General features: G+C 40.5%; 3 protein-coding genes and 1 pseudogene across 6 annotated transcripts in view; 3 read left to right on the top strand and 1 right to left on the bottom strand.

Annotated features, from left to right (window-relative positions):
• The first annotated feature begins 12201 nt into the window (after positions 1-12201).
• LOC121319508 (apoptosis facilitator Bcl-2-like protein 14) lies at positions 12202-21770 on the top strand. 2 transcript variants are annotated; one of them, XM_041257000.1, is made up of 6 exons: positions 12202-12600; positions 14859-15168; positions 16095-16214; positions 16632-16702; positions 18556-18810; positions 20931-21770. In XM_041257000.1, the coding sequence occupies exons 2-6, from the start codon at positions 14859-14861 to the stop codon at positions 20970-20972; spliced, it is 798 nt and encodes a 265-aa protein (XP_041112934.1). In that variant the 5' UTR covers positions 12202-12600; the 3' UTR covers positions 20973-21770. The 2 variants fall into 2 exon arrangements, with proteins under 2 accessions (XP_041112934.1, XP_041112935.1); XM_041257001.1 differs by lacking the exon at positions 12202-12600 and adding an exon at positions 14375-14524.
• A 2401-nt stretch (positions 21771-24171) lies between these two features.
• LOC121319507 (ras association domain-containing protein 3-like) lies at positions 24172-106834 on the top strand. 2 transcript variants are annotated; one of them, XM_041256998.1, is made up of 6 exons: positions 24172-25216; positions 50878-51017; positions 93582-93689; positions 94844-95099; positions 98857-98972; positions 103582-106834. In XM_041256998.1, exons 1-6 carry the CDS (start codon positions 24757-24759, stop codon positions 103729-103731), a joined length of 1230 nt encoding a protein of 409 aa, XP_041112932.1. In that variant the 5' UTR covers positions 24172-24756; the 3' UTR covers positions 103732-106834. The 2 variants fall into 2 exon arrangements, with proteins under 2 accessions (XP_041112932.1, XP_041112933.1); XM_041256999.1 differs by lacking the exons at positions 24172-25216; positions 50878-51017 and adding an exon at positions 76062-76540.
• Positions 106835-114628: 7794 nt separating this feature from the next.
• LOC121319506 lies at positions 114629-137022 on the bottom strand (annotated as a pseudogene).
• A 4336-nt stretch (positions 137023-141358) lies between these two features.
• LOC121319505 (TBC1 domain family member 30-like) overlaps positions 141359-144179 on the top strand; it is a 40736-nt gene continuing 37915 nt past the window's right edge. The window contains exon 1 of one of the 2 annotated variants that reach the window (XM_041256993.1): positions 141359-142052. In XM_041256993.1, the coding sequence (XP_041112927.1) occupies positions 141515-142052 (538 nt within the window). In that variant the 5' untranslated portion in view covers positions 141359-141514. The remainder of the gene's footprint in view (positions 142053-144179) is intronic. The other variant, XM_041256994.1, reaches the window with a different exon arrangement.

Genomic DNA, 144179 nt, shown 5'->3' with positions numbered 1-144179 from the left:
AAAGACTGGGATCATTCACAAAAATAGTTACACCACGGCCATGGGCTAGCAGTTCATTAGCCAGGGACAAAGACACCACACCAAGTTGAATGACAACAAGTTCTTGCCTATACAATATCTACAAGGCAGACGTTACTACCAGTAGGATTTGTACTGGCACTAAGGCTGCTGATTCTGCTGCTGTCAGTAGCTCCACAAAACAAATTCTTATTTCGTAAAATATTTATCTTTCTGTGGCCCTAATGTTTGCACTGGTAATAGAAGCCCCCAGACAGGCAGCTGTCCGTTGATTTCGCACCAGCTCCAGTCCTTCTAATGGTTTGTACAGCGCCCTGAGCCACTTAAGATACACAAGGAACTGAGCGCTTGTTCAAGTGGATACTTCTTAAAATACATTTGAGAGTGACTCAATCACCAGGAGGAAACTGGATCCAACCTGTCACTAAATTGTAAACTCTGTTGCGTGCACCTTACTGCAAAAAGTTAAGAAACAAACTATGTCTGTAAATGACTGAGACACTCGGCCAGAGGATTGGTATATGGGTTTAGAGGTTTGTTCTTGACAGAATTGGCTGATAGGAGTTAGGTCTGTCTTGCTTTGTTTTCTTTTTTTTTTTTCCATTTCCTGCTGAACCTATCATGACTAATTGCAGGCATCCAGACTTTAAAAGGAAAAGTAAGTGTAAAGAGAAATTTATAACATTTGTTAACACTCCATTTAAAAAAAATAAAAATAACTGCACAGTGAGTACAACAATGCATCACTATTGTAATTAGTGTTATACCTAATTGATACCTAATTAGTGTTATACCTAATTGATCGATTTCTATAAATGCCTTTAGAAAAGTTTTCCATAGCAAAAGCATAGAAATGTGTAAAAAACCAAGTGAAAGCATGGTAAAGCATAGGTAAGCATTGTAAGCACAGCAAGGTATGCTAATGCATATTAATAACCATGGCAAATAGTTAAAACTAGGGTAAATGCATAGTATGATAATGTGAAAAGCCTGGGAAGTGCGAAAATACAGTGGTAAACTTTTACAAGGTATTCTTTCAATAAAATGCATGTATTGTATAACAGTAAAACCAAGTTGTGTTACCTAAATATCAACTGAGACTTTCAGGTGTCAAATTTCAAATGCATTTATTTAACCAGGATAGTGCCCTTGAGATGTACATCTCATTTACAAGGGGGTCCTGGTTGGAGAAGGCAGCAAGAAATAACCACATTATAAAAGCAATGACAAATCATTCAGATACAAAAAAAAAAAAAAAAAAAAAAAAACCTAAAACAATCCTAAAAACATGATGCAGCTTTTCTAAAACTGAAATATCTGTAAGTTGTAGAGATTTTCCATGTGTTTGTTTGTGTTTTCTGTAAATTCGTTTGACTTTTTCTATTAACCAAAATAAGAGAAATCTGAAATTGTGGGCTATCGGGTATTTCAAGGACACCTCAGTTAATGGAAGTCTGTCCTAATTATGAACGCTGAGTCACATGGCTACAGCATTGGTTCTGCAAGCAAGCACAAGCAAGCAAGCAAGCATGCATCCTGACCTCAACACCCCCTGCCTGCCATTCCATCCTGGGTCTCTGTCAAGCAGTGACTGACAGTTGTGCCAAACTGTGGGGGGGAGGCAAGGGCAAGCTTGATCTTAGTATTTTTTGTATCTGTCATAATGCTTGGGGATGAGCATTGCTCACTGGGTGCAGCACTTTAAATAGAAAAGCACAGGGCACATGTTAATGGGGCAGTTTTCTGTTGAATTAACCATATAGTTTAATTAATGCTTACAAATGTTAAATACAGTAAATCTTTTTTTTTTTAATATATATTATTGTGGAAATGTTCAAATATTAAACTAATTGTTATGTTTTAAGGTGAAAAACATGTGTGCCAAAACATGTGTTTCTCTTGAGTTCATCATTTGCAAACTGTAAAATTCTCATCAATGTACCAGCACACATGAAACCCTGTGTAAAGATTTACTAGTTAACAATGCACCCTTGAATCTTACTGCCACAAAGACAGAGCATTCTCTGAATTGTCCTAACCAAGGTTCTGGATAACTGAAGACAATACATGCCAAAAGGAAAAGTTGAACTGCAAGGGAAACCATGAAAGTCATTTGGAGAAAAAAGATATTTTAAAACCTCAAGGACTAGCCATGTACCGTTTATGATTTGAAATACTTCAATCAAGTCCCCTCTTCCATTTCTTTATTCCAGGCTGAAGAGGTTTCATTATTTCAACCTGTCCTCATAGTTCTTTTAAACACACCCACCTTGTGTAATAATCTTGATCAAACTCATTCTATTTTTATCATCAAATAATGTTTAGTGCAGAAGTTGCTAATTAATTGCAGTTCCCAAGCTGTTTTCACTGGGTGGAAATGCCTGTACAAAGTCACATTGCTCAATTAATAAATTGCTTTTTTGACGCTTAGCCAATAAAACATCATGACGGACGGATGTGGCTTTGTGTCTTTTAAAGAAAATTAACGTCACTAACTAACATTACAGGCAACATGAGACACCCGCCATAACAATGTCAATAATATGCTGTACCACTAAAATATGGCCATGATTTGCCATTATTAGCCTGCAAGGCATTTACGTTATTGAAGCAAACAATACAATTCCATACATTATACCTGCTGCTATAAGGTATTGAGTGTGCAGTTTTGAAAGAACCACATGTTATAGTAAACGTATTACTATTTTAAAACCTAATATCTGGCACTGGATGAAAAATAAAAAGCTCTCAGATAGTGTTGTACTTCCTAGGTCATTTCACCTGAAGGGTAAAATTGTCCCCACTCTTCTCAACAATTTCTGTCCTGTCATTCGCCAATCAGGTGCCTCCCCTGTCAGCTGACTCGCTTTCAGCCAGTAACACGATGTCCTGAGATTAAGATGGAAACGGAGAACTTAAAAATGAAAAAACATGGTTGCTATAAAGCATGTGTCTTTCAAAACTGTCCATTGCTTTATACTGGGGAAAATGGCATCTTCATATGAGGTTATCATGGATTTGTCTTCCAAATAAGAACATAAGAAAGTTTACAAACAAGAGGAGGCCATTCAGCCTATCTTGCACGTTTGGTTGATAGTAGCTGATTGATCCCAGAATCTCATCAATCAGCTTCTTGAAGGATTACAGGGTGTCAGCTTCAACAACATTACTGGGGAGTTGGTTCCAGACCTTCACAATTCTCTGTGTAAAAAAGTGTTTCCTACTTTCTGTTCTGAATACCCCTTTGTCTCTCCATTTGTGACCCCTGGTCCTTGTTTCTTTTTTCAGGTCAAAAAAGTCCCCTGGGTTGACATTGTCAATACCTTTTAGAATTTTGAATACTTGAATCAGATCGCTGCGTAGTCTTTGTTCAAGACTGAATAGATTCAATTATTTTAGCCTGTCTGCACATGACAGTGAGGTCTTACTAATGCTTTCCCACGTGATACTTATGATGCACATTTATTACCTGTGTGCAGTACCTTACACTTTTCTCTATTAAATGTCATTTGCCATGTGTCTGCCCAGTTCTGAATCTTGTGTAGATCATTTTGAATGACCTCTGCTGCTGCAACAGTGTTTGCCACTCCTCCTGTTTTTGGGTCATCTGCAAATTTAACAAGTTTGCTTACTATACCAGAATCTAAGTCATTAATATAGATTAGAAATAGCAGAGGACCTAATACTGATTCCTGTGATACACCACTGGTTACCATTTTGAGGTTTCTCCGCTAATCAGTAATTTCTGTTTTCTACATGTTAACCACTCCCTAATCCATGTTCATGCATTTCCTTGAATCCCTACTGCGTTCAGTTTGAGAATTAATCTTTTGTGCGGGACTTTGTCAAAAGGTTTCTGGAAAGCTATGTGTCCCCATTTACAGGCTAGAAGAGAGTTTTTTTTTTTATCTGTCCCCATATGAGCTCTTCTTCTTCACTACTTTTTGGGCATAATTATGATACAGTATTTATTTATATATTTTTAAATAAAATTATTTTCCGTTGAATTGAATTTTGCTGTTGACTTTCTTGTTTCCCTACAGACAATAGCATGAAGTGCAGATATGCCTCTGATGCCATCTGCTGGCAAACACAGGTAGTGGTTTGAAGCGCACATCCCGGGAATATTCTGAAAGGGTAGGTGTGATTGTGATTTGCAAGACCAGGCAGTGCTCTGAAATTATGATACAAGTACAGTCTTCTATGTCGGAAGATATTTAATAATAAATGCATTCAGACTTCATCAAGATATCTCCCCCTCCCCTGATAAAAAAAAAGATCTTAATTATATTAGAATGATGATGATGATGATGATGATGATGATGATGATGATAAAACAAACAATCTACACTCACCTGTGCATAATAAAGCTATAATTCTATTGAGGGGTTCTGGTGAAATAAACCACGAGAGCGGCAGTCTTCTGTGAATAAAACTTTCAATCTGCAGGCCATTGTTGCTGTTTGTGTTGACAGTGTTTTGTTGTGTTTGTGTACTGATGATAAACTTTGTTTTTAAAAATGCAGGTTATCTGTTTTGTCATCAATCTTATTGTGCACAAACAATCTTATTAAACATGGGTCTCGCGCCACCACTGTGTATAATAAGTCAGTAAAACGTCTTTGTTTATAGGAAAATTATCATTCACCTTGTATTATAATAATAATGTTTTCAGTAACACACATTTTCTGTAACATATTAAAGAAAAGAAGGGTGGACAGACAGTCATGCCCAGAATCTGACACTCCATAACTTAATGTAAATACTGTTTCATGACAATTAGATAAGCGACTCTCCAGTTATATGCAAATAAGTGACGTGGATGGACAAGCAGACTGACTTCCCCTATATCTCAGGAATGTGTAAAAATGGGAAGTGTCAGATACATGCTTTACTCATCCACAGTGAGGGGCATAATATGGCTATAAATAAGTCAACAGTAATCCTATTTATAGAAGAAGGAACCCTAATGTGACAAAGATCCCACTTGGCCCTTGATTACTGAATATCTTTAATGAGAAATGTGTCCCAAAACCTGTAGCAAACCCTGATATATACTGCTGTGGCCCCTTTAAAAGTTACTTAACTGTATGTCTATTGTGTATTGCTGTGGTAATCCCCCATGCTTTCCACACTTAGTATTTGCTACAGTTTACCCTGGCTTGCCATGCTTTTAAATTTGCTTTACCATACCCCTCTGTGCTTTACAGTACTCCCCTCTGCGTTACCATGCTTTCACTGTGCTTTATTCCACTTTGCTGTGCTTTTACTATGGGAAACATTCACAAGGGACTTGCAAGTTCCAGCATGGCACACCTGTGGTTGGAAGAGAAATGTTGTTTCATTACATTGTTGCAGGCTGTGCAGACCAGCCTTGCTTGCATGTAACCTAATACACTTCCTTGATCTATTGCTGACTTTCCAGGAAAAGAAAACTACATAGGTTTATTGTCAACTTTAGTGGTGGTGGCAATGAATCAACAATCACGTGAGAGCGGACTAGATACAGAAGGGGGATTTTATGCACAAAATGAAATAGCACGTAACTGCGTGTGCAGCTATTGAGTGTTACAATAAACTTCCCCTGCAGTGTTCCCGGGGGTCTCCAGAGACCTGATCATCTCATGCAGGATTTAGCAGTGACATGCATTTATCAATCAGGATAGAACCCTGGAGATGCACATCTCACTTTTCAAAGGGATTCTGGCAGCTGCTATCTCTACATCTTGGTCAATTTGTGACAGAGGTTTAGATAAGCCTAGGCGTGTTTTTAGAAGACTAAAAGCCATCTAGCAATCAGCTTTATGGCATCAAGTTTACAATTACATGAACCAATGCTGTTGTTTCCTTTTTTTTTGTTAATTTCAAAACTCCTTTGGATTAACCCAGGAAAACATCTAAAAATGATGCAGATAACTTAGGTTCCTTTTCTTTTCGGTTTTGAGTTGGGTATTCTGTAGGTCCTGAGAGTGATATGTATTTTCTTCAGTTTTCCTTTTGTGGTTTCTAGAGTTTTCTAACTGATTCAAAATCAGTGCTCTACTCACTCTGGCAGGAGTCAGCCCACCATGAGCGCACTCTGTGTTCCTTTTATAAAGGCCTGTTACACTTCCCTTCCCCTATGAAGACACTTCATAGGGGTTATTAAATATTTTCTCTGCATATCTACCTGTTTGTGGGCTTGTCTGGACTTGCGCCTAGACTGAGCAGACTTAATTCTATTCACATCATGTGACCAAGTGGCTTTTGTACTCTGCCTCTCCTGGCGGGACCTCAAGGTATGTGCGCGTCAATTTGGCACAACTGTTTGACACATTAAAGAAAACAGGGAATTAATGGTTTAAATTGCTATGGAATAGTAATCAACAATGGGGCGTTATAGTGGACTAAGTAAGTTAATACGAGAAACTGATAAATAAATATTGAAGTGTGTCTTATTAGGACAAAGTAATTCCACCAAGTGCAATACTAAAACTCTTCCTTAAAAAAAAAACATCTTTGTAGCCGCTTTGGATGGCAAGGGGATCTCAGCAGATCGTAACAGACTGTCAGTCTAACTCTGTTTAAAGAACCAGCGATGTTTTATTTGTAGTTTTGTAAATAAATAAGTTAAGGTTAAGAGGAAATTGACGCTCCTCTCGGTATGCGATTATTTTGCTTGCCTTCGTAGAGCGCTTCTCACTCAATGCAATACTTGACATGTCTGATTCAACGTACTGTAGTATTAAACTGTAGAAAGTAACACTGAATTATTAGTTAATGTTTACTCTTGTTTATTTGCACGACACGGCTATTTACATGTATACAATTATATATATATATATATATATATATATATATAATATATATATATATATATATATATATATATATATATATATATATATATATATATATATATATTATATATATATATATATATATATATTATATATCTATATATATATCTATATATATATATATATATATATATATATATATATATATATATATATATACTATATATAATCTACTGAAGCTAGAGAACATTTATTTAGTTTGCATTCAAAAGACAAGACCACTACATGCAACAAAACAATCTCAATGTGGTAGTCTGCTTATCTCCTGAAAGAGAAGATGACTACCAATGATACTTTTAGGATATGCCTGCTTGTCAGGTATTCGCTGAGCATTTTATATCAAAGTTGCTGATAGGCCCCTCTACAGAGTTACGTCCTCGGTCCTGCCTCACAGAGGTAATAAATATTCACTGCGCGGAGACGCAGTCTCTTGCATTGAACCCACAAATGTGAGTGATGCGACCTCACAAGGTTGTCTGGTCATATTCTCTTTCAGGGAACTGGGGTTACATCCGTGACCGCCAATGATACTTTTGGGAAAGTATACCAAAGCCTTCGTGAGGGAGAATGAGCGGACAGCACATGAAGGGCATCTTTCTACCGCCATCTAGTGTTAGCGGTGTGAGGGTGCAACCTCAAGGACCATACTGCCTATTAAAAGCATAGAGGGATCTATGACATTAAGTTGGTAGAACCTGGTAAATGTGTGCAGAATAGCCCAGCTAGCTGCAGTACATGTATCAGTCAACGCGGCACCTCTGAATAGGGTCCATGACGTAGCCACACCTCTGGTTGAGTGCATGGCCACCCTCCCAGGTGGGGGTAGGCCAGCATTAGTATACACTGTCAAAACCATGTCCACAATCCAATGGGACAGTTGCTGCTTAGAGAGGACTTGACCTTGAGTCTGTTCGCCATGACAAACGAAGAGCTGGTCAGTCTGATGCAGCGCTCTCGTTCTATCCACTTAGCATCTCAATGCCATATCCGACTCCTCCATGAAGGGAGGGGGATGGAAAGCCTTTAGTTCCACTGACTGATTCAAGTGAAATGCTGTAATCACCTTAGGGAGGAAAGCAGGGTTCGTGCGCAACGATACCCTGTTTCCATTGTCCCAAACAGGCATACAGGAACTGTGCACGGACAGTGCCTGTAGCTCACTGACCCGCTTAGCGGAGGTGATAGCTAATAGAAAGGCTGTCTTCACTGAGAGATATTTTAGCTCTACGGTATCTATGTGCTCAAAAAGTGCCTTTGTGAGAGCCTCCAGTACCATGTCTAGACTCCATTCAGGGAGGACAGCCTTTATAGGAGGTCATAACCGCCAAGCACCCTTTAGAAAACGGGTTGCCAGTATATGAGTGTCCGGGGAGTCAATGGGAACGTGGCAAGCACAGATGGCTGCTAGGTACACTTTCAATGTAGAGGGGAATTTACCCACCTCTAGTAGATCCTGCAGAAACCGTAAAATAACTGCTATAGGGCAATACATGGTATCATGGTTCTGGCCATGCACCAGTTTTGAAAATACTTCCACTTATAGGCGTACAACGCTCTTGCGGAAGAAGCCCTCTTCTGCAGTGTACTCACTACTGCGTCTGAGAGCCCTACGGCGACAGATGGTCCTGTTCAGCACCTGTCCAGTTCTGGGTGCTAGAGGGTGCCTTTTGTTTGACTGAGGAGACCCATGCGCAGCGTGATCTCCCAGGGCTGGCCTCGTAGCAGCTGGCAGAGGTGAAAACCAGATTCTCCTAGGCCATCTGGGGGCCACCAGGAGAACTGTCGCCTCCTCTCTCCTGACCTTCTTGAGGAAGGCAGGGAGCAGTGGTATAGGTGGGAAAGCGTACAAAAGCGCTTTAAGCAATTCATGCGCTAGGGTGTCTACGCCTAGTGGACCTCTGTAGCTGTGGAGGGAGAACCACAGGGGGAAATGGGTTGTCTCTGCCATGGCAAAGAGATCAACCTGGGCTTCCCCAAGGTGTTCGCAAATGTACTGCACTATCTGAGGGTGTAGTCACTATTTTGGCAGGTGAGGACCCTCCCTCGAAAGGAGGTCCGCCGCACAATTCACCACTCCCGGGAGATGTACAGCCCTGAGGGAAAGGAGGTGCCTCTGTGCCCAGATCAGCAGCCGAAAGGCTATGCTGTGTAACCCCAGGGACCGAAGCCCTCCCTGGTGGTTTACCTCCGCAACCATTGACATGTCAGTGCGGACAAGGACATATTTGTTGAAGAGCAAAGTCAGATGTGACTGTGATCCCTCGAAAGTGGAACTGCAGTGCGTAGCCGGTGTGTATGGAGGTGAGCACCCAGAAGTCTGAGGTGCAACAGCGCCTATAGTGCAGAAGGTGTGTGAACGGCCGCAAGCCTTCAGAGCCCCTGCTGAGACTGGGGCGGAGACTGAATTGGAGGCTGCCTGGGGCAGTTCCGCTGGAACTGTCTCCCTGGGAGCTGGTGCATTGGGGCCCCACGTCTGGCATTCCCCTGTCCTTGTTGCTGGCTCCTTGCCCCAGAGGTCTGGAGACGGTGCCTCAGGTCGCCCCGTGGTGCTGTAGGGACTAGGATAGAGTTAATGTGGTAACTGGACACCGGACACCATCGTTTAAATCAAAGGAAGTAATGTTAAAACTGTACAATGCACTAGTAAGACCTCATCTTGAATATTGTGTTCAGTTCTGGTCACCTCGTTATAAAAAAAATATTGCTGCTCTAGAAAGAGTGCAAAGAAGAGCGACCAGAATTATTCCGGGCTTAAAAGGCATGTCATATGCAGACAGGCTAAAAGAATTGAATCTGTTCAGTCTTGAACAAAGAAGACTACGTGGCGACCTAATTCAAGCATTCAAAATTCTAAAAGGTATTGACAGTGTCGACCCAAGGGACTTTTTCAGCCTGAAAAAAGAAACAAGGACCAGGGGTCACAAATGGAGTTTAGAAAAAGGGGCATTCAGAACAGAAAATAGGAGACACTTTTTTACACAGAGAATTGTGAGGGTCTGGAATCAACTCCCCAGTAATGTTGTTGAAGCTGACACCCTGGGATCCTTCAAGAAGCTGCTTGATGAGATTTTGGGATCAATAAGCTACTAACAACCAAACGAGCAAGATGGGCCGAATGGCCTCCTCTCGTTTGTAAACTTTCTTATGTTCTTATGTTCTTATGTTCTTATGTTCTCCCCCTTCCCCATGCTGAGGCATGGGAGGGGAGCATTGCAGGCCACCTGCTGGGACGCCTCTCGCTTTCTCTGAGAGCGTTGCAAGATCTCCTCTACCACTGGTCCAAAGGTATGGCCATGGGAGATAGGCACATCTAGTAATGCAGACCTGTCTGCATCCGTGACCCTTGCTTGAGACAGCCAGAGTTGTCTGCGTGTAACAGAGTGCCAGAGACCGCGTGTAGCTCTGAAACTAGCAGCTCGGGGAGGGTTACAAAGTACAGCATTCCATCAAGATAGGCCGTTAAGAGGCCTACTGTGTTCGCCAGATGCATTACCTGCACTTCAGCCGTTAGGAGTTACAGGATCCTTGGACAGGCCTCCCACTGGGGGAGCTCAGAGGAGTCCACCTTTAGGAACTACCGCCTCTGCTCCCTCCATGGAAGTAAGTGCGGCTGTGCTCTTGGACACACTGGGCGCTGAGGCCGGGTGTTGCCAAGAGGATTTCACCTCTTCCAGGAAGTCCGGGAATGCTGGAACATGCTGGGGGATCAAAGCCTGTGCTGGTCTGAAAACAGACCTGCACTGCTCAGAACTTGCCTGCCAGGGTACCTGGAGGAAGTTGGCGCCCCTTTCTATCATGCCCAAACCGAGCTCAAGGGCACTAAAATCTCAGACTCCAAGGCGAGCTCGAAGCTGGGGACTGTTATTTCAGTAAGGTCTGGGTCCTGAGACTCCTCATCCCAGGAAGCTGCTAGGGAGAGTGCATCTTGTTCCTCCTCGCTTAGCACCACATCCTGCTGATGAACCTCTGTAACCACCGGCAAAGATGGGGTATAATCCGGGGTAGGCGCTGGTAGAGCTGGGGCCGGTATGGGGATGATCTGCTGCCTGCTTAAGTGCTCAAGGATCTGGGCCATTTGGCCCTTTAATGGCAATATCCCTCGCCTGGTCCGCGTTTCTCGCTTTCTTTCTGCCCCTTGAAGGAGGTCTAGCTGTGGAGCCTGCGCACAAGAAATACTTTGTGTAGGGCTCGGAGGGTGGGGAGGGGAGGCCTGGGATCCCGAAACTGCTGATGGCTCTCCTAGGCTGGCTGTAAGGGTCTCATCTGAGAAATGAGCCATTCGGCTTTGCAGGGTCTCCTCTTTGGAACCGGCGCAAATAGGGCGGGATGAACTGTCTGCCAAGGCAGCAGAGGAGTGCTCAATGCCCAGGCACCTCACATACAAGGTGTGTTTTTCCTGTGGAGACAATTTCCACCTGCAGGATGTGCACTGGTGGAAATTCGACATTTTCAGTTGAGGTGTTTAGCTCTGGAGAGTCGAACTGAAGCACCAAGGCATCAAAGTTGTATATCACCGAGGCACCGAAAAACCCTGAGGGGATCAAGTGTGCTGGATGAAGCACCGCAGACATCGAAGCGCAGAGGTGGCATGTTCTTGAGACACCAAGGTTGATGAAGCACTGAGGAACCGAGGCTATGGAGCACCAGGGGCCCGAGAGTCTCGAGGGTATAGTGGCGTAAGGCTTAAAAACCTTGAAGCGTCGAAGCGCTGAGGCGGCGAGTTCTCGAGGCACTGAGTGTGTCAAGGACGCCAAAGCGTAGAGCTCACCAGCCTCAAAGGCATCGAAGCGTAGAGGCGTTAAGGTTTCAATGTACCGAGGGTCTCGAGGTACCGAGGCTATGGAATGCAGGGGCACTGGGGCCACCGAGGGCACAATGCACAGAGTTCAAAGCCTTGACGGCATTTAAGTGCAGAGGTGTGGAGCCCTCGAGGCACCGAGGGCGTCGAAGTGCCAGGGTACTGAGGCTCTGGGGCAGCGTGGCATTGAAGGTGCTGCTGCACAGGCTCAAAAAGCCTTGGGGAGGAACCGTTTGGTTGTCGTATTTATTTTATTTTTATTTTTTAACTGCAAGGCAGTAGTAAAGAGTCGACAGCGGATCACAGTACAGCTGTGCCTCGCAGGAATCACGATCTCCCTTCTAACACAGCTGCAAAGCAGAGGAAACAGAAAAAAAAAAAAAAAACACATGGAGCAAGCTAGTGTTAGCTCAGCCTTCAGTTGCCGAGTTTCCAATTCTGGGAAAGTGGCGAGCCAACTTCCAGCAATTAATTGCAAGGGAACTCCAGGAGGAGGAGCTCTGAAAGAGTCAATCACAACTGGAAAAGGTTAGAGTTATACTCACCTTACCTACCTGTATGTGAAAGGCAAGAGACTGACGTCTCCGCGCAGTGACAATTTATTACCTCGGTGAGGCGGGACAGAGGAAGTCAGTCCAAGAGGGGCTTATCGGCATCTTTGATATAAAATGCTCAGCAAATACCTGACAAGCAGGAATATCACAAAAGTATCGTTGGCGGTCATCTTCGAATCGAAGGGAACCCACGTGTGAGGAAATTCTTCTTGAGTTCTGAAAAAAAAAAAAAAACGGAATCAGAAAGTGAAACTGTACTTTAAAAGTTTACGTTAGCCCCGAAGTTTTTGACTCGCTCCAAAAGTTTGTTATTTTTCACTTCCAGAAAAAAAGAAACGCGAGACACGCAGGAGCTTCAGTACATAATTGCTGCTTGTAATTTAAGAAAAAGGTATGTGGAGTTTTTATGTTTGTTACAGTTGGGTTAGGAATGAAGTAATTTGGCAAACTGTTATCGTGACAAAAACAAATACTGTCGAGTATTAGTAATCTGTTTGTATTTAATCTGTCTGCTAAATAATAATAATAATAATAATAATAATAATAATGACACGCTTTACTGAAATGTTTCCATGATTTTTTTAAAATATATTTTTTCAAAATTCTTTCAATGTAATTAACACTCTATTAACAGAACTACGAAAGCATTTCAAACTTGTTCCTCCTGTATAATACATGTTTGACTGCCTTCAATGTTTTTTTTTATTTGAAGTATACTGACCAAATAGTTTTCCTTGTATAATGCTTTGCTGTTAATATGGACGCAGCGTTTTGATAAAATTTGTTGTATTTAATAAGGTTGTCATATATATATATATTATATATATATATATATATATATATATATATATTATATATATACTAGCAGTCTCTTCGCTGGAATGACTAACTGTTAATTAAACTTAACGGTATTCGTGCCATTTAAATAAACTGTCGTGTAATTTGAAGTTAATTCACCCATAAAATAATAATTTTCAGACCCGTGCTGTGATAAGGTTTATCTCAAGGAAGAAAACAAACTATTCTGTGCTTTCAGTGGTAAAAATGTGCATGTTCATACCGTATTTGGTCATTAATCAGAATCTACAGTATAAATGACTGCATCAAAAAGATATCTAAGGAAACCAGTGCTTCAATTACACCTGAAATAAACAGGCACTATGATGACCGCTGCTGTGAAATGAAGCGGCATCTATAGATTAACAAATGGCAATGAAGTATGAGGTAAAGATGAACTAATGTACAGACAGGCACATCCCTCCAGAATAGTTCATGTTAATCAAGTTACAGATCCACACGACCGCCACCACAACACACCCCTTGCTATAGATTGTTTTTTTTTTTTTTTTTTTTTTTTTTTTTTAATTTGCTAGGAATTAAACATTTGTTTTCAATTCCAACATGAAATAATCGGAGCAATTACAACCAGTAGAAAATCTGGCGTCATGTGCTGTAGTTTGTTAATGAAATATTGGTGTACAGGAATTGACATATTTCCGGTAAGCAAGTTGTCTGGGTAGCTGAATCTAACAAAACTGAAACCTCATACAGAGTTTCTATTGGTACAAACTGCATAGCAACAGTGGCAGGCTGTAAGTGGGCCTGAGTCATAACTGCAGTACAGCTGTTGCCTTCCTGGTTTCAACAGAATATGTTCCCTCTCATGTTTTGAAAGCCGTGTATACAAAAGAAAGAACTAATAGCTATCGCCTTTTGTTATCTACACAACAGAGTTTATTATGTAATATTCTGTCGACAACTATGGATATAAAAACTGCATATTTTCTGTTCACTGTTAGAAATAGTTAAAGTACATTTATTTGGAAGTCGCACAATATTATGCATGGGATCCAAATGCAGTAATACTTTTTGTTATATAATACTTTTTTTTTTACCTAAAACACCAACCCTGCAATGAGTCAAAGATCATATGGAAACTCCCTGCTGCGCAAGAGTTATTTTTTGTTGTGGTACGGTAGTTGCACAATGTTCTCTGTGTTTTCCGTGTTCACATAACCTTCAACATAGAAAACAAACACATACAAAAAACATCCCAGCTGCATAGAACGCCTCCTGAGCTGAGTCAGAGTGTGCATGCTGGTGACTAAGGAGGTTTATTGCAGTAAAAACCTGGCGAAAGAGTATTTATAGGCAGGCCATTAGCAGCAAAGTCATGTATCCTGTTGCTGAAGATTTTGTTTAGACATGTTGTTTTGCTTTGTCTTTCAAGCCAGAGATGTTAAAAGTGTGGAGTTTAAACTGCTGCTCAGCATCAGAGGCGCTTGAGATGAACTTGTTTTAGTTGAAATGAATCAGTAACAATTTATTTATTTATTTTTTAACATGTTTTTATGTGTATGTATATGTACTGTGTGCTTCATTTATGTGTGTGTGTGTGTGTGTATTTCTGGATGTGTAATAATTGTTTGGAGTTATTTTATTGAGTATGGTCTACTTAGGTCTTGTTTTAGTGCTGCACTAATTAGATGTACCTGTGCTGGCCCTGCCTGTGGCACAAAACCAATAAGCTAACAAAGACATGCATGTCTAATGCAGAGGTTAGCTGTGGTGTTTATTCAGAAGGTATGTGCAGTGTCTGGCTTGCTTGTATTGATGCATAATATTATTTAAAATTATTTTTCTTTTAAGATGTGTCCTACCAGTGACTCGGAGATGAACGGCACACAGATGGGAGACACTGAGGCGAGCGGCATGGAGTTCCAGATTTTGATGGCCTATGCACAGCGCAGGAAGCCTGAGCTCAAAGCACAGCGGAGCCCCTCGGAGGAGAGACCCAGCCCTCCAGCTCCGGAACGCAAGAAGAGATGGCCCAGGTGGAAGAAGCTGGTTCCCAAGTGCGTGCGCCCACAGGAGGAAAAGCCCTTGGAGCAACTAGCACCTGCAAGGGCCCAAAGTAACAAACCCAACGTGGGCTTTGGAAACTCCCATTGTGATCCCGGTACAGTCCCTGAAGAACCCTAGCAGAACCATCAATGGCAACAGAATGCATTCAGAGCAAATGTTGGGGCAAATACTGTAGTGACCCTGATAAGAAAGCAATAACACAGCCCAGGGTGTTTAAATGTAGTCCATGTAGTGATATTGTTCAGCAAAGTAAAGTCTATTTGACCTTTGAGCTGAAGTGTGTTATTGTGCGGATAGCAAACTGTTAATGTTGTAAAACTGGAATGAAAGGCTTGCTCACGGGGTTCTATTGCCTTGCCTCTTATTTGCACTAGCAGTATTATCACTGGTCCCGCCTTTCTTCTGTTCAAGATTTTTTGGCTCCTCGCTTGTATTTTCCACTTCAGTCTTATACAGAGATTGCAAATGCAAAACTACAGATTAAACCCTGCAGCTGCTTCCTGGTACCGGGTCACCTGTGCTGTTCAGACTCACTGCAATGACACCATGTGGCCTGCAGTTTATCTGTAGTACTTTTTATTTTGCTCTGCTGAAATGTGTTCAGGGCTTTGAGAGGACCTGGTCTTGAAAGGTGCTAATAAGTGCGCTGTTGTGTGTTTTGAATAATTGCATATCCTTAATTAACGTAATAAACAAAACACAAAGAAACCAGTGAATAACCAAAATATTCTCTGCAGAATATAAATAGGGGGCCAATAATAATGTTAATAAAGGTGATGTAATAAACATAATTTAGCACTCCTTTAAGCGAAGACATACATTCTGGAAAGTGGTGGGATAAACTTTTCACTGGAGCAGAAGTTTGTATATCTGTCCCACTGTCTTGAAAACGGCTGCCAAAATACTAATGTTCTTATATTTAAAGCTCTTTAAATACACTGATAATACACTGGTGTACCAGAACTGCTTTTTCATATTCAATGTATAGTCTAATAACACTTGGATTTGTGTTGTTTTTAGCTGAAGAAAAGGATGCCCCTGATAAAATAGCAGATAAACTCCACAAGATCGTGGATTCAAGGCAGACCCTGCAAAAGGTGTTACTACTGTCAGACAGCATTGAATCTGACGGCATTGAAGGTAATCTTCAATCCTAATTCAGCAAGTTAAATGAAACTCTATTCACACTGCCTGTATACTGTGAGACCAGCGAGAGAGTGCACCGTGATCGTGAATGAATGAAGGGGATAGCATTCGCATGGTGTCAATGGGTGTTGATCGCACAATATTTAGGTAGTGTGGAAAGGGTATAACGGGGATGGTAATAAGACTCCTGCTCATAGCAGTTTGATCCACTCCTGGTTTTACAATGCTTAATAAGACACGCCTGAGCTTGTTACCTAATCGAGCTTGTATTAAAACCTGGACTAGCTGAAGGTGCTATGCAATAGGAGTCTTTATTTACAGCCCTGTTACCTTGGCACATTAGTAGTAAATTGGCACTGAAAAAGTCAAAGTGAAATGAGAAAATGACCTTGTGTTTCCTTTGTGTGGCAGATGAAGAGCAGTATGTTATTCAGAGGCTGGTGGAGCTGTTAAAAGAATCTGGAGACAAGTTGAACCAGGAGGTAAGAGAAGGAACACTTGCAGCTGAATTCAAACAGTGTGGACTGCGTCACTAAACTGAACTCGGTTGTTTAGAGATTGGGTGAGATGGGGTCCCCGAGGTAATGGCATGTCCGCGTGGCATGCAGAGTATCATACAGTCAGGGGAGCGCAGGTTTGCATTAATCATCAGCGGACCCTATTGACCAGGCGCACGGTAAGCTCAAACTGTGTCCTCTAGGGGGCAGTAGTTCTACTAAACTGCTGAGGAACATAATTGGACATTGTAAATTGTGGAGAATTGTTTTTCATTTATTTTATTTACATTCATTCATGAAAAGTCAATCATACATTTAAAAAGCACTTGTGGATGATCCATTAAATTATTTTTGCATGTATTTGAAGAGGGGGAGGGGGGATTATATATTTGAGGATACTGTCAGATTCCACTTCTTTTATTGTCTGAGCACACTTAGTCAGGGGAGACGCTTAAGGAGGACACAGATGTTTTGGACTCCTATAAGAGGATTGTTTGTGCACTGACTTACAGATTTTAGTATATCCAGACAACTTTTAAGTAATCAAGAAAAATCACACAGACCTATTCAAATTTGAAGTTTTAACGAATCAGAGCAGTATTAGTACTCCTTTGGTATATTAAATGCTTAAAAATGGATCGAACGGTTAGAGATGACATTGGATCGTAGCTAATAGGCGATCCAGAGCCTTTACAGATTTAATAGCGTTAACACTTCAATGCAATTATGGTTATCACATGTTTTGCCCTTAAGCCACACATGCAAAATGCTAAAACGCCCACCGCTAAATACTAAAACATCCAATGCAAGACTATCTAAAGTTAAAATATCATTCATCAATGCTTCAAGATAAGTCAGATATAAATTCAGGATTATGCTTACCTCCCAGTATATGGCAGTGTTTTTGCAGAATATAAGTACAGGCAAGAGCTGTCTTCGAAGGCAGAGGCTTCTGAATACGGTCAAACAGCAACAAGCTTTTCAGAGATCTTCAGAGAATGGACCAAACAGCTTGTGTTACCAAGTTGAATGATACTTGACTGGAGTCTTGCCTCGAATTTTATAGAACTTTTCCTCTGCTTTGTGCGTCAGAAGACTTAATTAAATCTAAACAGACCAGAGGCTCTGTTTTAGCTTGAAGTCTGCTTTCAAATGAAGGTTACTTCTTTTCTGATAATAAATTTCACTGTTAAACACATTTTCAAGTTAATTAAATGAGATGCTAGTGTTGCCAAGGTTACCAAAGGCTTCTGCATGGAAGCTTGCAGATAAGGGAGGCCCACGTCTTCAATCTGGCCAGTTTCCAAATACTAAAATACACTCCTATAACAAAGGCACACAGATGAGCGTTCCTCTAACATGAGACCATTGCTCGCTCTTCCTTTGCTGTAATCATTTTTCTGCTGGCTTTATAGCTTTTATAACACAGTACAGAATTATTACAGTATTTTAACATTATTGCAGTTTCACAGATGTTCAGTTTGTATCCCAAAGATCAGCCTGCTTTCAGCAGGAGTGACAGTCTTGGGACAGGCTGTGCTCTCAGTGAGTCTCAAAGTTTCTACAGGATCCTTTTATCCATTTCTGCACATCATATAACTGCACATCATGTAACCTTGTTAGTTGGGCTCCCATCTTTATATTCTCATCTCCAGCTTCAGTGGGGAAAACCTCACAAAAACTAAGCTGCTTCTATCGAAGAGCCATACTCAAGGGAGGAAGGGTTTTAGGGTCACTAGTGCAGCACTTGCATTCTTTAGATCAGTAGGGCATCAGAGTCCATATTGAAGCTCCTGGTTGCACGTAAGCTTTACATTTTAAATATTTTTTTCTTTCAGATTAAGACAGACCAGCACCTTTCCAAATGCTTCAAAGAGGCGTTCAGTTACTCACTCTTTAAGAAGGTGACGGACATGTTCCTGGAGAGAGTCTGCTCCTCTGCAGCGCAGGAACCGTCCAGGATCGCTTTCACTGCCGACATCACCGCCAAGCTCACCTCCGTCGACAACCACCCCATGAACCAGAGCATGGGCTTCGGAGCCAAGTACCTGAGAGAGCACTTCAGCACCTGGGCTCAGAGTCATGGGGGCTGGGTAAGCACCTAGACCAGGAATCGATCAATCTGCTATGCAGTGGGAGTCTTATTTCCATCCCTATTATAAGAACCACTACTGACTTTAATCCCCATCCAGGCTGTAAATACAATATTAGAGCTATCAGTAATATGCAAGACTAGATCACTGTGACCTGTATCCACTGTATAAGTAAGTTTAACATAGAGGTACAGTAGATGAAAAGGTTCTTTCATATACCCCCACATTCTGCTCTATAGCTATCTATCACCCCTTTCACACTTACTGAGTCAGCCTTGGGCCGCCTCTGAGCCACCTCAAAATTTCCCTTCACAGTTGAGGTTTTAGGCAGTCTAAGTGCGTTCACATGTGGCTGAAAAGGAAGCCTAAATTGTGGCAAAGTGCTTGTCGGGAATGTAAACAGTGACGTAAACACTGCATTCCCGGAAGTCAACGTAAGAGATTGAGCTGGGAAATTTACAGACGTAAATATGGCAATCTTATTTTTTGCAACACTGTTGGCACTGTACTTATTGAACAGGGTATGATAAAGGCGTGTGTTGACAGTGCAGTCGGCTACTATGGAAAGAAACAATCGTGTTGGATCATGCGTAAATGCAGCAAACAAGGACGTGTACATTACATTAGTCACAATACAGATTATTATATTAATGGGGACTGAATATGCAACGTCATATGCATTATTTATCAATATTGAGATTTACAATCTTAGCTACAATCTGAAATGTGTGTGTGTATATATATATATATATATACAAACACACACACACACACACACACACACACACACACACACAGAGCACGAGAGAGCGCAAGTTTTATCATTTGAATGAAAGCTATACGATGAAGACACACTTACCATTCATGACTGACCGGTCATCATCATCGTCAAAGGTGTCGGTGTATTCAGTGCATTCCCCATTGCCATTTAACGGACTGGAGATCTCGTAGGTCCCATAAAATCCAAGATCTGTGGTGAGTTTATTTCTGGCCTGCTGCTCAGTATTTTCGAGAGTTGTCTGACATACTTGCAGGTTTTCACCAGAGATAACACGGACATAAAGGAGATAGCTGCTTCTGCATCCAGCGCTCAAAGAATATCACGGACATGTTATAGTAATAAAATAATGACTTGGATTGCATTATTGAGGAGTTTGGTGATAAAACGAGTGATCAGGAGAGTATCTATGTCTATAAAGAGGTATGTGAAAAATACAGCGAACAAAGGGTGGAGCTTGGCTGGAGATTCTGGACTGTCCCTTTGCGATTTAATACATTTTAAACCTGTTTACTCTGGAAAAAAACAGCGCGTGTGAAAATAAATTGGACCTGACAAGCGCTGAATAAATGGGCCGCTAAGGGTTAATTTCTTCATCGTCCCAGGTGCTACCCTTTAAAACAGACATTGTTTTGATCTACTACGCTCTACCTAGTAGGGCAGTGGTTTGAGCTATGTCACTGCACTGACGCGTTAAGGCCGGCCCAGGGCCTGCGTTGGGTTCACACATACAGACAGGCCGGCCCTGAGGCAGCATTGGTATTTTAGGCCGCATCAAAAAGCTGGTCTAAATTTCACGCGGCCCTGGGCCGGCCTAAACCGCAAGTGTGAACGGGGTGTATGAAACTGAGGGAACACAAAGCTGCTTTTCCAGGAACAGTGGCTTGAATCCTGGTTCCAGGAGACTAGGAGATCTAGTTTGAGGTAACTTTGCTGTATGAAACCGCAGGTCTCCCCAGCCGTGCCATGCAGTGGCTTAAACATTTTTGCACGTTGTTGTTATTATTATTATTATTGTTATTATTTAGTTCTTAGCAGACACCCTTGTCCAGAGCGATTTACAGTTGTTACACAGTATCACATTACAAAATGTCACTTTACAGATAAGAGCAGTTGTAAAATACAATACAATCAGTAAATTATGTTTGAGAGTGATTATGACTAAGTGCAGTTAAATTAAAAAATATTTGGTTATAAGAGTAAATTCCATTAAGAGCAAGTACGAAGTACAATAAATGGATAAGAACAATTTCAAATAAGAGCGATTACAACAAAATGTGAGTACTAATGTAATGTTGATTTAGCTTATTTTATACCAATTATATTTTTATTTTGTTTCCAGGAAAAGGCACTGAACAGCGCTGAGGAGGAGGAAGTAGACTAGTGTCCAGTTCTTCAGAGGCAATTCTTTAGAAGAGAGAGACACGTTTTAAAATGCAAAAAATGAGCCACAGTAAACATTTGAAATTTCAGCTTGCATCGCTGTCTCTAACTGGAGGGCCAATGTATAACATGTAATTGCGACACGGGAGGGACAGCTAGTATTAGTACCTGCCAGCTGTAGCACACACTTTGGTGTTAAGGGTCTCTCTCTCGCAGCCTCATTCTTTTGTGACGGAAGAGACACACCCCTGTTGCAAGCCTGTTTATGTTCCGGTGGATAAGAGAGCCAATGGAACAGATTTTGATGAAGGGTTTATGTCCGGTGCTCTGTTGGCAGGTGCTTTTTTGTCCCAGATGAACAGTCTCAACCAGCCACTCTGAAGGACAGATTGCCCCAAGCGCAGCTTCCCAGAAGGAATTCAAGGGTGTTAACAATTAATGATCTTGCACCTTTCCAGAACAATTTAAACACCGTGTAGACACCCAGTGCACCTCTTCTGATACTGCTATTGTCGCTGTAGCTTCCCAGGTATTGCATTTGAATCAGTTGCCTACAAAGTGTCAATCAATCACAGTTACAGATTGCAGCAGTGCCCACAACACAATAGCACAAATACATTTGTTTAATAGTAAGTCCTTTTTTTGTGATTCTATAATAAGTTCATATGTTTTGTGTCAGGGTGTTTTCTTGCTCAAACTGCACTCTTGGGGGAATGTAGACCCTAATATTGATGTTTGTATTGGATGGAAATGGTATCATGGGTCAAATGCAACAAATTAAAAGGAGCGCACTAACTGAGCATGATGCTGTGGTTAGCTTTATTCAAGCTTTACTTTACTGGAGCTATACCGTAAGCGCACAGCCCTTTACAGCGTTGCCTCTCCCTGCCCACCTCACACTGCAAGCAGTTTGAGTGATGAGTTTCGAAACGAATGTGTTTGGTGGGAAAGTGAGTGGGAGTGAACTGGCTGTGTAAAAATCATATTTGTTATACAAGTAATTTGTTTACTACAAACCCTGTCAGGAACTTAATATGTTTCTTTAAATCACAGATACCTTATTGTATTTACGCAAAAAAAGCTTTAAAAATAAATAGTGATAAATAGAAAACGTATCACGGTCTGTAGGTTTTTTGTGCAAGTTTCCTTACTAGCCGTGTGCACTGTTAAGCAGACTATATACAGATCGGTGCAGAACAAGTTTGGCAGTAGCAGTCTGCTTGTTTTTGCCTCAGTGGATTAAATGCAATCATTTCTTTACTCGGTTTATCCAAACTAACTCAAACTCCAAAACACCGTCTTCTGAAATTAATGTTCATAAGGGACTGGGAGTCTAGAGTTATCAGGTTTGTGGAACCAGGAGATTTTTCAAGTCAACATTAAACTAGTGGTAATAGTGGTGGAACAGTTTAACTAACAAACCTTGTCTGATATCCCTCAGGAAAAATGCAACAAAAAAATTGATTTATTTTTTCTAGCTAGATTACTCTGTTTGCATGCCTTTTTCAACTTGTCTGTCACTATCTTATTTTCTTTTGGAATTGGAATACTGTTTGAATGTACCTGGAGTTTATAGATAAGCTTCAAGTTTGTGGATGTTGTTTTTCACTTTGATAGAAGCCGTGATCTGGACTATAGAGCCGGTGTAGTGTTAGAAAGTGGTACATCGTCAGAATGTGATACACATACCAAAACTTGACCTGTGTAATGATGTTAGAAATTTTTATACTGTCAGATTTTGGTAAATGAGCAATCAATTGCGATCTGATGGGTGTTTTCCTATTGTCAAAGAGGTACATTTAACACTAATTTTTTTGGCAAACTTAATCTGGAAACAGAAATTAATCTAAAAAATAAAAAATAAAAATAAAAAATCCACGAGAAGTCCACTGCAAAGTTGCACAACTAACAAAAATGTACAAGACCCAATGTATTGCATATGATAAATATTCACATACTATTTTCATAATAGTGGAAAAATATGATAAATTACATTAAAAACGACGTAAAAGACTAAAAATATGATAAATTAAATTTAAAAAGATGTAAAAGACCGAAAACATGGCAGAAGTCAGGGTACGCTGGGTACTACTTTTTAACGTGTACCTGAAAATAACACTACACCGGTAAGAAATTAAAGTTACTTTCCCCTCTGACTATAGCATCTACTGTGACTTCAATTCGGGTAAAATCTGTCAACCTGATTTACACATTGCCGGTACTGTATATATACTGTTTTCTTAAATACTTTAGTACATTTAGTATTATTTATTTTCTGTTTTGCAAAACAGAAACGTTATGTTTCACTTTCATTCCATTTGCACTTTTAAGCCTGCAGTACAATTACGCATTTACGAGATTGTGCTTCAGTTCATTTGATTTCAGATAATGTATTTTTTATATTTTCTCTTTTACACAAAAGCATGTTGTATGTGTGTTTGTCCCCTTTGTGTAGGTTCATAATGGGATTAAAACATGAAGTTCAGACAGACAGGTTTCTAGCTTGACTCCACACAGCGTACTGTTAATGTGTTTTTTCCGCATCCATAATAAATTAGTTTCATTTTGGTAAATTAAGTGGCATTGAGTTATGTCATTTTGTTGTTGCTATCAATCAATCCTGTCATATCAGTCTGACTTATTTGCCTGTTTGACGGTAGGCAATTTTCGATTTGAGACTTTAGCCTAGCTTTACACTGAATTTACCAGGTGAATTAATTGACGATGCTTGCAAACAGTGACGCCCTGTGCTCGTAACGAGTGAAGATTAGAAGCAAAGCACAGAATATGTTATCACACAGCGACTTTCTATATATAATGGTTAATTTGAACAAGAAGTGCTTTGGCGCCCTCTAGTGAACCGTGGTAATATTACACGCTTCAGTTCCTACAATAATGTTTACATTTTTCAATAACATGATTCATTACGACATGCTTCCATAGTCTTACGTTAAAAGGGACTTTTAGAGACAGGGACGCGGTGAAGCGACCACCCCCTTCACACAGTGCAGTACGATACTTCGAATCACACATCCTATTAAAGAAGGTACAGTCGCGCCGGTTTATGGGGGCGGCTCGGGAGAAGTACAAATGTCATGAATAAGCGGCTGTCCCAATTAAACGAGAGGTATTTCAACGAAATTAGTCACACTTTTTAGTTTTAAAATGAAAAATCACACTGTGATTAAATGTTAAATACATAATTTAAAATACGAGTCATTTTTATGTATTTATTCCTAAAAAAAACGATACTTCATTTTAACACATAAACAACGGGAACTTGTTTTCAAAGTGGTTGATCGCTAGATGGCGCTTTTATAACGACCTTGGGACTGCGCTCCATAGATTTGAAACAGGCTAGTATCTTCCTAATGAAGCAAAACGGAAAAAAAGGTGTTTTCCTAAATAGGGTTTCTGTTATACTGGTAACATTTGACATCATCCTAGATCACTACTCGTATCCTTCAATTATCCTGAGTTTCTTGTTTTTTTTTTTACTTGATTATTATAACCTATTAAAAACACTGCGAATGCAATTAATATAAAATCAATCAACCGGTTTCCCCTTCCCGAACACGGCATATCCAAAGAGAAATACATGCAGGCAGTGTAGAGGTTTCGGGGGAAATTAGCAAAGCAAGGTGCACGAAGAGGGAGGGGGTACCTAACTGTAGCTCTTGATACTGAAGTGTTGCTGTTGCACCCGGGACCCGGGCTGGACAAACCAGCTGTACCTGTTGAATGAATTCGATACATACGTGACTCGAAAGCAGTGATATGAATCAATGCAGGAAGCACTGCGCGGCATTCCAATTGATGGTGTTAATCCAGCCATGGCGTCGACTACGACTGCTGTTAAACAAATGCCACCACAACCCACTTCGCTCATAGCAGCGTGGAAGGGCAACGTCAGCGAGGTATCTCCTCCTCAAGCGAAGATGCGACTCCAAAAGAACCTGGCTAAGGTGCTCAAGAGCCCAGTCCTCCCGGCTCAAGATGTCAGCTACTGGGAAGCGCCGGCGAACTCAGGGGAACGGAATCCCGTGGGGGTGGGCGCTGGAGCCCCCCGGTGCAGGAAAAGAGGATATCGACCTCCCCATGTGAGAACCATCTTTGAGCCGCCCGGGAAAGACCCCCGAGAGAGAGAAGAGCGAGGAGAGGGGCACAGCTTCTGTGGTGGCATCACCGGGGCTTGGTGTGACTGCTGCTGCCGCTACATCCTGCAAAGCGGCCTCGTATGTTCAGGTATGTGAAAACGGGTCTGTTTACGAATAGTACGGTTTACCACGGTATTTGTGCAGTTTTACCATGTTTTTACTCAAGGTTTTGCAATGTATCTACTATAGATTACCTGGTTTGTCATGTTTGTTATAAATCGCAATTATTTCTGCTTGCTCCACGCTTTCGCTGTGCTTTATTACACTTTGCTATGCGGTACTATACTTTACTGTAGGAAACGTCTCTAAAGGAAATACATTATGATGTTTGTAATGTTAATGAAAGAACCATTGCTTGAGACAGAAATGGTGTCAGTATTAGTTATACCATTTATTTTTTTTGTTACATTTTTCAGTTAAACTACAGACATTAACTACAAAAACCACCCACAACAAAAACGCGTTAACTACATCCATTACAGTATAACAACATTGAACACGGTTATAGAGCAGCTTTGCATCTTTAAAACGCTGCGTCTTACACTGATCTTTTTCTTCTGTCAAACTTGATATTTTGTAAGCAGACGTTGCCAGCATTTTCAACAGTTATATAAGGTCCCATTTGTTCTCATTAAGCCGCGAGCGTGACTGTAGGGGGCAGTACATTATTTACCAGCAATTTGTTCATTATTTATCCAATCGGTAATTGCGAGTCTCGTTAGATCAGACACGCGGGGCAAAGCCGCAATGAATTTGGCGTCCACAAAATCCACCAGAAAGCGAATTGCCACTCAGAAGCTTGACTGCGGGTGTCAGCGTGCTACCGGCTCCTGGAGGACGAAGACCAGAGTTCACCGGGCTCCTGGCTTGTTGAGGGGAAGTGAGCAAACGGAGAACTTTAATTAAGCCACTGCACAACAAGACAACCTGGTTTAAAATGAAAATACATGTTCGCTATAGCATGTGTTTCTTTCAAAACTGCACATTTGAGACGTGTGTAGCTAAGAGGCACGACATTAATGTTTTTTTTTTAAATCATGCTGTAGCTTGCTGTAGAGTCACTGGTCAATCCCATGCAATCACAGAGTCATAGCTAACATTCTAGCCATGTGGTTATTTGTATATATAAAGATTGAGACATTGCTGGTAAGCTTGTAGGGCGAGGCTGTATAGCCTGAAACTGAAACATACCTGCAATGATTAATGCTCCGATTGCTTTTAATGATACACATCTGCAAAAAAGGTGCACATTTAAATTCTTGTATAAGCCATAGAAAATACGGACTATTTATAGCCTTGGTGTTTTATGATATTCTCAAGACGTATACCATCTGTAATAAACTGGAAGTGACTTTCAAGCTGGCAGAAAATTAAAAAAAAGTTCTGGGAATCAAAAATGAAAGTAAAGCATAAAGCCTTGACCAAAAATTTAAGCATGGTAAAACATGGTAAAACATGGTAAAATTTGTTTTAAGTATTTTCATGGCAATGGGATTCTTCACTGTTGTGGTTCCTGTATTTTGAATATGACCAATATAGCTTTGATGTCAGCTCTAGGGTACATTTACAATCTTTGTGTTTCCAAGTGCCCTGGCTAACAGCACTGTGCTCCCCCATTGTAATGCTATAGCCGGAAGTCATAGTTATTAGACTCTATGTGCCATTTTACAAGAAAACAGGGAGGACAAGTCTTCCCTCCGCTAGGGTGTCTAACACCAAGATTTGGGGACCCCTGTCTAGCACAGCTATGGCCACAAGTTTTGCACCAACTGGAATTTTAGGATTGAGAAATAATATTAATAATAATAATAATAATAATAATAATAATAATAATAATAATAATAATAATAATAATAAAAAAAACTATATGAATATAATTTAGATCTTTTATTTAATCAATCAATCAATCAATCTTTATTTTATATAGCTCCTTTCATAGTGGACCACCATCACAAAGCGCTTTATAAGCTGCAGTAACAAGAAAATCCATAATACTTTAAATACAGAGAAATGCATAATATATGCTACAGTAAAAACAATGCGTAATACATTAAATACATTGGAAAGTGCATAATACATGATAGTAGCATAATACATGAAATAGTAACAGCAACACATCAGCTAATAGCAGATATCAGGCTTAAAGTGCTGATTTAAAGCAAGCGACGGAGGGAGCATAACGCACCAAAGCTGGGAGAGCGTTCCAAAGAGTCAGAGCCATGGAGCTAAACGAGCGTTCTCCAAGTGTGGTGCACTTTTGCTTGGGGATAACAAGCAGGCCAGAGTAAGAGGACCTCAGCAAGCGGGCAGGTACATAGCAGGTCAGCAGGTTGAGGAGGTACTCGTGAACTGTGTGATAAAGGGCATTGTAAGTGAGCAGGAGAGTTTTGAAAATAATCCTGAACTTTACAGGTAGCCAGTGCAGCTGGGCAAGACGGGGTGATGTGATCACATTTTTTACATCTGGTAAGGATCCTGGCAGCGGCATTCTGAAGTAGCTGCAGTCGGTTTATGGTGTGTGCCGGGAGACCACCATATAGAGAGTTGCAGTAGTCGAGTCGAGAGGAGACGAACGCATGACAAAGTATGTCTGCACCGGGAGGGAAAGACGGACTTTGGAGATGTTTCTAAGATGGTAGAAGGAAGATTTGTCAATGGAGGAGATGTGGGCATCAAAGGAGAGGTTGCTGTCAAGAAGTAAATTAAGGCGTCATAAACTGGGGGAGTGCAGCAGTAGACAGTTTCCGAAGTTCAGGGCAGCTATATTGAGATTCTTAAGTTGAGTTTTAGATCCTACTAGAAGAAGTTCAGATTTGCTAATGTTCAGCTGGAGAAAATTGGCAGACATCCAGGGCTTGATGTTTTGAATGCAAGCTGAGAGCAGGACCATGACATAGGGGCTACCAGGGTCGAGTTTTAGGTAAAGCTGGGTGTCGTCAGCATAGGAATGAAACATGAGGCTGTGTTGGCAGATGAGGTGACCCGAGGGAAGCATGTAGATGTTGAAGAGAAGGGGCCCAAGAACAGATCCTTCGGGGACACCACAAGTGACTGGGTTTGCAACACCACTGCATCCAGCATAGAAAACAGACTGCATGCGTCTGGATAGGTAAGAGGACATCCAGGAGAGACGGGTTCCAGAGATTCCAGCATACTTCTGAAGGTGGTCAAGAAGAATGCCATGATCTATGGTGTCAAAAGCTGCTGTTAGGTTAAGGAGGACAAGCAAAGAGGGAGCACCAGCACCAGCATTGAGCAGGAGATCATTCACAATCATTAACATTAATTTACATCATGTAGTCACAAAACTACAAAATTACATCACAAAAGTCTTCCAGAAGCCATCATTGTAGTCCAGTATTTCATGTTAGATTTCAATTTGTCAGCTTTTTGTTAAGTATGTGGAAAACTGCAAAGCGGTATGTAATTCAGTATGTGAACGTAACATTATTCAGCAGGTTTCATTCAACTTTATGAAGCAAAATTAATTAATTCTATAGGGTGATGCAAAACGTTTGGCCCTAGCTGCAGTTTCCTGTTTTCTCTCTGGGTTTACAAACAAACGCCAAGTGGAATGTGAAAAATGTAACGTAAGCGTGAGAGCGGAGACCAATCCTGTTTGAATGTCAAGGAAAGGAATACTAGTGCAACCCTAGTGCTAGTGCTAGTGCAGTTAGGGAGAAGGCTCCTAAAATAAAAAGAAAAACAACCTGCGGAGTCACTTTTCAAATATTTTTTAATTGGAATTACAGTGGTGGTTTGAGGAAGAATGGTGGTTTGATCCCTGGTAAAAACCGGAGCACGGACATCAGGACATTTACATATATGATGCGTGTTGTCGGACAGATAAGGTGTAATGCAGATCACACTCAGTAGTCTTTGTGCAGCGTGCACAGGGGACTGAAATGGTTCAGGCAGGGAACTCACTTTCACTTTAGATCAAATCACGTAAACATCAAGGATTTTTTAAGTGGTTCCAATACCAGATTAAATTGTCAGCCAAATAGCTATTATCTCATTCGTCCTTCAATAAGCAACATGATCAGCAAGGAAAGGATTGCTATCTTGCCTCACTCCATTACGTTCCCGCTTGCGCCAGAGTTCACCTCCCCAGCCTCCACCTGCTTCTTGTCTTTGTCTAACGGGCAGGGCAGCTATCCTGCCCCCCTGCCCATGGCTTCCCTATGGTCAGCCTCTCCACTGATCTGCGAGCTAATTTATGGGTAGGGGTACCCCGAAAGGCGAGGCCAAAGAATATTGTGAAAAAATGTATAATGTAGTCGTATTGTCTGGTTTGTTTTAATAAATAATCTATCACATGAGTTTCCTGACTCAATCACAGCAGTCCATTGAAGAACCACATAGGTTAACAGCGGCAGATACCAACATTAACCATACATCTGCCACAGCTAAGGTTTCCTCAGGGTACCAAAGAATTAAAATGCTTCTTTTTTACAGCAAAACCTTTATCCTGGTCTTTTCCATACACACTATTTCCAAACAAACACATATAATATAGCTGTGCTTCCCCTGCTATGTGTGTGTTAGAACGGTCTGCCATGAACCCCATTCTCCATGAAGACTGTGCTGTTCCACTGATTGCCCTCCCCTCCCTCTGCAAGTAGGTTCATTCAGGTCTCAGTGTGGAGAATGGGCAGTAAAGCACTGTGCTGTTCCAGTGACTGCCCTCCCCTCCCTCTGCAAGCAGGTTCATTCAGGTCTCAGTGTGGAGAATGGGTAGTAATGCACTGTACTGTTCCAGTGATTTTGTATTGATAATATAAGAATGATTTATTTTTTATGCATGTTATGTTACTTTTTTATATATATTTAGTAAACAGAAAAACATTTTGTAATTGTTTGACCCCTCAGTTTCACATGCAACTTCCAATTCTAAACACATGTTTCTAAAGGGATATGCATATCAAAAAGGTGGCAAAATATTTTGGAATGTACTTTCCTGGTTTCACTCTGGGTCATAATGATTGGCGAGCTGCATCAGGTACAGTAGGACTACAATGTGTTTTATAAACAAACGGCAAGTGGAATGTGAAGAATGTAACGTAAGTGTGAGAGCGGTGACCAATCCTGTTTGAATGTCAAGGAAAGGAAAGCTATTGCACCTGGTTTCTCATCCATTGAGACCTGCTCCACTGGTTCAGCTGAAACTATATCTCCCCTTTAGAAAAACCAATTCTTTTTTTTTTATTTTAACCCGGCTCACCGCTGCCACCCCCGTGCTGACTCGGGAGAGACTAAAACAGACACACGCATCCTCCGAAATGTGTGCCATCAGCAGTCCGCTTCTTTTCACTCTGCAGGCCCGCCGTGCAGCTACCTTTCAGAGCTACAGTGTCGGAGGACCACGCAGCTCTGGGCAGTATACAGGTAGGCCCGCAGGCGCCCAGGATGTGAAGCTTGATCAAAATAATTCTATCAGTTCAGCTGCTTATGTTACGGTTTTAACATATTTATTTTCCATACATTGTAATATAAACAGAATACTCTTTGAACATTCAGTGAGTGCTGTGGATATTTCACGTGGTCTTAGCAACCGGTAACTGATATTGTCAATGTCAGTGGTATGGCTGTAACAATGCCAGCGCCCCGGATGAGAGGAAAATTTGCTTTCAATCGGCTTTTTAAAAATGTTAGTTGGCATTAATCGCTTTTCAGTACATGAGTAAACATGACTTTTAAAACTTGATTAACACTTCTATTGAACATGTAGACCAGGGGTGTACAATTTTTGAAAAAAACTTGTTGTCCAAGGGACAAAATGCTAGCACAATCTACTTGTCCTTCGCACAAAATACACACAAAAAAGTAGACTATAACTTTGGTTTTATTTAACAGTGAACACAATCAATCAGTTAGTGATTAACAGAGCCAGATCTAGCCTTGTAGCTTGACTGGTTCACTAAGTTATTCATTATACACAAAAGGCCGTGACCCCACCTCAGCTCAACACATTTCTAACAGGAAATGTTTCTTTCAGTGCAGTTTGGAACAAATTTGCTATTATATTTAAGTAATATTTAAGTAACATAGTTAGAGTACGACTGTAATAAGCAATACTTGGACTTATTCAAATATAAAAATAGCTTCTGCCTGTTTTTTTCCCCACTTTCTCTAATGTACATGTGTTTTTAGTTTGTTGCATCACAGATTCAAAATCATTGCCAATTATTACTGCTGCTTTGTGTAATTCTGATTTTTCTTGACGTTCTTTCAGTTTTGTAACTGCTGAACCCCAGATATGTGTAGAACCTGTCAAGTTACTCTGCATTTTTTTACAGTTTTTCTACCAACATGCATGCAATATTTACAATAGGCTCCATCAAATTCTGCAAAGACAAAAAAAGTCAATAAAAAGTCAATCTTCATGTTTTCGTAGTTTCATCATGTTTTCATAGTTTCATCATGTTTTCATAGTCTTTTTTTGTTCCTAGCTCGAGTTACAGGCACTTGAACACACCTACTGATTTGCTGCTCATCACAGCATTGGAGCAGTGAATGAGGGGATTGTAGAAAGTACGCACATGGGCATGCCTGTCATCAATGGAAAGCACAAAGCCTGCACTTTTAAATGACGTTGAAACCGAAACGCTATCTGTTGACGCGACCTAATAATAGGCAACAAACAAAACTTAGGAGTCAACTCATGGCACTTGACTCAAGCCTTAGTTTCAGTTTGCTGTAGTTTTGCTTAGGAATGTCTGTACGATACATCATTGGAAAGTTCTAATTCTGTGCTTTCAAACAAATTTTGAACTAGGAAGCTATTACAGTGCCTGAGATATTCACACGAGAAGGCTGGGCCCACCGATACACTACACCTGGGGTCCATACGGACACCAAGCCTAAAACAATTTGGGAAATTCAACCAGGCTACCTGGACTAGAATTATCCTTTGCATAGTGTAAGGGGTTGGGTGCCTGACAACTACCTAAAAGAAAATAAAAATCAAGTCACTAGATCCGCATAATAACTGATAGTAAAGCACTGTGGTGTCCGAATAGACCCCAGCTTACCTTATGAGGGTTAAATTTAAAAGATTAGTCTGTGCGTTGCCAGAGGCTCTCATGCAGCCATTTCTGGGTTTATTTGTAACCAACAGAAGATCAGTTTCTTCCACAACTAGCCAATCAGAAGTGATAGGGGTGGGATGTAAACACTTTTTAAAATATTTTTGCTTAGGTGCTAGATTTCCACAATTCAGTTTTTTCTAGCAACAGAATGAACATAGGAAAATAAAATTAAAAAATTGCTTGTCTGATGGGCAAAGTATAACGGCACAATTTGTTGAACCTCACACAAATCTTGTTGTCCTGGGTGATACGAATTGCACAGACGGTGTCTTTACATGAGTGCTCATATAACAGGGAGGAGGCTGGATGTGAACCAGCAACCCAGCACATTGCGGGGGAGTGTCTAAACCACTTTGCAAACTATGAGTCGGGTTCGTCTCCATTTATGGTGTTAGAGCTTTTAATCTCATCTCACCAGCACGGGACAGAATCCGTAGCAGCAGACTCTAACAGCAGCCCGCAAGGCTGACCTTAGTCCATCTGAAACAACAGACAGCGCTCCAGGTGCAAATTTGTCAGACTGCCTTTTTCAAACATTGAAATAGAGCAGGGCTGTCTGGAGCCATACATGGCTTGTTAGGACTTCTGTTTACCGCTCTTTTGATGGTTATAATGGGTTTGTAAAGGCTGCAAGGACACAGTCCTAGGTTGAATTCAGTGCAGTGAAAATGCTGCAGGTTGATTGCTGTGTTTTAATGAGCAGAAAACTACTGAAGCGTTTACTTGGCCTAGCTGCTTCTATAGAGTTAGCTGAACTCTTTCTTTTCTACGACTGGAAGTACTCCCTGATAATGGGTTTGATTATTTTGCTAAACAGTTGGCTCTGAGTGCTAAAGTTTCCTGAGCAGGCATTTACAGGAAATACATGAGATTCTTTTTGATGCAGTATGGTAAAGAAAAGAGCTACATTTAGATTCCTGTGCACGCCCTTGGATAAATTCCACCTGAAATTGCATGTAATTTATGCAACATACTGAGTACTCGACCAACTGCGTTAACTGAGTAAAGATGAACCATTTAGCTGCTCTGCGCACAGTTCACCATTATAGCAGTTTCCCCATAATAAAAGCACAGCAAAGTGTAATAAAGCACAGTGAAAGCATGGTAAAGCGTGGAGAGGTGTGGTAAAGCATGTGGAAGCATTGTAAAGCACAGAGAGGTCTGGTAAAGCATAGGCAAGCATTGCAAAGCACAGAGAGGTACGGTAAAGCATAGGGAAGCATTGTAAAGCATAGAGAAGTATGGTAAAGCGTAGGGCAGCATTGTAAAGCATAGAGAGGTATGGTAAAGCACATTCAAAATAAACCATGGTAAACTAACCCTTATAAAAGTTTCCCATAGTAAAACCACGGAAAGGTGTAATAAAGCAGAGTGAAAGCATGGAGGAGCATAGGGAAGCATTGTAAAGAATAGCAAGGTATGGTAAAGCATATTAATAAATCAATCCCCAAATTTATATATATTCCTCCAGTTTCACCTGATGAAAACAAAGTGAATGAGACAAGCTAGGGTAATATAAAACAGTTAATCATTAAACAGTTTTAGATACTGTGATGTCTTTTTTTTAAATGCTTTGTTCTAAAGACAAAATACTAGATATACTAGATGTTTTTCCAATTATTCTGATTAAGGAGCTCTGTGTCTAAGAGCTACTGCTGAAGGCTAGACAGCCGTGAGGACCCTGTGCATTGACCCTGTGAATCTAATGAATCCTGGCTTGCACAGTGACCTGACCGCACAACTGGAGAGCAGTCAGGGGTAGTGAGATGGAAGGCTTTTAAATTAGATTGGATGAAAGACTGAGAACCTAGCGAGGTCATAATTTCAGTACAAACTTTGTTATCGAAAGTAACACAAACAGCCCTCTGGTAACTCTTCCTGTTGTGTGCATAGAAAATGCGATGGCCTCAATCTCCTGTATTTAAAGTGTGATATATTATATAGCACTGCACTGTACTATTATTATGAATGAGTACTTTAGCAGACGCTTTTATCAAAAGCGACTTACAAAGACTAGGGAGTGAACTATGCATCACAACTGCTGCTGCAGAGTCACTTTCAATAGGACCTCGGTTTTACATCTCATCCGAAGGACAAACCACAAGAGGTTAAGTGACTTGCTCAGGGTCACACACAGTAAGTCAGTGGTTTAGCTTGAATTGAACCAGGAACCTCCTGGTAACAAGCCCCTTTCTCTAACCACTGGATCACCAAGCCTCCATTATTTACCATGTATAAGGTAAATATGTTGCATTGTAATTAGTGTGTGTCTTCCTATTGAACTTCATAATGAGTGTTGTTCTGCCTCCCAAGCTACTTCCATATTTTGATATTTTGAGATGACATTGATAAGTCCCAGCTGTGGCTGTAGGTTGTCTTAAGAACATCGCTGGTTAGTTCATAGTAAATGATCCTGGGATCACTGCAGTTTTTGTTATTTGGTAGATTTGTAGAGCTGTTACAAGGGCAGCAGAAACATAATTCAATGAATAGATCCTAGAAGATTTCAAGCAGGTTTTGAGTTTTTTTTTTTTTCTGTAGCTCAAACCACCTAACTAGAGAGCCAATAAGGTTTGGAGCGCTCAGAATGGGTAAACTATGGAAGAATGGTCCCGTATTGAAATAAACATACCTAAAGAATCCTCTTTTTAGATTCAAGCTGACTGCGACTTAATGGCAATCATGGTCTGAGAGCGACTTGCTGTGTCGATGTCTATGGCTATTGTCAAATAAACGAAACTCACAGACACACATTGGAAAACACAGCACCCTGTGACAACCCTAAACTCATCATTCACAGCACAGCTCCTCAGACGACACGGTCAGGTCAAGAATCTGTCACATCTCCTGGAGGGTATTAATACTGTCTGGGGAAAACAGGAGGGGTTGAAGGAAGGGGGAGGGGCTGTCTGCAAGGAAAGGGTGAGGGGTAAAAGCAGGTGGTCCTGAGACCAAGCAAGCCAAAGATCAGTTCACTTCAAACATGCCACACATCCGTGTCACTGGAACCAGCCCCCTGTTCAAGCAGCATTCCCTAATGTGCTTTAAGCTGGCCTCCTAGTGCAGTACCTGCTATTTCAGCTGTAGCCATGGGCCTGGCGGAGGATTTCAGCAGGACCTTCAGAAGGGTGGCCCACTTCTTCTACCGCTTCCCCAAAATGGTGAGCAGCTCCCGGCGTCTGAAGCCCCAGCTCCTGTGGAAATCTGCCGGTAGGTTCCTCCCAGAAGCACAGCTTGTTTTTTTGGTTTGTTATTTATTTTTGTTTTGCTTCCTGAAAGCTGATCCTGATCTCTTAAGGTCTGAGGAGACCGCAACACTCTTCCATTTATTTGCATAGAGACTGAGGCCACCCAGGCACAAGCTGGGTTAATCCAGAGCAGACAGGGTATACAGTACAGTACAATACTGTGTGCTTTTATATAGCAGTCTTCATGCGGTGCCTCCCAGGGCGCTTTGCAATAAAAACAGCATAAAGCCATTGGACAATTAATGCAGATCAAGAATAACAAGCTAACAAACAAATCTGTTTTATAATTAAGATTTAAAAGACTTGACTGTGTCGGGATGGAGTTCCAAAGGCAGAGCGCAGAGCAACTCCTGATTTTAGATGACTTTTAGGAACTAAAAGTTCAGATTTCGCTGATCTCACAGTGCGACGAGGAACATATGGGACCAACATATCCTGTAAATATAAAGTCCTAAAACAAACCAGTACTTCACAGACCCTGACAACACTTGGGCCTGCTGTTGTAATGGAAGAATCTCAAAGACTTTTTGCCACAGATACTGGGACAACAGTGTGTTTAGGTGTACAAGCTTAAAGAAACTGCTCTAAAGCTGAGGGAACACAAAGCCACTTTGCGGCTTGGAGCTTGGTTTCAGGAGTCTAGGTTTCAGGCCACTGCACGGCACACCAAGGAGTCTTGGAGTTTGATACATTTCCGGGAACCAGGTTTCAAGCCACTGTTTCTGAAAAAGTGGCTTTGCATTCCCTCGGCTTAAGTCAGCGTTTTGGTCTTCGGTAACAAAACAAAAAACAGCTGTTATAACACAGTTTGGGGGATAAATGACCAGGCTGAGGTTAACACCTGTTTTTCAATTCCAATTCCAACTCCATTTTTTAAAATAAATTCCCAATTCCAATTTTAATTACTTTGAAGGAGTTGGAATTGGAAAGGTGTAACCTCACAGACTCTTAATTTGCGGAGCTCATGAGCATTCAGCGCATCAGCAAGTTAAATGGATTTAATCAATCTATATTGTAATTGTGTAACTGAAGGTGTTGTACAGCCAGTTGTATAGAAGTTTTGTTAATATAGCCCATGTCGTAAAATGAACTAGAATTGATTAAAAAGGAAAAGGAATTGGAAATGAAAACCAGGAATTGACCCATAGAAGAAATCAGGCACACAGCAGCCTGATTGATCACAGCTCCTTGTTGTATGTCTCGGTTGTCTGTTTTGGTTGAATGTTCACGGTACCCATTGTTCACAGAATTGTCTTCCTGCTGTCGCTTTTAACACACTCAAATAGAAACGGTCCCGACTTTACAGTCCGTGCGTCGCTCTTGTACCACGCATCTTTGATTACATCCCCTTTTGAAAGTTTAGACATTACTGAGCTGGTGTTAAAGGCTGCAGTGTGCTCCATTCTCAAAGCTCTTTCAGAAAGGCAAAGTACAGCCGTGAGGGTCAGGCGTAAGCAATTGGGCAAAAAAGCTGGAGATCAGCGGTGCTATTGAGGACTTACTTAATAAACATAAAGGAAAACAAAAGGTTTTTCAAGACACAATAACAATATATGGTCACACACGTTTTTTTTTTTTTTCCCCAACCCTGAGTCTGTACAGGACTGAACACACAGGCTAGTTGCAGCCTTTTATACACACCTGTATTAGTTAAGCTACATTGAGTTATGAATTAACTGGATCACAATTGTCTCCACATTCTGACATGGAAATTATTTTAAAGCAGGCATAGATGTAACCCTTTCCTGGGATTAAAACCCACATTCAACCCAAATTATTGAACATCACACCAGAAATGAAGTAACAAAAATACACTGTTTATAATGGAGGGGTTTTCAACGAACCAACAAAAAACTATACAGAGCATCGAAAGAAGCTTATCACTATTATAACACATTTATTTTCGAGATAAGGTCTATAAATGATGGACACTGACAAAATGTTTTTGGTTTCTTTTTTAATCACTCGATCATTCAGCCTTGACCATGACAAGCTTGAGTGACTATGACTGAAGCATATGCACTTAATCACCTAATTAGTGAGACAGTTGATTGGACACTGGATATGAAGTGATTTCAGCTGTTGAATTGCAAGCTTGAATAAAAGCAATAAAGAAAATCACAGAAAAAAAAAAGCCACATCTGTCAAGAGAGCAGCGCCTCCATCTGCATGTTGGAGGCTGGACTAGGGCACCGTACTGTAGCTCGTCGTCTTGGGTGCTCACAGCCAGCAATTTCAAACCTAGCAAGATGGTATAACCAGACACACTGTCAATGACGAACTGGGAGACCAGGAGTCACAACCCCTGCCCAAGATCAACAGATCATTTTGCAGCATCTTCGTGATGTCAGTTGTTAATCACCACAATAAAAAGTCACTGCACCTGCTGTAAAACAGAGTTTGTCATTTTTCGATCACATCTAGTGAATTTTATCCAAATATAAGTGATAAGTTTCTTTTGATGCTCAGATATAAGTGATACGTTTCTTTTGATGCTCAGTATATTTACTGGCTTGTAAACTCATTAGTGTCAATTGAATAATCTGTACAGCTCTGTGGAAGTTTCAGAAATGCATTGGTGATAGACAATAGAAATACTGTTTACTACAGCAAAGGTACAAGAGGAGTTAACACTTCTCAATGCAGAAGGAAGGAAGGCGTCAGTTTAAGATAATGATAGAAATAATATTGTTGAACTGGGCTGACCAGCAGATGGTGCTTGAGCTCCCCAATATGGCTCTTGATTGAAGTGTGGAGGGTCTCATTCAATGCTTAACCGTGTTCTCAGATAAACACAATGTCAGCACAGCCCTCGCTGGGCTGCTGTGCTCACACCCAGTACTGTGGGGCTGTGTGGGGTGGGGGGTGGGTAGGAACAGGCCTTGGGGGAATAATTCAAGATTCTTGAGAAGATATACTGTATAAGATTGGGAGTAAAACTTTAAAGTAATGTCTGAAAATTCATAATGGATTCCTGTGTTAAATGACCTCTCACTCTCTTCATGACTGAAGACTTGCATACAACATGATGTCACTCAGTTGCACAATTGATTTAGAATAAATAATGTGCTATACATTAGAACAGTCAATTAGCACAGCTTGCATAAAAGAAAAATCTAGATTTACAATTTTTTATTTTTTTTTTAATAAGCATAACCTACCATGTTAATTTATCACCAGGAATTCGTTGTACCTTCAGTAATAAGGATCCTTTGTTACATGTACCATGCTCTTGTGTACTTTAGCATGCTTGCCCATGCTTTCACTATGTGCTGTACAGCACTTTTCTCCCCTTTGTCCCCATTGAGGCCTATTGGCAGCAACTCCACTTAGAATAATGTAGATCCAACACTCAGAATGTCAACAACAAAGCATTGAAATCATTTCAGCCACAGGTTCTATACAAACAGCTTTTATACACTTTTTATTTAGGTTGAATGACGCATGTTTCTAAGAGTTTTGCTGGCTCCCTATAATCAAGTTGAGAGTGTACTTTCTCTTGGATTCTTTGTTTGCCTGCCAGAGCAAAGCAATATAGACTCAATTTGATTTAGAGATACTCACTGAACACTTCTAGAACATACAGTGGAATTGGACATGAATGTAGCATCACTGTAGATTTACATTATTTTATTCAAACAAAATATGTCAAGGAATCTGTGGTTACAGACATGCTTTGGGTTAAAGCAGGGAATCTGATTATAGACATGCGTTGGGATGTAAGGGAATATTTCTTTAGGGTGTTTTGGCCGAGGGTTGATCTTTTTCTTCCCGTCTTTCCTGAAGGGGCTGCTTTGAGCATTTACAACCACAAGATGGCGCCAGAGTACAGCTTTCAGGTGCTTGTTTTTTGGTTCAGTCCGTGGTTTAAATTTCCACTAGGGGTGTCCAAAGCTGGGCTGTCCACTCCTGGTCTTTGTTCCAACCCTGTTCTAAATCGTAAAAAAAAAATTGAACCAATTGAACCTGCATCCAGACCCTGAAGTAGTTCATTATTTATTTTTAACTGTTAAACCTGGAGTGGAATGGAGCTCCAGGACTGTGATTGGACACCCCACTTTACACCCGCTCCTGAGTATAGATGTTTGAGCTGACTACTGAAATTACAGGCATTCAAAACAGTGAATCTATTTATTTTATCTTTGCATGCGTTATGTAAAGTTTGACTGCATGTTGTTTCTTTAACTCATTTTGAAAGAATGTTAAACCTGCTCATTTTTGCTCCATTGGTATCTAAAGACAGCTGAATTAATCACCATTTTCTTGTTTTTTTTACTGTAATTCAGGATGTGCAGGTATTTCATGCACGATCCTTCAGAAATACAAGTACTGCTTTGCACTGGTACGCAATCTCTCAGAATCTGAGCATGGTCTATGTTGATGCTCAGTGGCAGAGCGCCCCTTGTGGTAGATAGTGGGCAGAGCTCTATTTGGACCGTTTCGTGTTTTTTATAGGCATTGGTAAGAGGGAAGGTGGAGACCATGTTGGTGATGACGTCCTGTGTGGTGTACATTTGTTATATTAGGGCTGTGGCCCTTTAAGGCACAAGCAAAACAGAAGACTCAAACTGGGATTTGTTGAAACCCTTTCAAATCTATCAAACGGGGGATCTAACCTCCTTTCCACAAGACAAAATACAAAACACAATTCCAGGGTAATTTCACCTGAGCTTTCATAATAATAATAATAATAATAATAATAATAATATAATAAATAATAATAGTAATAATAGCTTCCTGTGTCCTCTGTTCACTGGAGGAATTACAGAGTCCTTCATTGTATGTCCAGGCTGGGCAGTTTCGGACTCTATCTTCAAGGTTGCCTTGTGCCTCCTTCAGTGTACTCATTTGAAATAGTTGTGGTCAGCAAAGAGTTCCTTATGCAGTGGATACATTAGTATTTTCTAGCGTACAGTGTCCAATAAAGTAATAGACTAATGAATCCTCTTCAAATGCATTTGCTTTCATGATGAAATTATTTGCAATCCAGATATATCAGCAGGTAAGCAAAGAGGAGTAGAGGAACTTTCAAATCAAGCTGTATGTTTTCTGTATTTGATGACTTCTGTACAAAGGATAAGATATGCTGGGAGTTTGACAAATCTTTACGGTTGATTGGTTGATTTCTATGTGATTTAAAATGTATAGTAAGTAAGCAGTTAGGCTGAGTTTCTTTTATTGTCTGTTATCTGATTTAAAGGTAAATTCCAAACTGTCTTTCTTGTTTAGATGTTTCATTCCTTATCTCTGGGAGTTCAGGAAGCCAGTGAGTGATGATATCTTCTGCTTATGTATTCGGTGGTTCTCCAGGGGCCCAAGCTGACAAAAGGCAAAGAATGAAATAAATGGCCTGGTTTTGCAGTTTGCATGTGGCCTTCTGACTCTGGGCTTCTTTTTCTCCCAAATTTAGGACGTCCAATTATCTCCCAACATTCCAGCAATTGCCCCACAGCTCAGGAGAACTGAAGGTTCAGTGGACGTTCTCTGATCCCACAACCGAGACAGCTTCCTCTTCTAGACCCAGGAACTGGAGAGCAGATGTATAATGTTCTCAGTTTTGCCAATTTAAAAAGCAGGCACGTTATTGCAAGGCTATAGCCTTTTATTAGGATTTTTTATGAAACATTTTCTGTCTCCTAGAAATGTTGGGGGAACGACTGCACTTGTGAGATGGTCTCAGTAAAATATTCTGTTTATATTAATTTAAAGAGGAGGATTATTTATTCAGCGATATCAAGATATTTAGAAGTAAGGGGTGGGGTACAAAGAATGATAAAAATCCCACTCCTCTGTTTTAAGACTGGTGTCATGTAGGTTTTGGTGTGGGGTTGTGGGGTGTGGAAGGGTGGGAAATTCACTGACACCAGAGACAGAAAGTTATAGTTCTTAAACACCGTTTGGGTGGCCGATTTATTCTTACCAGAATGTGGCACTGTTGTACTGTTTCTACCAACGATGGTATAAGCTGGTTCCCAGGTCACCTTTGGTGCACATGCAGGTGCCAGAAATAATAAACCAAAACAGAGGGTACAAAGGAAAAACAGAAAATAAAACACTTTCAATAAACTACAAAATAAAGGTTAACCTAACCGTCGCTAACTGCACAGCCCGGGTCTCTGTTCTACGCTCACCCGTTCCCTCAAGCTGTCTATATAGATGTGTTTTCAGGGGTCTTCCCAAGTTTTTCCCCGCTACTAAAAAGGTCACTTTTTCTTTTCCTTTTTAATTTGTTTGTTTGGCGTTCTTCTCCAGCTTCCGCTGGCTCGTTTTCGTCCTATAAGGGCAGACAAAGAGCATTATTTTTATAGGCCGAGTAACCCTCCGAGGCCCGCCTCCCAACCACTCAGAAAGAGGGAGAGACCTCATTGCCATGATTAACAGACAGATCTTACGGGCTGCTGCCTTCTTCCTACAGAACTATGCATGCGCCAGACAGTCAGCTCAGACCTCTCCCTGTTACACAGATCCCTTGTAACAAAAAAACACCATTTTATTTAAGATTACATTTTTGTATTAACAATTTCTAAATATTATACTACATAGTGTTACCCAACCTCGGTATAAAAAGTATTTAACAATCATGGCCGCGTTTTCCCAGTCTGGATTTGCTCCTATTGAAGGCAATGTAAAGACAATATTAAGGCCACCATTTGTAGCGTATTAAAGCTGTTAAATTATCTCCCTAATGAGAAACTCTGACCCTCTTAATTAGAATGGTTTGCATAAAAGGAAACTAAAATAAATAGCATATGCTCAATAAGTTGTAAACCGGTTAAATATGAATTAAATGAATTTTATTATGAATTAAATTGATTCAATTAAGAACTTTTTAAATAATCCAAATAAATCTTATGCACTCGGTACATAGGTCTCATGTTTGCAGTTTTGTAAGAAACACATGCATATATATATATATATATATATTTTTTTTTTTTTTTTCAAAAACAGAATATCTGGTATTAAATTAGGTTAGATACATTTCTGTTTGTAAGCCATGCTTTCAGATAGTCTTGCTCTTCCTTCTTTCCTCCCACCCCTACAACAGCTTCTTTCCTGTCATTAACCAATCAGCTGCTTCTTCTATTGACTGACATGCTTTAGTGTAACCTAATGTTCTTAAAATGGAAGCACATGCCTTCTATTACTTGTGTTTCTTTCAAAACTGCACAATTGAGACCTGTGCAATGGGGGTGCAAAACAGGCAAGATATATGGCAATATTTTGTTAATCAATTATTTAACAAGAGTTAAGTGTAATATGTTATACACACACAATGAAGTAACAATAAAGCGTTTCATTCAATATTTACCAATCGCACATTGTGAGGAAGCTCAGCATGTGTAATATATGTACATAAAAAAGAAAACCAACATCAACAGTTCCTGTACTTTGCTCCAGTCCCGAGCGCTGCAGAGAAAGCAATTCAATTTGACAGGCAAATCTCCCTGCTCAGCACAGACGCATGCAAGTCGCCAGCATCCAGGCAAATGAGCTGGGCAGAGAGGGATGGAGTCTCTTTCTGTTCAAACAGTAATCTGTCTGCAAGCATCCTAGTCATTGTGTACGTGTGTGAGTGAGGGAGTGAGTGATTGCATGTGTGTCTGCTAGTTAACAACTTCAGCCTGTTGCAGCACCAGCCAAAGCCAGCTTTGAGTTCCTGGCTTTCCTATAACTGAGCCTCCTTGGTTTTCTGGAATGGGAATGGCTATTTACAAACTATCGGGAAAAATCACATTTCAGGTGAAGAGACGAGCCAAAGCAGGTAAGAAAGGAAGGGGAGGGGTGTTTCCTAGCAACATGGATTTCATCATCATCATCATCATCATCATCATATTAATAGTAATACTATAGTTTAACAAAGTCATACTGTATAGGCATGAGATAATGTTTGAACTTAAGATCATATAGAATGTGATCTAGAGCTAGTGCTCTTTCTTATTTCACCAGAATTAAAGGATGTAACATGACAGATTCTGTTCAATATTAATGTGATGTTATATTGTGCTGGCAGGTAGAAAGATAGATAGGTGGATGGATGGATGGTATTTAGTGTGTTATAACTGGAAACATGATACCATGGTCTTGTACGATTTATGACTTCAGCCAGTGCATGGAAAACAAATTATCAAAATCAAATTTGGTCCTGACCGTCAGCTGGGAAGCAAAATATAGCAGCAACAGTTTGAGCAAAAAAAAGAGAAAGAGGTTTTGTAACTGGAAAGTTTTCGCAGTGTCAGTTTTTGCTCAGGACCATGATATTACAAAGCTGACACATGCACAGGTATTACATTGCTCTGTCCCACGCATCAGTTTTCCACTGAAAAATAATTCCTTTGCTTTTTCTACTTCCTTTAAATATTTATCCTGCTGTGCACTTTTATCAGAAAGCAGACCTTGTTGTCAGCTGAGTTTGTGTATTTTATTCAAATGTAGTTTCAGCAGCTGTGTCGGGTCAGTTTCAGCTGTATGTGATTCCTCTCCCTGTGTATACTGAAACCTGCTCCTTACTGCAGCAGTGTTTGTGTCTAATAGGAATTCATTACCCTACCAGTGCTTGTAGAGGTGATAAATATCATATTGGAATAGATCTGTTATAGAAAACAGGAATAAAAAAAGAGGATTGAACACTGCACTTTTAAATTGCCCTTATGGTGTAAAAAAAGCATGCTTCTGTTTTACTGATAAGAATTTACAGGGAATGATATTTGACCTAGTATTTTCAGCATGGGCCTGTACTCTAAGTACCACCTTAAAAGTATAGAAAAACTAACCATAAACAGACACAAGATGCAAGTGTACAGTAAAACATGACCAGACCTTTGAACTAACTCCTGTTCCTAGCCCAGATTTTCTTTTTTTCATTTATAACAGATCTTATTGGCTGTAAGAGCCATACCGATGATCAGAGAGACCAGACTAAACCCTGTGTCAGTCTTTTTGTGTTCAGTAATCATGTATCATGCATTCATGGTCCATGGCTGATTATAATCCTGTTGAGAGTGGCTTCTGGCACACTCTTGTTGCGGCAACAAGCACAAGAGACACTACTGTCGACGTGATTGAGAACATGATGTTGTAAAATCCAAAAAACAGACTGAAAACTGTTGGTTCAGTTGGGTTAAAGTGGTGCAGTTCCATCAGAAGGTAATTAATTAATTCAAACTGACCAGACAGAGGATGGAACTATGCACACAGTCCAGTTTTGATAATTACCAGTGGTCTTGTTAAAGGATAGTCCCCTTATCTCAGAGATTATTTGATATACAGATTTCATATTTACAGTAATCTGACATATATTGCAATCATGTGGCATTTTGGTTTCTGATCAACAGACTTTAAGCAGCTTGTAGGAAACAGTCTTCAGATAGCCCTCACATTTAGTTCCCAGCAGTATTCTATGACTCTCTTGGGCAGTAACATGTTGAAATAAAAAATGAACCATTTCTGTGGTCACATTTGTTTTAACCTCCAGCCATAGTTCGAATACCATTTCAGAAATGGACTGCATATTTGCTGGGTTGCATTTAACCCCCGCTTGGATGAAATGTGCCATTACTTCTTTTTAACTTCTAGCTGATTTGAGTTGACACTGTTTATTCTATCAAATGTTCAGTTTTAACATTTTAGTAGGTTCAGGGGCTCCCGAGTGGCGCATCCTGTAAAGGCACTCCGCGTGGAGTGCAGGATGCACCCTATAGCCTGGAGATTGCCAGTTTGAATCCAGGCTATTCCACTGTCGACTGTGGACTGGAGTTCCTAGGGGGCTGCACACAATTGACTGAGCACCGCCCGGGTAGGGAGGGCTTAGGTCAGCCAGGGTGTCCTCGGCTCACTGCGCACCAGCGACCCCTATAGCTGATGGCACATGTTTCGGACGACGCATGTGTCCGTCTTTGTATCTCCTGAGTCAGCATGGGGAGGCAGCGTTGAGCCGGGCTGAAATAAAAAATGATTGGGCTTTCCAAATTGGGGAGAAAATGAGAAAAAATAATTGGTGATTCTAAATTACATAGTAGCTTCTCTTTAAATTGCCCGGGCTGAAATTAAGTTAAAATCTGCTTGAAGGACACATCGATCAATCAAACTTGTTACTTCTGTCCTCAGAGCTGGAATAGGCAGCACTTCTTGTCTTGTTAGCTGAATGGTGTGCATTGCAAGTAATGGGTTTGAACTGAAGCCCATCTTCACATCTACTTTTATGCTGCTGTGGGTGAAAACGAAACAGCAATTATTTTAGTACTGGCTCTATTAATACAATTACTTAATAGTGCAGGCTGATTTAAAAACTGCAAGACAGTACTGAAGACACACTTCAAATGCCTTCCTTCTTTAGGGAGGGGATAGTGTTATTGATATGTATTTTAAAGTGTTGTGTTAGGCATGCAGGCAATATCCTTAACAACATTGCTTTCGGTGATGCAAACTCTTGGTATAGGAGAACAACAATGTCCAGCTGTGCAAAAGAATGTCCTGTTAAGTTTTATCTCAAGTTATTGAAGGGATATGTGGCACTTTTCTATCTGTGTACATTCCACGTGCCTTGTTGCATGCACATACTGTGGATAAAGGTCATGATGCTCACTAATTCGTGAAACTGGTAGCTGTTATTTGCTTGTTATTAGTATTTTTTTTAAAGCAGTATTTTGTTTGGGGTATCAGGCTATTGCATCATAAGTTTGCAGACCTACAGTTACATTTCAGCAATGTTGACAAACTGGACCACTAACAGGGTCCGCTTTCTTTGAAATTACACAGAAGAGTATGGAAAATTATTACAAATGAGTTTTCTCATAACCCTGCACATGATTGTGAGACTCTGTGGCTCAGAAAAGGATTGCCAGGGTACATGTGCATGAATTATAAATAAGAGAACCAGTCTGATGCAATACTAGTGTGGTTGGCTGTGACACATGTACACTACTGGTCAGAAGTTTTAGAACACCCCCATTTTTCCAGTTTTTATTGAAATTTAAGCAGTTCAAGTTCAGTAAATAACCTGAAATGGTACAAAGGTAAGTGGTAAACTGCCAGAGGTTAAAAAAAAAAGTTTAGGTTACCAAAAACAGATTAAAATAATGTACATTTCAGAGTTATACAGAAAGACCTTTTTCAGGGAACAAGTAATGGGTTAACAACTTACAGCTGTTCTGCAGCAATGGAAGTAAATTAAGCCTTGAAAGTTGATGCTAACAATTCCTATAGGTGTCCCAACTTTTGTTGATTACTTACAAACCCTCTGTCTGTATAAAAGCAGTGTTGGAACTGTGTTACTACACCCTCTTAAGCATTATTTGGACAGTATTGTACTGCAGGAAGTAGTATATTGCTATCATAATGGCGAGAAAAAGACAATTAAAAAGGAAAGACAGACAGACCATTATAACCCTTAAAAGTGTAGGTCTTTCCTTTAGAGAAATTGCAAAGAAAGCAAAGGTGTCAGTGAGTACAGTTTCCTACACCATCAAAAGGCACTTGGAAACTGGAGGAAACTCTGACAGGAAGAGGTCTGGCAGACCCAAATCCACAACAGAATCAGAAGACAAGTTTCTGAGAGTCAACAGCTTGAGTGACAGGTGGCTCACAGGACAACAGCTTCAAGCACAGCTTAACATTGGTCTAAGTAAGCAAGTCTCAGTTTCAACTGTGAAGAGAAGACTTCGAGCTGCAGGTTTGACAGGTCGAGTGGCGGTAAGAAAGCCATTGCTAAGATGGCAAAATAAGAAAAAGAGGCTTGCCTGGGCCATGAAGCACCTCCAGTGGACTACTGAAGGCAGGAAGAAAGTCTTATGGACCCATGAATCAAAATTTGAAATCTTCGGTTCATCATGCAGGGTTTTTGTACACCGTCGAGTAGGTGAAAGGATGGTTCCTTGGTGTGTGACACCAACTGTCAAACATGGAGGAGGAAGCGTGATGGTCTGGGGCTATTTTGCTGGATCCAGAGTTGGTGACTTGCACAGAGTGAGTGGCACCCTGAACCAAAACGGCTACCACAGCATTTTGCAGCACCATGCAATACCTTCTGGTATACGCCTAGTTGTTTAGGGGTTCATCCTACAGCAAGATAATGAACCAAAACATACCTCCAGGCTATATCAGAACTACCTTAGAAGAAAAGAACAAGACGGCAGGCTTCAAATCATGGAATGGCCAGCACAGTCTCCAGACTTAAACCCCATCGAGCTGGTTTGGGATGAACTGGACAGAAAGGTAAAAGCAAAGCAACCTACAAGTGCAACACATTTGTGGGAACTTCTGCAACAGGGAACTTGATTTCCATTGTAGAAAGAATGCCACGAGTGTATTCGGCTGTTTTATCTGCAAAAGGTGGCTACTTTTTTATCTCCAATTGTTCACTTGTTCTGTGCTTTAGTACACTAAGACATTAAACTGCATAAATTTCAATAAAAACTGGAAAAATTGAAGTGTTCTTTGACCGGTAGTGTATTTCCACTGCAAGGTCAGTTAGTTCCCTAGTAAGTGGCCAGTAATGCCTGTCCTCATTAAAGGCTTTCTAGCTAATGAAGTAATGCTGTCCATCCTTTCTGCTGTGCCCTTTCACGCACTAGTGCAATAGGTCTCACATGTGCATTCGTTAAACCAAAACACATGTGTTCATTAAAAAAGAAAACATTCCATGTTGGTAACAGACCAGATGAAAGAAAGTTTTTTTTGTTTGCAAGCTTTAATCTCAGGTAGACAAGGTCTCACTTCCTAGGTCATTTAACCTCAGCAGGGACTGTGGGGTCAAAGCATGTCAGTCCTTAGGGGAGGCAGTAGGTGGTTAATGATGGGAACAGATCTCATAATCTTATAACCACTGTCTCTGCAAAAGCATTTTATTTATCTAAATACTAAAAAAGGCCACTCATGAATGCAGCTCAGTAATCAATAACAATTAGTTTACCTGAAAGGAAAGTTTGTTGCATTTTAAAGATGAATGACTGGTTTCATAGACCCTGATTAGCACTAGTCTTGGACAATCTAATGTTCCCTTAGCTATGGTGGTCTGTGAAAATGAATGTATATATTTTGTATCTAAAATACCTGCACTTGTGTAGTTTGTATAGCCCAAGGATGCAATTCCAAACACCAAGGCAATTCTTACTTTGGCAAGCAGGGCTAGGAGTGCCATTGATTGTTATTGGTCAGAATGGTGGTACCATGCTGCCCATTAAGAGGGTGTCTGCAAATTGCAGGCACGACTAGCAGCAGGAGTAAGGGATTATCTATACAGATATTGTATAAAATTACTTTTTATATATTTCATGTTAAGTGCAAATAAACCAAACACGTATGTCCCTTCAAATGGATATGATTGTTTCATTGGATTATAATGTGTTCAGATGATACTGATTCCCATTCCTGATATGGAGTAGAGGTTAGTAAACTCAGTAACGCTTTACATTGTGTCTCTGATTACTGTGTATTTACATAGTAGTTACTTAGTACAAACTAATTACAATGTTATTATTTAGTTACAATGTGCTTAATGCGTACATTTGTTTGCATGATATAACCCTAATCTTTATCCCTAATCCATGTCCCTATCCCTAACCCTAACTCTAAACCTAAACCTAAACCTAACTCTAACCCTAACCCTAAGTCTAAACCTAACCTTTGTCTGATACAATTGTGTTCGCACCTACAGTACCAGTCAAAAGTATGAGTACACCTGCTTGAAACCAGGTTTTTCATGATTATCTATGCTTTTAACTGTATAAATTTGTCTATAAACACTTAATATTTAATTATATGATATGTGTACTTATATAAGCTGATAATCATAAGTCAATTGCATTCAAAAATTAATTTTTTTAATGGAAATGTAAATCTTTTTAATGAAATGGTCATCCAAAGCAAGGGGATTTCAGTCTGAAGCCCAAGTCAGTTAAAAGTCTGAAATGTGTATAACACGGTGATAGAACACTGGCCTAAGTATAAAAGTGTCTTTGTTAGATGTTCTCTGAGTTAACTACCATGTTACCTAATTAACCTTTTGTCACCAATTATTGTTAACAGTTGAAGGTCCATGATTACTATAAATATAGGTAGCATAGGCACAAGTTTGTCGTTCCGGAATGTATGGGAGCAGAAAATGGGAAAATACACTCAGTTAAGCAAAGAAAAAAGACTGTAATACTTTAAGAAATGAAGGTCAATCTTTAAGACAAATCGCAAGAACTTTGCAAGTGTCTGTAACTGCTGTGGCCAAGACCATCAAATGATTTGAAGAAACTGGCACTCATGAGGACCGAAGAAGGTCAGGCAGGCCAAGGGTGACCTCAGAGAACAAGTTCATTCGAGTCACAAGTCTGCAAAACCAGAGATTACCTGCCCCTGAACTACAAGCTCAGCTAAAGCTGGCCTAACTAGAAGAATTGCTGCAAAGAAGCCATTGTTAAGAGTGCAGAATAAGAGGAAGAGACTTGCCTGGGCCAAAAAACACAGAAACTGGACGTTTGAGGAGTGAAAGTCGGTCTTATGGACTGATGAGTCAAAATTTGAAATATTTGGGTCCAACCGTCGAGTATTTGTAAGACGCAGAGAGGGTGAGTGCATGAGTTCTGCATGTGTGGTTCCCACTGTCAAGCATGGAGGAGGCAGTGTCATGGTCTGGGGTTACTTTGCTGGTGACAGAGTTGGTGATCTTTACCAAGTCCATGGCAAGCTCAAGTAGCATGGCTATCATAGCGTACTTCATAGGCATGCCATCCCATCAGGATTACGGCTAGTTGGGTAGTCCTTCATTCTTCAGCAAGATAATGACCCGAAACACACCTCAAAGTTGTGCAAGAACTATCTGGCGATGAAGGAAATTGAAGGACAACTCAATCTAATGACCTGGCCTTCCCAGTCTCCAGACCTCAATCCCATAGAACTTGTATGGGACGAACTGGACAGAAGAGTCAAAGCAAAGCTACCCACAAGTGCCTTACATATCTGGGTATTGCTGCAGAAGAGCTGGGAAGACATGTCGGGTGATTTCCTGCTGAAACTTGCTAACCGAATGCCTCATGTTTGTGAGGCTGTTATTAAGGCAAAGGGTGGTTATTCTGAGGAGTCCAAGATTTAGAGACAATTTTAAATTTTCTTGAACATTGCTTTGATGCTCCTTATGTTTTGTTTTGTATATTGTAACATGTGTTTTCATTTTCAAGTATTTACAGAAACATATATGATGTAAAACATTGTCAATTATGAAAAAAACCTAGTTTCCAGCAAGTGTACTCAAACTTTTGACTGGTACTGTATATCGTACAAAAAGGACATTGTAACTGCATAATAATGTTGTAATTATACATGTAACTGCATGTATTTACTATGTAACTGCTATGTAAATACACAGCAATTAGAGAGACTTAATGGAAAGTGTTTCCCTAAACCCTCTCTCTCTGTCTCTCTCTCAGATTGCAAGTACACCTGCCATCCCTATTGCAGAGACCTGGTGACGTTGGACTGTCACCAGAATGGCAAATCAGTGGAGCCCCCCTTGCTCGATGTGGGAGATCACAGCAACAACAGTTCCACCAGTTCCACCCACCCGCCGGTAGGACCTTGGTATTTTCAACCTCTTGCCAAGTCTCCCATGGCCACACAGCAGTGGCATGATGCTATTCTACGCATGGCCAATGACAGCACAAGGGCAGCTGCAATGGGATGTGGTTGTCATTGGTAATAATGGTGATAGTGGATCTGTCCCTGCAATGCTGATTCATTGCAAAGCCTTTGTGTTGCCATTATTGGGCTGGTAATGGTTCTGCTAGCTAGGGGCTCTTCAGGGAGGTACAGCGCTTTTGGATTACAGTGGAATCCAAGGTATTTTCCTTTAAGGTTTCAGTAGATGTGTGTCATATGTTTTACAGCAGTTTAAGGTTTGCACAGTCAGGTTGTGTTTCAGAATTGGTAAGTGATAAATACCGTCAGGTGTATGTTTGCTTTCTTTAGTGTTCCAGAAACCCTGCAGAGGTTATAGGAAACCCATACGTTACCTTTTCGCTCTAACACAGGAAGTGAACCTGTAGCATGATAAAGTAAGGATTTTTTTTTGACACACTGCTTAACACACCATGATACATGTTTTAGGTTTTAAAGCGTTAACATTTCCTTGAGTACCGATAATGAAGAAAAAAGATTTCCTTTCAAGCCCTTCTTGAACCTGGTCCTCACTATATCTAGAATCCAGATCAAAAAGCTGAGGTTGTTTCTAATGGCCTGCTCATAATGCTCTGGATATTGTCTCTTATCTCTTGTTTCCTATCAGAGACTTTCTAATCTGGTGGGTTGATATGCTCCTGAGCGCACATGTATTACTGATTATAGAACCAGCCTTTCTCTGGGGGCCTGAAGTTCACTGGGGTTGGAAATGTGGCCTATCAGTTAAGGCTTTGTACTAGGAGCCAGGGGGACCTGGGTTTGGATTAAAGTCTGTTGTTTGTTTGCACACGGTGGTGGTATCAGCTAGTTGATTAGAAACTTTATTTTTTCTACAGGGGTGCAGCTTTGTACATCACCAAACAAGGCTCTCAGGCAGATCAGTGTGGGATAAAATTGGAACTATATTCACAGCATTTATGCTGTGAGTTATAAGATATAAAAGGAGAAAAAAAAAAAACAGTGGAAGACTAACCCTTATAAAAGTTTACCACTGTATTTTTGCATGGCATTTTTGCACTTTAGCCAGGCATTTCCCATGGTTATATTAACCATAGTTTACCCTGGTTTGCCATGCTTTTTTAAAAAAAAAAAAAAAAAAGTGCTTTACCATGCCTCTTTACCATGGCTTGTTTTTTTTTTTTAATATGCTTCACTATACCTCTCTGTGCTTTACAATGCTTACCTGTGTTTTACTATGTTTTCACTGTGCTTTATTACACTTTGCTGTTCTTGAACTAAGGGAAGCTTTTGTAAGGGATAGCTTAGGTTGTGAGGACAGTGGTTTACAAGGGTAAGGGTGTGTGTGTGTGTGTGTGTGTGTGTGTGTGTGTGTGTGTGTGTGTGTGTGTGTGTGTGACACTGCAGGCAGGATCTGGAAGAAGCCTGCTTAGTGTTTGTATAGCAAACCAGCATGACATCTGTGGGGTGATTTTATAGATTGCTGAAATGCACTATTATAAAGAAAAAGACTGAGTAGGGAAGGACAATAGGGGTGTGTGTGTGTGTAATATCAGGTTTATAAGTGCATTAATATCAGATTTTTGTCAGTTTTTTATTTAGATTTAATGACTTCTAATATGTTTCTGAGTATTTGGTGGCTGCTTCTCATCAAGTTGAGGGTATCCTTTCTCTTGCACTCTTTGTATGACACACCCTGAAAAAGCAAAGAATGTGTGACAAATACACTCATCTTGATTCAGGTTTGATCTTGTTTACAATTTTAGAAAAGCAAACTATGAAGGTATGAAACAGAGACTAACAGAAGTAGACTGGAGTAAAATAGAGAAAACACCCACAGAAGAAGGATGGTTGTTCTTCAAAAATGTAGTACTAGAGGCGCAAAACAATTACATCCCTAAAGTAGGCAAATCTAAATGTAAAACTAAATTGCCAAAATGGTTTAATAGATCAATTAAAAAAAATATTCAGCGAAAAAAGGCACTTTATAGAGCATTAAAAAAGGACCAAAAAGAAAGTACGCAGAAAGAGTACACGGAACTGCAAACGCAAGTCAAAGAGGAAGTTAGAAAGGTTAAGAGAGAAATAGAAATGAATATTGCTAAGGGAGCTAAAACCAATTCCAAAATGTTTTTCCAATATTACAACAGCAAGAGAACATTCAAAGAGGAGATTAAATGTTTAAGAGATACAAATGGCAAAATCGTAGAGGAAGAAAAAAAAAAATCAAATATATTAAATGATTACTTTTCACAAGTTTTTACAAAGGAAGATACTGACAACATGCCCCACATGTCATCCAGTTCCTATCCAGTTTTAAATAACTTTAGCATAACTGAGGCAGAAGTGTTAAAGGGACTAGGAGCGCTTAAAATAAACAAATCCCCTGGGCCGGATGAGATCCTCCCAGTAGTACTCAAAGAAATGAAAGAAGTAATTTACAAACCGCTAACCAAGATCATGCAGCAGTCTCTTGACACAGGGGTGGTACTGACAGACTGGAAAATTGCAAACGTAATACCGATCCACAAAAAGGGAAACAAACCTGAACCAGGTAACTACAGACCAGTAAGCCTGACTTCTATTATATGCAAACTTATGGAAACTATAATAAGATCCAAAATGGAAAATTACCTATATGGTAACATGGTCCTGGGAGACAGTCAACATGGTTTTAGGAAAGGGAGATCGTGTCTAACTAACTTGCTTGATTTTTTTGAGGATGCAACATCGATAATGGATAATTGCAAAGCATATGACATGGTTTATTTGGATTTCCAGAAAGCTTTTGACAAAGTCCCGCACAAAAGATTAATTCTCAAACTGAACGCAGTTGGAATTCAAGGAAACACGTGTACATGGATTAGGGAGTGGTTAACATGTAGAAAACAGAAAGTACTGATTAGAGGAAAAACCTCAGAATGGAGTGTGGTAACCAATGGAGTACAACAGGGATCAGTATTAGGTCCTCTGCTATTCCTAATCTACATTAATGATTTAGATTCTGGTATAGTAAGCAAACTTGTTAAATTTGCAGACGACACAAAAGTAGGAGGAGTGGCAAACACTGTTGCATCAGCAAAGGTCATTCAAAATGATCTAGACAAGATTCAGAACTGGGCAGACACATGGCAAATTGCATTTAATAGAGAAAAGTGTAAGGTGCTGCATGCAGGCAATAAAAATGTACATTATAAATATCATATGGGAGATACTGAAATTGGAGAAGGAATCTATGAAAAAGACCTAGGAGTTTTTGTTCAGTCTTGAACAAAGAAGACTACGTGGCGACCTAATTCAAGCATTCAAAATTCTAAAAGGTATTGACAGTGTCGACCCAAGGGACTTTTTCAGCCTGAAAAAAGAAACAAGGACCAGGGGTCACAAATGGAGATTAGACAAAGGGGCATTCGGAACAGAAAATAGGAGGCACTTTTTTACACAGAGAATTGTGAGGGTCTGGAATCAACTCCCCAGTAATGTTGTTGAAGCTGACACCCTGGGATCCTTCAAGAAGTTTCTTGATGAGATTCTGGGATCAATAAGCTACTAACAACCAAACGAGCAAGATGGGCTGAATGGCCTCCTCTCGTTTGTAAACTTTCTTATGTTCTTGTCTGATTTAAATCAAGTCAGTTTAAATCCATGATTTAAATCACTTGATTTAAGAAAAAAACATTTATTTTAAGATTTAAATCACTTGATTTAAAAAAAAAAAAAAATTGATTTTAAATCATTTTTTCCATTTTCTACCTATTTTATATATTGCACTGAAATTATATTCTGAAGACATGTCTTGCTCCATCATTAACATATTTGCTGAAGCAATTCTGGTGACAATGCAATGGGGTCTCAAATAGGTTTATTTAGTGGTGCAATCAGGAACTTTAACAACTGAACACACTATAAAAAAAGTAGTCCTAAATAACAACTGCGTGTGTTTGGACTGACACAGAAAGAGGAGATCAAAGAAAGAAAAGTAAAGGAAAAAAATGACTGGGGTGAGTGAGGGGGACTGTTCTCTAAATTCTTGTAGTTCACATTTTAAGGATGCCACAGTGATAAATAATTTGCTTTATTTATGTATTAATTTAAGATTGAGTAATTTAGTTTGGAATGTAACTATTCACAAACCACCATTTGCAGCATCCTCACATTTACAGTTTAGAGGTACTGTAGAACTACAATTACGGTACTACAAAAAAATTCCATAATTAAAAAATAAATAAATAAATAAATAAAATAAATATATATATATATATATATATATATATATATATATATATATATATATATATATATATATATATATATATTAAACTAATTTTAGTTTATTTAGACTAATTTTTTTCTTATAAAAAAAATATATCCACCAACCAGGTGGCTAGTGAGGAAGTCACCGATCACTTAACCAGGAAAATACAAATTCAGGGGCATCAACCAGCATGAGGAGGACTGCAGTGGATTCAGTTAAATCTCATTTTCGTCTTAGTTTGTATGATGTTGCAATTCATTCTCAGCTTTGTGTTAAGTAAATTTTGCTTCAATTCTAGGTTGTCTTCCATAGACTCTGGCTAGATCAGAACCAGTGTCTTTATAGAAGTGAGAGCCAGCGCCATCTAGTGACCTGCAGCTATTTTGGATCAAGTTTTGGATCAAGTTTCCTTTTGGATCAAGTTGCTGACACTAGATGGTGCTGGTGCTTACAGGTACTTTGGGTGATCTAGCCTACATTACTTACGTCTATGGCAGGCAAGTGGAATTGAAGAGCAGCTCCTGAACCAAAATACAACTGAGCCACTGCAATGAAAACCATAGAATACATACAAACACCATAAAAAGGTAAAGGGGCAAAGAAAATGTGGTGCTACTAACTCTTAAACACATCATTAACAATGCATACAAGTAACTATTATTATTATTATTATTATTATTATTATTATTATTTATTATTATTATTATTATTATTATTATTATCTGGAGAATGGCTTCACTTGTTATGACTCTAGGTCATTATTTATATATTCTGTACCAGATTAATGTAAATACCTCTGATTACAGTTTGTAATTTTTAACAAAAGATCATAGGATGTCGCCTGGCCTCGGATCCTGCTGTGGCAGACTGAGATACAGTGGCAAATTGGTCTCTTCAAAGCACAGCTCAAAGCTCTTCAGAGGTAATCGAGGTTCTTTGACTGATCTGCTGGTTTACTGATTACTGTGTCTCTGGCACTCATTATACACAGAGTATACCTTCCGGAAAATACCCTGGGGCAGCTGGCCTTCACAGGACAATGTAATTACTGTGGCTAGCGAGAGATTACTGCCTGCAATCAGCTTGGTGTAAAGTTCAGCTTTAATACTTTTATTAACTGTGCATCTGCCTGGATTTCCACTGATGTTTTTGTTGGCGGTATTAACCCTTTGAGTGCCTTTCACAAGGTCTTGTTGTTTTAAATGAAGTCTATAAGAAATTAAGTCAAGTGGACAAACCACTTATTTTCTTACAGTTTTCTCTTTGACTCCTGATTGAGGGTTTTAAAGTTCTGGATAATTTTACTGTCTCTTCTAGCAAGGGCTCATCTGATCTGATCAGCTGATCCAAGGTTTTTTTTTTTAACTACTAAAGAGAAGACAGTAACTATCTATCTAAAACAGTAACTGGAATAAATATAGAATATATAAGACAGGTTATAACTCCTTGATCTTGCAGTTTGTTATGTACAAGTGTGTAAGCAATTGGGATTTAACAACTGACACAGTCATAAAGACCCCAGTAGCTACAGAATGCTGATTCATACAGTCAGAAAAGAGGAGATTACTGTCCTGTGCGAAGTCATTGACTTGCTTTGTGGATTCCACAGGGAGCGTCGCATTGGCTCTGGCGTTCCCGCATATTAGGGAGGCAAGATCGGCTGAGACTGAGTCATCTCAGTGAGTAGCTGTAGCCTGCAGATGTCTACTACAGAGCTCCTGGGTGTAAAGAGGCCATTGACTTGACCAGAGCAAGCCTACTGACCTTCAGTTCCTCTTAAGATGTTGTGGGGAGTTGGTGCAGTGAGGGAGGATGTTGGATATCCTGAATTAGAGAGGAAGAAAGAAAGAAAGAAAGAAAGAAAGAAAGAAAGAAAGAAAGAAAGAAAGAAAGAAAGACACAAAGAAAGAGCTTAGGTAACAAAACAAAGTGAAAGAAAGGTGAATCTAAAAAAGTGGGAGCAAAAATGTGCAGTGATAAATAGTCCCATACAGTGCAATTAGACCATTATTTTGGAGAAGCCAGTTCTCTATTTTGGGTGTGGCTTGTGGCCTTGAACTGTGCTGACAGATTGCTCTTGTCTTTGTGATTTTGCAGCCATCTGCTCGCTGCTGCAGTGTGAAACACTTCCCAGGCACACTTCCCTTTCTCATTCTTCTTGTAGGAAGTGAAGATAACAAGCCGGGCTGCTCCCACAATGGGTTATAAAGACTGCGGTCCTGTTTACTGGCTCTCCCCAGGACTTCCAGTCAGAATGCTGGGAGTGTATTGAAGGGAAGTTCAATGGTCAGGTCCCTATCTGTGGGGTCTGAGGAGGGGTGAAATCTAAGCTGGGCCGTGTGAGGCTTTTTAAAGGTCTCTTGAACAGCACAGTTTTACAAATATTCATTTTATTCCCCTTAGAAGATGAAAACATCAACAAGCCATGCAGGGATTTCTTGTGACAGTATTGGGCTTCACTACAGAACCACAGGCGGCCACAGGGGTTGCTGTGTGGATTCCCCTGCTGACCTAAGCCCTCCCTACCCGGACAGTGCTCGGCCAATTGTGCTCTGCCCCCTAGGAACTCCTGTTCATGGTCGGCTGTGACATAGCCTGGACTTGAACCTGCGATCCCCAGGCTATAGGACACCTCCATGTGGACTGCCTTTGCTGGATGTGCCACTCGGGAGCCCCCCGTCCTTCACCCTTTTAATATCTTCAGCTGCTCCCCTGATCATTGTGCAGTTGAACTTCGCATTTCAAATAATAATAAAAACCAAATTATCTGCTGGTACGTTTATAAAGAGCAGCCCTCTCCCATGTTGGTCCACACCTATAAGTCTTCCCCCATGCTTTCCTTCTGTGTTGGTCCACACAGAACACGCCACCCTGATTTAAAGGAACTGTCGGACATCTAGGTAAATACATATATATGCGGACCAACATGGACTACAGTGCTGTACTTACAAAGATGTATCAAAGGCATCCGGACGACACAAAGGTTAAAGGCTGCCTTAAGGGATAATGGCACTGCGGTGTTGTGTTACGAGGTGATAGTGGAACTGGGAGGTCAATTATTGGATCATGGGAGTTTTTACAGAGGAACACGCCACTGCAATGCCTTTGTCACTATACTTTTTAAAAAGTTTTTTATATATAAATGATTCGTTAGTGGCAACAGATGCCATTAATGAGCGTCATCTTCTCAGCTGTTCTTTATTTGCCGTTCCATTATTAAGTAATAACAGAACTGCTGACCTCCATAGAAATCAATGGGAGAGCAGTATAATTTGTATAATTCCTTCACCTTCAATATTTCGCTGATGGTAAAGTTAATCGTCTCAATGGGAGAAGGACACCTTGAAACAAAGAAATTAATTTCACCAGATTTGAACCCTAGCCTCCACAGGTGTGATCTAGTCCACTGTGCCACCAAGCCACCACACAATTCCGTTTTAATGTCAGAATGTTGAAATGCTGTTGAAATGCTGCTGAAGATGCGATTCTGCATCTTAAAAGAGAGGACATTTAGTCTTTAATTTTATTTTTCAATACTTATTTTGTTTTTAGTTATTATACAAGTTAAACAGATTTTTTAAAAAATTGAAGAGAAAACAATGTTAATTTGACACTCTGGCACTCTGTGAAATCAGGAGTTTGACTAGGGGGCTTACTGACTGGCACAATGAAGCCCTTTATCATAGGCTGGGATTGGAGTGACCTTGTGAAATGTTGAAGGGAAAATAACGTTTGCATTTTCTTAAAGATGCAAGAGTCAAAGTAACCCCTAACGCTTAGAAACTATGGAAGAGACCTAAATAAATGCACAGCTTCTTAACAAAAACATTTGTTTTCAGGAAAGAGTGTCAAAAAAGTCAGAAAACCATAAGATTTACAAATCAGTTTATATAGAGTGGATAAAAGTGTATGAACTGATGGTAATCTGGAGTTAGATTTCTAGACAAAACACCATTTCAATATTTTGTGTGTCTTTTGTGTTCTGCTTTGGGCAGACTAATGGTGAGTAAGGTACAAAGCTGTTTCATCCAGGTGTTTTGTTTGGATTCCAAAGTCTCTTTAAAGATGCTCCCAAGTAAAACAACACAAAACAAAAAAAAATAATAATGTGAGACCCATTCTTGTAAAACCTGTGTCATGTCATGATGCGGGCACAAGCCAAAACATTAGTCTTTTTGACTTCTTTTTACCAGTCTTTGAAGATATGCATGAATAATTCCAAATGCAGGTTAAAAAGGTACAAGGGACATATGGGTCCCACAAATACAAATTATATAAACTTCTTATTCTTGCATTCAGTGCACAGAACAGGGATTACTGACAGGTTGGATCTGGTCATCCAAATTATTGTTTCCTCCTCGTGATACTTAACTCACTCTCAATTCCTTGTGTACCTTAAAGGGTTAAAATAATGCTTTTGACATTTAAAATGTATTCCAGCAAAGCACACATATGCAAGTAAGCTTGAATACATCTTATATTTGGAAAGAAATTTATTGCCTGATAAGCTTGCAATAAAAATATCAACTGTCAACTGTCCTCAAAAATGTTACCATACAAACCCTTTTTTTTTCACTCCAAATGGTAAATGACCTATTTCAAAAGGAGAAAAACATCTGTAAGAACCAGAAATAAACACGGAAAGTATCACAGTTAACCCCTTAAGGTACAAAGAAGTGAAGGTTGTTCAATTGTGAGAGTGACTCAAGTATCACAAGGAGGAAACTGACAATTTGGATGACCAGATCCAAGCTGTCAGTACATTTTAAACCCTGTTTCGAGCACCTTGTTGAAAAAATATCATTTTTTTTTTCTGTGGGACGCCTATGTCCCTGGTACCTTAAAGGGTTAAAGCAGTTTAAGCAACTTTGTTTCGTTCTTTTTGTTGTAACTTGGAAGCTTGATATTTTCACCTTTATAAATATTTAATACTCTGGAGTAAACAGCTTTGAAAATCAGCTCCCCTTTATTTGTCTTTGTTTTACTTTTTTTTGCTGCCTGCGCTATAACAGAATGTGTGTATACTGCCGCATAAGGTATAGCATGCCTGTCTGACTTTCAGAGTGACGTACAGTCAAGCTGGTTAAAAGGGGTTGCTGTTTAGGTGTGCTTGTGTCTTTAAAGCTAAAATGCACAATACAGAGGACTGTAAACAAAGTGGTGTATCAACAAAGCTTGTTTCCCCTCACGTAGAGTGCGCAGCTATTGAAGAATTTAGTGAACGGGCTGTAATTTAATCTCTTCTGGCTGCAGGGAGCAGGAGAGGGTTCAGAGAGGTCGGCCAGTGGATGAATGCAATTAACCAGAGTCAGAAGTTCTCGTACTCTTATTTGAGTGTACAGGGTAAAGCAGGTTCCAGTTAGAATAATACTTTATATTGTATCAGCACTTCATTCCTTCACACATCGGAGAAGGTTCCCTCTAACTTTACACCCCTAAGGGCTGAAGTCTCTCTCTCTATATACCTATAGATCTGTTTACTATGCTTGTACCACACTATACCGCAAGAGCTTTCCTACAGCTGCATGATAAATATGACTTTCCACCCACTCTGATCTGGAGTGTACTTGAAACACTGGGCCCTATTACACTGTTTCTATGGATACAATGTGATATCTGGAAAACTGTTCTAAACTGCTACATATGTTGGCTTCTTCAATTAAAGCACACCATATTATTTCCTTTTGGGGATTGAAGGTATATAAAAGGCCCCCAAATTGTATGAGTGTGTGTCTGTCTGTGTGTGTGTATGTACAAAATAATGCATAACTCATAAGAATATAAGAAGAGTGTTTGTCCATCAAGCCTTGCCCCTTCCTTGCACAATATTCACTCTGACTAAGAGAAACTAAATCATGTTCCCAGAGTTCCAGATTCCTCCCCTGGTCGGCTGTACCATGCACTTATAACATTGTGCTTCTTACCTTCTGTTCTAAACTTTATTCAGCTTCCATTTCTGCCCTCCCCCACTCAGTGATCAATCTGAAGTAGTTTTTATTGGATTGTATGAGCTTCATTATACTCTTATTAAATGCAATATTCAGGGGAACGTGAACCAAAGGCTTTAAAATACAGTATCATTGTTAGAAGCATTATCACTGCCTGTCAACCCAATCCTTATTCTTTTTATGCGGAAGTAATTTTGTTTTTTACTTCAATGTGTTTTTTTTTTTTGTAAGGTTTAATTATTCCCCAGTTTCCCCTCCCTGTTCTAAAAAAACAAAAACAAAAAAATAACTGCCCTTATATAGTTTCCCACGGTAACAGCATAGCCAAGTGTAACAAAGCACAGTGAAAGCATGGTAAAGCTCAGGTAGGCATTGTAAATCCCAGAGAGGCACAGTAAAGCATAATAATAAACAAACAATGGTAACTGTTATCAGAGTGTGCACAGTTGCATCAGGCATTGGGTTTTATTGTTACTGCCAGGCAGCAGCTGGCTGTTGTCACACAAAACTTGGCGGCTGCACTGTGAGGTAATGCAGCTGTACTAGCACGCTACGAGACACTGCTTAAGGCTCTTTCACACTGGCATGCTCTACCCGGGTCGCACCCTATCTGGTTCGTGACCTGGTGTCATGCGGGTCGGCTTCATGATTTTCAAGCTGCTTTTTGAAGGAACAGGGTCGACCTGGGTGACAGAAGCAAGTACACAATGCCCCAGAAGCAGCAACGGTCACATGAGCACCTTTTCATCTGGTCAGTTTCTCTGGATTGAATCGTCAGCTCAAATGTTGATTAGAGCAAATGTTTCTTCATCCCTGCTGCAGTGTCTGGCTCATGGTAGTTCCTCATACCCTGCTTATGAGGAACTGGGGGATCTCTAGAGTTCTGTATTATATACAGTGCAATACAATGCAATGCAATACAATTGGAATTTATAAAGCACCTTGCCTCCCATGGATCTGAGCCGAGCCGTTGGGATTGTCAGTCGTTCTGCAGCAGCAGAGTGCAGAGAACAGGCTGGAGCGTATTCAGTAGTTGGCCATGAAGGATCTTACAAGTTAACAACAAGATCTTAAAATCTATCCAAAATGAAACAGACAGCCAACGAAAGCTTCTCAAGACCGGTGTGATATAATCAGTAGACCTGGTATGAGTCAAGACCCAGGCCACAGAATTCAGAGTATGGGGTATATGGAGGTGTCTGTCTGTAGATATCGCGTGTAATCAGTGGGGCAGGGCAAAGCCCTGCTTGTAAAAACATGTATTGTTTGGTTTGTGTGTTGGTGGTGGTTGACAGGAATGGGGTTAAGTATCACATTGTAAAGTATTACATTTCAGAGCATCACATTGCAGATAGGAGCAGTTGCAAAGTACAATAAAATCATTAGCAAAAGATCAAATTCAAATAAGAGCAAAAAATAGAGATTACAGGAAAGAATTACATGTAAGAGTGGGTTCGACTTGGAGCAGTTAACTTAGAGTAAAAATATTTGCTTATAGGAGTAAAGTCCAGAATGAGCACATAGAAAGTATGATGAATGGATGAGAAGGATTTCAAATTAGAGCAATTACAAAAAACGTGAATACAGATACCTATAAGAGTAAAATCAAGTAGAAGATACAGGAAGTAGTTCTAATTAAGAGCAGCATTAGAATACAGCAAGGCATGGAGCAGTTCAATGCAAGTACAAACTGATGCAAGTACTGGTAAAATTGGGTGCCATTTGTATATAAGAGATATAATCACATTATGGGATATAAGGGGTGGTTGGTTGGAAGGAGAAAGAACGAGAGTCGGGATAGAAAGATTTAAAGGTAAGAAAAAAATACTTGTGCTTCAAGCACTGGAATCACAGTTTCATCAAGAAAACTCTATTATAACCCTCATGTCGCAGACAATCGTTTATTTAAATAACCCTTGAGGTGCACCATCTTGTTTGCAAGAGGGTACTAAACATTACAAATACACTCAAACTCCCAATATAAAAGCAGCGAATCAGATATCAGCATTTACACTGAAGCATTACAAACAAATTACAACTCTGTTGGCTTAAATAGTCTGATAAAGTTAGATAGTCTGAATTTCTATTTGTTTGTGCTCATTTCTTGTACTTTCTGTTTCTAATCTTTAGGAGCTCCCTGTATGCAAAGACCTACATTTTCTACATTTTCTTTCTCGTTTTCTTGAGTCATGTAAGATCTCAAAGAATAGTGTTGACAAACCTCTTTTAGGTAAAGCTGGATCTTAGAGGTCCCCCAATTGTCTCCCCTGGTAAAAGCACAGCCATGTGGTGTGCAGGGTAAGTCACACAGTCAGGGGAGTGCAGGTTCACGTCCTGGCTGTTCAAAGTCGCCGGTCTTTGGTGAGGATTCCAGAGGGAGCGTCGCACTGGCTTTTGTGCTCCCACGGGTTAGGGATGCAAACTTGACAGGGTCTGTTCTCCTGAGCAGCTGTGTGGGGAATTGCTGCTGTGAGGAAACATGATTGGCCACTCTAAATTGGGGAGAAAATTAAATCAAGTCATATTCTATTTATAAAGAGCCATTCACACCAAAGGCATCTCAAGGTGCTGTACAGCAACAACAATGAATTAAAAACACAGTAAAGGCACACTAGGATAGCAAAGCCAATGTATAGAAGTAACAGTTCAGCCTCCCTAACAAAGGTAGGAAGGGCATTCCATAACTGTGGTTCTCTGTGAGAAAGCCCTTCCACCGGTTTTAATTTTATTCACCCTCGGGACAATCAAAAGACCTGCGTCCTGTGATCTCAGTGAATAACTGGGTACATTTGGGGTGAGTAAAGGCCATTCTGGGTTTTATAGGTTAGCAACACAATCTTAAAATCAATTCTAAACTTCAACGGGAGCCAATGTAAAGAAGTTAGAATGGGTAATGTGTCCCCTTTGCTAGTTGTAGTTAGGATCCTATCAGTGGTATTTTGGACGAGCTGAGTTGATACCAGAGAGGTGCATTACAGTAATCAATCCTGGATGATACAAATGGATACATGAGTCTCTCGGCATCACATATGGAAATGATGTGTCTAATTTTTGCAATATTTTGCAAATGATAGTAGGAAACTTTAGTAACTTCTCTAATATGTTTCTTAAATGACAAAGCGGGGTCAAAAATAACACCTACATTTTTATATCTGATCTAAGACCTGAGGTTCTAAGGTTACTAAGTTCAGGCTATTGTAAAACCACATTATTTGTTTTTTGGAACCCACTAGCATAACTTCAGAAGATTAATCCAGCACTTCATATCTGCTAGATAAGCCATAAGTAGCCCGCCAGCACAAGTATATCCTGGCATAACAATGGCAATTCACCCCATGTCTATGGATAGTGTCACCCAGAGGAAGATATATATATATAGTGAGAACAAAAGTGGACCCAAGATAGAGCCCTGTGGGACCCCATATAGGACATCAGATCTTTCAGATATGTTGTCCCCATAAGAGATAAACTGGAATCTGCCTGCAAGATAGGACTTAAACCATGAAAGAACAGTGCCAGACAGTGTATTCTAGGTGCTTAAGTAGAATGGAGTAGTCTACAGTGTTGAATGTTGCACTTAGCTCTAAGAGAACTAATACTGAAGGAAAGCCAAGTCAGAGCTGAAGAGCAGGTTGTTAACAACTCTTGCAAGGGCTGTTCCAGTGGAGTTCTATGGAATCCAGACTGGAATTTCTCCATGACTCTGTTTAGAGTGATATTTTTTTCTAGTTAGGTTGCATCTACTCTTTCTGAAATTATGTTTAAAAAAGGTAGATTGGAAATTTGCCTAGTTAGTAAGGACTTGAGGATCCAGGTAATTCCATAGTACTGAAACTGCCCTTGTTAAAGTTACAAACAATTTTCTTATGGCAGCTGACTCGCTGAGGTACATTATCAATTTAATTTCTTTTGGATCTTAGTGCTGCATTCAACACTGTAAATCATGCTATCCTACTTGATAGGTTAGAGAGTTTGTCAGGCATTTCTGGCATTTCACTAAAATGATTTCTGTCTTATCCTACTGGGCGTCAACACTTGTCAGTAATGGTATTGTGCTTGAGTTTAGATACAAAATGAGAAATTTGGGAGATATTTTTGATCCTGGATTAACTTTTGAACCTCATGTGCAGAATACTGTTAAGACATAATTTTTCCCCCTTAGAAACATCGCTAGGGTGCAACCTATGCTTTCTGCTTCTGTAGCTGAAAAGCTGTTTCGTGCATTTGTTTTTTCTGATTGATTATTGATGATTGATTATTGTAACGCTGTGCTTGCAGGCGTCTCCAAAAGCACTCTATCCACATTACAACATGTTCAGAACTCAGCAGCTTGTACCCTGACAAGGTCACGTGCAAGCGATCATATCACGTATCACCAGTCCCTGCACTGGTTGCCTGTGAGGTTTCATGTTGATTTTAAAATTGTATTTCTTACTTTTCAGGCTTTACATGGTTTGGCTCCACAGTATTTATCAGTCTACACCCTTCACGCAACCTGAGCTCAAATGATCTTGGATTGTTATGTGCTTCCTCTGTTCACCTGCGTTCTATGGATGACAGGGCTTTTTGTTGTTATGCCCCAAAACTTTGGAACACCATTCTTAAAGAGATCAGGGATTCTGCCACTCTTAATGCTTTTAAAACTAAATTAAAGACCTACTTTTATAGAAAAGCATTTTTATGACTGTTTTTATTTTCAGTTTATTTGTTTGTAAAGTGTTTTGAAATGTTGCTTTTAAAGGTGCTATCTAAAATAAAGATTATTATTATTATTATTATTATTATTATTATTATTATTATAATAATTATGTTTTTTAAGTACAGGTTTTGTCACAGCTATCTTAAGTGCCAGTGGTACTGTGCCCGACAAAAGTGAGCTATTTACAATTTTTTAACAGTAACAGTATTGAAAATATCTTTTAAGAGTGTCAGGGGAACAAGCAGTGGTTCTCATCTGCTTAGCTATTGTTTCCAGTTCCTCTAAGGTAATTGCAGAGGTTCTGCATGGTATCTGTAGTAGTTCAGCCTCCTGAGTAGAACGCGTCAGTGTGATTTGGTTTCTAATGGCCACTATTTTATTGTTAAAAAAAGTTTAAAAAGTCACTGCAGCTAAGTGAAGAATCAGACTTAATAACTTGTCTACAGTGTTAAAAAGAAACTTAAAATTATTTACATTAGTTTGAATTGAATTTGAATAATATGCTGAATAATATGCTGATCTGGTCAATAATATGCCTTCCTGTAATTGGCCTGATGGTCCTGCCAAGCGATAAAATGAACATCCATCCGTTTTTTTCAAAGGTCACTCTCAATGTCTAACACATCAGATAGTATAGTAAATATTAGCCAACTTATCCTCTGATAAGGAATTCGGGAGCAGAGTTGTGTATCATTTTTCAGAAAATTTGATAGCAGTCATAAAATTGATAGCCCAGTTTTAATTGTATGGCGGGTGATATTAGCAGATATTAGCAGTGTATCAACCTCAGACAGAATGGGAAAATGGTCTGTGATGGTGAGGTCTAATCTAAGAATTTTTTTTACAGCTAAGCCACAATAAAACACCAGATTCTAGGGTGTGGCCATAATTATGTGTAGGGCCATTAACATGTAATACAAAATCCAATGAATCTAATAGTCTAAGGAATTCTAATGAATTAGAGTCAGAAATAATATCAACATGGAAATTAAAATCACCCAGTAGAATAATCCTATCATACTTAACTGGCAGTGTAGACAGAAACTTGGGTGGATGGTAGACTGTTTTTAACATGAACAGGATGTCAGCTATTTGGAGTGAGTGTAAGAACTTTGAAGGATGAATATGCTTAAACAATATCATGCATTATATGATGTTCTTTGCTATAAACTGTGGCAAGTCCACCTCCCAACCCAATAGAGCGAGCTTTTTGAAAAAAAAAAAAAAAAATTAGGAGGAGATGCTTCGATGAATGATGTATTGTCATTTACCCCAAGCCAGGTTTCCGTGACGTAGAAAATATCAATATTTTTATCCTGAATGAAATCACTAATTAGCAGAGCCTTGTTTGACAAAGATCTAACATTAAATAATCCTATATGTAGATTTGTCCACGCTAAGCATAGGGTTGAGCGTGGATGTGGATTTAATTAGGAAGGTGATTCAATGAATGTCTTCCAAACCACACTGTGGGAAACTCATCTTGAAGCTAGAGGTTTGATTTAGTTTCTCTGGGAGACTTAAAACTATAGACCAAAGTGAAATGTACCTCCTTCTCTACAAGTTCATGTTTATCAATTGGGTATCAATTTGTTTGATCTCATTCATAGCTACAGTGCCGTCTAGCTGCGATCAGTTCATGCAAGTTTGACATAGATAGCATCACAGTTTAAGCAGGTTTTAAATGTTAACGGCTTGTAGCTGTTTTGAAGCTAGTGACAGTCACGCAGCCCTTTCTGGTCCATTTACCCTGGTTTGCATTGTTTATTAATATGCTTAACAATGCTTAACTATGCGTTCACTGTGCTATATTGCACTTTGCTCTGTTTTTACTATAGGAAACTTTTATGAGGGTTATTTAGTATTTTCTATTTATTTGGGAGATGCCTTTATCCAATATACTTCTCCATACAGTACAGTACCCCTCTGTGCTTTGCAGTGCTTACCTATGCTTTATCATGCTCTCACTTTGCTTTTTAATTTTGCTCTGCTTTTATTATGTGAAACTTTTATAAGGGAATCACAGCTATTTTTGCTATTTATTATTATTCATCATATTAAAGATGTAGACGTTTTATTAATATGGATCAGAACTATTGAAGATAATAGAAGTTTCCGAGGTGCAAACATTTCAGTCTTGTGAACTCCCTCCATTCTCAATGTGTTTGGAAGTGTGGGGTGGTACTGCAGTGTAAATGTGCACTATAGGGATCTCCTTGCAATGGTCTGATTAATGTGTGTTTAGTTTGTATGTCAGTGGATAGCAGACCCTTTTCTGACTGATCTATTGTTGTAGAAGACAAATGCAATCTTTTAGGTTAAAGACTGAGTTTCACTTGATCTCATCATCCATTATAAAAACCTGAAGGGTCACATGATTATTGAGATTTCTTCATTATTTAATGCTAAATCACAGTTTTCTTGGTGTCTTTTTCATAGACTTCTGTGCACCCATCTCTGGAAGGAGGGAGGCAGACTTTGTTTACACGTCAGTTTGTTTAGATTCCTAAAAGGTAGTTGAAAAAGAAAGATAATTTATAATCAATTTTCTTACATTCTATTAAGATTAGTAATACCCCACTCCCTTCCTTCCTTGTTAGAGATCTTTTAGTTCTTGGTTTTGTACTTTAATATCAATGTAGATCAAAGGGAATTCTAAGTGATACTACAAAGTCTTTAATAACCCTTTAATAGAGTCACTGGTTAATTGAATCACCTGCCAATTCTAATCAAAACTTGAATTGTCCTTCGATGAAATTGTCCCTTTCCTTAAAGTACTGGGTTAACACCCAAGACTGTTCTTGCATCTCTTTCTGTTTTTACTAGGGGCGTGCTGATACTAGTACGAGTTGCCTTTCAGAAGTATTTATCAGCAGGTATTCAATAAATCCATTTACTGATGTGTTGATTTCAACACCCTCACATGTAAGCAGTGTTTGTGTTGGTGTTTTTTGTGTAAATGTGTTTATTTTGTACTAGTACCAGTCTTTCATTTGCTTCCATATTGTGTGGTTCATACAGTAAATATTTATTCCATCGTCTTCATCCAATGACACCATTATCTTTATTCCTCTTTAAATGTTTAGTTTGAGTGATTTGTTTAGCTGCAGTTAAAGGGTGTAAGAGCATGTAAGCTCACAGAACCTGTGTTGAACAAAAGGAAGACGACAAACAAATATTTGGTTTTGTTCTAATTGAATAATTATTTGGATATTTATGATTTACTGCTTTGTGAAAAGAGAGTATGGTCTCTACAAATGGAAATAATGCTTTGAAGAGATTTCTTTAAAAAAAACAACAACAAAAGAAAAAAAAAAACAAAACATTTTTTTCTGTCTGTGTGTATAAAAGCCTGTCTTCCACAGTAGCATGCTTCCCCATTTGGACTTTGGTGAATGCTCAATGCTCCTCCTTCATTCAGGATCCTTGAGAGTGTAACATTTCATTACTTCACTGCAAAGAACACTCAACCAGAGCAGAGCTACCTGGAGTGCTGTGCAGCCTAGACTCTCTCTCTCAGAAAAATGTGATGCCTTCTCAAAATAACCATCACTCAGGCAAGGGTATGCAAAAACATCTTGGAAACATTTGAGTTGACTATCCTTCAGACAAACCCTCTATAGCACATACCTCTCCCGAGGCTATGTCCGATTAGTTCCTGCTTCTTATTATATGTAGTCTATTCTATGGGGAGCCCAGTTGGAACACATTTGCTGCTTCCCAGGGAGAGAGGAGGCACTTGCTACTGAGCAGTAGTGAAAAACTAATTACTGTTAGTTGGAGCACTGTTTTGTTTTGCTCTTATTTTAAAAGTGTCTCTTTTACGCTCACCTGTGTGCAAGAGGTGAAGCTGTGGAACCAGTTCCTACACAAAAACCAATACAGCTTATTGTTCCTGAAGGACTTGCCCTTCCCAAATCCCATCTCTCACACTCCAAAAATTTAACTTTTGGAGTAAAATGGGGTTTAACCTCAATTAAAAATCACATTTTCTGAGTAGAACTTAAATATACATACTGTATCAAATATTTCAAATCAGTGCAGGCAACAGCATATTTAAATAAACAGAACAGGAGGTGGAAGGTTTTTTTTAATATGTGAGGATGAACGTTCTAGACGAAAAACATCTTGGTTTTCTGGTTTGGCTGCCTGACTTGTTTTGGGCAGCTATTTCTGTGAGTATCTTTATTTTCAGTTGAGATGAAACTGGAGACGGTGCTAGAACGCAAGCCCTGCCAAGAAAGCCAGAAAACAAAGCCCGAAGTTCTGCATGTTTGACCCTTTCAGTGGGAGTGGATATGTGAAAGTGAACCGCTGAAGTCAGTTTGTCATTCTCCCTTAATTGTTTCCTGCTATAACTTGTGTCAGTTTTAAAATAAATATCAAATGCAGATCGTATTTCCACCAGTGCTAAAATCAGCTCTCCTAACATAAATAAATACATAAAAATGTGTAATGTTTTTTTTTTTTTTTTTTTTAGATGCATCCCTTAATATATAAAAGCTGCATCTCCCTGCTGCAAGTAAGTTTCAATTCCAATTCCGGGACTCTGTCAGTCCTGTTTAAGATTTGCGAGCTGGCAGGACTCAATCTGAAGGTGAGGGTAAAGAAGGAGCGGGCTCTGGAGGCAGGGGAGTGTTGAGGAGGTACAGCCAGTCTTCTACTGCAGGTGGAGCAGAGAGGTCGGGTGGGGGTGTAGGGATAGATGAGGGTCTGGAGGTAGCTGCGTGCAGTCTGGTCAAGGCATCAGTAGGCAAGTACAAGAGTCTTGAACTGGATGTGAGCGGTGATCGGGAGCCAGTGGAATGAGCGGAGCAGTGGAGTAGTGTGGGAGAAGCGAGGCAGAGAGAACACCAGGTGAGCGGCGGAGTTTTAGATGAGCTGGAGCGGATGGGTGGCGGACGCAGGGAGGCCGACTAGGAGCGAGTTGCATAACTCTAGGCGGGAGAGTACCAGGGCCTGGATGAGGTATTTCGTGGAGTAGTTGGTGAGGAAGGGTCGGATTCTTTGTATGTTGCTCTGGAAGAATCTGCATGTGCGTGCTAGAGTGGAGAGGTACTAGGAGTAGGAGAGGCAGGGGTCCAGGGTTATTCTGAGGTTCTTGGCTGAGGAGGAGGGAAAGTGGTTAGGCAGGACAGCAGAGAAATGATGGTATCCTGCTCACTCGAGGGTTTTAGAGAGGAAGGGTAAGAGGGAAACAGGATGGTGGGGTCTGAGGAGGGAGGTGATAGAGGCTTGTTTGAAGGCAGAGGGAAAGGCCAGAGAGGAGAGAGGTGTTGAGAAGGGAGAAGATGAAGGGGAGTAGAGCAGGAGCAGCAGCTTGAAGTAGCTGAGTGGAGAGGGGGTCCAGGGAGCATGGGGTGTGTTTGTGGCCCAGGAGAAGGGAGAACAGGTCAGAGTCTGAGAGGGGAGAGAAGGAGGAGAAGGAGGGTGAGTTAGTAGGGGAGACAGAGGGTGTTAGCAGGAGTAAGAGCTGTTAAAGAGTTTGCGGATATCAGATTTTAGAGGAGAAGAAAGAGGCAAAGTTGTCAGAGGAGATAGAGGAGGGAGGAGGAGGGGTTGGAGGGTTGAGGAGGGAGGAAAAGGTAGAGAATAATTTCTGGGGGTTGTTAGAGGAGGATTGGATAATAGATTAGAAATAGGAGCATTTGGCAGAGAGTAGAGGAGGAGGAGGAGAGGAGGGAGCAGTAGAGGTCTAGGGCAGCAGGGAGTTTGGTTCTCTTCCATTTCTTTTCAGCAGAGCGCAGTTTGGTTCTTGCTGAGCAGAGCAGGAGCTCCAGGGTTGAGGAGGGGAGGGGCTGGCAGGTCAGGAGGTGAAGGGACAGAGGGAGTCGAGGGAGGAGGTGAGGGAGGAGAAGAGGGTGGAGGTAGCAAAGTTTACAGAGGGTTGGGAGAAGGAGTCGATAGGAGGGAGGTGAGAGAGAGCAGTGGAGGCAAGGACAGAATGGGAGAGAGAGCGGATGTTACGGCAGGAGATTACAGAGGGGGTAAGTGGAGTAGAGAAAGAGGGGAGAGACAGAGCAAAAGAGATGAATAGTGATCAGAGAGGTCCAGAGGGGTAACAGAGAGGGTGGAGGGGCAGCAGGCCCTGGAGAAGGTGAAGTCCAGTTGACGGCCAGCTTTGTGGGTAGAAGGGAATGGAGAGAGAGAAGTTGAAGGAGTGAAGCAGAGGAAGGAATCCAGCAGAGTGAGTGGAGCTGGAGAGATGAATATTGAAATCACGTAAAAGGACAGTTGGGGTAAACAGAGAGGGGAGGGAAGAGAGGAGATAATCGAGTTAATCAAGAAAGTGAGTGAGAGGTCCAGGGGGTGGTAAAGTACAATTAACAGGAGTTGAGAGGGAGAGGTTTGTTGGACAGCATGAAATTCAAAGGTGTTAACAGAGAGTGAGGAGAGGTCAGAGGGGACAGAAAAGAGTAAGGAGAGGAGGGAGAGGAGAAGACCAGTCCCACCTCCCCATCCAGTGAGACACGGTGTGTGGGACAGGACTTAGAAAGAGGACAGAGCAGCAGGAGTTACAGTGTTTTCAAGAGAGAGACAAGTTTTAGTGAGAGCAGGGAAATTGAGAGAGAGGTGGGAGGCAAAAGCAGGATGAAATCAGCTTTGTTAATAGAAGAGTGAGTTCCAGTGGGCACCAGAGAGAGTGCGGGAAGGGAGAGAATGGGAGGGAGGAGAAGCAGAGGGATGAGGTTAGAGGGGTTGGGGGAGCAGCCACAGAGAGAGGACAGAGGACGGGAGTGAGAGGACAGAATAACAAGCATGTGAGAGACAGTCATAGGAGGACAGGTGAGACAGATAGGTACAGTAGTAGTGGTTAAAGGCTGCTAAACTGTTATAAAGACAATACTTAAGCAATACAATAGTTTCAATGGGACCACACAACAACAAAACACTGTGTGGAAACCAATCAAATTGCAAATCAACCTCTATTCAATTTAACCACACTCACCTGGTACTAATCACAAACAGTAGATCACCTAATTAAAACAACACCACCTTTATAATGTTATTTAAATACAGCTAATGTTAATTACTTGAAGCAGGATCACTTACCTATCCTACTCTGACTCTGGCAACCTGTAATTAATGCTACTGGAGCAGAAATACTGATAATGACGTACAGCCCTCTCCTAAACCTGCTCCCTAGTCTAGCCCTCCCTAAATCAATAGCTTGTTTCACAGCATTATACATTCCATCCAGACAGTCTGGAGTAACAAAGGATGGGCTGAAACAAATAGATTAACACCCCCTTAATCAAGGCAGTTCAAAGCAGTTTGGAACTCAGGAGGGGTGCATTTCTGAAGGGGAAATGCCAGTTACATTTCCTGGGGCACATTTCTCAGGCGCAAAAGCAAAGCTGAATTTCCTAACAGTTTTATAAAACGACTAAAAAACCAAAACATCTGTCAAAAACAGACAAGAGACTTCGTTGTTGGAAGGAGCAGTTATTGTTCCCAGCAGTTTATTGCTAGTTTTTATGCAGTTAAAGTAATTATTACCCCTTACCAGGGGATACAGTAGAGACAAGCATCAGTATGTACACAGTCACACTCAGACTTTTACATATCTCCAGAGAACCGCTTGTCAAGGACCTTCTTTAGCACAAGAATGTATCATAATATTGGGGTATAAGGAGTAGTTTTGTCTCAATTTTGGCTTGTATATCATGATAATATCTTCGATAACCTGCAGCAGCAAGGTTATGAGTGTCTAAAACAAAATAGAAACCAATGAAATTAAGTAATTTTATTCAAAATAGTGTTCAAGCACTGAAAACCTTTCACAGTCATGATGGTGTTTTTTTCATAGATGTTGTGGACTAATGTCTATGTGGACTGAGATGGACTGTAACACCATTCACTCTCCAGGATGGATACTTAATCAAAAACTTTTGCACAGAAGACTACTAACACTGCTTCTTATTACTGTAATAAATGTATTGTAAAAAAAAACAAAAAAAAAAACAAACATGGTTTTACCTTTGCTTTTAATTTTCTGCTCACTATTGACAGTAACATATGAAGTTATCAATTTTATTACAACATGATCTATGGTGATATGTTACAGGAATGGAACTAAGACTCCTACTGCATAGCAGTTTCACCCATTCCAGGTTTTACTACGAGCTTGATTAGCTACAGTGCATACATAACAAGCTCAGGTGTGTCTTATTAAACTCCTAGTAAAACCAGGTATGGATCAAACTTCTATGAAACTTGGAGCCTTATGTCCCTGTATTATATGGAATGCTGCTAAAAGCACAGTGAGTTTGTTTGTTTTTTTGTTTTTTTCTAGTGAGCTCTGAATAAAACAAAACTATTTTCTAGCTACAAGCCTTCATTTAGTTGGTTACTTGAGGGACACAACGTTCCTTTTCTGGGTGTTTGTGTTGGTTCTTGAGGTATTGGCATTCCCTTGGCGTGAAAGGCAAATTACAGAGTCCTGCAGTGAAACACCACTTTGAATTTCTGGTAAAGATTTTGTCCCACAGGGTTCGACACACAATGTAGCAAGCCGACTGAAAACTAGATTTTCATTTGTTTTGTATTCATTTCATCTTTGGTTATCGTAGCTCTAGTTTTTGCTGCTCCAGCTGAACTATCCGTTACTTAAAAGAAAGTTTTTTAAGAAGTATGCAGGACAAAAAGAAATTCCGCAAACTTGCTTTTGTCTGTTGCTTATTCATTGAGGTAAGAAGTTACAGCAGTGTGCTGTATTTTACATTTTCTACATGGTTTAACTCTTTCATAACTAAATTCTGCAGTGAATAATCTTATAAATTTAGTTGTTAAAGTAAATGTATATTAAAAACATACTTGTAGTCAGATTAAATTTTTGAGTAACTTATCACACTGAGATATTACTTAAATGTATTTTTTAATATTGACAAGTGATCAGACTACTTTTCAGGGCCAAAAGTAAAGACTGTTTTTCGTTACTTCAGTTGGAAATCAGCCAACAAATCTCATTGTGTTAAAGTTTTATGCTGTTCACATGATCTGGTATGTGTGTTATTATTGGCAAAAGTAATATAAAAGTAATAAGTAATCACTAACATATTACTTCTGTAATACAGTAATCATTAATATGTAATAGATTACTTTTTGGAGCCAGTGATCAATGGTATGTAACTTTTTAAAGTTATTTTCACTGCTTACAAATGTATCAAATTACTCTTTACAAAACAAACAAAAAACATTTGTATAAATAAACGTTTTGTAATATTTTAAAGTAATTGTTTGCAAATACTGTACAACCATTTATGACTGAATATATATATATATATTCATTATATATATATATATTATATATATATATATGATATATTATATATATATATCTATATATACATATACACAATACACAAGCAGACAAGCTCCAGCGCCCGCTGAGTATGCTGGAATACTGTCTCAGGGCGCGGTGGAAAGAGATAAGCAAGCACAAGTCCGCGCCACCTCTGAACCTCGTTCGTTTCTTGGAGATATTCATTTATATATATATATATATATAATTTATATATATATATATATATATATATATATATATACACACACACACACACACACACACACACACACACACAGAAATACAACGCATTTTTTGCTTACTACAGTCAACTAAACAGTTTGAGACTTTTTACAAATTTAACATAGAAAAATAATTTTTAAAATGATCAGATCAAGTGTAGCAGGCTGGTTTGTGATTTGCCTGAAGCGGTGAGTTTAATAATTACATACAAAACCAAAATAATTGCAGTATTTTCGTGTGTCAGCGGCACCCAGACTGATTGTATGCAGACCTGTGGTTGTTAGCGATCCTATCACCTTCTACTGGGATGTCTGATTATTGCAGATCGGATAAAGATGACTCAGCGGTCGGGCGCTGTATTCTGTTGCGTTGTAACACCTTTGTTTTCAAGAAGTAACTTTATCATGTCTAGAGAAGCTGCTGAGAGCGCATTGGATGAGTGGAGAGATGATGACTTCATCTCTATTGGTGTGGGCGTGCTCTCGCTAGTGTAAATCAACCAGATTTCTAGCAGGGCTGCTAGGTTAGTCTGCATTTTAATACTGGAACAGCACCACCTATCTACTCGGCTCAAGCGGAAATGGTTAAACTTTACAGTACTAGGTTGCTGAATCTACTTTTTAGCTGAAAACTGCTTGGTTGTGTTTTTTTAAAGACCGTGCAGCTCAGCGAACGTTACGTTAATTTTGTGTTTGAATTGAAAAAAGTGATTAAGCACGACATTATATATGCCGGTTACTTTGCATAGACACTGTTTTTTGACTTGGGACTCGGGTAATAGTGAGGCAGGTTACTCCGCGTCGCCTGAGAGCTGGAAGTTTTTAGAGACGTTTGTTTTGAATTAATTTCTAAGGGATTTTGGAGCGTTTATTCGGAACGGGGGCCTTATTATTTTCTGTCTTCGATGACGTGGACTAGCACGATGAGCAGCGGCTACAGTAGTTTAGAAGATGATTCTGAAGAGTTCTTTTTCACTGCCAGGACATCCTTCTTCATGAAACCCCTGTCCAAACCGAACATTTGCAGAGTAAGTATACCCACACCGGGTCTAAACCTGTTCATGCTGTGTTTGAGATTAGTGTGGCTAATCATGTAAAGCGTGTATTAATATCCACTGTTGCTTAACAATTTAGCAAAATTAGCCATTATTATTATTATTATTATTATTATTATTATTATTATTATTATTATTATTATTATTTCGAATGTGAAACACGTTTTGATTTTGTCTTTAAAATGTAGCTGCCATTTGATTGGTTCGTGCGGTCAATGTAAACTGCTTCAATAAGATACCTAGCAACAATATACCAGTACTTTAGCAAACTTTGTCTGAATAAAAAAAATAAGTAAATAGATAGTTCTTTAGTAAATATCAGAAGTACAGATCACTGGGAAGCGTTTTAAAGCTTAGTCTGTTAAGTCTTGGATACAAATGAAGGCACCATATTGTTTGATTGTGTGTCTGGTAATTAGCACGTTGATATAAACTCGTTTTCTCGTGGTTCTGCGTTTCGAAAAACACGAGTTGGCGGCATTAGCCTCACAAACACTAGTGTTGTGCAGTTAATAGTCGAATGGAGGGTTATTGGGTTACGTTGATTAGATTAGGTTTAACACGAGAATGGTGATTACAACAAGGTGATATGAACACCGCTGTACTGTATATTTAAAGCAGCACTCAAATGATTTTTTTTCTCTGCTGATGGTGGGGAGTGACGGTCTGTACACTGCCTGCACCAGATTAGCCCTGCTTTCCTCCTTTTGGCTTGTTGCCAGTTTTTAACTTTATTTGGTAATTAAGTAAACTGCATTGCCGCCCCACCAATTTAGGCTTTTGCATGAGGGGTGGTACTCGTGTAGAAAATGATAAACATACACTAATATAGTTATATGCTGCAAAGCCAGATTTAAATTACTCTGCGTGCATTTGTGAGGGAATAAGGGGTCCTGTCTAGCAGGAATGGAGACTGTTATTGCACAGCAGTCTCACCCATTCCAGGTTTTACCACAAGCTTGATTAGTCCCAGCATATAGGCAACAAGCTCAGGTGTTTAGACTCCTAGTAAAACCAGACATGAATCAAACTGCTGCGGGAGTCTTATTTCCATCCCTGTCTAGCACTATAGGATAATGTGATTTTATCTGGTTATTTGCTCAGCAGACTTGGTGCACGGTTGTTGGTTGAAAAGGCAGAACGCAGTAGTTTCCCAATTGCTTTAGAATGAGGAAGGACCTTGTGTAAGAAGCCAGGAGATCAATAATTCATGCAATGGCGTTTGTGATTAATATTGGGAGGGTTGTGCTGACACTTCCATTTTAACCCCTCTGTTCCCACCGTCTTATTTAAAGGAAACAGCAGTTTGTGATATAAAATACCAGCCACTGAAAATGTATATATTCCAGGGAAGGTAATAAGACTCCCATTGCATAGCAGTTTAACCTGTTACTGTTACCAGTACACTGGCTGGTCAAGTTCCTATTGAAACCTGGAATGGGTGAAACGAGCAAGTCACTTAACCTACTTTTCCTCTGTTTTTTGGGTGAGACGCTGTGGTAAGTGACTCTGCAGCTGATGCATACTTCACACATCCTAGTTTTTGAAAGTCGCTTTGGATAAAAACGTCTGCAAAATAAACAGATAGTCATATTTCCATCCCTGTACTGTATTTGGCATTAATAGGGTTACACTAACCTGGTTTAGAAAATAGTTTAAAAAGTAATATTGAAAAAAGACATACTAGTGTCGCTGTATTAAATATGTTGAACATGCCACACATTCTGTAGAAATTCTTTTATGCATTCAGATATTTAGCATTTAATTTGAAGGGCTGAAGATTTTTTGGCTGGTGGTATTTGCATGTGAAACCTCTTCACTGACACTCCCACACCCAGCCTGCCTCTGCAGACAATAGCTCGTGGGGATGTGGAAATTCCAAACACGCTGTGGAAACTGTTGGTCGTTCGCTAAAAGCAAATGCTCAGTGGTTTTCTTACCCCCTCACAAAATGTAGCACAGTGATGGTGGCAAAATTAATCATTATAACAACAGTACAGCAAACTTGTAAGTCAGCACTGTTAAGTTTTTCTTTGATTCGAAAAGTCAAGTGAATTGGACTATTGTGTGCACTTCAGAATACACAGCATGGAGGGCAATAAGACTCCTTTTGCATAGCAGTTTCACCCATTCCAGGTTTTACTACGAGCTTGATGAGCAATCGTGTGTATAGCAGGAGGGCCGCAGTGTCTTCTGGCTTTCGTTCCACGCTGAGCTCCAAATTACTTAACTGATTTCATTATTTGATTAACTGGACACATTTAACACTTCTCTCCAGACATCCAAATGTTTCCTAGGTAGTGTATCTTGAATCAAGTGCATTTTTTAAATCATCAGCTGTAAAAGACCTTATTAAATATGTCCAATTGAACAAATAATTAATTGAGACCTTAAATTGGAATGAAGACCCCGCTGGAGTTTGACACGCCTGGTGTATAGGTAACAGGCTCAGGTGTGTCCCATTAAACTCCAAGTAAAATCAGGAATGGGTCAAACAGCTATGCAGTGGGAGTCTTGTTTCTATCCCTGTACAAGCACAGAGTAAGCATGGTTTTCCTGAGAGTCTATTTAATTCAGACGCTTATTCATTTCCCCTTTACCAAAAGAGCTACAGCACACGCAAAGCAATAGACGAGCTGGATTCAATAACTTCTGCGCATTTAGCAAATAATTCACTTTGCACACTGCAAATCCATTCAAATGTTCCCTACAGTTTGTAATGTTAAACTCGGAGTGGCCTGTACTGTAACATTGTTTTGTTGTGTTTTTATAGTGATAAAAGTGCTGCCCAGGCTTCTGTGCCTGGATTATTTCACCCTTTTATTTTTGGTTCCCATGGGAAGAGTCTTGTTTTATTCTTAGCTGCAGCACATGCCACAGCCATCAACAAGGCAACTGCCAGACCCGCCTACAGCCCTCCTGTACAGTACAGACACAGTGTAGCCCTCCTACAGCCCTCCTGTACAGACAATACAGCCCTCCTGTACAGTACAGACACAGTGTAGCCCTCCTACAGCCCTCCTGTACAGACACAGTGTAGCCCTCCTACAGCCCTCCTGTACAGTACAGAAACAGTGCAACTGGGGCAGGAAGACTTTCCTTCACTTCTGATATACTGGTCAGCCACAGCATATAGGTAACAAACTCAGTTGTGTCTTATTAAGCTGCTATACAGTGGGAGTCTGATTTCCATCCCCAGGGTGATTATTAAGTACATTTGACTGCACCTACTACCAGCTGTGTTAATGTTTTCTTGATCTGTATTAAAATGTGATCGGGGTGACCTTCTTTATTCAGTAACAGTGATATTATTGTACCAAAAGCGTGTTTAATTGTTTTTATGTACTCGTTTTAAACTTGGAGGCAATAAAAATGAGGCCTGCATGTCTTTTATTGTTGGCATTCTGTTTACTGTAGATACTGAAATAACCATATCCTAATGCATTGGACTGTTCTCTTTAGGAAAACCACACTCTGCCACTTCTGGTAACCTAATGAAGTAATCATTACCTAATCTTCACTGCCATCTTCTGTGGTTTATCTGCTTTCAGCTTCCAAAAGCAAACAAACTTGTCCCCTTTCATGCAGCCGGCACAGCGGTTAAAAGTTCAAGGTTATTAAGTGCCTAAACTGAACTTCAAAACATGTCTGTGTACCAGCCAGTACTCCAAATCAGCTGTGTACTGGGGGTTTTAACGATTGAAAGAATATATTTCATGATATTGAAATTTAATGCGTAACGAATACTCATAGCAATTTCGCTGCACAACTTGAGTTCACATGTTATCAAGCTTCTTGTACTTCGTCGGTTCCTGGCGTCGCAATGGTAATTGTGAATACACTGCATGCGGTAGCTAAAGAAATGACAGGACAGCTTGTAGCCTTCCTGGGAATTGCCAGAAACACGTGAACAATAAGTCTGGGTTTTAAATTAAACCTATGGTTGATTCTCCTGTAAGAGCCGGAGTCTTGAGACTCAGAACTATCTTCAGTTTAGTATATTACAATATATACATAGCCTTCCACAGTCGCTGCATGAAAAACTCTTGGTAATCCTTCAAACGCGGGTGAGATTTATTCATGCTGTGATAATACGATCAGTTCTGAGCAGGCTTACAGTACTGGGGATCTGATTGTTCAAACTCCTGGCACCTGGCTGTTTAAAAAATGTACCTAAACAAAGTTCTGAAGCCCAGAACTGGGTGCAGGGCTAGCATGAGTTCCAAGCCCTAGGACCCTCGTTTCGCTTCTTTCTTTCTGGTCTTGTAATATGGCACGCATTGCAGAGTTCCTAAAGATGAACCCTTTTGCTGTGTTTAATTACTGTGGCTCAGCAGAGACTGCTTTGAATCGGTGTGATGGCAGGTTCTAAATAGGCTTTGACTAATAACGACAATGACAGGAAGAAGAGGGTGGAGTACAGTATTTACCAAACAGTTCAGTTACACAGGGAGATCTTGAAGCATCAGGCAGCTGTTTTCAAAACAGGAGCCCTGTAATTTAGCCTGCCTTTTGATATGCTTGCACTTACCATTTTTCAAATTCTTGGTGTCATCTGGGCTGTACAGTATCTGCTATGGAGAGCTGCAGTGTCCTGCCACAATGATCAACTTCACACTCCAATACAAACCCCTGGTTTTCAAGCCACCACTCTAGTGCAGTGTTGTAGCCTGCCATGCAGCTCTTGGTTCTCTTTAGCTGTAGGGACCCAGGCTTCCTTCCTGCTCCTCGTAACCTTTGTTCTGCATTTCACATAAGCATGATCTTGCTTGTTGTGATTCCTCGAGATCGGAGGACAGCTTTTACTTTCACTATCCCTCGATCTGAATGTTTTAGTCCTCATTTTTTTTCATTTGCATGTCTTACACCCAACTTATGGAATACTGTATGATAAGGGTCTTTACCAAAATGTAAGATCAAGCTTTTTCGCCTTTTCATTGTCGCTGTTATTGATTTACTGCTGCAGCTGCTGTAGATGTTTTTTTTTCTCTTTATTTATTGCGTATCCTATTAAGTGATGACTAGCAACAGATTGCTAACTTGCAAACCCACCCCCGATACTGTAGACATTTTTAAACAGTCTTCATATGCTTTGGGAGGCAGAACAGAACCACCTTACTCCCTGCGATCCTCTTGCACATCAAAGGTATTCACTTACTGTACAGTTAGTATCTGGTTTCACAGACTCTCATTAGCACGAATACTGGAGAACTTTACCTCCTCTAACCAAGGTAATCCAAGATTAGTGCTAATTAGGGTGTGTGAAACCAGCCATAATGATACACGGACTGCCACGGACCTTGTGCAGTCACAGATGCGCCAAAGATGAGTAGGTAGACAGTCTTTTTTTTTTTTTTTTTTTTGATCTGACAAACTGCAGTCCTGCCTGATTTGTTCCCCCACCATTAAACTGCTTCTAGTATGTAATTGGAGATGGCATTGCCTGCCTTGTATTTCTTGGTTCAGTGCTTTTTATTTTATTTATATGTTTCACTCCTCTCCAGCATGCTCAGTCCTGTGATCTTTGTCTGGAAACCAGCCATGCTGATGGTGGTGTCTTGTAGCATGGCTGAAACTGTAAGCTCCCACCCGGAGCAACTGTTTGTACATGTCAGACTTCACACGAGAACATCAGCATGGATCAAACATGGCTACAGCTGCTGCAAATGTACTCTGAAACACGATCCCGCTGCTGGATTTGGAAGACTGCTGGGTCTCTCATCTCCAGGTTGATTTGATCTCTCCATCTTTCTAATGTAAAGTATAAAGGAACCAAGGATACAGATGCCTACAGAGGTCAGGTTTCCTCAAGGCTTTTCACTTTTCCCCGATGCCTTTTTTTTTTTTTTTTTCTTGGGTTCATCATTCATTTAAGATTCAGGAGATCGAGTTTCAACTTTGCTTATTAATCTTGGTTTCTTGTTCATTAAGTGTTGGGGTCTAGCTGCTTAAGAACAATTTGTCAGTCTGTCACAGTAAGAAGTTGGGTTCTATTCGGATTCCATCTGGGCTGCGTTCCAGCTACACCATGCTTGGCCATACATACTTTCCTGTCTTTGTTGTGCTCACTTGCTGTTGTCGGAGGTGTGGCTGACCTTTACCAGAGTCACAGTCTGTTGCAGGTGAGAGAACTTGTCCTACTTGGGCAGTTACCAAGCTGTAGCTGGGTAGTTTAGTAACAAATCAAAATAAACATTGCAAGGTTTTCATTGAAGTGCTACTTTTAATGATGCACTGCAACATTAAGGGGAACAAGGCTGCATGTGTACAGCATTTATCTAGAAAAGACTTTCAGTAATTATAGACATAACCTTACTGTAAAACACTACAGCAGACCTCTAGTTGATGTGCACGCCTTTTGACTGGTTAATACCCGAATGTGTAATATTTGGAAAATGTGTAAACTGTAGACTGTTAGTATCCCTGCTGTCGTTTTCATCTGAAGTGCATTGCTTTGAATAAGTGCGAACCAAGATTTGAAACATTTTCTTTTCATCCTGTTGGCTACATCACCTGCCTCCCTTTTTTTTTTTTTTTTCTTCAGCTGGTTCTTGTACCATGCTTTAAAATGGTATTTTCTAGACAGCGCTGTAGATAAAGTGGGGCTTCCTACAGCAGTGCTTTGTCTGTGGTAGTTTAGACTTGCTCTTTGGGTCTAGCTGCAATCAGATGGAGTGAGCTGCAGGGATGCTGCTGTTTATAGCTTTGTATTTGAAATAATGATCATTTAATGTCAGGCTATTTTGAGAAAGCATGTACTGATGCCAACAATGATTCACATTTTACTCGCCACTCAAGAACGATTCGGTGGAATACGATGTATACAGAAGTTGAGTCCCAATATAATGTTTGAATGGGAGCACTATGCATTGATACACAATGAATCATTCACCTTTACAATTAAAGGTGTGCAGTATTACCGTAGTAAGGATTTCAAATCTATTTTCCAGCTGTTAACTCCCTCCCGCCTTTATGAAAGTTCCTGATAGCAAAGTTTGATAAAGCATAGGTAAGCATTGTAAAGAATAACAAGGTCTGGTAAAGCATAATACATTGCAAACCAGGGTAAACTATGGTAAATGCAGAGTATAACCATGGGCAAAACCTGGTAAAAATGCCGTGCAAAAACACTGCAGTAAACTTTTTTTTTTTTTTTTTTAAGGGCTTGTCATTGCTAACCTCTTAACTTTGAACAACTCTGAAAGTCTGACACTGTGGAGCGCAGGAATTAGAGTCCCTGAGTCTTGAGACACACTGTGTGCAACACATGTGTGAAGCAGATTCCCAGTAGGAATCTAGAAGTGTTGCAGAGGGTTAATTCCCTTGTTCCCATTGGGGTTCATTCACAGGTAAAGGGTTTAGCTCATCCTCCTTTGAGATTTACAGCAGCCTCAAAGCGGATTACAGATCAACACTGACCTGGATTGTTCTGTTGTCATGACACCCCTTGTCATACTGTACATCCTGAATGCAGTTTGTTATGGATTCTGTAATGTACAGTGAGAAACGCCTGAGTCTTTAATGTAGGCATCTCATTGCAAAAATAAGAAAGTTAGCATCATGCTTATTTGTGGGGAAATGTGTTCCTTGTACTTCAAAGGGTTAAATGAGCTGTGCAAATTTGGTTTAATTGTTTGTTTTCCGATTTGTCCCAAATCATGGCTTCATTGTTTTTGTGTTTTCCTCATGAATGCCTGAAGAGCAAGATAACTTGTTAACACGCAGCTTGCTGGAAGCAGCTGAAGGATCTTTTCAAGTTCTTGAATAAGTAAATACCACACTAATCAAGGTCAATGTGCCGTGACCTTCAGAGTCGTGTTTTCCACATCCGGTTGCCATTAAAGAGCTCTGCAGTAAAACAGTACCTCTTTAGTGTGGAAAGTGTCCCAATAGCTCTCGGTAATTGCTAGCTCTAATCAGTTGGGTTTTATACAGCCATGAACAGTTTGCCGTTTGACACTTGTCCTATTTTAGGATAGGGATTGCCTTATATGGCAGTTTCCTCTTTCTCCAAATTGTTGAAGTGATCCTTCAAAGAAGCTCTTGTATGTAATGTTTTGGTTTATTTTTTTATTTTTTTCTTTTGTACAGTTTGAGTGGTGAGTCTGATCCTAATTTGAACTGAAGTCTTTTAAAATCTAAAACTGCTGCATAAGAAAAGGAACACTGTGAAATAGGCTAGTTGTAATTTTTCACTTCCTAATTAAGGATTGGCCAAGGTTCTTATCTTTACAGTACACAAAGTTCATTAACGTTCACCTACAGAATCTAGTTTTAAAACTGTTGTTCATCCGTTAGTCAAACCTCTGCAATGTACTGTATCGGCTACAGTAAAATCTAAAAAAAAAAAAAATTCTGTTGCTTTTTTTGACCTACTTAAACTCTGTTTTAAATCTGTACATCTTTCTGGCACTCTGCATGGCAATGCCAGTAGACAGTAAAATAGTAAGTGTACCTAGTCTGGGCTCTATTTTCTTTTGGCCTTGGGCCCTGCTGTTTTTGTTTTGGTACACTCCTCTGAGAAGAACAATAAAACATTAAGAAGTGAAACCCTGGCGCTTTCCTGTAAGCGCTGTGCTGGAGTCTTGGCGGCAGGCTGAGGGCTGAAGGGGTTTTTTGATGTCAAAAGGAAAGGCTAACCATATAAAGAACAAGGTCTTCCACACCATGTGATTCGTGCCACGGCTGCTGGGGGGTTGTTAAAATGTTTTTTTTTTTTTTGTTATTGTAGGCTTGCTTTTATTTTATGTATTTATTTTAATGTAGACTTAACTATGTCTGTACCACTGGAGCTGGTTGTGCAGCATTTCAAGTTGAAGAGCAATGGAAACGAAGAATGTTCCACCACACCTTTTTAATTGTTGTTTGATATTGGAATCTCCCAGTTCTAAAATGAAACCTTTTCAGTCTTTCTGCTCGAGACCAAAGTACAGTCGATGGCTACACATGGCAGTGTCGATATGCAACACTCCTTTTTGATACACTGTGCTTTATCACAGGTTTGGGGGTAGAGAAAGGTGCGGGTTCAAAGTGCAGGCAGCATGAGAGTTAACTCAAGTTTCTTATCCTTAAGTACTGGTACAATCATTTGAAACCATATACAGGGATGGAAATAAGACTCCCATTGCATAGCAGTTTGATTCATTCTTGGTTTTACTACAAGTTTAATAAGACACTTCTGAGATTGTTACCTGTACACAGTGGCTAATTTAGACTATTGGTAAAACCTGGAATGGCTGAAACTGCTATTCAATAGGAGTCTTATTCCATCACCTGATCTCAGAAGAAAATACAATATTGTCCGGCCACATGAATTAACTGTACTTTACCGCTCTTCTACACTGGTTAGAGTTCTTGATTAATCCCCGTTGTGACTAAAATGAAATGCAGATTTTATTTAACAGTAACTAGTGGGTGTGTCAAGTGTAGAGGGTTTTTATACTAGACGGGGAGTTGGCAATCTCAAAATAAACTCTAAATGCTGTCACTGTACAGTAAGTGACGAGTGCCTTTGTCCTAAATTGTATATATAATAAGTCAGGTACAGTATGTGCTGCTTCTGCGTTGTGCTGTGAATGGGAGACCTTGTGACGGTGCATTAGCCAAACTGTACTGTGTACTGTATTACTGCATGGAACATGATTTGAATTGCCAATGAAAGTGAATGGCAAAGGGATTCCACTGCGTGTTTTGGCCTAAAAGTTACCTGGGTTAATTCCTGCTGTTAAAGTTTGCATGTCTGATGTAATTGTGTAAGTAGTTCCGCACAGTGCAATCTAGTGTGTATTCATGATGCATCTGCCATTTTAAATGGAGATTTTTTTCCTTGGTCTGCTTTGCACCTGTTGGCTTTCCTTTTTTTTTTTTTTTTTTTTTTTAACCCATTTTACTTGCATGGCAAGAATGTTACAGTAGTAGGCTCTCTAAATGTGTGCTGTAGCTGAATTAACTATAGAAAAAAAAACTATAGCACCATAAGAATGTACAGTGTGTGTAATGGCCAGAACCTGCACTTCATAGCAGAGGTGTACAAGTGGCTTAAATAATGAACCAAGTGAAGAAACAGTTGCATGAGTTTGATTGCTGCTTTTCTCAACAGCAGTCCACATAAATCCAAGCAGCTGTTTCTTCTCTTATTTCACTGTAAATGGTAAATTAGCCTAATGAGCACAAATGACCCTCACCTGTGGAGAGCTCAGTCCAGATAATCAATTGAATAATCAGTTTGTGCAGCTCAAAGGTGGAGATCACAAATTACTTTTTGACAAATGGTACTCCTTTCTTATTTCATAGTTTTATTTACTTAGAATTGTTATTTTTAAAGATGCACTATAGCTGCCGCACAGACAGTTTTGTTTTGTTTTGTTTGTTTTCTAGATTGAACGCTGGAAAGACTTAATTTCAGATTGCTGTACGGTAAGCAGCTGTACAGCATTAACCAGGCTGCAATGCTGTCCTGTTGCTGGATGGTTTGGCGCTGAACAGCATTCATACAGATGAATAGCTTCAGACACATGACGTCTTTTTCGGCTTTCAGTGGGAGACGGTTGGATGCCCTGATTTTACGCTCGTCAGCTGTGAAGATCCTATCTGCCTGCCCTCCTGTTTGCACTCTCTGCCTCCATGCTGCAGCGGGTCTGGGAATAGTCTGTCCTTTGTTTTCTAGTTTGTGTGGAGTGGCTATCTGTTTAGCTTTTAATTGATTGAAATTTTGAAACAAATTACATTGCCGTTTGTACTGTACTACATTCGTGCAGATTGAATTTTTCCATCTCGTTTTATGTTGCATCCCCTTGGCAGCATCACTTCTGTTTTTAGATATAATTTTAATCACCCTTCCCTATGATCAGGTGGTTCATTAGCTAGGACCAGCTTATCTGCGAACCGCTTATGAAACTGATTAATTTTATGCCTCGTTTCCACTAGGCGTGGATCACACTGTAGAAGGGGGCTACACACTTTTTTTTTTTTTTTTGCAGTAATGCAAGCAGTGGACTGTGCCATAGATCTTGGCAGTTAATAACAATCTCTCCCTGCAGTCATTGTTAGGCTGGAGCAGGTGTGAAGGCTCTGGTGCAGGGGCTGCTTCTAGTTCAGCAGACTCTACAGAGCAGCTGGCTGCAAAGAATCAATTTACTGTACAGCTTGTTGCAGGATCCACATTACAATCCGTGTAGATTAGAGCTGTGCTGATACCCCTACTCGAAATTGCCTTTGAGAAATATTTGTCGGCAGGTGTTAAATAAATAAATCCATTCATTCATTTTAATGTGCTGATTTCAAAACCAGAAAAGCTGGCCTTCCCTCACCTTTACAATTGAGTACCAAAACTGGGCCTTGGTCAAAGTCTCCTTGGCAGCTGCCAGCTGCTGTTACCTTGTCCTGTGTGCCTGGGTTTTCGAGTGTTGCCTTAAAAACAGAGATGCCATTGTTCTGATAACCCTTCCCATCTGAGATAGACAAAAAAAAAGTTTGACGTCTTATGTTTGTGTTTGGCAAAACATTTTTACAAAACCTTAAGTGCTTTTTTCAACTGTTGCCACGGTGCCAAGAAGCAGAACTACATTCCTCCTTGAAGATTTGAACTCTGGCATTTAAAAAGGTGTACTCCGTATGGTTTTAAAAATAGAATTTGAGCCCATGGTGAAAATATAATTAACCACCTACTGCTGAAAGAGGTTAACAGTTTTGCATTTTGCAAGCTGAGTTCAAAGTAGTGAGGAAGCGACTGTAGTGTACAGTATCTAGAGCTAAAACCTAGTTTGGACAATGTAAACAAACTGGCATTTAAACAAGGCCTGTTTTCTGTCTGCAAATAGTGAATATAAGAGTAAACTATAGTATGGCAATATCTAGTTAACAGGTAGTAAATAATCCAAATTAAGTCGTATGCTAGATGGACACTTGCAAGTACTGTACTGTATGTTTCCCAGCCAGTGAAAGACACTATATGTCTCTATCTCAAACTGACATAAACATTCAATTTTAATCAAAGTTTCCTGTTTTGAAACAAGCATGCATGAAACTGCAGTGCTGCTAAGGTCTTGCAGGGTTTTTGGAAAAATTGTATCAAGCCCCAGAAACCACAATAATTCTAATAACGAGCTCTCCTCTAAAAAGTACAGCGCGAGGGGGAAATGACTGCGAAACTGAATCCTCATTTCACATTTGTTTCAGTTCCTGTGTCTGAGTTTAAACAGTAACTTCTAAGGATTTGAAGTGGTAAGGAACAGCAGGCAGGTTTGGAGAGCTGTGCTGTTTGTGGTTCATACCTCATCACCGCTGTTTGTTTTATGATTCTCACACACTGCTCCACATCCTCTCTTAACCCTTGCATTGTCCAACACGAGTGATTGCTTTATCTGTTGAGGTTACAAGGTCATTCATGCCCTGAACAGAGCAGGCAATCCAGATAGAGTGCAAATGGGAGCAGCCTTTTATTTATTTAATTAAAAACCTTGAATTGGAACTTTGCAAACTCTGTTTTTATAAACGGAGATGCCGTTGTTTGGAGAGCCTGCCCAATCTGCGTTGGAGTGTTATGCTGTACCGGTATTTGGCAATACCTTCTTTAGGAATCCTTCTGCCAAGCATCACAAATATTTTAGTCCTTGAACATTTCTCTTTCAGCTCTGTGCCGTTAAAGGTGTGCTCCATCCAGTTTTGACAATAGAATAATAAATATTTAACCTTTAAGAGCCGATGTTGAAAATATGGGAACAGTCATATTTCCAGTTTTTATAGTCATCCATGCAGCCTCCTGGCAATGTTCCATGTGACTTGCCCTTTGAAAAAATGTTAGCTAGCATTCTCTGGTGTTTCTAAATCTCTAGATTATGCTAATCATGTGTCATTCTCTTAAAAACTCTACATCCATACTTCTGGAGTTTGAAAAATGAATAGGGTGGCACTATCTATAGCTTCCTACTTTGCAGAGATTTCTGGGAAATGTAGGAATGTAGGAAAACTCAGATTTTGAATTAACCCTCTCTGTCCTAAATCTGTCTCCATTAACTCTGCTGTCAGGTCCTGGTTTCTGTGCTGTGCCTAAAATTGGCTATATAGTTAACTTTGCCAACTCATTTTTAAGATTTTAAACACTTCGATCAAGCCAGCCCTTTTAAAATGCCTCTCCTGCTCTGTCTTGATTTTTTTCTGGCCACTCCATCACTATGTGAATTGAACATCCTCACTATGGACATGTGCTTTTATATTTGAGGTCATCCGTTTCTAGATTTGCCTCTTTTCATGCACAGTGTGTTTGTTTGCTCTGCCGTCTTCCCGAGTGTTGTTTAACACGCCTGTATTATTATTTTTTTTTTAAACCGCAATCAAACACTGTGCTGTTTTAACTGCTAGCTGGAAACCCAGCTTTGAGGGTGACACTGTTTCCAATGCCAGCTAATGAAGCCAAGAGGTCATCTGGGTGCTTTTACTTTCTGTGCCGTTCTTTAAAAGCAACTTAAATTTGTTTAAAAGCACTATGTGTTTGATAAATTGCTTGTTAAAAGCCAGTGAGACTCTCGAATTGCTGATTATAAATTCAGCATGAAATAGTGTATAGATCTTTGTGTTTGGAAGCAGTAAAGTTGGGTGGGTGGGCAGCTGCAGTAGTGCGGGTGTGTTTTAAGAAGTATTTATCGGCAGGTATTTGGTTACATTAAGGCAGTAACAATGGCAGAACCCCGGATAAGTGTAAATTACTATTCCAGTCGGGTTTTAAAACGCTCCCTGCTGAACTTCATAGTTATTGATTGACACTCCATTGTAAACATTTTAGAGGACTGCTTTTCTTATGGAATCAACATGTTAATCAATGGATTTATGTAACACTTGCCTTTTTATTTAAGTTTGACCAATGAGTTTTTGCACACGCCAAATAGATAGATAGATTTGACACAGTCTGCTTCTCTCTGTTTAACAAAGTTAAAGCTTTTCTTAAGTTTAGCATGATCGTCATGTTTCTGCTTTCTGATCTGGGGTAAGATATTGTGTTTTAAGCTCTGCTCGGTCACTTGTTTCTTTTGAGCACCCTACTGCTTTGGTGCTAAAAAGCTGCAATGCAAGCTAGTGTTCCACATTTGAGACTATGAGCAGCAGCTAGATTTACAATAATCGAGTAGTGTCAGTACTTTTTATCTTGAACTGTGCAGTCTGCATTGTAATATTGGGCAGAAAGGGAAAATAACTTGTACTCCCAGTAGCTGTACATGTTTACTGTTGTAGTGTAACTAGCAAGGGCTACAATAGCACAGTCTGTTCACGTGCCACACTTTTAAATTGTTTGCATTTTCTTTGCACTGGAATTCCAAACTCCTGTGTCTCTGCGCACATACTGTAGAGCTGGGAGGTCATCAGCTCTGAGTTTCTCAGTGTTTGTGTTTGATTTTCCACAGAGTTTGCAGGGCAGTATGATCTAGAAAGTTTTCAGAAAGAAACAAAAGCAAATCGATGCATATCTGCGGCTGGAAAGACCAATACAACGTGTCGTATATCAAGACAGACTCTTGGGTGTTCCTGCAATGCTTTGCAGAGAAACACAACCAGTTAAGCACAGCTCTGGTCACTAGTGGCTCATTTTGCATCAAGCAACAGACTCTAATGTGGTTCTGTTCTTCTGAGACCATTCTCTGATTTGTTGGTGATTCTGTACAGTACATGTATCAACCAGAACAATTAAACACTGTGCTAAATTAAAAAAAAATACTAAGAAGTGTAATGCATTCAGTGAGAAATGTTTCAGCTAGTACATTGAAGACATTGAGAAACCCTAGCAGTGGAAACATTGGCCATTGAATTTATTATGTTGTTAGTATTTTCTTTTGGGGGAAAAGTCAAAAATTTTAATGGCAGTTAAAACATGACAAGATATTTTTGTTGTTTTTAATACCCATGTGAATCCATTTAACTATGAAAACCTGCTGAAAAACTTATCTGAATCTTAACCAACTAACCCAGGTGCAGAAATGTAGCCTCCTCTTGCTCTTGGAGTTGTGTAAACATTTCCGTTTGCAGAAGTTACTGTGCTGATTGCAGCTGCACGGTATGCCAGCAGCATGAATAACACACAGTACAGGAGTGCAGTGCCTTAAACCCAACAACACAGGACAGGGAGCTCCCCTCCTCTCCTTCTTTCACTCCCAGACCCCAATAACACAGACTTACCAAAATACTGAATTAGTCTGGACAGTACTCCCCTTCATAACGTGGTAAGTATACTGTTCCATGGAATCAGTTATAAGGTAGCACGGTTGTGACTCCCATTTGCCCCATAATGCCATTCCAGTAGCACTTTCGTTTTTGTTCTAAGGAGGAACACCAATAGCATGGGCAGTAGCATTATAAAGGGGAGCACCGTACCCATTTTCAGGGAGTTCCTATAGAGCGTATAGTACACACAAAGGTTGGTTTAAAAAGCTGAATAAATAGTATGGAGCTTCAGTAGTTATGTGTTTGCATGTTTTTTTAAAACACATCAGTACACTGCATTTTCACCTTGCCCAAGACTACAAATTGTCGTTTTTCAAACCTATTAAAAACTTTACATGGGATACTTTGAAAAGAGCCCGACATAGAGCTCAATGAGTCATGCAGTCTACAGCTCCAGAGCCATTCCTTCAGCGCCCTGCTGTGCTCCAGAACTTCATGCCTGCTTACTGCATTCTTCCTTCTGCCCACTCTACTTGACAGACTAGTTTGTTTGCATGCCCCAGTGGTAAATTTAGCTGAAGGGAGGGACACTATTATTCTTAGTAGTAGTATTATGAGTGTCATACTGATAACGTTTTACAAGAAACTATAGTACATGCTGTAGCTGATATTTGTAAAAAGAACCTTCAGAAATGAATGTGTCTGTTCATTACAGTGTATGGCATGCTTACTAACTGTTCCAGCAAAAACTGCTTCTGAAACGACACTTAAGAAAATGATGAATGTAGTTCCAGAAGAGCAAGGAGCCTGGTTGGTGGTTCTGTTTTTAGGGCTGTTTACTTCACTATGGGCTCCCTTCTTCTCAAAGAACACTCGCTGCATTAATTTAATAAGCAATATTGCTGCAGCACTGCAGCTCCTGATTTGAAGTCAGGAAATATTTGACCTTGAGGAGGAGGACGTGGGCTTGAGCTTTGTTTGGGTAACGTGGTGCTGCAGAAATGTGCGAGTGTTTTAGTGAAACGAGCCTTGAAGAGACCTTGTTCTCTTTACATTCTGTAATGAATGCTCTGTACATACTTTCTAGCTTGTCTAATCGTGATGAAACTTGCCAGGGACTGACACGCACAAGTTGTTTAACGTACTGTGCATGAATCATAATCTGCGGTTCTACTAAGGTTGTCTGTTTGTCTTTCTGCAAGTCATTTTTAGAGTTTTTCATATCTAGAGATCCGCTTGTGTGTTTGTGGTGAAACTTGCTATTGGACATTTCTTTAGCACACTTTTTATTAATGGTATCATCCAGGGTACATGGAGACAGTGTCCATCCTGATGCCGTCATGCTTCCATTTCTAAATACCTTGATGTCTCTAAACAGATCCTGTACACCAGTAATGTTAGACTATCCTCATAAATCTCAAGCATGGGAACAATAATGCCTAGTCAACTCCTATCAAAATATATTGTATACCATTCATTATATGAACTTTTAAATGTCTTCTTTTCTCCACTAAAAAAGTAGGACTTATCAAGTAGTAGCACTGTGACTTTGTGGGGAACATTCAAAATGATGAGTAGGGCAGGGGCACAGTTCCAAATTATCCTCTGTGATGGCCAGCTGCAGTACCCCAGGAACTGAGCGTGGGTCTCTACCTTCCTTAGGGCAGTCCGCTCCGCAGAACACTGGTGTGGGTGTACTGTGCTGAGTCTTCTACATCTAAGCCATTTCTACAGTGTGGAACCAGGGCAGCACAGTCGGGTTAGAGGGCCTGTACCGCTTGTGAGACTGTGTTGTTATTGATCACCGTCGCTGTGTACGTGTTGTTTATTGATATTTGTCTCATCATTTTTATTTTATTTTAAGGATGTGGAGAAAGAGCGGGAGCTGCGCACACACCTCAGTAAAGAAGAAATCCGACAGAAGGTTGAGCTCTACAACTCCTCGGTTACAGACCACCTGAAAATGACCCTGGTGAGTGCCTGTGTGTGCGGCGATCAGTGTGTGCGTGTGAAAATGACCCTGGTGAGTGCCTACATGTGTGGTGATTGGTGTGCCACAGATGATGGTTCACAAATGTGGCACATTATTGTAATGCAATAGTAATCCGCGAGTGATGCAAGAAGTTACTCCTTCCTAATAATAATAGTAAAAATTATTAATACTGTGATTGAATGAGAAACGCTATGTTACACCCTAAATGATGGATTTGCACTAGCAAGTTGAAATAGTGTCAACATCTAAGCAGTAGACAAATGGTAAGCAATTGGTTTTGTCCATTGTCAGAAATATTCAGGCCACATATAGCTGTTAGCCTTAGTGTTTGCACTGTAGTAAGTCAGGGTTAGAAACTTCCACTAGCCCTGCTGCTGCTGCACCCAGTCCTGGGTTTCATAACTCCCCATGTTTAGTTATATTATTGAAATCAACAGGTGCCAGGAGTTTGAACAATCAAGAATCTGCTAAATCTGTGCTGATTTAACTGTTCCCACTGGAATAAGTCTCCCCTGTGACTGGAGGTTGACTGTTAGGAGTTGTTCATGCAGCTATAAGGAAAGAAACAATATGTTGAGTAGGCTGCTCAAACTCCTGGCTACTAAATAATTTAAATGATATACTTAATTGATGGTCGTTTGGAAACTCAGGACTCTGAGTGGCTGTTCCTGCAGTCTTTTCCACATACAACTCAATACTCTAAATATATATTCTTATACATCGTGTTTTTAAACATGAGTAATCCTAAAGTTTAAACATTTACTGTCCTTCTCCAATTGGGTTGCTATCGGGTGATCAGTCACCAGCTGCAACCTCTGTGATTGACACAAGTTTCAAAGAGTGATGAAAGTACATTACAGAGGGATGGCTGACTCTTGCAGTGTCTTCCTGCTTGACAATCTGCAGGCCTCTTGCTCTCTCAAAGGGCTATAATTGCAAAAGTGCTTTTAGTTTATTTCTTTGCATGCCCTTTCAGCTGTTCAACATGACAGTGATTACAAAATAATTTACTTAAGAGCTTAACATGCACAAAACAAACAATGCATGCTTGATTTAACCACCGTACAGAATGCTGTTGTTCAGCTGAATCCTCCCTTTTTTTTTTTTTTTTTTTTTTTTTTAAATCCCCGCAGAATCCCGTTGGCTCCTACACTGGTTTCATTAAAGTCCAGATGGAGCTACAGCGGCCCATCACAGTGCGTGGCCCCGGGGACCCAGCGCACAGCAGCGAGGACGCCTTCTACCTGCCCAAGGGCTCCATCAACACCCTACACATCAGCAGCGGTAACACCGCGAGGGAAGTCATCGGGGCGCTGCTCAGCAAGTTCATGGTGGTGGACAACCCCGCCAAATTTGCATTGTACAAGCGCTGCTGCAGGGAAGACCAAGGTAAGAAGCGGCTACGTTCAGCGTGCTCAGGGGAACAAGACCGGTCGCAGTAATGCCACGCTCGTATTATGCCTGCTCTTGATCTAATACTTTGATAACTCGTTTCTGTAGCATGGGGCTTGAAATCTGGCTTGAGAACCCCAAAAATAATTTGGCACAAGTATCTGCATGGGAATAGTACCAACATAAATGTCTGGTTTCACAGACCCTGGTTACCAGTAATGATAAATTGGGTAAGATAGTCCAAGATTAGTGTTAACGAGGGTGTGTGAAACCAGCCCATAGTGTTATAAACCACACTACCCCAGGATTGGGTGCATGACGGTGGTGAGTTCCTTAATCTAACCTGACAACATATGAGCTTGTCTTCTATTCTGGGTGTCTTTTTTTTAAAAGTTCTGCCCGGTATTTTAATGTTTGTAGTTGATAGATGAAGTGGTAGCCGTATCGGTCTAGAGATGATAGACAAAGAGAAGGAGATATGGTACCTTTTATTGGACAAACTAAACAATAATTAATCACAAGCTTTCAAGACCTCAAAGGTCTCTTCTTTAGGTGAACGTAGGGAAGAGAGATTGGTGTTTTATAATGTTATCATTTTTATAATGTGAACATCAATTGCTATTTCCTACTTTCACCCAAAGAGACCTTTTGAGGTCTGAAAGCTTGTGATTTAATTGTTTTATTTGTCCAATAAAAGGTATCACACCTCCTTTTTTTGTCTGATTTGTAGTGAAATCTTTCTGTTTTAAGAACAAGATTGAAATGGTGTCAAGTATATAATGTGTCTAGCCAATGACAGTAACGAATGAGGTTACAAACTGCTTGCACAAGTGTTGATTCACTCCCCTAAAAAGCTTATGACATGTGCATAATCAAATCTATCGCACACTACATCTATAATGACATGTGCATGATCAAATCTCTATCGCACGCCACATCTATATGGCTCAAGCTAGTGCACAAGTATGTAGCTTTGCGAACGAACACTCTTCTGCGTACAAATATGCTATCTTTACAATAGGTCATATAGACAAAACCCTGAGATGTGCAGATTGAGCATGGATTTGAAACTGGCATCCAGAGATGCAGCTGTGAATTGCAGGGAGGGACTGGCCTCGTGGCATCTTCAAAGATCTGATACAAGGGGCTGCAGGAGGGAATATCTGGCATGCTTGAAGAATCTGTGTGCGCAAGTGTATTATTAGATTCAAGTTATTGGATTACTTTCAAGTGTTTATCCAATCTGACTGTTTGTTTTTTGAGGAAATCGGGTTCATAACTGATACCCTTATTAATGCAACATGTTCACTCATTGCAAGAGGTATCGCTGTTACTAAAGGAGTTTGTACAGTTAATTGCATTTATTATGGACTTTGTTTGACCAGTTACAAACACAGTGTGTAATAAACAACCCACCATATAAATAAAAAAACACTGCCTTGCACAGGGTAATTCGGACACATTCTGTAATTCCAGAAGATGTTTGTACTTTCTATCTGAAATAATGTAGTTGTAATACCTCAATGATTGCTGTCTTTAGCTTGGGTCATATTTTCATATTGTTTACTCCAGTGTTTAATGAATTCCTATTTATTTGAAAGAGGTTAAACACCTGTGTAATTTTACAACACTAAAACCAAACAATCAAGTTCATGTGTATTGTAACATTTAACATGATTTTTTTTTTTTTTTTTTTTTTTTTTCTCCTATCAAAAAGTAGGAGTTCATTAAAGACTGAAGGAAACTTTTTGAAAATAAGGCCCCTAGCTAGTCTCTTACTGTGTGTTATTGCTTTTCAGTAGATGTGCGCAGTTCATTGCTGTGTGTGCTTTGACGGTGAGATACTGAGAAGTACACTACCTGTTCACTGCAGTTTTTGTACAAAACAAGTTTTAAGAGTTGTTTCTTTTATTTTTTTAATGTAATGTCATATATAGCAACCCAGGGGTGGGAGGTACTGTGGCCAATTGTGAGGTTTTAAAAAGATTAATTCATTTCATTAAAATGGAGAACCTGTAAATTATTAAAAAAAAAAAAAAAAAAAAACTGAACAAGAGATGTATTAGATTTCATGGTAAATTTGCCAGTAGGCTAATTGAGACCAGTTATGAAATTAGCACCTTGTACTGCAGACTGTGCCGTGAATCCCCCTGGTTAATAGACAGCAGAGTGTGTTGGATTACCCAGTGCAGAATATACTGATGGCTTGATTCACTGACTTGTCAGCAGCTGCACCCACATCCAAAAGAATAAAGACACTTTGTTTTCTGTCGGATGGCTAGATTTACACATCACAGTCTAGGCGTGTTTAGAAAACGTGTGGGCATACTTCACGCCCTGGCACACTCTGGATTCAGAAACCACACATAACAGGCTCGCAGAATGAAAAACGTCAGGCTTAAACTCCTGTTGGCTTGTGTCCTCCTTTTTATTCCTCAAATTTGTGGTTCAGTTGCTGTCTAGACTGGTTTAGAGCACATGGTCACATGCGCCTTTCTTTCAGTGATTGATGGTGACCTGAAGCACTCATGTTGCTCTGGTGCCAGCAGATCACTTGAAAGGAGCTCCTGTGACTTTTCACAGCAAGTGAGCACGAGACCAGCAATGCAGTTGGAGGCATTTGATCCGGTTTGTCTTGTTGCAGTGTGACCCTGTGAAGACATCACTAAGAGGAGGCCCTGCAGTGAAATGTCAGCTTGATCAGTGAAGGTTGTTAACCTTTTGGGGATTTGCCTTCAATTGCAATAGCAGCAACACATCTGAAAGGATGTGTGTGTGCACACACGTGGAACTTCCAGGACAGCCTTGGAAATGATTCAGAAGGCTCTATTTCTTTTTAATTTACTTTTTTTTATTTCAACCAATCATTTTGCTATTTTAATACAAGTTACAGTCATCCAATCAATCAATCTTTTTCGTATAGCTCCTTTCATAGTGGACCACCATCACAAAGCGCTTTACAAGATGCATTAACAAGAAAATCCATAATACTTTAAATACAGAGAAATGCATAATACATGATATACAGTAAAAAAAAAAAACAATGCATAATACATTAAATACAGTGGAAAGTACATTGTACATGATAGTAGCATAATACATGACTGTTTCTTTTAGTTTTGCCGACTGTACTGTAGTTAATAAGATTGTAAACATTTATTAACCAGTGTATTGATTCGGAGGTTCTCAAGCATACATTTGTTTTCTGGGACTCCAATTTAAAAACTATAAACTATTCAGAATACGTGTCCAAGGATGGAAACGAGCCCTACTGCATAGCAGTTTAACCCGTTCTAGGTTATAAAATGAGCTAGATTAGCTGGATTGTATAGGTAACAAGCTCAGGATAGTCTTATTAGACTCATAGTAAAACCAGGAATGGATCAAACTGCTATGCAGTGGAGTCTTATTGCCATCTCTGGGTGTCCTTTACAGAAAACTGAGCAAAAGGTTAATTGCAAAAAAGCTGTACTGAGGTGACAGTGAATGTTTATTGAGCATTAAGTATAAGACCTGTCCCTCGCCACAACAGTGAAATACCTCTTTTTGTATGTTGAGTTTCTAGAATTTCCTGGGCAACCTTTTCAGAACCACTGTATTAACTGACCATTGAAATTAATTTAACGCGTTCTACTGGACTCTGCATCAGCTCTGTGCTTTGCTGTGTAAGATGCATGGTTTAATTTGAGCTCCCAGTTGCTGAATATTTAATAGTTTTTTTCTAGCAGTTCTTTTTTTTTTTTTTCTTTTTCAGTGTATGTGTGCAAGTTGTCAGACGGGGAGCACCCTCTGTATCTGCGGTTGCTGGCGGGGCCCAACACAGATACACTGAGCTTTGTACTGCGTGAGCAACAGACAGGAGAGGTGATGGTAAGACACTGCACCATTATTCAACATCCGCAGTCATTTATACACACAGCAGCACTGTTTCTTGTACAGGCGACTCTGCCTCAATATGTCTTTCCTTCTTCACTAATATCCCATTTGTCTTAATCTCTCAATCGACCCCCTGTAACCAGTGACATTTCAAACACCCTGTTTTTATTTCCTGCTCTTATTATGATAAGACTTGTGGTTTTAGCTGCTTCCTCCTCTTGGCATCTCAAACCTAGAAATTGATCAACGAGAAATCTAATTTAACAGTGAAAGAGCGTCATATAAATATACTGAGTTATATGAGGGGGGGGTTGGATTTTAGGTTTAAATCCTGTAAACAAACAGGATTTTATGTAAAAACAACACTTCTACACCTGACAATCCGTTTAATTTATATTGTGAAATCTGTATCTGATAGTTGGGTATGCAACTATGGCCAAAAGTTTTGCATCACCCTATAGAATGAACTAGTTTTGTGAAAACCTGCTGAAATAGTGTTACATTAATGTATTGAAGTACATACCGCTTTGTAGTTTTTCTGTATACGAACTGTCAATTGCCTCAATTCTAAAATTATAGTTGATGCTAAACTTTTGGCAAAGCTGTAGGTAACCTGATGCCACAGGATGTAATGTTTTAAAACTTTTTTTATATTTAACCTAGAAATCATTATATGCAATTTACTTCGTCTTAACTTTTTTATTGTGTTGATTCCAGAGGCCCCTCGGGTTCGGAATAGAAAACGTTATTACCATAACCCTGGTTTCCCAAAAGAGAATGACAACCATTACCAAATGGAAAGAGCCTCTCTGACCGTAAATCACTGAGCGTAAATAAAAAAGCTGCCCTATCGGGGTTCTGCCGTGCGGGTGAAGTCCCTCCCACCTCCTGTCGAAGAAGAACGGCCGCAATTTTCTTTTGAAAACAGAGGTCAGCTAGGGACAAGAACTCTTAGGGTAATGGTTGTCATTCTCTTTCGGGGAACCAGGGTTATGGTAATAACCTAACGTTCCCTTTCAATTCGAATGACAACCATTACCGAATGGGGAAAGCTGTACCAAAGCTGTCGTGGCTCCAGACTACCGACAGTACAGCCCCACGGCGATAGCCTCAGAGCCCACATGACGCCTAAGGGCATGCCGCCTGCAACATTCTAGAGCCCAGAAAGGGTCTCGCTCGGTTTGCAACATCAAGGCGGTAAAAACGCACAAATGTCTGACTACCTGTCCATGTAGCAGCATTGCATAACTCATCTAAGGAGGTGCCATGAAGGAAAGTCCATGAAGTTGCCTGACCCCTGGTAGAATGAGCCGTAATGTCCCCCGGTAATGGGGAGTCCGCCTGTTCATATGCCAAGCGTATTGCATCTGCCTCCCAGCAATGTCTAGCACACTTCGATAGGGCCTGACCTCTAGAGCGGGACCAAACATACCAAATAACAGCGCAGAGCCCGAACTGGGCATAGCGTGTGCTGTCTACAGTCCTCCTCTGACTTGTGCGGGGGAGGTCTGAAAGTTTCCAAAACCATTGATTGGTTAAGATAGAATGAAGATACCACCTTTGGCAAAAAGGATGGATTTGTTCTTAACGTTACCCGTGAGTCATTTCCCGTAAAAGTCATGCATATGTCATCAATGGACAGCGCATGAAGCTCACTTACTCGTCTGGCAGACGTAATGGCTATTAAAAATGCCACCTTCAATGAAACGGCGCAGTTCTGCTGTCGCCATGGGCTCGAATGAGGGACCCATAAGGGCCCACAGTACCAGTTCTAGATCCCACTTGGGGACCATACTTTTCATGGGAGGACGAAGCCTCCGAGCCCCTTTAAGAAATTGCACTGCCAGGAAATGTGCCCCAGTGGACACAGTCAGTTTTGTCATGGCACACTGATATTGCTGCCAGGTATACCTTCAAAGTGGACGCTGATTTTCCTGCATCAAACAAGTGTTGTAAGAAGGTTAATATCGTCTCAATGGGTCAAGTCACAGGATCGTGACCTTCGGCAAGGCACCAGTCTTGGAAAACTTTACATTTATATGAATACTGGGCTCTAGTGCTCGGCGCCCTAGCAGACTGTAACGTTTCTACTACTGCATCTGGCAAACCACGTCTGAATAGACAGCTCCATTCAACGGCCAGACCCAGAGTTGGAGCTGGGCTGGTTCTGGTGCCATAATAGCCCCTCTGCTTGACTCAGGAGGTCCTTGCACAGCGGGAGCTGCCACGGCTGATCCGACAACATGTCGGAGAGGAGAGCAAACCAGGGGCGTCTCGGCCCTGGGTGTGACCAGCAAAACCTGCGCTCTCTCCACCCTGATCCTCTCTAGTGTCAGGGGTAATAATGGTAGCGGAAGGAACGCATACAATAACCCCTGTGGCCAGGGGTGAGCTAGCGTGTCTACTCCCAGGGTGGCCCCCGTCTCTGTCCATGGAGAACCATAGGGGGAAATGAGTGGACTCGGCTGTGGTAAAGAGTCAACTCGTGCAGGTCGAAACCTCTCCCAAAAATGTTTCGCCACTTGAGGATGCAGCCTCCACTTTGAGCTGTCTGGAGCTCTTCTGGACAGGAGGTCTGCTGCCTTGTTGTCCACACCGGGGAGGTGAATTGCCGTGATGGAACACAAGTTTCTGTGTGTCCTGGGCAGGAGTCTCTGCACTGTGTGAGGAAGGCCTGGCAATTGCCAGGACAGAGCCACCACTCCAATGTCTTCCGGCATTGTCTGGACACTCGCACCAGCCGGTACCGATCTCGGACCGGGTGCACCTTGAACTTATTCAATCTCAAGGTGGCTGCCATCAGCCCCAACAACCATTGATATAGTTTGACCTGTAGGAGAGCGTCCTCTCTGAATAGGGAGAGTGTGACCTCCAACGATTGAATCCTGTCTTCCCACAGTGAGGCAAGCATGCTCGCAGAGTTCAGTTTGATCACCCAGGAACACTGTTTGGGGGGGGGGGTTTGGTGGCAGCCGGGGCTCCTTAGGGGCGGTCTCCCTTGGGCTTGGGAGGGGGTGGGTCTTTATTAGGCCCCGGCTTCGGTCTCCAGCCGGAGAACCGGTTGCCCCTGGCCTGCGGTGGTCCCCTGCCACTGCTCTGCTTAGTTCTTCTCGAGCTTCCTACACGGAGAGCAGTCTAGCTCACCTGCCAGTGCTTTGGCCACATGGTCTGGCCCTAAGCATCTGGTGCAGGCCTGGTGCTCGTCCTGCCTGGGCAGCTTCGTCGCGCGCTGGTCACATTGGAAACCAGCTGAGGACCCAGTTAACTCTACCGACATGGCTTGCAGGTGAAGCTGCTGTGCTCGGTGCCAATAATAGCACGTTCAGTGCCGGGCTGTAGATGCTTTAATTCGGCACCGGTGAATTGCATTAGTTGGTGTTGGGATCGGCGTCGAAGAGCACAGTCGGTGCTGATGTGTAACGCGGCCGGTACCGGGCTGTAGACGGCCTGAAGCTATTCACCGGCGCCGAATCAATCTGTGTCGGGATTGGCGTCGAGAAGAGCGCTGTCAGTGCCGAGTGGTCAGTGCAGATGTGTAGCGCAGTCGGTGCCAGGCTGTAGACGGCTCTGAAGATTGTCACCGGTGCTGGGATCGGCGTCAAGGAGAGCGCTGTTGGTGCCGAACACTCGATGCCGAGTGGACCTGTTCTAAGGTCAGTGCCAATGGTAGGCACGGTCGATGCCGGGCTGTAGGTGGCGCCGAAGATGTTTACACCGGTGCAGAGTCAATCGGGGCCGGGTAGGTGCTGTTTTTCTCAACCTCTCAGTCGGCGGGAAAAACCGCAGTCGATGGTATGCAGCCGATTCGGTTGGCGTGGTCGCCGAGGGCAAGCGCAGCCGCGCTAGGGAAGCCCAACGCTTGAGAGGGGTGCTAGGCCTGAAGTCGTTTTTTTTTTTTTCTGGTCGCTGTGACCGATTTAAGACGCAGCGAGCCTGCTCAGTCTCCTTGCAGCACCACAACAACTCCTCACACGGTATATCAACTACACAAGGCCTTATGTAGTGAAAAAGAGTACTGGCTGCCATCAATCTCATAAGAAGGGTCGAAACCACCTCTAGTCAGTAAACTGACATGAGCATTAGGCAAGAGAACTCTTTAGTAACGCTCAAAAGCATGATTTTGCCAACAGTGAGTGGCCCCCTGTCAAGCCCGCTGAAGTTAGACTTGTGACCTGTATGTCTTTCTTTTTTACAGAGATGTAGATTATACTTAAGTTTTCAACTGGGGTCCAGGAAGAAAACACTGTTCTAGTAGTTTAGGAAAGACAGCTCCATTCAAAACAGCAGACCAGTAAACTGCTGATTTAAAAAAAAAAAAAAAAAAAAAAACTTTATCTAAAGCCATTTCTTTTGTTTTCAATATGACACTTTATGTAAAGTTGCTTGGTGCAGAATAGAGCAGCAGTACACAGATACATACATGCTTTGACACGACTCTCAGTAATTAATGTTGTCCTGTGTTCTGGAATAATTGTGGGTGTTAGATATGTTGCATGTCCAAAAGCAGCTAAGCTGAAGAATGCCTTGCCTGCACACTTCATGAGCTCATTGTAGACCCAGAGCTCCTCTGCTGTCTTTCTAACATGCACTCTCCCACCTGCAGTGGGACGACTTTTCTGTTCCAGAGCTCCAGAACTTTGTGCGTATTCTGGACAAAGAGGAATCGGACCACCTGCGCTCCCTGACGAGGCGCTATGCCACCTACAAGCTGAAACTGGAGGAGGCAATGGAAGGAGCAAGGAAGCCAGGCTAATGGGGAGCCAAACGGAGCCCGGGGGCCACAATGGCATGCATTTAGCAGGGCCTGGCATGTGACTGCAGGACTGGCTGCTTTAGAAAAATCAATGGAGTGCTTTTATGTGGTACACGGGCTACCACGAAAACTGGAACTTTTGGATCAGAGAACTGGGTCGCATTTAACAGCTTGCACACTTCAAATATTTATTGACGACTGCAAACGTGTTGATTTTACTCGTCATCCAGCACTCTGCCTGCCTGCCTATCAGGACATTTTTTAATTACCTCTGTAGCCTGTGAATCTGAAAGAAAATATTGTCAATCAGTCATTTTTATTTTATTTGAATTTTTATTTTATTGTATATGATATTGTGAACTGTAATGTTTTTTTTTTTTTTTTTTTTTTTTGTTACTTTTAATTTATAAGGCAGGAATGGAGAAAAGAATATATAGGTTTTTTTAAATTATTTTTTTACTGGTTTATCTGAGAAGAGTATAAAGAAACTGTATCAAGAAGCAGGTTCGTTGGATGCGTTGGGAACTGTGGGATGCTCCAGTTGGAATGACGAGGCGTCAGAGATGAGTGTCGGTGCGTTCCAGTAAGGGCAGCATTGGAGAGATGTTGATTAAGAATGATCAATGCAGGGTAAGAGTGTGGTGAGATGGAATGTGTAAGATGGCGAGTTGTGGGTTGAAGCAGGTGAGGGAAGCTGGTTAGGGAGAGAAGGAATGGAAATGAGCAGAGGCAACGAGCATGCTACTGCAATTTGAAACGTTTGCTTTACTATTTGAAATCGGGTAGGTTAGAAACCAGTTCTTGGACTTTTCTCTACAGTTTGAATGTTTTAAGTAGAGGCCTTAAACTCAGAGTGAAACACGGCCTGGCAGGTAGAGTTTAATCTAAAAGTAGTGTTCTGATAATACCACGCAGAGAACGAGCAGTTTGTTTCTTTAAGGAAGGTGCCATGTGTGGACGTGCAACAGAGAGAAATTTAGGAGGAGGAGGCCGGGGATTGAGGTGAATTCATTCAGCTTTCCTGCAGCACTGCCTTTGACAATCAAATGAAACCTAGCCTAAAACCCAGAGCAAACCCCCATGAGGTGGCTGCAGCATTTCGGTTCATCAGTTGAGACCCATTGGGCTGCACAGTATGTATGATGAAGTCTGACTTCATATTTACATTGATGCACAATCACAGGAAGTTCCATGCAGTTGCTTCTAAAATCACAGTCCATTGATTTTGTTTCTGATTTTTATAGTGGAGTTTTTAAAGCTTGAAGCCTTAATCTCACTTGTACAAGCTGTGAACACAGGACTGTGGTCTCCAGCAGTCTGAACAGTTGTAAATACTTGTTTTCATCACAGACGTGCATGTATATTCATCAGTTTTCACCTTATTTCCTGCCTAGGAAGCACTGTTTCAATTTCAACCCCCTCCTTTTAAACTCTGAGGCTGCTGATCACATGCAAGCCACTGTCTTTCTTGTCTTCATATTGCACATCTTTCAATTAGTACTGTATGACAAGTCTCTGTTACTGATTCACAATGAAGCACTGGCACTGATCTGCAGACATGCTGTAGGAGAGAGCTCCTTCTGTCAAGGGCTTGGTTTGTTACACCCCATCTAGTGGGCAACTGCTGTACTGCACATTTACCAGTTATTGAATTTGTATATATAATATGCTAGACTCTGTTAACTTTGTTTGGGTGATCAAATACTGTTTTTTGTTTTATTTATTTTGTTTTAACCAAAGACTTCTGATACTTTTTAAAGAGCTGACTTGATGTTTTGTGAGTCAGTCAATTAAGGTAAAGCGGACCAAGACTTCTACAATCCATTTTCTTCCCTCTATGCAACTGGCAGCATGATCACTGTCCCCCTTTTCTTGGTTTTGTTTTTACTTTTATGCAAGATATGCACAAAAGAAGATTGGTGTAGCTTTCTGGAACTTCCTGTGTTGTAGGGTAGGTTTAATCCAATGGTCTGGCAGCAATCGGTCTATGTGACCTACATCACAGGAAGTGAGAAATCTACACAGCCTGAAAAAAGCTTGTGTAGAACCAAAATACGATTGGCATCATATAAGGGGCTGGGGATTTTGCCAATACTATTAAGAGGGAAGAAGGAGGATTTAAAAGCTTTGATTTAGCCCTTTAGTCTCAGTTTTAGGCAGACCTTCACAGGAATTTCTTAAGCCATTTATCAGCGCCTATGGAGAAATTCTATATGAGGCAGAGTGCAGTATGGGCAGCACCGTACACTGTATGCAGCAACGCTCACGCGCAGATTTAATGTGAATACTATAGTGCATGTGTGAGCTATATCTTGTGAAAACTTTAATCAGCAAGCTAATTTAGGGCACTTTACGACATCTTTTGAGGGATCCACTTGTGTTTATTGTGTTTTATTGAATGCTGCGACTGCTATAAATGATTGACGGTTTAATCAAGTCAATTAATTTATGTATTCCTGTTTTGTAGTAGCTTAAGAAAGCTATTTAACCTAGCAATGGTCGTGATTTGAATTAATTTTTTTTTTTTTTTACTGTGACATTGTTGAAATGGTATCTCGTAAAGAAAAAAAGTTTAGATTCACGTTTTGTCCTCCTTAATTTGTTATAAAATGGATTTCAGTCAAAAGGATGGGGTTGATACCAAAGCAGGCTTAAAATGGGTCCAAGTTGCTGAGGGGCTGCAAATGCAATTATTTGGGGACATGTTTTGGTCAGTATTGTTTAAGAAAATACAGTTTCTTTCAATACGGCATTATATGTTATGCACTAGTTTTCTATGAATATTAATAATACACCACTGTGATTAGGGCAAGTGGGTGGTTGTTTAATAGTTTCACACTGATTTAAAAAAAAAAAAAAAAAAAAAAAAAAAAAAAAGTGTATATATAAAAAATATTACTTTTAATAAAGACCTGTACTGTATGGCCTTGGTTTATAAGTGCTAAAATTCCAGGAAATAATAATAAAATAAACGGTAAACATTTAAAATATTGATGGTACAAGAAAGATCTGCAAAATTGTTAGATTGGAAAAAAGGTTTGAGCAAATGTTGACATTCTAATATTTTGTGATTCTGTTTGTGGCTGATGCAAGTTAAGATTTATTTTTATAGGTAATTTTGATGTTTCTTCAGAGTTTTTACCAAAATGTTTTGTTTTTTTATAAAATTGCAATTGGCAAAACAATGTTTACAGTTTATATAAACAATGTATAGTTTGTATTTTATTTCACAATTTCTTAATGATCTTTTGAAGTTATAGCTACAAAAAATAATGACATTGTCTTGCCTATCATGCATTTTGATCGCAGTTTAGAGAGAAACACGTTCCATAGCAAACATGTCTTTTACTCGATATCTGGTACTGCATTGGGTTAGCTCAGCTTGCTTGCCTTACTCTCATGAAGTCTATTACTGTTTCACTTTCTAGGTTATTTCAACTCCGCTGGTGTCTTCTAGCTCACAGCGTGACACTGAGGAGCAGCTCATGTGGTTTCAGGCCACTGTGCGGCACACCAGGGGAGACTTGGGGTTTGATATAGCAAAGTTGCCTCAAACTAGGTCTCCTGGAAGCAGGTTTCAAGCTGCTGTTCCCTGGAGTGTATCTGTGTGTTTGAGAGGGTATATATAATACCAGTAAAACCCTTCTAGCAGTGTGCTTTCTTGTTCTGGAGACTGTTTGGCCTCTCTGATCTTCAACGCCCTGTTGCTGGATAATGTGGCATGCTTTGATGTTGCAGTCACTTACCATTCATCAGTCATTCTATTGTAATTTGATTAATTATTATCAAGCTGCCCTTATCTCTGGGATTCTGAAGCCCATATACTGGCTCCTCTAAGCCCTTGCATGTTTCGTCTTGATACGAGTCAAAGTATAACAACATACTTGTCCCCGTTTTTGCTAATGAAATATTTTTGAAGGACAGCGTTGCCTGCACTTTCCTATGTTTCAACATCTTCCCTGTTTAATACTGTACCCTATTATGCATATTCTGCATGAGTTACTGTTTCTGTTAAGATAATTATTTACCACGCTTACTAACTATTCCAGAAAAAATGCTACTAAAGCAACTCCTATAGACTGTAGTGAATCCAACTTGTGCACCGAAGACTGATGCCAAGCATGCTTTTGGATTAAACACTTAACATGCATGTTATAACTGTGCTGCGGCCCCAGTTAATATTTCAAAAAATACTCCAGATGTCGATTTCATGTTTTCAGTGTTAATATTTAGCATCCATTCTAATCTGATTTTAGTTGGTGGTGTAATTCGAATTGAATGTGCAAAGTGTAGTGAACGATAGATAGACCCGGACCCTCAGAGACGAGCATCAACCGGCGGCTTCAGAGCCTTAGAAATCGCTTTAATTCAGTGGTAACCCCACTGTAACGAATATGTAATTTTAAACAAGCGTTGAAAGATTTGACGTTGAATCTAATTGAACAGGGGAGGCCGGTTAACAGTGTTCGCTTGCTCGCCGAACACCATGCCTCTTATTCATGAATTGCGAGTCACTTCTGGGTGATGTGTGTTTCATTCCTGTCTCTCACGTGACACAGGCACACCAACAATGCCGTTCATCCCATCTGTTGCTGGGCTGAGGCCGGGCTGTGCTTTTTCTAATCGGGAGTTTTTTTTTTTAATACTTTTATTCTTTTGAAAGACAGAGACGTTTACTGTGAAATGTGTTTCTTTTTTTTGTTTGTTTTTGTTTTTTAAAGCTTAAGCCTTTGTAGTTTTACAGTGGCATTTAAGAGCAGCTGTGTATGGGGACTGTAGTCATTGTAGTGCAGTAGTTCCCTTTTTAATTCTAAGATGGCCACTAAAACATCGTTATGGGATATATGCCTGCCTATTGGTAAGTGTCACTGAACTCTTTCTATCAAAGCTGCCAATATTCCCCCTCCCCTTGGTGATCTCCTTGGTCCTGCCTTCCGAGGGTACATAACCGTCATGCAGGGGAGCCTCATCCTCTTTTCGCTTCTCAAGATTGGTACGGTAAGATCTCTCTGTGTTGCATTGAGCCCTTTTTCTTCTTAAGTGCTGCATAAGCCACTGCTAGTTCCCCTGAACTTTGTGCTGAAGTTCTTTTCCCGGAATCTGTAGTTATCATCTAACTATCAGCACCTGCTCACTCCGCGTGTCAGGCTGCTTCTCTCTGTCTGTATGTCTTAGTATGGTAAGTATTATTGTTAAGAGTTGTGTGTGTGTGTGTGTGTGTGTGTGTGTGTGTGTGTGTGTGTGTGTGTATGTTTAACCCTTTCTTACTTGGGAGAGTGCTGTTACTCCACAGGGCTGGGCTTGCCTTGTCCCCAGTGTCAAGTTAGCCCAGTGCTTGCGCAGAGGGCTAGCTGCAGTGCGGTTGCTTGCAGCTGGACCAGCCGTATACTCCTCGCCGGGGCTCCCTCGTTTTTGAGTTGAGACGTACGCGGGCTGCATTGGCCTTCACGTGTGTAGGTCTTACAATCAAACAGACAGTGTGCTCTCCCCCATCTGTCCTGTAATATTTTAACTGTTTTTGTATTACTGTGTTGTAAAAGTCAATCACCTGCCGCGGCTTTGGCCCTGTCCCCGTTGTACGCTACACGCTGCTCAGGTGTGTGACCAAGCGGTCAGCGTAGGCACCGTGCATAGCTGCCCCAGTGTTTTTTTAATACCGTGGTGCTTAAGATTCAGCCTCTGCTACTTCGGTACCATGGTGCGCATGGTACTGTGCCGATACAGGCTAGCGCGCCGGTGCTGCCCGGTACTCTGTGCACGCGGTGCCTGCCGATGCACGGTACTCTGCAGGTGTGCATGCGCTACTCTGTGCAAGCGGTAGCCCAGTGCTCGGTGGACTCCCTCCTTTTCGCAGCATCACGACTACGTACGTGATGGATCCGCTTCAGGCCTCGGTGCTCCAGACCGAAGTGGCAGACTTGCTGGACAAGCGCGCCATTTGTCTTGTAGATCGGAGAGGGATTCTACTCGAGATACTTTCTGGTGCCGAAGAGGGCCGGTGGCTTTCACCCCTTCCTGGACCTGCAGTTCCTCAACAGGTTTCTGAAACACAAGGGGTTCCACATCCTGACTAATTGTCACATACTCCAGTCTGTCCAGTCAGGCGACTGGTTTACCTCGGTGGACTTACGGGACGTGCATTTTCACGTTCCCATTCTTCCACAGCACAGGAAATATCTCCACTTCGCCTGTCAAGGCAGCATGTACAAGTTTTCTGTGCTGCCGTTCAGCCTCTTCCTAGCTCCCCGTATGTTTTCAAAGTGCATAGACACTATCCTCGTCCTCTTGCGGCTGCAAGGGATCAGAGTGATAAAATACCTCGACGACTGGTTTATCTGTTCCAATTCACGGGAAGGAGCGGTGGCCCACACGGCGCTGGTGACTGAGCATCTATTGAGGCTGGACCTCACAATCAACGATGCCAAGAGTCGGCTGACGCCAGTGCAGAGCATAACGTATGTGGGGCTTTGGCTGGACTCCACCACGATGCACGCACACCTGTCAGATGACAGGGTAGCAGCTCTCCAGCACCACCTCTCTCTGTTTCTACAGGGATCGAGGGTGCCCCTTGTTTTGTGCCAGAAGTTATTAGGTCTGATGGCAGCAGCGGTATCAGCCATTGAGCTGGGTTTATTGCGCATGCGCCCGCTACAGGCATGGCTCAATGCTTTCCACTTACATCCCAAGTGCGACAGGCACCGTCGGCTGCCAGTGTGTCTTGCGTGTGTGGCGGCCCTGGCTGGTGGAGGATTCCCTCTCACCTGCACCTAGGAGTCTAAATGGGAGTGGTCTACACCCGCAGGGTGGTGATGACTGATGCCTCCAACTCTGCGAAGGCAGAGGAGTCAGCGGACCCTGGTCGGGTCGTTGGACGTCCCTGCATATCAATACGCTGGATCTGCAGGCGGTGTTCCTTGCCCTCCAGCACTTTCTACCCGTGGTGCAGAACAGACATGCTGATCCGCACAGACAACACATTAGTGGTGGCTTATGTCAACCACCAGGGTTGCCTTCGGTCCCCGGGCTCCTGATTTCGGAAGCTGTTGTCCCTTCGGGGAATGCATGTTCCAGGCATGGAGAATCGGGCAGTGGACCTCCTCTCAAGGGAGGGCCCACATCCATTGGAATGCCAGCTCCACCCTCAGGTGGTGGAGCGCATTTGGGAACGGTTCGGGAAGGCGCAGGTCAATCTCTTCACCTCGGCCGCTGAGGTGGTCCTTTCAGAGGCGACGCCCTAGCCCACGTATGGCCCAGAGTGCTCCTTTACGCGCCCCCCCCCCCCCCCCCTCTGCCATTACTCCCGGCCTTTCTCAAAAAGGACTGGTCAGAGAAGGCATCAGTTCTCCTAGTGGCGTTGATTTCTATTACATGAGTAGATGTTAAAACTTCATGCTGATTTGAACTCTGCTCTTGCCCAGATAAGCACTAATTAAGACTTGGCTTTACAGTAAACTAATGTGATCCATCTGCATCTCCATCTATTTACGTTTCTTTCCATCTGATGATTTAGATATCCTTCTGCCTGGTGTTAATGGCTGAAGTGTAATGCTGGCTCCAGGGATCGGCTTATTTTGCCTCCCTAGTGCATCAGCACACAATGGCTGCAATGCTGGCTCCGGGGATCAATCGCAGTTCAATCTCCCCAGCGCATCAACATAACAACGGTCTGGATTGAGCTAAGTAGGGTACATCTCTGGGGTCTTCAAGTGGTCACCTTCCAACCTTGATGTTTTCGTTGACTACCCCACGACACCTCAAGAGGGCTCGACAGTGATTCTGGCATCCCAGAATCACTCCCCTACGTCCCCCACTTTACTTTGGGCATCCCTCAATCCCACGACTGAGCCGCTTTACTTTTTACAACCAGGCGCTCGAAAGTGGATGTCCTTGGTGGACAACAGCCAGGCCTGCAGCTATCTTCAAATAACATCCTGTTCATTTAAAGATATCTCAATCATTTAGAGATATTTCTAAATAACTTCCTGTTCATTTGAAGATATGTTTAAAAATGGACATGAACTCCATTGAAAACAGAGCATTTTCACAAGAAGTAATTTCACGATATCTTGCAATGGCTTCCATTTCTTATGAAGATATCTGCAAATGATTTAGAGATTTCTTTAAATGAACAGGACATTGTTGTCAAAGTATTTTGGTATCTCATTTAAAGATACCTGTAAATATTTCAAGATAACTTCAAATATGTAGAGATATCTATAAAATTAATTTGAGATCTCTCTGAATGATCATTGGCCTTGCCATAAACCAGCATTCCCCTGTATTACTGACCTTGCACCCCACACACTCCTGCTTTTATCAGGGGAGCCATTCTGCAACCCCCAAGTTTTGCTTCAGAACTTCCTCTTCTTTTTAGTGACAGTGCATTGCTTGACACAGAACTGTCACTAGGTCTGATTTGTGTGTGGACTGTGCTTGAACTGTTCATTTCTAGTGTCGTCACAGAGGGACTTTCTTTTTCCTCTCTCTTGCTTCAACATTCCTCTGGTGATTTTAATAAAAACATAAGATGCCAGGCCAGAATTTATTATTTTTTCTAAGTTATTTTATTACATAAAACAGGCAAGTCAAAAACATTGTCAGTGTGTTCTGTGATACAAACTCACCATAAACCATGAAAACAAAGTGTAATTTTTTTGTGTTGATTTTAATGTGATATTTCTGTGAATTTTTAAAAGTGCACCAGTGACCACGTGAAGGACCCTTTCTAAACATCATTATTATCAAATCACAATACTGATGATTTGAGAAAGAGATACACTGCACAGCATCATCACACATCAGACAGTTACCATAAGTTTGACAGTTCTATATTTTACAGTATATTCTATTTAATGTGTTCCTGCTTGATGCAGTCAACTATATTTTGTTTCTTGGGCATAGTATGTGTACAGCCCTGAAACTTCTAAATAGCATTCACATAATATGACCTGTACCAGCAGTTTAGGTATCCCAGCTAATCTATTGGTCACATGGGATTTAAAGTAAGAATCTTGGCTTTACTTTTTACACAGTTCAGCCTAATCTTAATATACAGAACAGTGGATACGTAAAGGTAGAGTACAGATCTGAATGAACAGTTTCAGATGCTACTGTATTAATGATTTATGTATGCAAATTCAGATAACAAGGATCTTTTAATGTAGCCCGGAAGGCTTTGGCCAAAAAAAAATAACAAGTGTAGCAGTCAATCAATTTCAATTCACAGTTTTGGCGGATTAGTACAAAGAATCTAGTTACAGATCAATAAACCCTTTTCACTGGTAATCTTGCCTGTAAACTTCAACAGAGAAAACACCATACAAAATCAGTATAAAACTACAGGCAAATCAATACGAATTCTAACAGAGTGGCACCTTTACTCCGCAAGCTGTCCCGAGCTGTCCCGACTTCCCATCTGAAAACAGCACCTGATCCCTTTCTTGGTTCCAATATTGAATAGTTTCTATTGTAAGGGACAGAGACCTTCCCTGATTAAAAGTAGACCAGGCATTCCTCGCCTCTATATGTTGTCAGATCTGGTTTTATCAGCGAGGTCGGTCAACGCTTTGCATCTTTTAAAGCTAAGGGTTAACATTTTCTAGTGTAAAAAATACATTGGAAGCAGTGAACACCTACAGTAGTTTGTGTGTATGCACACAGTGCATAATAGAGATGCAAAGAGAGTGTCTGTATCTATCAACAGAGCTGCCCTGCCTCTGCAAAAAACAGGTCCCTTTCTGTCCAATTTAATTTATGTATCACTGTCTTTTTGGAATTTCTTATTTTGGCTGAACCAACACAAAATGTCTGCACAAGTTCTCTGTTTTATTGCTGGGGAGCGGAACAGGAGCCATGATTCGGAACTGATTTTCAATCCTAGCACAGCAATAAATATTTTGATCCTTTTTTTTATCTCGCTCTTGCTGTTAATATGTTAATTGCTGGAGGTGCAACAGCATGTTAGTGCACTTTGGACGCTGGAAAAATCTATTTCAATAAAAGCACGTTTTTAACTGCAGTGCATTTATCTCTGAAAGTGGGCCAGCAAATAAGCAGGGTAATGTTTTTAGATCTGATTCTGCAACCACCTGAAACAACTCCACCCAATCAGAGGCCCCGCTGGGATTGAGGGAGCCAATGAAACCCAGGCTGAGCTGGCTGAGGTGTGACTGTAGGATTGAAATAGGTTCTGAATCACATCCAGGTAGAGGATTCCACAAACGCTAGGGAAAGGGTACTGTGGATCTTTGGAGAAAAGGAAGACAGAACATAAAGTAATACTTTTATATCATAGACATGTTCCTACCTTTCCATCCCTTACGTGTTTAATACCCAATTAAGAGTGATCTGCATGGTTTCCATTGCTGTTTCTGCTTTGATCTATCCTTGACGTTCTTACTAGCTATTCCAGAAAAGACATGGTTCTGAAAAGACTCGGAGAACAATTGTGGGGGAAGCATATTAGTGTTGCGCAGGCTTCAGTGAACAATGCCTTGCCTTTGAGTTGTGTTGCCTTACACAACGCTAACATGCTTCTCCACCATCGGTTTGGGGAGTCTTTCCCAAAGCAACAACAGAGTATAATGCAGAATGCGGGTATTAAATAAGTAATATACTGTAATTATATAAAATGATCCCTTTAAAAACTGTGTTCCACTTAGAGATGGTAGGTTGGCTTGGGTAAACTAACACTGAAATCAGAGTGGATACGGAAAAACAAAGGAAATGATTATTCTGAAAAACTGCTTTTTTTTTTTTTTTTTTTTAAGCAATAAATCTTGTCTTGGAAATATACTTGAGATAATAAAAGATATACAAACTAAAAATAATAATAATTTAAATTCAAGTACCATCAATGTAGAAGATCAATCAGAAATTATTAAAATTAAAAGCCAACTGCAACAATTTAGGTATATGAAGATTATGGAGCTGTTGTAGGATTAACTTTTAGATTAACAAGACTATAGCTGCAGAATTAACAAGCAGCTAGATTATTTTGCAGGTCCGTATAATTCTGCTACAATATATCGTAATGAAACGAACGACCCTGTATAACACCAGAGATTTATGATCATTTGCAGTTCAAGGCCTAAAAAAACACAACAAAACAAAACAAAAAACCCAAAAGGCAACTGGTTACAATTAGGTTACAAAGAACCTCCGTCTTGGTGGGGTGAGAATAGCAGCTGTTCTCATTGCCCAGTGGAAGCGACACAGGGTAGCTCCTTGAAGCACAAGGTAAACAGGCTGTCATTCTTCACAGCACACTCGCTGTTACTGCAGGGTCTGTCACAGGAGTTTGTTGAACCTGGGGTTGTGGTGACTGAACATTAAGCGTGGATCAAATTTATACATGGAAAAAAAAAGGGTCATATTGGTAGGCAGTTTTCTCACCCAGTGGATGTTGTAAACCTGTATTTTGATCTGCTGAAATTGTTTGTGTAAAAGGTAGTTCAGCATTTAATCTTGCACTTTCAATTTAAAAATAGACTTGATTTATTTCAAAATGTGCATTGGTTTTCACACACTCCGTAGCAGTGGTTTACAATGCATCATGGCACGGAAAAAGATTAAACACTGAAAAATCCTCAAAAAATGTTTTAGTAAAATACTTTGCCATTTAGGAATTCTATTTTCATTAACTATATATATATCTATATATATCTATATATATCTATATATATATATATATCTATATCTATATATATATATCTATATCTATATATATATCTATATATATATATATCTATATAGATAGATATATATAGAGATATATATATAGATAGATATATAGATATATATAGATATATATATAGATATATATATATATATATATATATATATATATATATATCTATATATATATAGATATATATATATATCTATATATATATATATATCTATATATCTATATATCTATATATCTATATATCTATATATCTATATATATATATCTATCTATCTATCTATATATATCTATATATCTATATATCTATCTATAGATCTATAGATCTATAGATATATAGATCTATAGATATATATAGATATATAGATATATATATATATAGATCTATAGATATATATCTAATATATATATATATATATATATATAAATAATATATTCATATTAGAGAAATGTTACAGCCCTTAATGAATTCCAATAGTTATTATTATTATTAAGAAATAAAATGCAATTTGCTGCACATGTCCTGAATGAGAGGAATGTGCTGCACATACCCTGAATCGAAGACAGCGGCGGAGCCCAGCCAGAGAGGCACATTGTTAAGCACTGCCCTTGCAGAGGAGTGCTAACCAAGGGTTTAAAATACATGGCCTTACCCCTAGTGAAGCCGTTTTAACCCCAGACAATTTTACAAGCAACTTATAGAAGCCATTTTAAAGCCATTTTCACTGAATGGCTCTAATCAAGACTGTTTAGAATTGTGGGATTCAATTACATGGTGAAAATCGTTTAAAAAAAAAAAAAAAAAAAAGTCACCTGGTGTTTTGTGGACATTAATTGTTAGCTTATTTTTGTAATGCTTTATTGTGGGGTACACTGATCATTCAAGTACAAAGCTACACAAAAAATAAACTCTTCTGATCTTGTCGCCATTGACGCTATATTCTGACACTCGGGACGTTTCAATGTGACCGTGTTTAACCGCAGGTTCAATAGCAGGGATATGAAGGATATGAGGCAGGTCTGTCTGTATTATGGTTCAATAGATCAGCAGATAAATAACAATCACCTTTCACCTGTGGCTATTTGTAATCCACACCACTAAAGCCACTGTGAAAATTTTCATTGAAATACAGATCTGGCAAAAGATACTCAATGTGCATTAGGCTGCTGCACAGAGCAGATGCAATGTTTGCCTACTGCAGACTAATTAACTAACAAAATATGGATTTGGGGCAGGTCGAACTGATTCATTTAGGGGGAAAGATTTTGCTCATTTCCAGTTAAAATGAAATAAATAAAACGAAATGAATGTAAAAAAAATAGTTCAGTTAACAAAATAAGTTCTCATAACAATGCAGTTAAAAAAAAAAAAAAAAAAAAAAAAAAAAACAGGTAGATGCCAGCTAAAAATTACAAAAGTAGCCTGTCCTCAAATGAGGACAATGGCACTTAATGGGTGAGGTTCCTTGAAGAATAAACACAAGCATACTGCTCCACAATGCATTACACAAGCGGGGAGCAGAACAGCCTTACCTCACTGCCATCAAACTCACAGTACTGCAAGTCTGAAGAGGCTGAAATCGTTCTTACACACGCGTACGTGTTGCTGAAGGCATCTTCACAGACACAATCTGGGAAACACTCCTGAACAAAAAGAAACAGTTTTAAAAACAAAACAGGCATTGCATGACCACAATCAACTTACTTTTTGTTATGTTTAGACACATTCGCCAATAAAAGTAGTTCTATGGCGCCATCTGCTGGATAATTGGAAGAATGGTTTCTAATGGAATATCAAGCTGTGAAGCAGTAGAATGATGTTTGATACACTTTTCATGCTTGGAGTAACTGACAGTTTTAGAGAAACTAATACTAATATTATTATTTTAAACTAAACTTTATTAAATGAAAGCAGAAAGCCTAAATGTTAAATATACATTTCTTCAGTTTTGTTTTTAGCGATTTTATAATTGTTTTTTTTTTTTTTTTTTTTTTTTCAGTAAAATAGATAAAGAAAATGGATGCATCTTATTTATTTCAGCTAGCTGTTCAAATACTTACAAGCTGGCCAGAAAAAATTAAATAATAAAAGAAAAATCAATTCCATGAAAACTGCTTTAAATTAGAGCTGCAGCACCAAGTCATATACTACTGACTGTTAAGCAACAAAGCTAATAACCAGCGACTGGGCTTTTTATAATGCTTCTGGTTTTTGGAAGTACAGTATATCCATCATCAGATAAAAAATTACAAAAACAATTGAGGAGCACTGGCCAAAACAAAAACATGTCCCTGCTATATACATGTTTAAACTCATGTAGAGATATCAAAACACTGAGTATAAGATCATCCTGAAGTTCACTGCAAGACCATGGGGCAAGAAAATCATTCAAACCCTAAAAACGGAGAAACTTAGAACAGAGAGATCAAAGATTATAGGTACTGCTATAAGTAATTTACAAATTATTTAGATAATTTGGATTTTGCCAAAGGATCGCCTCATTATGTTTCAATCTTCATGAAGATGAAGACATCAGCAGAGGAGGGACTGAAGTAATACTGTATTTTGTTGATGCCCAGTTTAATTAAATGGCAGTCATAACCCCCTCAATCTCTTTATGGACACATCTGTCATCTACAAGAAGAGAGAGAAACATCTTGGCAGCAGATCCCAGAGATGGAAACAAGACTCCTACTGCATAGCAGTTTCACCCACTGCAGGTTTTACTACGAGCTTGAGAATACACAGTGTATAGGTAAGAAGCTCAGATGTGTCTTATTAAACTCTTAAACTCTTAGTAAAACCAGGAAAGGACCAAACTGCTGTGCAATGGGAGTCTCATTTCCATCCCTGGAGTCAGACCTATAGAAATTAAAATTGAGAATTACTTTTGTTTTTTTACCATTTGGGGGCAGAAATAAATGTGTCTGAAGCTGAAAGCCCCCCCACCACCACACCCACACCCACACTGTGCTCCTCCCTGCAGCCCCTGTGATTCCTGGTACTTACTGGCACTCCCGGGGCCAAGGCTGGGCAAGACGGATCACTCCGGTTGTGTCCTTCCTCCTGCTACGCCACCAGGAAGTCAGTGCGCCACATCACGTTCTTCCCTTCACCGTTCTTCCCTTCACTGTTCTTCCCTTCACTGTTCTGAAAGAACAGGATGCTTTACTGACAAGCTGCCAGGCTCCCTGGATGTAGGAAGCTACAGTGTGTGTGTGCATATATATAATCTCAGTAATAAGCCCTGTCAGATGCACACTCAGGTTCTCAGTGCCTGGAGAAGACACATGGATGGACTGGGTCTCCTGTGAAGCTCGTTATTAGAGTTTGTCTGTGTGTGTTTTGTATCGGAGATGGGTGGAATGGAAATGTCTGTTGCTGGACCCTGTGCTAGGTGGGTGGCACTGTGGTCTTTGATGGCCACCTTCACTTTGTGTGCTTCTTTTTGGTTGAAACACTTTGAGCACCTTGGTGTTTGAACCACACTTTTCGTCAGTCTTGAACAAAGAAGACTACGTGGCGACCTAATTCAAGCATTCAAAATTCTAAAAGGTATTGACAGTGTCGACCCAAGGGACTTTTTCAGCCTGAAAAAAGAAACAAGGACCAGGGGTCACAAATGGAGTTTAGAAAAAGGGGCATTCAGAACAGAAAATAGGAGACACTTTTTTACACAGAGAATTGTGAGGGTCTGGAATCAACTCCCCAGTAATGTTGTTGAAGCTGACACCCTGGGATCCTTCAAGAAGCTGCTTGATGAGATTTTGGGATCAATAAGCTACTAACAACCAAACGAGCAAGATGGGCCAAATGGCCTCCTCTCGTTTGTAAACTTTCTTATGTTCTTATGTTCTTATGTTATTAGTTGGTCGTTTTCTGTGTTGTTTTCGTGTCACAGATCCGCAGTCATATTAAATTCATTTACACACACAGTATAATTCCTTGGGTGTCTGTTTCCAACATTCTTCCCTTCTGTGCATCGAAATCTCAGAAAGAATGGGCACTGTTGATAGTCCAGTTGGTTTGCATTGAAGCTATCAATGCCCATTAAGAACATAAGAAAGGTTACAAACGAGAGGAGGCCATTCAGCCTATCTTGCTCATTCGGTTGTAGATTAATGATCCGAGAAACTCATCAAGCAGCTTCTTGAAGGATCCAGGGTATCAGCTTCAACAACATTACTGGGGAATTGGTTCCAGACTCTCAATTCTCTGTGTAAAAAAATGCCTCATATTTTCTGTTCTGAATGTCCCTTTATCTAATCTCCATTTGTGACCCATGGTCCTTGTTTCTTTTTTCATGTTGAAAAAGTCCCTTGGGTCAACACTGTCAATACCTTTTATAATTTTGAATGCTTGAATCAGGTCGTGGCATAGTCTTCTTTGTTCAAGACTGAATATATTCAATTCGTTTAGCCTGTCTGCATATGACATGCCTTTTAAACCTGGAATAATTCTGATTGCTCTTCTTTGCACTCTTTCTAGAGCAGCAATATCCTTTTTGTAGCGAGGTGACCAGAACTGAACACAATATTCAAGATGAGGTCTTACTAGTGCATTGTACAGTTTTAACATTACTTCCCTTGATTTAAATTCAACACTTTTCACAATGTATCCGAGCATCTTGTTGGCCTTTTTTATAGCTTCCCCACATTGTCTAGATGAAGATATTTCTGAGTCAACAAAAACTCCTAAGTCTTTTTCATAGAGTCCTTCTTTAATTTCAGTATCTCCCATATGATATTTATAATGCACATTTTTATTTCCTGCGTGCAGTACCTTACACTTTTCTCTGTTAAATGTCATTTGCCATGTGTCTGCCCAGTTCTGGATCTTGTCTAGATCATTTTGAATGACCTTTGCTGCTGCAACAGTGTTTGCCACTCCTCCTATTCTTGTGTCGTCTGTGAATTTAACAAGTCTGTTTACTATACCATAATCTAAATCATTAATGTAGATTAGAAAGAGCAGAGGACCTAATAATGGTCCCTGTGGTACACCACTGGTTACCTCGCTCCACTTTAGAGTTTTTTCCTTTAATCAGTACTTTCTGTTTTCTACATGTTAACCACTCCCTAATCCATGTACATGCATTTCCTTGAATTCCCACTGATTTCAGTTTGAGAATTAATCTTTTATGCGGAACTTTGTCAAAAGCTTTCTGGAAATCTAAATAAACCATGTCATATGCTTTGCAATTATCCATTGTCGATGTTGCATCCTCAAAAAAATCAAGCAGGTTAGTTAGACACGATCTCCCTTTCTTAAAACCATGTTGACTATCTCCCAGGATACTGTTACCATAAAGGTCATTTTCCATTTTGGATCTTATTATAGTTTCCATAAGTTTACATATAGTAAAAGTCAGGCTTATTGGTCTGTAGTTACCTGGTTCAGTTTTGTTTCCCTATTTGTGGATCGGTATTACTTTTGCAATTCTCCAGTCTGTCGGTACAATCCCTGTGCCAAGACAGTTTGTAACTTCTTCCATTTCTTTGAGTACTATTGGGAGGATCTCATCCGGCCCAAGGAATTTGTTTATTTCCAGAGCTCCTAGTCCCTTTAACATTTCGGTCTCTGTTATGCTAAAGTTATTTAAAACTGGACAGGAACAGGTTGACATGTGGGGCATGTTCCCCATATCCTCCTTTGTAAAAACTTGTGAAACCTGTTTGCCGAAACGCTTTATTTGTTTGTTTGTTTTTTTTAAACATTTTGTCTGCTGCACTACAAGTGTGTGTGTAAACCTCAGGCACAAATACCAGCTGGCTAGGATACATTTTTTTCTTTAATTATCTAAAACTCAAAGTGCTCACCAAAGCTGACATAACAATCTGTGCAATACAGAGGTCTGCTGAACTGCTGTGACTTGAGAAACACATGTGGAGGCCAGCATGCTTGCGTTAAGGTCTGGAAAAGCTTTGAGAATGGGGTTCGTTTCAGACTGACCTGGTTCATTAAATGTTGTCCCACCAACCTCCCCATCTTAAACTAAGCACACAAGAAAACTGTCCAGGAATTATCTTGCAGGTTAGCCTGATAATGGATGGACACTCTAAAAGGCAGCAGCTTCTCTGTGCTGTTCTAAAAAAACAATGGATAACACCAACCTCCCCCGACTTGAGGCTGGAATGTGTACGTGCTGTAGATGCCATCACACTGACACACTTGTACAGCAGAGTAATCAATATTATTCATAACAATTCTGGCTGTAAAGGCTTAAAAACTGAAAAAGAAAATCTAAAATGGCAAACTATTTTTAAAAAGTGCTTAAGATCCTGTTTTATCAGGATCTTTTTTTAATTCACTTTGACATTCTTCAAAAAGTTTAGTCATTTCTAGTATATGGAAAGCCACCGTAATTGAATATTGTCTGTGAAATACTACATTCTAAACAAAAGGAGTAAAAAGATAAATGTACATATATGGCTATAGTGCTTTATTGAAAATGTGAAAATAGAACCGTTTACAAAAGGGTTGAACGCTATACACCATTTTCAGTATAAAGCATAACGTATTTACTTGAAACCAAGTCCCATTCATAATTTCAAGACCACAAACAAAAATGTTACATTAAAAACCTACAAGATCATATCACATAAGATTACTTTCTACTGTAAAGTAGCAGGCTCCTCTCACGAATCACAAAAAGGTCATTAAAAGTCCTTCTTGTTTAGGATGTGACAGCCCAGTTTACACTTAGATACATATCCCTCATTTCCAGGAGCTGATCTGGGCTCTCCCGCATTCCTCCTGAACCCCCAATTGCTAGTCTACCCAAGTTGAGTGAAAAGACTGTTTCCATGCAATGCGAGTTTGACAAATACTGGCGGTTCTTTCCCAGAAAGCCTTGCGGCTGACATGGCATTCAATACTTTCCAAAATCGAAAGGATGGACATTACTGCTTTGCTTCCGACGAGCCTAACCCTAGCCCTAACAATGTGAGCTTGTTACTAAACAAAAAAAAAAAAAAAGGATCAGAGAATACTGAAGCACACAGAAACCTGCTCACCCCGGATGTTGATTCAAGATTTATGCTCACTCGTTATTTGATTGGTCAGGGGCAGGATTTTTAAACCAGGTTGAGTGGTGCATGGAAACGAGTTATTATTGATTGTGCCGAATTCATCAAAGCAGTAATCTAGAGACCAACTCACACTATTAAATTAAATTGACATTTGCTTAGAGTTAGTAAGCAAATAAACGAATCAAGTAACAATAAAGCAAACAAATGGATCGGAGGGCAATGTAACAAGGATCTGGTCTCAATCTACAAGGCAGAATATAACACTAACTTATCATTAGTGGTAGAAAAGACATACCATCCATTTGTGTCTTGTAATTGTCGTATCCAGCGATATCCATGATTGTAGGACCCAGATCAACTTTTGAAACCAGCATCTGCAAAAAAAGACATTGGATTTAGTGAAACTCAATCTCCATTCTTACAAAGATGCTGCCTACAAAGGGAAAATAGCCCAGAATGTCCTTCATACAGGCCCCTCCAATAGCCACACACAATATAGCCATGGACAAAACTTTTGCATCACCTAGACTTTTAGGATTGAGACACAATTAAAAAAATATAAACTAAATATAATACAAACATAATTTAGATCTTTTATTTAACATCACGTAATCAAAGAAACTACAAAATGATATTGCAAAAGTCTACTGGAAACCATAATAATACTACAGTATTTCATGTTATATTTTGAAATGTCACATGTTTGCACTTGTCAGTTTTTCATTAAGTATATGGAAAAACTACAAAGCGGTATGTAATTCTATATGTTAACGTAACATTATTTCAGCAGGTTTCATTTGACTTTATGAAGCAAAATTATATAGGGTGATGCAAAACTTTTGGCCACAGCTGTAAATCATTCCTTTATTTCTCCGAACACATGTAGAAACACAAAGTGTAAATAATTATAATTAAACATTTCTGAGCAATTAAAATATTTTTAACAACCTGGGATTACAATCATTTTGTGCCCGTAATCTAAAGTTATCTGTATCTTCTGTGCTGTTTTTAAACCTCAAATGATGTGGCCACAATAGCAGGCCTTAATTTGAAACTCCAGCTGGCATGTACTGTAACTGAACAGACACCACGAGACAGGATTCACAGAAGCTGTTCCCTGCAATAGCTGGTGCTTGCAAACCCAGCATCCTGCACAGAGCACCTACCTTGTTTGTCTGCTTCGGTTTGATCCTGGGTTCTCTTACAAGCAAGGGGATCTTGATATCAAACTCATAAAGCTGCTGCTTGTCCACGGGCAAGGAAAACTGACCTAGGAGCACAATGCAGAACACAGATGCCAGGGATTATACAGCAGCACTCGAACAGCTGACACAAGATCAGTCTCAGTGTTGTGTGTGTTATAAAAAATAAAAAATAAACAACCAGTTTCACTTTGATGCCATCACAACAGATGCAGCTGGATCTATTTGCAGCCAAGGATCAGGGTCAATTCCTGTTTTTCAATTTCAATTCCATTTACAGTTCCTTTTTAAAATCCTTCAAAGTAATTCGAATTGATATTTTAGAGACATAACTGTTCAAGTGCTTTCATTTGAAGCCAATTTAATTGACTAACAGGGACGTCAATGCAAGTAATGTGAGAAACTCAATTTAAAAGAATACTGCCGACTGCAATTTTTCATCAATGGCGTGTTAGAATTGATTAAAAGGGAAATTGAACTGGAAAGTAAATTGAAGAACAAGAAGGACCCCAATCCTGTTGGCAGTCAAACTGTCAATTTAAATGAACGTGAATGCATACAGACAACAGTCACCAGCACCTGGTGGATAAAGGCACATTCTGTGAGTGTGTGCTCAAGCTCCGCTGGACCACTGTAGTGCAGGGAGAAAAAGAAATAGAGTCCCTGGCAGGAGATACAGGCCAATGCACGCTCCCTGTGAAATCCCCAGCCAAGATCGCCGTGGGCGCCGTGGCTATTATTGATTCAGCCTCAATTAAGAGAATCATGGATTGATTAACATCCCTGGTGCTTTATTAGAGCCTCACGCAAACACGAGCGCCCCCGACTATTGTGCCTTTGCCTTGGGAGCCGCTTCGATGTCCCCCGCGCCAGCGGCTATGTGCGAGACTCTGTTTTATCAATGGTAGCATTTGAAGTCCTCGCCACTACCTGTGTGATAGCCATTGTCCGAGGTGAAGAAGATGTAGGTGTTATCGAACTCTCCTCGGGTTTCCATCTTCTTCACCACCTTCTCCACGAGATCGTTCACAGAGAGCAGGGTGCACCACTTGAAACAAATATGTCAAGAGACATGCATGCAATAAATAATAGGATTAGTCAAGTATGTTTTTAAAAGGACATGGGTCTGTAATATGAGAATTTTACCTACAAGTGACAGACAAAAATTAAATATTTACTATGTTGTTATTTCACCTTTAATGGAACTACCACAGTTTATATTTGCAGAAATGAACTGGTCTTATGACACATTCTTGCTGTTTCCATGTGTCGTGGATCCACTGTAGGTGCACTTGTGCAATGCTGCTCATTTTAGGGTCATTTTCGCTACTCTGCATCTATTTATTGGAAGCACCATCTTTTAATATTTAGCACATCCCATATTTCTAACCATACTAAAGTTGTTGACAGATGGCGCTCACATTAAAAATACTGTGAATGGCAGTTCCATTAAAAGGCTAAACAACTTCCATTGTAATTCCATTGTTTCATTTTCACTTGTCCTTTATCCTGATGAAATTCGATCAAAAGTTCTGGGTACAATCTACCAATGCAAAGAAAGGAATGCAGCATGCAAGCCAAAATAATTAGGAAAACATTCAAAACAAGGCGTTTTGCTTGGATTAAGTTGCAGGTTGGTTACCGGCAATAAAATATTTAATTTGGCAGAAGCAAAGTGCTGCTTCATAACAACCAGGGCAATAAAGCATGAAAACGACAACTGTTAAATGAACTGTGCAAGTTTTTAATTTTGAACAGAAATTCACAACCAAACTGCAAACCGCAAAAAGCAAGCATTATAAAAACATTGTAATACCATCCAACGCTAGTTCGGCTTTTATATCTTTGGTTTTACACAGTACATTATATTTGCAGTTGCGACAAAACAGAGTTTAATTAGCACAACACGTTCTTTAGTTTAATATTGGCCCAGTAATCCTATCTGCATGAGCACATAGTGCAAATACCAAACCCTGAACAAAAGACCCGAAACTGAAAATCCAGCATGTCAACCGCATGTCTATGACTCTGTACTGATCCACGAAACAAGATGACTGCAGCATCATCAGACAAGGAATGTTGCCATCTCAGCCTTGCTATGATGTTCAGCAGTCTCCATGAAGAGACATGCTACTTACCTTTTTCTATAGGCATCGTTAAGGAACTCAACGGAGGAGTTTGTCATTGGAGTCTTGGCTTGTCTGATCAACCAGTGCTTATTCTAGAAACGGGGAGAGCAACAGAAAATAATCACTACACTAACAGCAGTGTGTTACAGCCAAAGATCTACAAAGGAATTGAGATCGAATCCTTTTATAAGACCTGCAATTCCCAGTAGCTCCGCACTGTCTCCGAATTCAGCTTTTTCCTACGACTCACATGCTTTCAATGTCTGCGCAATTTTCCTTTACATGATTTCCTCGAGAAGGTTGGCAGCGATACAAATTGCACACTACTTGTATTGATATATAAAAAGAAAATAATTTAAAATATATAAAATCAAAAAAAACATTTATGACAATGTGTGTCTTTTGTATAGGAGAAACGCAAGAGATGCAAAGGGTATGGTTAGAGACAAGACTAAATGGAATTAGTCTGGGTCAATTCCTTTTTTTCAATTCCAATGTCATTTCCAATTCCTTTTTAAAACCAATCCCCAATTCCAATGGGAAGGAATTCCTTTAAAGGAATCGGAATTGGAATTGAATCATGCCCTAAAATCATTTTCAAATTCCAAATAATTCATTCAAGGATTGTCCCTGTGAAATTCAACTTTAACATACCGCCACAATGCAGGTTTAAGATTTTAAAACGGCACTCTTTCAGCAGCCTTTGAATGCCTGATTTAGTCTTGTCTTCACCTTCACATGCACGTTGAAGCTGGGGTCCCGAAGCGCCTTGGTGGCAGGGAAGCTCTTCTCATACTGAGGGGCGGAGGTCCAGTGGGAGTGGGGAGCAGGTGTGGAGATCATCATGAAGAACGGCAGGTAATTCCACTTGTAATCCAAGAAATCCATGGAGAAATTTGCCTGCCAGGATTCCAGGTTCCCAAGAGAACGCTTACTTTAAAACAAACAATTCAAAGCCTGAAAAGAGCTAAAAAGTTTTACATGCAAAGCAAGGGGCAACCTAAATAATTTCAAGCCTAGCAAACTTCACTAAGAAGTAATAAAAGTACTACTTTCACAGCTGTTTTCACAGACTCCAATTAGTAGTGACCTAGCGCTACCTTACCAGGTAACTTCAGGTAGTCCAGGATTTGTGCTAATCAGGGTCTGTGAAACCTGCTGTTAGACCCTTAAAGACCCAATATCATCAAATTTGACCCCCACTTTTTATTCATGGAAAGTAATCTTTGTGTTATTGTAAGTCACTCTGGCCAATAAAGACAAGTAAATACAAATTTTAAATGTTTATAATCTGTATCGAAATTCAGGCATTACAGTGTAAACACTTGAATGACACAAAACCCTAGCGATTTTTGATGACATCAGCGGAGGTAGGCTGCTGGCATTCTCTCTATTTTACTGTATGGAAAATAATGGAGAGTGACAGTGAATTTTTAGAGTTTTTTTATAACTAGCGTGCTCAAAATCTAGCACTGAATTTGATCAGACACCAGCACCTGATAACCAGGGATCCGAGGCTGGTGTTTTGCAGCACTATAGATTCAAGCCTTCCCAAACACCTGGTGAGGAAGTTCGGGCTCTGATTCAGATGACAACCAAGACAGAAATGTCCTCAGGACATTGAGAGGTTGCAAAATAAGGAATAATAGGTCCTTTTCAGGAAAATGTTTATAAAAGGAAATTAGGCTGATTTCGTTCAAATTATTAAAATCATTCATGTGCAGATTCAGGTTTGACTGTGACTGACAGTGTCAGTGGAAAACACTATCTACAGCTCTAAACCTTGGCATTTGATCAGAAATTTGGGGTTAAAGCTTGTTAAAATTATTATTTTTGATAAAGATGATACTTATTTTATTGTTTTTTTAAAAAAACAACATTTTTTAAGTTTTTTTTATCATTATTAATAATAATAATAATAATAATAATAATAATAATAATAATACATTCGGGGTGTTGGCGACCTGAACTTTAAGTGACTAGCTGTACCTTGGCTGTTAATTGCTACAGACCCTTGAGTCAACGAATGTTATGGCACAAACAATAAAATAAGTAAACAGTAAACATCCCCACATAGTCCCTTTACAAGCTTTCACCCCTAATTTCTGATCAAATGCCAAGGTTTAGAGCTGTAGATAGTGTTTTCCACTGACACTGTCAGTCACAGTCAAACCTGAATCTGCACATGAATGATTTTAATAATTTGAACGAAATCAGCCTCATTTCCTTGTATAAACATTTTCCTGAAAAGGACCTATCTTAGTTCTACAGGATATGTACAAAATAATAAACAAATACAACTTACTGGCTTTCTTTGAAGTTTGAGCACAGCAGTATGTTTGGGTGTGCAGTTGTTAGGCCCACACTGGCCACAGTCTTGTTGCTGGTCCAATAATTTACTCGGGTTTACTGTTCCTGTCAGATGGTAGCTGATCAGGTCGGAGGCGTGCAGGAAGTGCCTAAATATTTCTTTTAACTACCGTGGGTACTGCATCCTTTTTAACTTTCTGTTGCACATTAATTCCAAATGATGTAATTAGAGCCGGCTGATTGTCAAAACAATCCTCCATAAAATGTGCACTACGAAGTACTGTGTGCTGAGTTGGACTTGCCTGGTGGAAATTTGAAGAGGTTTACACCGTCAGTGGCTATATCAAATCAACCTGCCACAATACAACGTTTAGGCACATCTAAACTTGACTTTTAAATCTTTTAAAATTGTTCGCACAAAAACATCTATTGCTGTACTTATACAGTGTACAGTGAGATTCCACTACCTCCGATGACGTCACGCGGTCGACGGTCATACAGCCAGAAATTGTCTTCCTGCTAATGTTCGGAGGGACATTTAAAATGATATTTTGCAGGAACTACGCATTGCAATTGAACATTTTAAATGAGTAAAGCATTAAATACATTATATTACCATTTTGTAAAAAGTTGTTGGGAACTTCATATGGGGACTTTAAGGATTCCTATGAATATGGACTGCCACCAACTGCTAACTAAGTTTCTAGCAAATGGTTTTAATGACAATCCTTGTTTTATTTTATTTATTATAGAGAAAGAGGATCATACAATACATTGATAATCAAAAATGTGAACGCCGGAGTGAATATCTAATTTCAGGAACGGAAATAAACAAACATTCTTCTTGCAAAGCAGTTTCACCCATTCCAGGTTTTACTAGCCACACTGTACAGGTAACAAGCTCAGGTAAGTTTTATTAAACTCATAGTAAAACCAGGAATGGATTAAACTGCTATGTTATTTTCAGCCCTGTATTGTACACATTCCCACCACAGCTTCCTGGATTGTTGCTTATTCCTGTAAATTAGACGACAGCCACCGCAAGCTACCCGACAGAACTTGTGAACCTGTCGCTGACTCTCCTTACCAGCACGTCAGTCAGGTAATCCTGGTGGTAGTCCTGATCATGCTTCTCTGCTTTTCCGTTCGCTGATAGAGTGTAGTCGTAGTATTTGGAGTTCTTCTCCTAGCAAATAAAACCATGACTGCATGATCAGTAAACCTTATACAAGAATATGTGCTCACACAGTACTGCTAGCAATACATTTATAAATAATAATATACAATGCCGCCAACAACTAATCAATTACCCAAAGTTTCAATAGCCATACTTCAGATATTATATTTCAGCCCTAGTGCTTGGGTTGGTAGCCGACAGGAAAGAAGCCATTGAAGGGGTGAAAACATGTGTTTCTTTCAAAACTCTGTGCTTGAGAACTTTATACCGAATGAAAGTGCTCATCAAGATTCATGGAATTGTGTTAGCTACAAACAAGGTCAAAAAATTGTTTAAAATGCCTCCTTCTCCTCTCTGTTCTCCCTTTCTTTTTCTGCTCTCTCTCTATCTATCTATCTATCTATCTCTCTATCCACACATACAGAATACAGCAAAGATCTGTGGTATCTGCTGTAAACACTGTAGGGTGTTCTGTAACCCCTCTTCAACATTACTAATACTTTCACTGCCCTGGCTGGATTCTACTTCTGTATCTGGAGCTACAGATATTGGGTTGCAGTGTATTATTAACCATGCTTTTTATCTAACTGTCAAGGTCACCGTTTATTCCAGCATGTCAACAGAACATGGATAATGCTTAACTTGGAAGTATAGGCTCCAGTTGCTCCTAATGAAGCTCAGACAGGGGCAGTGTTGATTGAGCCGTTGAATGATTCTCTTATCAGAGCGTACCAGTAATCCCAGCCTGGTGGGACATGCTCGATGCCTCCAGCTTCCTTCGTTCCGTACTGAAAACAATGAACACACAGCATGAGTACTGGATTGCAGACTTGAACTCCTCAGTTGTTGTTGCACCTATAATTCCCATTACCTGGTTTAAATACTTCCCAGCGAAGAAGGTCTGGTATCTGCAGTGCTGGTGCAGCAGGGCTGGGCTCCTATGTTTTCTGCCAGGCTGTGCTGCTGCAGTTCCCCTCCAGGGTGTTGTTGACCATGCGGTGATTGTGAGGGTACTTCCCAGTCAGGATGCTGGCTCTGTTGGGGCAGCACAGCGGACTGGCCACGTACCGCGTAGAGAGGGAGCACACGAGAGAATTAAATGGAGTGATCACTAAGGCTTTACACCACTGCAGCGTTTACAAGAAACCCACTACTTTCGTCTGTATTCCAGCGATATGTTTTTCAATGTACAAGTGCTTCTCCTTTGTAACATAAGTAAGAGACTGTACATTGTGTTCCGCCTTATAATGAGTGCTAGGGAAATTGTATTATGGGACAATAGGGAGTCATGACCAGACCATCTTGTTAGGAGGGAGCTCTGCAATCTAAATTGCTTTTATGTATTTTATCTCACACATCACGGCTCATAAATTATTGGGAAATACATTTCTCAGCTTTTAATCTGGAGAGGAACTTCTCTCAAAAACATCACAGTGCATCGAGGTAAAGCTCCCTCCTGCAACAATGCCCGTTTTCTGCAAACGGGAACTGCACCTTAGAAATAAGCAAGTGAAGAACCAGACGATGTGCTGCTTCACAGGAAGTGACACAGGAGGATACAAGGAAGCAGCACTTTAACCCTTTAAAATCTATAGTGCTGAACTGTACTTGAAAACATAACCCAACTAAATTAAAAAAAAAAAAACTTTGGCACATCTAAGCATAAGCCGACTGAATGATGGCACATCTAATGTTGCTAAAGTAATTGATATACATGGTGTCTTATAAAATCAGGCAACATAGGAAACATCACATATTCTGCTGATTAGGATGCTCTCTGGTTAATGGGGATTCACACCCTGTTGACTATCTGTACCGCACACCAAATTTATCTGGGTTACTCTTTGCTTAAAGACATTAGACACAAATAGAGAGACAAGCAACATTAATAATTATGCTTGTGATGCCTGACTACTGGACACCCTGTATTTCATATTTTGAGCATAAACAGTTAAGGTTTATCACAAAGCTTACTGTATTTGTGAAGGTTACTCCTGCATCACTAATAAGCTTTCTGGTCTTGTTCAGTGGATTCTACAATAGATTTAAAAAAAAAAAAAAAAAAAACACATGTGGTTGTTTGTGCTGTAACCATGTCACGTTTGCATTACTGTGTGAAGTTTTACAGTAAATTGTGTAATTCTGTGGTTTCATTTCAGGTTTTTGTTCATAGGCAGCACTAACTAGTCAACACAACAAATATTGCTGGGCATTGAGTTTACTGACCAAAAAGAATAAACAGTAGTATTGAGAATAATAATAATAATAATAAGTTTTTATTATTATATATATATATATATATATATATATATATATATATATATATATATATATATATATATATATATATATAATATCATCCACTGCTGGATGAAGGCCTCCCCAAGACTCTTCCACAAAAGCCTGTCTGCTAGTATCTCCTCGGTCCAGCGATGCTCTGTTTTTCTTGCTACATGTCTGGCCCACTGTTATTTCAGTTTTTTTGCTCTTATAATAACATTGCATACTTTTGTTTGTGCTCTTATCCATTCATTCCTTTTCCTGTCTCTTCTTGTTATTCCCAGCATGCATTGAGTCGTTTTTATAATTTTTGAGTTATTCTTGCATTGAGGGTTCAGGTTTCGCATCCGTAAGTTAGCACTGACAGCACGGACTGGTCAAAGACTTTCCTCCTGAGGCAAAGATAGTTTCTCTTTCAGAACCATGCTTAATCTTCCTAAGGCAATCCAGCAAGTTTTTGCTCTTCTGTTGATTTCGCACATTTGGTTCTCTGTTGAAACTAATTGTCCTAAGTATACATAGTATTGACTTCTTCAAGTTTGATCCCACTTACTTCAATTGCCTGTGGAGTGGTATATTTATTGAACATGACTGGAGTCTTCTTGAGGTTCATTTTCAAACCTGCTTTGATGCTAGCCTTGTGTAGTTCTTATGTTCTTCTTTGTAATTGTCCAATGCACATTGTAAACATGAGGATGTCGTCGGCAAATAATAGGTGATTTAAGTAGGCTCTATTGATCTTCAGACCCTTTTTTACCAATCCAGTGTTCTGAAAATGTCTTCTAGGAAGGTCGTGAAGAGCATTGGGGAAATTGTATCTCCTTGACAAACTCCTTTTTCAATCTTGATTTTCTCGCTGTTTTAAGGAGTCTTACTATGGATGTTGCATTTTTGTATATGGTGCTGATCAAGTCTTTGTAGGTCGATTGCAGTATACCAGTGACTTAGTCCGCATCAAGTGGACTAAAATGTGGTCCAGCAAATCCTGCAGATTCGTATTAAGCTAGTCCTGATTGCAGCGTACCAAACAGCTAATACTGACAATTGGTTCAGCTGACCTGAACAAGTGGAACAAGTTTGACCGATAATGAGCCATTACAAATGTGGAAGGAAATTCACAATTTAAAGTGTAATGACAAACTCGGACATTTACATGTACATTGTACTAGCATTTGATTAAAAGAACTACACTGAAGGGCTCCTGAGTGGCGCATCTGGTAAAGGCTCTTCCCATGGAGTGCAGGATGCGCCCTATAGTTTGGAGGTCGCTGGTTCCAGTCCAGGCTACTCCACTGCCGACCGTAACCAGGAGTTCCCAGGGGGCGTCGGACAATTGGCCACCTGGGTGTGGAGAACTTAGGTCAGCCAGGGTGTCCTCAGCTCACCATGCACCAGCAACCCCTGTAGACTGGTTGGGCTCCTTTGGGCCTGCCTGTAAGTTGCCCAGAGCTGCGCGGTCCTCTGACACTGTAGCTCTGAGGTGACTGCATTGTAAGCCTGCAGAATGAAAATAAGCGGATGGCTGACGGCACACATTTCAGAGGACAGCGTGTCCGTCTTCATCCCTCCCAAGTCAGCACGGGGGTGGCAGCAATGAGCTGGGTTGAAATAAGCAATAATTGGACTGACCAAACTGGGGAGAAAATAAGAAGAAAAAAATACATTGAAAGATACTGGACAGGCAAAAAAGTCAGAAATATGAAAAAGTATAAAAATAAATATATTAATGATAAAATTATAAATAAAATAAATACGTTTTTGTTAAATTAGGCGTGATTTGAGCAAACACATTTAAGTAAAAGTACACCTATATTCATAATATAATTGTAGCTGACTACATGTCTTTTATGCTCATTCCGCACAAGGATCATACTGGCATTTTAACTTGCCCCTAGCCCACTGCTGCTTGACACTGAATGTTAAGTTCTAAATGTGTTGTTTGTATTTAATACACATTACACTGACATTTCAGGTTAAATTGAACACATCCAACGTGCTACTTTTTATTATTTAAATACACAGTATCTTATTGTGCAGCACTGTATTAAAGTTTTGACAATATTTTAATGAAAAAAAAGACAAAAACAATCTCTTCAGAACACTTTGTTCCTCAACCATAATACATTAGACAAAAAGGAAAAAGATGCCTCATTGCTCTAGTAGTTTATTTAAACTACTGGCTACATTTGCTGTCTACCTCAGAAAATGAAGAATCGCTTAATATAGCGTATCATCGATATTTTAAGGAACATTATATCATTACATAGTGCAATTGTCAATTTCATTAAGGATAGTTCTGTGACTCAGCGAGCGAACCTTACTGAACCAAATGATTCAAATGGTTCTGACTGAGGTTCAAAAGGCTTCCCTTTTCGCTTCACTAGTTTTTAGATGTAATTTCAGAGAACAATGGCACTGTCTTCGTGTTAAAATATGCTGTACAAACGTAGGACGAGCAAGCTACTAAGTTAGTCTAATAATTCATAGTACTAAGTTAGTCCACCTGAACAGGATCATCTCACATCCGATTTGGTATGCTGCTGCTGCAATCAGGATCTTGTTTAGTCTGATTTAGCGGATGATCCACCAGTGGCGATTATCTTCTAGTGCGCTGCAATGGGTATTAACAAGGGTTAGTCTTACTTTAGTCTAAGCAAGTGGACTAAACCTGCTAAATGGTGTGTAGCTCTTGAGGTCCTCTTTATCTCCTGTCTCATGTAAAGTATCACTGATGTGCTCCAGTCATTAGGCCCGTTCTTTTGCTTAATACAGTCTGTAAGAATAAGTGACAGTATTTATCAGTTCTTCACTGCCTTCTTTTTTGCATGTTTCACTTCTTCCGGTAGAACGTATGGAACTTCTTCCTCGGGTTGCATTTTTTTTAAATATAATTTTCTGTAAAAGTGATCTAGTCTTCAGTTCCAGTTGAAACACCAGTCTTTTCTTCTTTCGTCATCATGAGTTTTGATCTCTCCAGTGCTGTGTTTAGGTGTTTTGCATCTTACAAGTCTGTGGTCACATCCTTTATTAAAATTGTTAGTACTGAGACATCTTGTACGGTGTGCTTTTTGTTAGCGAGTATGTAGTCAATTTCATTCTTCATTCCATTGGGTCCTCTCACTGTCCATGTTTCTTCTGGAAGAAGGTGTTCATGATAAATAAGTTAATGTTCTCTGCAAATTCGACTAGTCTGTCACCCCTCTCATTCCTGTCACTATGTCTAAATTTGTAGACCAATTCTCATCTTCATATACATGGATGACCTGAAGTTCATACTTCCTTGAAACTTTCACTATCAGTCTTGCGGACTTCTCTGACGCGCTGTCAATCTCTACTAAGTTATTCTTGATTCTCTTGTGGACAATGAATCCAACGCCTGCTGTTCATCCATCTGTATTGCCACGGTAGAAGATGCCCACTCTTGAGTTCTAGTAGTCCTTCATCTTTTTGCCGTACTTTGCTTCGTCCTACGATGTCCCACTTGATTCTTCCAAGTTCTTCTTCCAACTCTTGAAGTCTTCCTTCACCTCAAAGAGATCTGCAGTTGTACATGGCCAGGGCCAGTGTTCTGTGGCAGCCTAAAATCGTAACCCCGCGATTCTTAGCACCCTCCGCCTTCATGCCTAACCAGCTGATGCTTTAGTCAACAGCAATCCAGCTTCCGGGGAATGAGGGCCATATTTTTGTCTGTGCTTTCATCATGGGGGGGGGGGGGGGGGGGGGGGGGTTGGCCATAACTCACCATGCTGGCCAGGCGGGGTGATGAGTGCACCTTCCACTTTGGCTGAGTATGTTACTCAAGCTTTCACAGCATGGTTGAACTTGCCAGAGTCAGTGGACCCTGCTGTACTTCGTCTTGCAAACCCGTTATCACCCTCCTGCCACTTTGAGGCAGTGGAGGTTGGACTTTAGGAGGGATATATATAATAGGGAAGGCAAGGAAAAGAAAAAGGCAAACAGCAAACAAGATAGAGGCACTGTACTGAGGTGAAAGTCAATGTATATACAAAAGTAGTCTATATAGACTCAACAGTGGCCACTTTTGTTACATTATAAACATATGTTACAATGGAGATCTAGGGAGCCCCTACACCAGTGGTTCTCAAACTGGAAGGTGCAGAATGTATCCTGGAGGGGCATGAGAGGGTTCAGGAATAAAACATTTTAACCACGCACATCTTACATATATTAACTTAAAGCAAATCCTACTGATGACACCTACTGGCATGTCAAAGTTTCTAAATGTCGCTGTGAATCTAACTGATGCCTTTTAAGCTTGCATATTAATTATTAATCTGACATCTGGTGATGTACACTCTTTATCGACCTTACTATGTGGAGTGCACATTAGTAAGCGTTGGACACTATCGGTAAACTATTATTTGCAGTGTTAAGCTTGTCTTTCTGTTAACAAAAACAACAGCAGTGACATACAGAGAAGCCAGTGAAACCAATTCTTGTGAAGTGGCAGAGGAGGGGGGGCGTCAAGTACCACAGACAAGATGAAAAGGGGGTCTAAAACGTTTAAGAAACACTGCCCTAGACAATCCTCTGCTGATAGCAGTAAGAGAACCCTTCTTGCCCTCTGACACTCCTGAACTTTGTTCCAACCCTGTTCTAAATTGTTTAATTTAACCAATTAACCTGCACCCAGACCCTGAAGAAGTTAATTACATCATTTTACCTGTTAAACCTGGAATTGTTCAGTAAAGCAAAAACAACTGATTTTTCAAAACTTCTGTTTTGCCTCCTGATCTACAGCAGAACTTTAAATATCATTTAGGTTATAACCTTACTTCTTTGAGATGAAGTAAGGACTTACAAATATGTAGTAAAAAAATGCAGAGAACATGGATTACAGAGTTTACCGGCCTAGATACATGAGGGAGGGGCAAATAAAGTGGACTGTCAACAAGGGCTGCTTACTGATACAGTAGTGAACAGAACGTTATTAAATAGGCACCAAGAAATTGTAGTACAGTGTACTTTTTAACACGACTTCTGAGATATTTAAGCTTTGTTGCAAATCATATATGTGAATAGATCCTAACAGCAGTACATAATTGACATTGATTGACAATGGCATTATTAAACAACATACACTCGTGAAGTTCGGTATAACATAATGTATACTGTACATTTATTGAAGTAAACAAATAAAAATGGTCAAATTAGATATTGTCTTGATGTCCATTATTTTTGCATTATTGAACGTAGTTCATAATTTAAAACAAAACAAATTAAAAAAATAATAATTCAAATACAAAACAAATAAAGCCCTCATCTGTTTTGCTAGGCACAAAATTACTTGTGGTTTCGTGTTCATGCAAATACAAAAAAGCACACATTTTTGGCAAATTAAAAGTTGCTTACCATGCCACCCATCACAACGTCGAGGTCGTCTGTCTGAAGCAAAATTATGTTGGGTTTCCTTGACCTCCCCCTAACTGCCATGTTAAAAAACACGGAAAGTAATATTGCACAAACCAATACATAGTTCAAACAAAACCTAATTGAAGCCATCTTAAGTGTCGAATAAGGACCCCTGTTGTTGTTATGGTAAAGCAAACGACTTCTATATGACAGCAAAATTTTACTTTGGTCTGCAGACAATGCACATTTGTATACTGCTGCTCGCTGTCTTGTTTTCTCTGCTTCCCTATTCCAGATCACGTGACAAAACGTGATCTGGAATAAGAGGAAGTCAGTTAATGATTATGGAGCTGCTGCTGTAGATGAGTGGAGGTTTAAGATAAAAAAAAAAAAAAAGAAAGACACTGTGTGTCAATATTTGTAGCATTTATTGTATTTGTATACGCAACGAATAAACATGCATAATATTATCCTTTATATCGGACTGGAGGATACGCTGTGCTGTCAAAATGTTGAACTTCCTGTTTGAATAACAAGTTGAGGACCCTGAAGTCCAGAATTGGTCTGAAACTGCCGTCCCGTTTACGTGGAGTAAAAGCCGCTGAGGGCATGGCTTGGACTTACCAGGCATTCAGCGTTCTTCTGTTGATGATTGGTGATCTCCTGTTGAAGGAGTATCGCTCTCGCTGGTTCGACGGTGGTGAGGAGCACACCCTTCAACGGTGGCGGACCTATGTGGAATTGTACAGCGTATCCGTGTCTTACTGTCGATAGCACCCAGGAGTCCTGGGTGCAGCCTTGCCATAGGTCGTTGCCGTTGGTCAATCCGGTTGTGGGGGGGTTTGGTGGCAGCCAGGGCCCCTCAGTGGCGGTTTCCCTTGGGCTTGGGAGAGGGCGGGTCTTTCTTAGGCCCCGGCCTCTGTCTCCCGCCAGAGAACCGGTTACCCCTGGCCTGCGGTGGTCCCTTGCCGCTGGCTCTGCCCCTGCATGCCTGTCTACTCTGGGGTGGAGAGCAATGTTCAGACCCTTTTACCCCAGCAGGCTGTGAATGCCACCTTGGGCGCTGACGGTAAGCCGGAAGGCGCGAAAACTTGGAGGCGACCTCTGTGGCCTTGTGGGACCTCTCAAGACTCACATCAATAGTTGCCCCAAATGTCTGCCCCTGTGTAATGGGGGCATCCAGTAAAGCCACCTTCTCGGTCTCCGGACCTTGGCTTGCGTCAGCCACAAATGCCGACAAGCGGCCACCATCACCGCCAACGACCTCCCTGATGCGGCCTAACTCTCCCATTAGGTCAGTCATCACCTTTGCTACCGCCTGGCGCTCCCCTGTGTCTGCTTCTGTATCCCTTTCCTGCAGCCTCTCTGCTAACTGGTTCTGGTAGAGCACCAGTATAACCATGGCATTCGGTGCTCGGACTGACAGCGCTGCCGATGCGTACGCCATCCTAAGCATCACATCTGTTGTCCTGCAAGGCTTGGACAGACAGGTTGGGTCCTAAACCCCCTTGGTGAAGGTGGAACCTTGCACCAATACCGTGACCGCGTCCCCGATAGTGGGGAATGTGCCTTGGCCCGCTTCTTGGGCTCCTGTAGTGTGCAACAGAGACTCTGCTGCTCTGGAGGCTGATGGTGCAGGTGCTTGATTGCTCCAGGAGGAGCGCACCAATTCCAGGAAGTCATGGCATAAAGGGAGGGCATGCTGGTGGTGCCCTTTCTGCTGGAAGAAGTGGTTCCCCTTTCCCTCCTGTTCTGCCGGCCAGGGAACGTCCGTGGCTGCAGCTGCATGCTGCATTAGTGCCCGGAACTCTTCCCTCTGCAACACATGCAGCAAGGCCGGTAAGGAGCCCCCCGCCATGGCCTGCCCGATGGAAGTGGCTGGGTCTGAGACATCCAATCTGGATGCCGTGAAGGACAGCTCGCCTGGCCGACCTGTGGTAGGGTGCAGTCTGCCCTGTGATTTTAGTAGGGTCTCTAGTATGGTCTGTTGAGCCCTTACAGTCTCCGCTAGCTCCACAAAGCGCCGCTCGGCCGAGCTTGGGTGCCTTCGAGGAGACTCCGACAGGGATCATCTGCACCTGCGTGAGGAAGGGGAGCGGTGCCTGCGCGGCGACCGCCTGTCCCCTGGTGAGCGTCTCGTCGCGTGGTACCGCCTTGGCGGTGACCATCTCGCCTCCCGAGAGGTATCTGCGCCTCTGTACTAGTGGTGGGGAAGGGGAGGGTGACCCAGGTGTACGGGAGAGCTCTGGTCACTGTAGCAGGGGGGATCCTAGAGGATCTCTGTGTAGGCCCTTGGACCACAGACCTCATTCTCCCATGGCTCGGGGAGAGAGACTCTGCTGGGGATAGGGCTGCCCTCCGGCACTTAATTCTTCTAGAGAACTTCCTACACAGAGAGCAATCCAGCTCACCTGTCAGTGTTTAGGCCGTGTGTTCTGGCCCTAAGCATCTGGGGCAGGACCATTGCTTGTCCTGCCTGGGCAGCTTCACCGTGCACTGGTCGCACTGGTGGAACCCAGCGAAGGACCCCGTAGACTGTACCGACATGGAGTCGTAGGCGAAGCTGCTGCTCTCGGTGCCGATAGTAGCGCGGTCGTTGCCGGGCTGTAGATTCTTTAAAGCGATTCACCGGTGCTGAATCAGTCAGTGCAGGGATTGGCATGGAGGAGAGTGCTGTCGGTGCCAAGTGGTCGGTGCTGAGTCAATCGACACAGAGATCAGTGTCGATGTGTAGCGCGGTCGGTGCCGGGCTATAGACGGCTCCAAAGATAGACAACCGGAGCCGAGTTAATCGATGTTGGGATCGGTGTCGAGCAGACCGCTGTCGGTGCCGAACAGTTGGTGCCAAGTCAACCTGTTCCCAGGTCGGTGCCGATGGTAGGCACGGTTGTTGCCGGGCTGTAGGTGGCGCCGAAGATGTTTACACTGGTGTCAAGTCAATCGGGGCCAAGTAGGCGCTGTTTTTTCTCAGCCTCAAGTTGCTGGGAAAACCGCGGTCAATGCCGGGGTATGCAGCCGATTCAGTCGGCGTGGTCACCAAGGGCAAGAACAGCCGCGCTAGGAGAGCCCGAGGCTTGAGAGGAGCACTAGGCCCGAGCTGTTTTTTCTTCCTGGTCGGTGTGGCTGATTAAATCGGCATAGAGGACAGCACCGCAAGCCCGCGGAGTCTCCTTACAGCACCACAACAGCTCCCAACACAGTATATCAAACTACGCAAGGCCTCATGTAGTGAAAAAGAGTAATGGCCGCTCGCCAATCTCACAAGAGGATTCAAAAACCAGCTCTAGCCAGTAAACTGCTGGGAGAATCAGGCATGAGCACTCTTAATAACGCTTGAAAGAGTAATTTTACCATGGATGTTGATAAATTTGAAGGTAGACACCAACAAATCAGCCAAATTCGGACAAGAAAGCACAAAACAATCTGTGACCTGTCTCACTGAAGTGAGAGAGAAAATGGCGATGTGTTACTGTGAGGATGTCCCTCTTCAACAGAAGGTGGGAGGGACTTCCCCCTCACAGTAGGGCCCTGATAGGGCACCTTTTATATATGCTCAGTGATTGATGGTCAGAGAGGGCTCTTTTCCTTCGGTAATGGTTGTCATTCAATTGAAAGGGAAGCTCCTGTTACAGTGAGGAGTACAACTTACTACAAGCAGGTTTGCTACATGTGCACGCGTAGTTCTGATGGACATAACTGAATATGTGAAAACAGTAAATAAAATAACCCCCTCTCATAACACTGAGTGCTGGATTTCACTGCTGTATTTAATAGCACGTCTAAGCAGTGTGATTATATATATATATATATATATATCCTGCTAAATATATTGTGTAAACTACTAGCCTCATTTAAATACACCCATTTAAACCAACAGTAGCCTGGTTTTGCGTTTTCTCTCCTATATCAATCTCCTAAAACTTTAATTTCAATGTAATGCAGTTATTTAATATGTTTAATATTGTTTGAAAAACTCGTGCGTTCTCCTTCCAAACTGAGATTTATTTCACTATTTTCAACGTAACTAAATATATGCTGATGACCAAAAGTTTCCTTCCTAGCAGTTTCGTTTTTTTTCGGTTTCTAGTCACAGGTTAAATGCGGGTATCACATTTTCATATATTTTTAAAGTAGCTGAAGTTAAAATATTAATGGTGAATCAGCGTGAAGCAAAAGCATCAACTCACCACCACAGCGTACGTTAGCTTTACGCATTTTATTTCATTGGCTGTGCTGCTGTTTTTTTTTACCTGCACAGGTGTGTGCCACAGGGCCTGTCCCACTCAAATTATCCACCTGTAACTAAACAGGTCTGTGCAGTTTGGGATTATAAACGGGCTGTACTACCAGAGCGGGAGGGGCGTCCACACTGTTCTCAATCACAGGAAGGAAACAGGAATACAAACACAGCAAGATTTCAACCCTTCCCAAAAGTGGAATGGGTTATACCCGGAACTTCACCGTCTCCAGCAGACACTTTGAAACTAAAGCTGATTAAAAAAGTTACAGTGCGTGTGCTGTACCTTCTGCTGTCGCTTGTTGTTTGCATTCGGCGCTGTGCGAGGTGTAAACCCAATGGAGCACCGTGGGAAAAATGGCGTCGCATGGACACCTCAGACAGAATGAACTTTTGGAAATCGACATTTCTTGCGATGACAACTGCTTTGCTGCGAAAAACGACGTCTTCGTCAACTCCGGTGCGTCTTATGACGGGTTCCCTGCGTTTCAGCAGTGGATACCTGCCGCTTCTCCACCTACTGCGTTTGGAGAGTCGGAGGAGGGTGCGAGTCTGTTCACCCAGAGCGCTCCATCAACGCGGCATCCGACACAGAACCAAGAACCGGAGGATACAGTTCGACTTAGCAGCGACAGTGACGATTCCTGTGACATCAGACACAGAGGTGCAGGAAACCCGCTTGCCCCAAGATCATCTATTGTGGATTATCTCCTGATCGAGCTGTATGACACCTATACTTGTAACAGCAGGAAGAGTGCTGACAGCGTGGATAGCTCCACCGAGGCGTCCAGTTCGGATGCTTTCCTTGGCCGGAGCAATACAGAGTCAAACTTCCTGCAAGAACTACAAGAGAAGCAGACCAAACGACACCAGATGCAGTATCTGGCTCAAAAAGGTGGGAATTACCGTATTGCTGCAGTGGGATGTCACTGGAATTCTATCTGTCTATCTATCTATCTATCTATCTCACCATTTGGCTAATGCATTATGGTCTCAATATTTAGATCTGTAATAATTCTGAATTTATTATGATATTTGAAGAATTAGACAATGCTTGGTAATATTTTAAAATGTTGTATTATTATTATTATTTTATAAATAAGTGGCCGCTATTTTGTTTATAAACTCATCAATTATAGGAATGGAAAAAAAAGACTCATACTGTATAGTAGTTTCACCCTTTCCATGTTTTAGTACGAGCGTGAGTAGCCACAGTGTAAACTAAACTCATAGTAAAACCAGGAATGGATCTCTGCTATACAACGGGAGTCGGATTTCCCTCCCAGCAGTTATAAAGACCCAGGTGTAATACTATGTTGCTGGTGTTCAGAAACGTCTTTACATTATGTTTTATACTGTTTGTTTAGTATATTCTTATATATAGTTTATTGTTATGTGTACTCCATTGTTCAGGCGCCCGACCTTGTTGTCTGTCCAGTTTATTTATGTTCCCTTGAAGCTGCCTTCTCCCCATTCTGCCAGTCTGGGAACTAAACAGGCATGCAGGTGCAGCAGCTGGGGGTTATGGTCTGTGTTTCACTGTTGCTCAGGGAAGCAAAACAGCAATGTACCAAAGTAAAAAAGCGATATCCTTTTTTTGTTCCTATTCTGTTTTAATTAAATTAACACTTTATTGTTAACACATTGAAAAGACTTGTGACAAATAATTAAAAACAAGTTTTTATTAAAAAAAAAAAAAAATTAAAAAATGGTTTGCCTTGTAAAAGGTTAATAGTACAGTATAATACAACATTGCGAGAGAATGGTAATGCATTGTAAAGCCCAGAGTTACGATAAAAGGCATTTAAAAACATGGCAAACCATTATAAACCATGACAAAGTCTTGGGACTACTGTTCTATTACCGTGCACAGGTACTATAGTACAGCTTTTAGAAGGCGTTTTTTTTTTTTTTTCATTTAGCATTTTTACATTTGTATTTGTATTTAGAGTCGGTCGACATTTTACAGTACTTTCCAGTTTATGAATGCAGAGAGCAACAGCGTTCACAACTCTCGACTATACCGGGCTGTATGGCACCCAGTGGTATCCGTACTTGCATCAGCTTGTACTGTTCCACAGTTTGCTGTATTCTACTACTGCTCTCACTCATAGTTATATTTTATGTATCTTGTACTTGAGTTTATTCTTAAAGGTAACCGTAATCACGGTTATTTTGTAGTTGCTTATATTATAAATTGTTCTTATCCATTTATTGTACTTTCTTCTTCCTCTTAATGGTAATTACTCTTATAACCAAATATTTTTAAGTTTTACTGCTTAGTCAAAATCGATCTCATTATTTAATGTGTTTTTTTTTTTTTTTTTTTCTCTCATTTGAATTTGCTCTTACTCCTGGTTTTATAAATGTTCTTAGCTGCAATGTCTATAAGTCGCACTGGATAATGGCGTCTGCTAAGAAATGAATAATAATAATAATAATAATAATAATAATAATAATAATAATAATAATAATAATAAATTACCATTTGAGTAACGAAGGCAAAATACACTAAAACCCATTTGTAAAAGTTCAGTAATATAAAACATTGGGGTTTACGATGCATAGTACTATACGTGTACAACCTAACCATTCTACTTCAAGCTAATGCATTCATGGCTTTCACTGAATAGGGTAATTGTTGGATTAATTTTAGTCCTACTGAATTACAATTGCTCTGACCACATTACAAGATCGTGTCTTCCAGTAATGATTAGGAAACAACATTCCATTGTTAGGTTAGGCAAGGTTTGCATACCACAGCAGTTTGTAAAAAGTGTATCTGAGCATTAATATAGACACGTGTTAATACACATTTTAATTGACGTGCGGGGTCACTTACATACAAGGCAATTTGTGGGCAGTTCCACATTGACGTGACATCGAGAGAAAAACTCGCGTCTTTAATCAATTTCCACGCTTTCTAGTTTCCAGCCCTTTCTTATACTATTCTCAGCACTGCCAGTGCCCGCACAGTAGCGCTACATTAAAAAAAAAAAAAAAAGCCTTGTACTGTTTTTAG

Source organism: Polyodon spathula, chromosome 8, assembly GCF_017654505.1.
Source record: "Polyodon spathula isolate WHYD16114869_AA chromosome 8, ASM1765450v1, whole genome shotgun sequence".
NCBI classification, from domain to species: domain Eukaryota; kingdom Metazoa; phylum Chordata; class Actinopteri; order Acipenseriformes; family Polyodontidae; genus Polyodon; species Polyodon spathula.
This window is presented reverse-complemented; position numbering and strand designations above follow the sequence as displayed.

What these genes read in the sequence shown, in the direction of transcription:
- LOC121319508 (XM_041257000.1), top strand. Translation starts at nt 14,859, where the DNA reads ATGTGTCCTACCAGTGACTCGGAGATGAACGGCACACAGATGGGAGAC. An exon ending in AAACTCCCATTGTGATCCCG is followed by an intron (nt 15,169 to 16,094) that starts GTACAGTCCCTG and finishes TGTTGTTTTTAG; the next exon opens with CTGAAGAAAAGGATGCCCCT. An exon ending in CTCAGAGTCATGGGGGCTGG is followed by an intron (nt 18,811 to 20,930) that starts GTAAGCACCTAG and finishes TTTTGTTTCCAG; the next exon opens with GAAAAGGCACTGAACAGCGC.
- LOC121319507 (XM_041256998.1), top strand. Translation starts at nt 24,757, where the DNA reads ATGCAGGAAGCACTGCGCGGCATTCCAATTGATGGTGTTAATCCAGCC. An exon ending in AAGCGGCCTCGTATGTTCAG is followed by an intron (nt 25,217 to 50,877) that starts GTATGTGAAAAC and finishes TCTCTCTCTCAG; the next exon opens with ATTGCAAGTACACCTGCCAT. An exon ending in CCAGTTCCACCCACCCGCCG is followed by an intron (nt 51,018 to 93,581) that starts GTAGGACCTTGG and finishes TTTTATTTTAAG; the next exon opens with GATGTGGAGAAAGAGCGGGA.